This window comes from Pyxicephalus adspersus, chromosome 2 (assembly GCF_032062135.1).
Source record: "Pyxicephalus adspersus chromosome 2, UCB_Pads_2.0, whole genome shotgun sequence".
NCBI lineage: Eukaryota > Metazoa > Chordata > Amphibia > Anura > Pyxicephalidae > Pyxicephalus > Pyxicephalus adspersus.
In genome coordinates this window covers 84413123-84537659 of record NC_092859.1, presented here as the reverse complement: position 1 = coordinate 84537659, position 124537 = coordinate 84413123, and the positions used below count along the sequence as shown (strand labels likewise).

The following is a 124537-nucleotide window of genomic DNA, read 5'->3' as shown; positions in this document are numbered from 1 at the left end:
ATTAGTCGGTATAGGGAATAATAAAAAAAAATTAAAAAAATGTAATAATAATAATGTTATTATTAAATTATTATTATTAAAATGTAATAATAATAATGTTAATAATAAAAAAAAAGTAATAATAATAATAATGTTAATATTAAAGTTTTTAACCTAGGGAATTTTGTTATAGAACATACCAGATAGTGGTTGCTTAATGCACTATTGACAGCACTCTAGATCAGACCAGTTTTCCTTTACTGTGTGTATTTTTCTTTTTTCCTTAAACATTATCTATTTGTTTTTAAAACCATAGTATGTAATGACTAAATCAAATGTTGAACTGTAAGTTACTACTTTAGCCTGTTTTGGTTTATTAACTGGTATCAAAGTTTTAATAACATTCAAATTCAGTCAAAGTTGAAGTGCAAAGCTCAAACACTAGTTAAACAACAAGTACAATGTTCAGTATATTAACTTCTTATTTGGATAATAATGCTGTCCTAAAATGACCTAGGATGGTGTCTTGGGGTGTTGTTCTACTCAGTTTGATGTAACTTGAGAGTGATACTCAAGAGACAAATATAGTAAATATGATGGGAACAATCACACTGAAAGAAATGCTGTCATGTAGTGTCATGTCATATCATCATGTATGCAATAGGGTTAATTTACTTAGAAAAGTAAATACTCACATTTCAAGGGCTTATTCACATAGCTAAATGATCAAAGAGAAGCCCTGCTAATTTTAGCAATCTAATCAGTTAAAAGAAAGAAATCATTAAGCAGAGTGAATTCTTGTAGTGAACAAGCCAAACATTTGTGGACATCTGACCATCATACTGTACCTTTGAGGTCAGATACTGACATTGGATGAGTGAACTAGACTTGCCGTGTATGAACCTAAAAGCAAAATTCAGAAAATTTGTCACTGGGCACAATTCTTTGAATTTAGTGTAATTTCTTTAAGGCGAAGATCAAACCTGTGTTGGAAGTAAGTGTTCTGCGCAGCTCCTGGCACTTTTTGAGATTCTCGGCTGCCTACACAACTGCACTGGTTCTTAAAGAACTAATCCTTGCAAATTTGACAGCAGACACTCCATATTCTCTATTTAGCTACCTTAAGGGAGACACTCCGTGTGTACCAATGTCCCATCAGAACAGACTGTTAGTGGAAACCACACTGAAACATCACCACCAATCGAAACAAAGCCAATGTCTACACTGAAGTTACTTTTAAATGCCCATACAGCTTTTGTATGCTTTTTTAAGCATTCACAAAAGGTGTTTTGAACCAAGCTAAAGGAGAAAAAAGACAACACATCACCAATGCCTGATAACCGCCACAAACACTTAAAAATAATAAATAATCAATTAATTCAATTGGTAGAGTTTGCAGGGTTTATAGGCATTTTTGTGTTTTTTAACACTCAACTGTCTACATGCTGCAGACAGCTTTCTCTTTGCACCCCATTTAGAAAAGACCCCAAAACACTCTGATGTAAAGTGACACCAGCAATTACCAGGAATTTCAAAAGTGGGCATTTAAGCAGTGGGGAAACAATCCATGTAGACTTAGTCTAATAGAATGTTTAGGTATCAGTTGTCATTGCTGTTACCCTAAGTGAGTAAGGGCAATGAGATGCTCATTTAGAGGACCTTTTCTTTTAATTGCACCTCACGGTATACTTCTGTAACAGACTTTCACAGACAAGTACAGTTTACCAGGTGTTGTATTTTTTACAAGGACAGAGGAAGAGGCAGGAGAGTAGAAAACAGTGGCAGTTCTACACGGGTATACTAACAATTTGGAATAGACTTCAAAACAAAAGCTTCTTTCAAAATGTTTTTTTTTTCTGGATTAGATCCCTAAAGGCCAAGAACTCTTTCATTTCTGTATACAATTTTGCCTTTGATGACCACATATTTAATTAACTCCTGATGGCCTCCAAACTGATAAATAAGATGCTCCCACCTAAAAGAAAAAAATACACATATAGATTATCTATATTAGGCATACAAAACATTTTGGCTTTAACAAAAACATTTAAATCCAGAGATTCCAAAATAAAATATTAATTGATCTCTAATACTCTTGTTGGCCACACCAACTGTATGGTGCATTATGTGATTTATAATATGTACATATATTTTAGCATTTGTTTAAGGTATAATTGTAGTGCAGATAAAATAGTAGTCTTTACTTTAGTGTTTTTATGTAACCTTATTTCCCATTTTGTAAACCTCCAGAGGCTGGCTTTGTATTTCACTAAAAAACGTCAGCCCTTAGGCTATTACATTTTCAGTTAGTCAGAGGTTTAAAAGACTACATGGTGACAAGTGTTTTTGTTTTGGCCAAGTAGCCAAAGTAATTTATTGTTCAACACAGTGCATTGGTGTGAACTTTGACAACTAAAATCAAGAAAAATAATTTTTTCCTACATTGGGTTTGTGTTTAACAATGCAGATCAATCCAAATGGTGTAATGGGTTTTATATCAGAAAATAAAGCCTGCATACTGAGTATGTAATAAGAAAATAAGATACCAACTAATATATTTTAATATATATAGTAGTATTTTAAAACATTTATCAACACACCAAGATAATATTTTACATTTTTCCATATTTTCCACTATAGAAGAGGTCTCCTAACAAGGCAAAGTGAGATTTTTAAACATACATGTATACATAAATAAACTTAACTTTGAATTCTTATATAGGCAGATTAACTACTAACAAAAACCATTATAAAGTTTAATGTTTCCATTTAAAATGGGCTGTTTGTAGACAGAACAAAGGGCAAGAAATGGATTTAAAAAAAGAATAGTAAAAAAAATGTGCTATGTTCAGACTCTGTAGGTATGGAGTGTGCTTGTCAGCAAAACACAAATCTTTTACTAACAAGTTTTCCCCATTCTTCCGGCATATACCAGACCAAACATGTCTCAAGTCCGATTCTTGCCCTTTGTTCAGTCTACAAATAGTTCTAGAAAAGGGGGAATGTTGTTTTCTTTCCATTTTTGGCATTGATTGTTTATATGTTGTCTACATTAAACACCTAGGACTACCCGAGTCTTATCAGCTACTGTCATTTATAGAAGTTCATTTAACGTATTGCAGAGTGGACTTTTCATTTGCTAGTGGAATAGGTAGTCAATCGGGATCTGATGGTATGTTATAGGTGCATAGATTTTTCAAACACTCAAGTTTTTATAGGAGCACACCAATGTTAAATGCAGCCATAACTGTAATGTTAATAAAGAGAATGATTAAGGACACTTGTCATTCTATCACATTTTCATCAGAACGTTTCCCATAAGATTATATGTGCAGGTAACATTTTATGCAGAGTATTCACTTGTTGAAGCTTCCCATGTATTGATGTCCAAAATCCCTGAGCCTGCTGTTATTCAAAGCTTAAGCTGGAAGTGATCTCGGCAGCTCTTGCAGACTCTGAGCGTTTTTCTTTGCTCTTCCCCTGGCATCTACATAAAATGTTATGTTTGAAAGGAGGAGTAGAAATGCGGGGCCAGCACAGACAGTATGAAAAAAATGGGAATGGAAGCAAAGAAAGCTTTTTTAGGCACTCAAAGAATTGTTGTAAATAAAATCAATGTAATTTTTATTTGCATACAAAATCATAAAAAGTTAAAACAATACTCATCATTCATACGATAAGGTTTACTTTTCTACTCTAATTTTTGGTAGAGGAAGTTACAAACTTCCATATATTTCAAGCATAGCAGGACAGGGTCTAATTCCTATGCAATTCACCCAGAAGGGCTTCCTCAGGGGATATATATAGACCCTGATCACAGGGGAATGTCAAAAGAGGAAATAGAAAAAAGGGGGAGGTTTTTTTCCCATCAATGCCTACCCATCAGATGTGGTGATTTTTGCAGGGTATTGTCCAATAAAATGGAATCTTTTACCCGCTAATGTCACCAGAAATGGTGTCCAGGGAGCTGCAGCCGCAGCTTCTGCTTAGTTGAAATGAACGCCTACCTAAAAATAAACGCCTACCTAAACCAATTGATTGGGACAAAATTTTACTATGATTAATTAGAAGTCCATGACAAACCACATCTAGTACTCTAATGTCTCAGCACAGACAGACACTCGAGAAAAGTAGGGGGGCTATTACGTGAAAGGAGAAAGGTGGTTGTGCTCTTCCTAGAGTCGCAAGATTGTCTAGTAAGTTCAAAGGCACATGGAAAAATATATAAAAACATTTATATTAAAGGAAAACTCTGAAATCAAGAGTTTAAAATGTCGGTTTTTTGTGCTCTTGTCTACATTTTTAAAGTGTAAGATGACAAAGGATTTTTCCTCCAGTGGTAATAGAGAATATGTAGCTGTTATTTAATTAAAGAGTCAAATAAATCTTGTGTTACTGGTGACAAGATAATCAGCATGTACAGCAATGGATACATACCTAGGGGCATTTATGATGACAGCATCACCTTGTTTCCCAACCTCAAGAGAACCATGTGTATGAGATTTTCCTAGAGAGTATGCAGCATTAATTGTAGCAGCAGCAAGGGCTTCATTTAGAGACATCTTCAAATTGACGCAGGCCAAGTGCATTACCATAGGCTAAAAGTAAGAGTAGGGAACATCATTTAGCAGATTGCTACTATTATGGCAAACAAAAACCAGTAGCAACAGCCCACAATTGACGCACATTCAATTCTTTAGTTTCAGTTCTTTGTAATCAAAGGAAATACAAATTTGCCATCATATTTTCACTCTATCATCCTTCATCCACTTAATGACAAAAAGCAAATGTGTGTATGCTCCGTAATTTGATTAGATGTCAAAAACACATCAGCTTTTTGTATGATTAATAGAAATTTTCTAAACCATTAGATCAAGGTTCTGTCATTTAAATTCATAATAAAAAGTAATTTTATGGTTGATTCCGCAATGACTAAATGAATTGCTCAGTAGATAAGTAAAATCTACCCATCTATGGCCAATCTATGACCAAAAGAATGCATCCTGTAACGACCACATACAAACCCACAGTGTATCTATAGGTAAAACTTGTTCTTTTCTAATGACAACCATTTACCTGGCGTCAACCCTAATTTAGGAAATCTTCCCATTTACCTCCTGTTGCGTAAAGTGAAATTTTTCCAGTAGGACACTAGTGGCAAAAACCTGAAAGGGCTTTTATTCTCTCCCAGCCTGTGTTAGTGGTTTACACTTTGATCTGTGCCATATTGAAAAATCTTAAATGGTGCAGTATAAAGCAGGTCTAGCGGAAATACTTCTTCAAGACACATTTTCCTACTTTTTACTTTTGAGATTTAAGTATTACACACCAAGCAAGGCAATAGCAATGACCTATTCACTAACAGCTACAGGAAATTTAATACATTATATTAAAAATTCTGATGGATTGTTTTTGAATAGTATGTTCAATACTCAAGTACCTGTAGCCTGAATGTAGGGTGGGTACAGTACTTTATTAGGGTGCTTTTTCAGCACAGCAAATTTGTGAAAGCATGCCATAATCTGCTAATATTGGCAATAATATTGTTGCAAAAATAAATTATTTGAAAAATAAAATTATTCAAAGATAGGTGATCGTGCACTCTAAATAGTAAGGGAAGCAGTGGAACATACTATATATGTTCCATTTCACAGAAGCACTTACCATGGAAAAACAGTATGCATTGGGATTAAAGTCACTTCCAAGAGATACTATGACGCCAGCATTAAGCATGTCTCTAGCTCGAGGTTGTTTGAGCCTTAGTGAAAAAAAGTTTTTTTTAATTAATATTTACACTAGGACAAAATACATATGTATATTTCATGTGATTTAGTAAGAGCAAGTAGGAGTGTCAAAAGCATTCCAGCAAATAATCTTTCAGATACTGTCATTTAGAATTCAGATGTCTGTAGTTCAGGCTGAACATTCAGAAAACTAAAATCTTGCAGCATTAAAAAACTGCATGTCAGAAAAAGGTCAACTGCAGGTCAAATGCACCTGTAAACTAATTTTGAATGATTTTGGAAGCATTTCAACTTGATGTCAAACAGAGTTACAAACCTAAGGCCTGTCAAGACTTACATACTTTCTGCTCAGCTATTTAGCTGAACCAAAATGGTCTCAGCTTACAGCCACAGGGCTGTAAAGATCTCCTTCACTGTTAGATATATGTGCATAGAAAAAAGTCATGGTCCAGTTTGATCTGACCAATTTATATCAGTTTATTGATTTATTGTAATTTTTAAAAATCAGCTGTTTGAGATTATATATATATATATATCTGCAAAAAAACAAAAACAAAATAACACAATGCTATACCTTAGAATGTATGCAGTTGTTGGAAGCAAAACAGCAGAACACTTGGCTGCAGCCATTGCAGTTATTCCTTCATCACTTATTTCTTCTAAATGACTCACAGCAAGTGCTCCCAATTCTGCACCCAGCTAAAATATACAAAAACAATTCAGCAAAAATGTCAGATTATTGAACATTCATTAAAAGTTCTGTTTTTACATAGATAATAAAATATAAATCAAAGTTAACAATTGACATGTGTATTTTACATTCTATTTTTTGGGCAGATTTATTTTAAATTGGAGTTCAACTCAAGTGTGGAATTCAGGAGGTTACCAAATCATTTAACATTTAGTGCATTTTTTCTCAACCAGGGTTGAGTGGGGCCCTTGGGTTTTTCCAGAGTTTGCTAGGGGTTCCTTGAGCGATGAATAGTTTGTGACTCCCAGGTCAGTTACCACTGATGCCAGTGATCTTTTTGGTTATCTGTAGGGGTGGCAGCCTTCACACGGACCAGCAATGTAAGAGGCATTGTTCCCAATGATCACTAAGCCGATGTACTGTGAGTTGTATATATATATTAATTGAAGCAGGAGTTCCCTGAAGACCTGAACATTTTTTCAAGAGGTTCTGCCATGTTACAAAGGTTGAGAAACACTGCTTTCGAGTATGGATAGATACATTTATGTACAATCTGCATATAACAGACAACTAAGCGTAACTTGCCAACTGTAGGAGGAAAACAACATGCCTCCTGCCCTTCCAGACAGGGCTATGAAGCTGTATAGACAAAAATACAAATGCTTTCGCAGGTAAAACAGCTACTGAAGAGTATGGCTGATCCTATAGAAGGACTTGTGCAATAAGTGTGCCCACTAGGAATGTTTCCTGAAGCAGGGTTGTAAAGCTCCAGGGTGGGTTGTACAGTGAAGGTTGCTGGATTAATGGCGAAGTTAAAGAAAAAAAAAAAGTGTACCTCTGCAGAATTCATAGGGTTCAGTTCGTCCCCATGAAAATTCAAATTGAGCCCTATAGCCTTCCCAGCCTGAAGAATTCTTTTAGTGGACTGAAGGTCAAACACACCCTTTTCACAAAACACGTCAATGTTGTCCACGTGAACTTCTTCATTTACAGCCAATTCTTTAAGAGCAGGGAGATGATTTTCAATAATCTCTGTTGCTGCCGTTTCTGCACTTTTTCCTCTAAAAGAAAAAAATGAAAATGTCAAACAGTAAACTCGTTTTTTCAACATACACTGGCTAGTGAAAGCCATTACTAGCATCTGCTAATCCAGTCAGTGCTCATATTTTTATTAGCACCTAGGGTTCGGGTTTGAAAAACCCTGGTGGTTGGAAATATGATCCTACCTCCTCTTTTACCTTGTCAGTAGCTATGCCATTGAAGATGCTTACTACAGTAATATGACAACATTGAGAATAAGAAAGTGGCAGAATGCAGGGCCAAATAATAAGGCTAAGGAGATAGGAGGGTGCAGGGCAAAAGGGGAGGACTGAGAGATAAGAGGGTACAGGACCAGACGATTTGGGGCTATATCAGCCATTCTCAACCAGGGTTCCCCCAAAGGTTGCTAGGGGTTCCTCAAAGTGTGGCTGATTGACTTCCTCTTTGATGATGCCCGTGCGGTTCTAGGACCAACACCACTCGATGGAGGTGGCTGAATGATATGGTGTTTTTAGTAATGTTATTCTTTTCACCAACCTAAGAGGCTTTTTCCATTGATTCCCCTAAAAATTGGTGTTAGTAGAGGTTTCTTTAAATGTATTTAAAAAATAGGCGAGAAAAAATCAAGAAGGGCTATGCTTGATGGTTGAAAGTCCATCATCTTTCCTAAAAGGTCTCCCAGTGTTTCTTTTGACTATATTGATTTTCACTGTATGTCCACATTTCTGAATGCATTTTAGATCAGAATTCCCATATTTTAATATGTGTCTCTCAATTGCTTGGTTTACCTATGCTGCACCAGAGCTTTCTCAGGGACTCTACAACTTTTTTTTACTGATTTTGTATGCCTCTGTACCGTAGGTTTACTGACATGACATGAAAGCACACAGAGATGCCTTCTTTTTGGCATCTCCGGCTTTCCTAAAAATATTAAGAAATAATCAAGTTTCATTTCCTATTTTTTAGGGAGTTGATTACACTCTGAAGTTGGCTGCTTCATATCTTGTGCCCATTTTACTATTTTTGTTTTCTGCATTTCCCAAAAATATATTTACAGTAAAAACTTTAAATCATTCCACTTAATACTTTTTAGTCTCATGCCCATGCATAATGAGAATTTTGACCATTGACATTTTCCAACACAAATAAAATATGTCTTACTTTGGCACTGAATGGGCACCACAGTATGTAGCGGAGATGCCAATTTCCATTTCCCTGTAAGCACGCTCAATAACTCTTAGCATTTTAAGTTCGGACTCCAGCTGTAAGCCATATCCACTCTTACACTCAACTAATGTGGTTCCTGTCCTGAGCATTCTCTCTAGGCGCTGTTTAAAGCTGCAGTACAGAGTTTCCTCTGAGGCAGCTTCTGTGTGGTTCACTGTAAAATGGATTCCTCCTCCAGCCTGATGAATGTCCATGTATGTAGCACCTGCAAGCTAAAAGCAAGCAAATAAATCAAAATTAAATTTGAACATTGTTGTCAAATCAATTTTGTTCATATATAAAAAGTATTATCTGCATCTGTATTATCTGTATTTTTGTTTATGAAAAAATATGTATTTCTACAATCTGCTGTTCAGCTAAAGCCTTCTTTAGATGCCAAAAAAATTGTCACCCATAAAGACTGGCAGTGATCATTTGGGGTGACAATTTTGGGAACATTCAATGTAGAGACAGGTGGTTTGGCTACTTACAAGCAGTCTGTTCTGTTTTCTGAAAAGGAAAAGTTAGAAATTTGCTGCAAAGAGCAGGAAGTTCCGCATTGAAACAACTACAAAATTCTTCCCTAATAGCCTTTCATTTACTGTTTCAGATTACTAAATGAAGTCTTTTATTTATGGTCCAGCCAAAAAGAACAACAAATTGCATACACAAATCTGATTCATTTTTCCCCTTATCATCCTTCTCTTTCTCCAGGATTTATTGAACAAAGGAACCTGAAAGAATCTAACTTATGCTCTCTGATATTTTCTTCAGCTAACCCATGGTGCTTTGGGAAACCTGTGAAGTCATTTAAAGAATAGTAAAAAGTTTAAAAAAGATCAGTTTAAAAACATTAAAGTAATATTTTTTTTAATTATTTTGTATCTGCATTTAGGAAGAGATCAGAGGGGAATCTCCAGAAATGTTCAAGCACACAGTTCCAAAAACAATCATGTCTTATAATAGCATACACAACACATGGAAGCTGAAGAAAATAAGATAATGTAGTGAAATACTCAAGCGGGGTTATGTTCTGATCAGCTAAGAACAGCCTTGGGCTTTATTTATAAAACAAGGAATTGGACATTCCCTGGTGGGAATCTATTACTGCCAATAAAACACATGAACCTGGAATGTTTGAGGGAAAGTCTGATTCACAGTTTTATAAAAAGAGCCCCAAGTGCAGTAGCCACTTAACAAATATTTGTAATGCTCTATAAAAGTGAGTAATTATATAGCACAAGACAATACTTACTTTCATTGCAAATTCATGCACTCGGTCACCAGCCCACACAGGATGAGTGTGTGCATCCACAAAACCTAAAAAGTAAGGTACAATTAGAACATAATTTTGATCTGCATATTGCAACTGTAGCTGGTAGTAATCAACATGTCACTATGAAGTTTATTTTTAAAGCAGTGTTAATGCCTTACAAGCTGCTTGCTTCAGGAATCTGAAGCAGGTGTGGTGCAAATCAAATGATTGAAGAAGCGTTCTGGAAGGACCAGTGTTTTCTACAATCATGGAGCACTCTTTATTGCAGTAAGCAGAACTCTGGCACATTGTATTTCCACACCATTGGCACAATTTATGAATGGAGTGCAACATGCAGGGAAATAACAGGCAGCTTTACCAGCTATCCATCATAAATGGACTCTTGGTGGGAGACTGACCATAGGACAGAATAGAAAACTATTGTTCTTCAAGTTAAAAACAGGCTAAGTATGTGAACTTACAATACATCTGATTCAAATGTAATACTGTGTATACGTTTTGTTTCTGAGTGTCTGTTTTTTCGAAGACATCCATGATGTACTATTTATGGATTATTCCTATAATAACAGGAAGCCAATGCCAACTCGGATGATGAACATCTAATGTCTCTGAAAGTGTTACTTGCCTGGCTATCATGCTGATCCTTGAGCTTCAGCACTGATGTAGTCATAGATCTGAAATAAGTTTCTTTGGCAAACACAAGTGCTTTAAAGAATTTTTTTACAGTGGCGAATTTCCCCATCCTGTGTCACTTTTACTTGTGTTAATCCTGATGCTTTCTGCCTTAGTCATAAAAAGAAAAGACTAATTTTTCTAGATAAAATATTCTGTAAAATTGGCAAATATCAAGCTAAAACCTTTTTCCAGTATCAGACAAAATGTGGAAAGAGAACTCTTGAGGCTTTTATTGTTATCTGGGGCTTTGTTGCAGAAATTTACCCCTACTTCCTGTTTTATGGATAAAGTTTTCACCTTGCAAGGAAGTTATTAAAAATCTGCAACAGATCATTTTTCTAATAAAGAAAAATATTTTGGCTGGTGTTGCTGTTAGAGCGTTTCCCTTAATTCTTGTCTGGTAAAGACTTGACAGCAGAAAGAGATATATGCGAACACTTCTCTAATGAAGCCAAGGATAGCAGATAGTAGTGCATCAAAGACCTTTTTGTGGCATTTTGTTGTAGTGGTAGAAGTATGTGAATAGACCTTAAATTGTGATATCAATAAATGCAAGACATTTTGTTTTTAAAATTGTAATATGTTTCAGAATAAGGAGTAGTGCAGTTTCCACTTTTTTTGCAGCCATGGGACATATAAACACTTACCAGGCAGAACACTTTTTCCAGTACAGTCAATGATGGTCTCAAACACTGCTTGAGAAAATTGGTTTTGTATAGTCTCTGTGGGTCCTACAGCCTTTATGAATCCATCACTGTAAATCACATTGACAAAGTGTTACATATTGTTATCGGTTGGTATTTATGTGAGGGTTCACACGTAAAGAAGATAATGGAGCGTGTTTTTTAACCTGGATTAAGCTAAAACTGCATAGGTATGGAACACCAAGTAATGTGACCATCATGCACAAGGACTGAATTAGATAAATAGAGTAGTGTTATTTTATTACTTCTGCCCTTACCTGGTTACAAGTAGTACTGCAGTAATTCAATAAAACCTTATGAGGAATTATACAGAGAGGTTACATATGCTGCCACTGCTGAATATATTCTAAAAAATGTTATTAGCCACGACATATAGCTGATCTTTAGGTTTCAATAGTTTCACTCACACATCTGAAACAAGCATACACATCCAAATTAAAGACAGGGGTTCAGAACACCAACATGGCATGTATTTTGTAGAACCAGATCAGAAATGACAGTTTATGTAATCTCTCAGTACAGGACCACTTAAAAGGACATTCTCCACTATACCTGTGCTTTTTTTAAAAAACAAAAATCACATACAATTCTGCGTGCGTTGCTATGTGTTTTGCACTGAGTAGCCATTTCATTTAAATAGGCAGTTGATCGCACCACACCCCACGTAAATGCTCACTTTGGAAAGCACAGTGGTGCATTGCTAATCTGCTTTTGGGGTGCCATTAAAAATGAATAGCAATCCAGCACATATTATGGTGGACATAAAAATGGGTGCATTACCTAAAGTACAAGAAACAACAGCAGCAAGTCTTTAATTTAAATACTATATTAAAAAAAATTGAAAGTGTGGAAAAATATACCAATGGCTTCTATTTTCTTGTTGACTCTCAACTATGCAGGATGTCTGGATTACCAAAAGAAGAGTAATATATACTGAAATTGTAGCTCAAAACATACTTTTGTTGAAGGCTTTAACCACAAATAGCTTTTAAGTGTATTGAAAAATTCAAATGTTTTAACTATTATAGCCCCAGTAACTTGGCGTTTCCTAAAACTTAAAGTAGCAGCATACTATATTACAAAGGGTAACAATAAAGGGAGAGGAAAAAAAAGTGTTGTAGCTGGCTATCCTAAAGGGATCACTGCTAGTTTTTTGTTAAGATTTCCAGCTTACCTACCAAATAACATTATAGCCTGCTAGATACACAAAATATTAACATTACATTTAGTGACTCTGAATACACAAAAGCAACCATAAATAACAAGAACTTTATATAATAAACTACCAGTGTGATTTAGAATAGACCATATTGTCTGTTCCATTATATATGGGAAAGTCTGGTTTCAAAAAGTAAAGAAAATGCACCAACTTACTTGCCAATTACCAGGCTGGCTTTTTCCAGTACTGCCAAATGCTGCATTCCTTCCTGAAGCAGGAATTGTTCCTCATTCCTACAGACAAGGACCAATTGCTCGGCATTTTTCAACAAAAGCCTATATTTGCAGGGCATTCTAATAACTGCAAACTTGCAAAGTGCTTTCTGCTAGAACACCAATCTAGATGTTAAACTCACACTGACCACAGCAGAGAGTGTATTGCATAAAGGCTAGATCACAAGAGTTCACAAAGGCAACAAGGGACAGCTGGGTTTTGTAACCTCCCTCATGTTAATATTATTAGCACCGAAACATGTCAAAAGTGTGTGTTCAGGGCTCACTGCTTGACATGCTCATGTTGTTTTATTCTGCAGGTATTTGGGTAGGGGATATGTTACTCTGCCTAAATATTTGCCTTATATTCCTATATAGAACTTTGGAATAGTTTGCATAGTGCGCCCTCTACTGTTTATTATATAGTTTATACCTTTTAAAACCATACAGCTGTCTGGAGCAAAGGTGATTTCTTTCAATGCTGGAAACAACTGTCAAAAGTTGCTCCTTATTTGAATGACATTGATATGCACTTCTTGTTTTGACCCTGGAGCAGAAAATAATGGAATTGCCCCAACTAATCCTTCCATATTTTATCGATTTAATAGCTACAAAAATTGTTACAATTATTGCCTAATATTTAACCTTTTTTTAATATTTGGTTACACTAATTAGCCCTAGTAAACTCTATCTTCCCCTTGGTTTTTTATTTTCTTGCTGATTTTGGTGTTTATTTTTGTTTTCTTTTAATATTTAAACTTTGTCTTTGTTTAAAAAATCTTTTGAAAGAAACATTTTGTAGCGTTTCATGCCAGAATCATAATTTACTGTAATTTTAAACAAAACAAAGAAAAATTGTGTGCTGCTTCATGCCAGTATCATATTTTACTGTAATTTTAAACAAAACATAAAGAAAAATTTCTCCTTATTTTGATCATCTGTGCTATGTTTTATGGCAAAAGAAGAATGAAACGTTTGTTTTGGCACAAAAAGGTTGAAGATTGGGAAGGTTTAGGCTACGTACACACGTCAGATAATTCTCGTCCGATAATCGCCTCAGGGCTGATATTGGATGAGAATCTGGTGTGTGTGTACAGTGTTCATGGATCCATTCTGGGCGATCCAAGGACGAGGAACGATCATAATGAAAGCGAAGGGGAGACCTCCGTCCTTTTCCCTCCCCGCGGAGCAGAACGGTGCTGTATGTACAGCACTTGTTCATACATCGTGCAGTGTTTTGTCGTTGGAAAGGATCGTAAAAGATCCTTTCCAACGACAATTATTGAATGTGTGTATGCAGTCTTGGATTCAGTAGCATAGGAAAAAACTTGGAAGCTCTGCTTTACTGATCACTAAATATTATTATAAACAGAAATATTTTAAATACAAGTGCCCATGCAATAGATCCGATCAAAACTTTGTTTCTATCTAGTAAACACATATGAAAAAGCAAAATTTTATGGGTGTGCTGTGGTTTGGGAATTTCAACCAGTCAATTTTCAGAATTTCAGTTGGGTCATATGGTCCATAACCAAAGTTGGTTGGGGGTCTGTTTATATAGTTGTGGTTGAGATACTGAAGCAGCCATGACAAGTCACTAATTTTAGCTGTCACAAGCTTCTAGAAGGTATGAAACTAAAACATTTATATGACCTAACTATTGCCTATTCACTATAAACAACGCCAGGGAATGATTTCTGTATTTTATTGAGATAGCCAGCTCATAGACTTGCACTGGGATATGGTGTAGTAAAGCACAATCATTATGTAGCACTAAAGAGGGAAACACCCCAATAGCCCCATAACGTTCCACATTTGGAGGGGGACTGTCTTTTTTTTTTTTAACTAGATCCCTCTATTTCACCTCAGTTGACCCTCTTATTGGTCTGCTGATAGATCCTAAAGAAACATGTATTATGTTACTAGAAAAGTGTTATACTAAACTATTTTATAAAAAGAAGAGAAGCTTCTTTTGCAGGACCACCATCAGAACTTCCTGGGCCCCGCTCCTCCATTTCTAAAAGTTTCAGAATTGCAAATGTCAGGCCCTTTTAATTAGGGCTCTGTAGAAAAATCTCCCTTAATGGCAGCCCTGCACATTTGTAATTACCAATAGGGCCCTACACTTAAACATTGTTATATAAAAAAAAAAGCTGCATCAAACTAAAAATGTTATTTATAATCATGCCGATTTCCTATACATTATGGGGATAATTTATAACAGAACAAATATTGCTAAATCTTCCTGGGGTATGCGAACCGTAACGTGACATTGAAAGATCATACAACCAGGTTCTCCTTTATTTCTCTCTTTATTCGTATCAACTGCTCTGCTGGCATTAGACTCCTAATACCAGGGGAACACAACGAACATTTGTAAAGCAAACCATTGTCCTTTTTAAAGGTGTTTTTTTTGTGCTTTTAAAATGCCCCATAAACGCCCTCATAAATTACTAACTATAAAAAAATCTATATATCTACTTAAAATTCCACAGGGAAAGTTATAGGTATTGACAAACCCCAAAATTGATCCCTCTTTGATAAATCAACTGGTATCATGGCAAATATGCCAGTTATAGTCCGTGATCAAAACATGTAAACCCACTATATGTATATTCTCCATGTGTTCCTTTGCAATCTTCTAAATGCAAAGCAGTAATTAAAATAAGAAAAATTAAAGCGTCTGTCCATCCAAATGTGGGTGTGGGCAGTACTACCCACTGGCATTCTATCTCTTAACCTCTTAGTGCCTTTGTGTTGCATCTGTCCTAACAGTAAATGGATTCAAAGTTTAACATGGAGATAACATCCAAATACAGAAATCTTCTCGACAGTCAGCATGTAACAGTGTATTTAAAGTATATACTGTATTCCCACACCCATTTATATATATTACACACACACACTATACGGCCAAATGTTTGAAGACAGCTCACATCATACCAACTATACAGCTGAACGTATGTGGACACTTCTCCAAGGAGTGTCGGGACGGAATGACTGTCTTCCCAGCCCAGCCAATCAAGATGGCCAAAGAACAGGACCTATCGGATAACATTACTTTATTGCAGAAGGAACATCAACTGTCACTTCTGTATTTACCAGGGACTTGCCTGGTCACAAGTTTTTAAATTAAGGGTTCTGCTTTAATAAAAAAAGTCTTGGATAAAGAAAAAAAAAAAAGAAAAAAAGTTTCTATTTAGCATGTGATAGCATGCAAACAATTATTTACTTGAAATAGCTTACTTTTTTAATGAATCAAGGCAAAAAAAGTTGTTGGGAAGAAGATTTCTTGGAACAGACTCATAAATATGAAAGAGTGAAAAAAAAATCAATTTATTTTTCAACGCAACATACAAAAAATGTCCAACAATAGGCTCAAAACGATGCTTCAAAATAAATGTACAAAAATAATTTGGATCTTTTTTTATTCTCTCATTTCTCCATCTTCTTCCTCTTCTTCTACTCCACGTATATACAGTACATTATTACACCTACAAAAAAAAAAAAAATCATTGGTAAAAGTCAATAAAAAGGTAAATAGTGTACACCAGAAGTAAACCTGAACATTCTATTATGTGCTACTTTCCATTGAATATGAAAAATTGACAATTGAAGGGTTGGGAAAAGAATGGTGAAAATCTATGAATCATAGGAATGAAAGTATCTGATGATACAGGGGGGTGAAGCAGACTGGGGGAAAACTGGATTCCCATGGGCAAAAGTTTAAAAAAGAGCATAAAGCTTGTGTTATGGAGGACGGAGTAGTAAAGAGGTCTTTGTGATGGAGAGAGCATAATGTCAGCAGAAACAGAATGTGGATGAGGAATTCGGAACCAGATCATAGACAGAAATAGGAAGAAAGAACGCATAAAGAGCAGACTAGACAGCGAAGGAGTTAGGGAAACAGACTTCCTACAGGAGTAGGAATAAGGAAGTACATCTACGATTCCAAGTTAAAAAAAAAAAATTATGTAGTATCCACTTTTATATTACATCAATGCAACATAGAAGAAGCAGGATACTTGCCTTATTAGAACTTCTCCAAGATGTCCAGATAATGCACCATCAATGTATTCTTCTGTATTGGCGAGCTGCAGCATAAACAAGTGTTAGGTGTGCATAGAGATATAAAGCAATGTGTATGATAGCAGTAAATGCACTTGCTGTCTTTGGTACAGGTCAAGTCAAAGTACAAACATGATAGAAATGTGTTCGTAGGACATCTTCTAGTGGCAGGTACTGGAGAGATCTGACCGAATCAAAGATACATCTGGGAAAGGCCGGTAAACAACACTACGTAAGCCCAGGCTCATCCCAAATCCAGCTGCTCCATGTACTTATTCCTTTATAACTATGGTTGTTTACTACAAAGGTTACTGGTAAAGTCCAGCAGAAGGTTTTGCTGTATTTATAGTACAATGATGTGTACTGCTATAGAAATGAACAAATTACATTTATTAGCATGTAAGTAAACCCATACACTGAAAGATTTGCACACCCAGTAATAGGTTTTATCTAACATATCTAAATGTAAATTACCCATTCAAGACTAAAACCCTGCACAGACAGTAGATCTCTCTTGCTGGAAACAATCTTTTGCCATTTCTTCCAGTGACATAGGCACTGTACACTCCATAACTATTCTGATCTATGGAGAGGAGAGAATGAGTGGAAAGCTCCTTGCAGGGCTCTCCTCCATAGAAAAGTAGGACGAATCAATCAACCATGTCTTGGGAACACACAAGCTAGTCAAGCACAACCATTCATTTCAGGCAACAATCATCTAGCGTGTGTACACCGATTATCCCCCCTAACCAAGAAAATATATAAAAAGAGTAAAATATGTAAAAAAAAAAAAAAAAAAAAAAAAAAAAAAGCTAGATACTAACACTGTCCCGAGTGCTGGAAAGAACATGAATGCGGAGCACTTTTAGCCATGTTATGAGGTCCTAAAGTCAGATGTTAAAGCTTTCCTAATATTAAATAAAAATTGTAATAACCCAAGCTACCTCTTCCAGCTAAATTACAGATTGATAGAAATACTGAAACAACAAATCCACCAATTGTCAGTTTGGTGCACTGTGCCCTGTGTGTCACAATTTGTAATTTTTTCTTGTATTCCACTCAATATGTAACCTAGTGACAGGACTAATATCTAGCTAGATATCCTTACTATGGAACCACAGCTAATCCTTATTTAAGAGAAGGAACTAAAGCCACGTAAGCTTTGAAATTCATGTATGCCACCATCTTAGCCTCTGTTTACATTTGCAGCTGCCAATTTACTGCAAATTGTACCAGCTTTCTGGGAAAGTTCCAAAAAGATGTACACACGTTGGTTCCATTTTAAGTTCTGGATGGCAAGGGGAGGGTTAGATCTTCTATAGGCTGTGCACTACCAAAAACACTATGATTGTGCAGTCATCAATGTAATTATTACCTGCATGTTCATGTAGCCATCCACAGAGACCAGATATCCCTTGTATTCCATACCCCACTTCAGCTTTACCATTACTGGCTTACCAGTAAGGCCATTTAGGAATGGTTTAGGATTTAGTGGCAAACTCTACAAAGACAAAAGAAAGGGGTTATAAAAAAAACATGCATAGCTTAGCTTGTATTGAATAATAAGAGTATGTGAATAATACAAGTAAGAAAAGCAATTTGTATGTTTTTATTACATATCATTTTGCAAGCTACACTGTGATAGTGACAATGACAGGGGAATGGACAAGATGCCCCATGCCAAGGGTGCAAACACGAGAACCTACTATGTAGATTCTCGTGTTGGTAAGCCCCACTTACAAAAAAAAAAAAAGGTAAGCAAATGTAAAAATAAAGAACAGCTTTTGCAATATTCACTTTTCTCTGCTGGAAACTCTCCTGCACTAGTGAAAATATTTGGAGTCATCTTGAAGTGTATGTCCAGCCATTTTTATTGTGTGCCAGAGATGAACTCCCTGCACACATCTCCCTGGCCCAGCCAATCAAGATGGGGAAAGATTGTTGCTGGGTAGAAGAAAGATGGCAGTGATGTGATTTGTCACCAGAATTGGTGGATGGGATGTGGTTGGAGATTCTCATTTCCATGACAACTTCCTGGATTATTTAGGAAATATTTCTCTTACTTCCTGTGTGTACAGGGCTAGAAATGAAGGGGATTCTTTAAATGAAACCCTTGTCCCTGGTAAATAAAAAAAGAATATATATATATATATATGTCAATAAATACAATGCTTTATATGAATAATTCAGAAATAAATGAATAAACTTAATCCTATGTGCTCTAACATATATCAGACTAGGCCCATGTGCATTGTTACTGAGCACCGCTCTGTTGTGTCATTTCCCACCTCAGAGTGAATGGAGTGTCACATGCAGAGCACACCGGGCCATCCCCCGGGGGAATCCAGGCTTTAGCATCCTCTACGAGTAACGTTTATGTCTCCCGAAGACTTACCATTGTGCCGGTGAATCCGCCGCTGATCTACAGACCAGTAAAGCGATGAAAAAAATTTCCCCGCGGAATGCTCGAAGAACACACCGCCAGAGAGAGCAGGAAATGGCTGCGACAGAAAGACCAAAGAGAAGGGAAGACCAGACTGCTGGGAGGGACTAGGATCATAGAGAACTGCTCCCCCTTGGGGTGGGAGGTATAAAGTGAGACTAAGGGCAAGTGATAGGGATAGCACACCACTTGTCTATTCAGTGTAATGCATCTAATTCAGTAAATCACAAACACGAATAATGTGCATAAAGTCTATTCACTGTGGTTGTATAAGTCGGTGGGATAGCTGCTCGTATCCATACCACAAGCAAAGTATCAGAGCTGGTGGAACATTGTGCTGAATACACACTTATAATGGATACAGGATGGATGTGGCTCACCCTCATCATGGCAACCACAATGCATCAAAAGGAGAACATAAATACACCTCAGCATGCAAAAAAACACCATCTGTGAGAAAAAAAGAAATAGAAAAACAGGCACAGTTACTCATTATATTCTGAAGAGGGGTATAGTTTTTTGTAATCTCCTCTGAATGGGTGCTATGGGTAAAAGCATTTTCTGATGTACCACAGTTTATAGATCTTTGTCCTGCCTAAGACCATTTCAGTCTACAGGTATATGTGATGAGGTGTGATACTCTACAGGTATATGTGATGAAGTGTGATACTCTACAGGTATATGTGATGAGGTGAATACCAATTCTTATTTGATTGTTTTATATTATTTGTTGTTTTCTCAGATCCTCTTTTAGGTAAGTATGACCTTAACCGTGTATTTAATTTAACTGTTATATTTAATGGCATCAAATAGTTTAACTTTGATAACTATCATTTCTTGTTAGGTCTTGGATTCAAATAAAAAAAAAAAAAACCCATACTGAGTGAGAAAAAGCAAACAAAGATTTTGGATTTCTTTAGTGATACCAAGGATAATGCAACTAATGTTAATAGTAACAATAGTAATACTTCACTTAACCGTGAGATGATCAATAAATCAGAGCCTTCACAGTCCTCGTCAAGCACCATTAGGAAGATCATTATTTACAAATGTATTTATCTTTTAAAAAAATTATTATTAATGGTCCGCGGGATTGAAAATTATGAATTTAGTGGTCCGTGAGGTCCGAAAGATTGGGTCTGCTAATCTAAACCATTTAAGACAAGGTCCTTACATTTAACTATCACTCATCTACTATAGCTTATCAGCCCCTGTTTAACTTGCTGTAAGATTAAACATTCACATTTCCTTACCTTGAACTTACCTGGTCATTTACGTCCAACCCAGTCCTATCACAGCCAAGAATCACTCATATTGGTCACCAATATTCCAGATTGGTTTCATTTACGTGTGCTTGATTTATTCCTGATGAAGCAACTGTAATAATGCTGTGCGAAACATGCCAAGTTTAAATACACCCACAATTTCCCTGCCAATACTCCACCCAACAAAAGGGCCTTCAATATGAAGGATTCAAACTTATTATATCAAAGGAACATTTATGAATGGTAACAATGTGAACAGTCATTGACAATATGGAATTGTTATCTAAGCACATATGAAGGATAAATGGTGCCAATTTATTTGCTTGCTTTGATTAACTATCTTTTTTTAAATGTTTTTATGTTTCATGATTGTAAATAAAGGATACAAGACTTTAATATAACATATGCACTACATTTTCTTTCTATTGATGCCTTACTTCTAGGAAAACCTTTTTGGTTTGGAGTTTTTAATTTTTTTGTTTTATGCCTTCTACGTGTTTGTAGGGTTATAGCATATTTAGACCATAAAAGTCTCTACTCTGTTGTTCTATCCCTTCACATTTGTTTAACTACATTTTTTTTATTTTTAAAGGAATGTTGCCTTGCTGCAAATTTCCACTAGATGTCACTTTATTCATGTTTTTCAGAACAAACTGATTCTTCTCTGATCAGGGAAATCTAACAGAATGTAAATGTTATTACAATTGCAATATATATATAGCTAATCCAATTTTTTGACAGCTTTTAAAATCACTGACAAAAAATATTTGTTTAAATTACCTTTATTCCTAGCTGTCCCAGGACTGCTTAATACAAATTTACAAATCAGTCAAATAAACATGCATTTAAAAAGTAGCACAGGTTTTCTTGGTAAAGGTAACTTTTAATATTTGCATCCAGGCAGCAAGTTTAAAACACAACTCCTACCATTTTTTTTGGTTCAGAAAGGAAAGTGTTAGAAAGATAAACATAGAACTCCTTGATTATTGAATTCTTCAATAAGTACCACAACCCGAGAAATATAATGTTTAAAAGAAAAGTATAATTCCCTTTGGGAAAAAGGAGCCCCCAAAAGAAACAATTCATACTGGATAAAGGGGCTTTCAAGATACCAAATCCCACATTATCTTAAAATAATTTTTATTTATAAAACCGTTTAAAATTAATCATATTTCACACAAACAAAATTTATACAGGAAGATAATTCAATAAAACCAATCAATAGGTCTATAGAAGCACTAGACAATTATTTTATTATCAATACAAAGCATTTGATCATACAAGATTTAACTACTAGTAATGGTAAGTAATCAATTATATTACTCTCCAAGTTATTAAAATGGAAAACAAATGGTTGGAGGGTATATTGGAAACGCTACGCGATTTGCATTTTCGAATTGATCCATGAACGACCAACAGGGAACGACCACTGTAAATGTCAATAGAGAAGATTACAATGGGATGCTTGCTTGCTTTCCCCCTCCCCCTTCAAGAAAAAAGAACAGAAACTCATTTGTTTATCTGTCACCCTTTTGTCATCTTTCAGGAGGCTTTAGGCATTTTTTGAATGATCTGTAAGGGTACCAACAGATTTGTCCACAGTTGTAGTCCAAAGCATCCTATATAACCATTACCCTCCTTAGCGGTAACCACGAGTGGGGCTCGGGGTGAATTATCTATACCAAAAGCAGTAACCCCAATCCACACTCGGGGTGGAATTGCCAGGGAGTTTCAAGTCTTACCTGGCCTCCACATTCCCACGACGTCCTCTGGCAAACCCTGCGGTGTCCTCCAGTGATGCCCGGCATCTGCTTCCCTAGCGTGTGGCCGTTGGGGACATGAGGCCAGGGGAAGCAGATGCTGGCTGGGCAATACGAGCTTGTGGCTGGGAGGCGGGACCAGGCGGGAAGTTTAAAACATTAGGTATTTTTAAATGAACCATTTTGACATTTAAAAATGCTTATTATTAAGACCGCCAGGGAGGATAATCTTGCTTGATTCCACCCTATACCATGACATCTAGTTCTACTTCATTTAGAGCTTGGGGATACATTTTTTGCCCAGGTCTTATGCTTGATAATAAAAATAGTATACTGTAATATAAAAAACAACCATTTGGGGGTCAATATATAACTTAAAAAAGGAAGCTGCTTAACCACACAGTAACAAAACCATCTGTAATGTTTTGCATTAGATGCCAAAGGAAAGACCCAATAAGTGTATCTGTAATGCGTAAAGTAGAAATTAAAATATAATGTAAATACATATTAGGGGCTTGACTATGTCATTAGTCTCAATTAATGATTGTAAATGAATAGCTGAAAGGAAAAAGCGAATGTATTGTTAACTGTAACTAAAAAAAATACTTGCATTGATATTCTAACCTGCACAAGAATGATAAAATGTGGAACATGACTGGTTGCTACAAGCAAAGTCACCTTCTGAAATGTTTGAAAGTAAAGTAATGTATTTTCACCCAAGATGTGCATACATAATATTCTCCAACCCTTTGCTTCAAGCCTTTTGTTTCAGAGGAGCTAAAGGTACTTAAATGTCTAAATAAGTTTTGCAGAAAAGTTTGTATTTTATAACTATAAATACTACTCTTTTATTTCCTATGGAATAAATGTTCTGAAGAGCTGGAACTAGATGGCCTCAGGTGGAGTATTACAAATGGAACTATCTGTTTTGATTTGGAAGCTCTGGTTTTGGCACAACTAAACTTGAACTGTCTCATAATGAGTCTGATTCTATCTGACACTGCAAAAAAGCAAAATACATTAGCCAGGCAGACATCAGATTAACCACACATCACTGAAAAGCATCTTGTTAAACTGTAAAAGAAACTATGTAGAATTATATGGAGGCTAATAACTGGACTTTGGACATATCGCAGTTAAATATTAAATTCTAAATGGACCCATGAATATCCAGAGTTTCCTTCCCCTTAATAATAACACAGTGGATTGTTTATAAACAATCCAGCAGTCTAAGATGGTATGAAGTATGTTAAACCAAATTAAAAATTGCTGGAAATCCTTTATTGTAAAAAACTGTGAGGAAAGTTAATTGGTAGATATTATCCACTGTTCAAGTATTAAGGCAATGAGTTAAAATTCTACAAACTGTGATACCATTGGCAATTGGTTGGGTGACTTTGAAATGCAGTCTTTGGTACTGATGTATTGCAGCCCAGGGTATAAATCAGCATTTTCCAACCTTTTTAACATGGGGAACAGTACTTGAAAGTACTTTAAGGTCCTACTGAACCATTTAAACTGTAGGGTATTGGGAAGAATGTCACCACTACAGATAGTTATCAGTTTAACTAAACTGAGGAACATTGTTTTAAGTGGAATCTTAGACATAGAGTTGGCCGAATACAGAAGCTTGGTTACAGGAACCTGTGCACAATGCACCCACAAACTCATATAAGAGGAAGCATTTTTAAATATATCTCAGTGTTTAGATTAAAGCAGTATAGATAAGGAAACATACAGTGAAAGACAAACTCAGGTTATCGGGTAATGGGAAAATGCCAGGAAGGGTATAGACTAAATCAACAATGCATTAGAAGAAACAGAGTGAAAAGGAAATACAACTACAAGGACTGACTAAAATCAGGTTTCCATATAGAGTGCAGAGGTCTTATGTAACATACTATATGCAGGGGTCACGTGCAAAGGGTGCTGGGGACAGATGTAACAAGTAGAGTACAGTGATCAGGTATAACATAAAGGGTGCTGAGATCAAGTTTAAAGTACATAGTACAGGGGTAAAGTGTAATGCACAGAGTGCAGGAGTAAAGTTCAGAAGGCAGGGGTCAGGTGTAAGAGGGGGTTGGGATTGTGAGTATCATACAAAATGCAGAAATCAAATGTAACAGAGTTTAGATGCCAGGTGAAATGTACAGGATGCAGGGATTAGGTAAGTGAAATTTACAGAGTGTATGGGCCTAACATACAGCATGCAGTGATCAGAAGTATACAAGTATCAGAATATAAACTATTATGCACCAGTCCTCACCTATTTTTTTTCTCTCAAATCCCCCTGGTGGCATGGCTATCAGCAAATGGAGCTGCCTGAGTCCTCAGTTCTGCTGGTAAGAGGGTGCTGGGATGGCTGGTTCTTGGGAAAAGTAGAATGATGTGCTGTATGTACCCCGTTAAAAGCCACTCTCCGTGGATGTGTTGGGCAGCACAGTGGCTCAGGGGTTAGCACTCTTGCCTTGGCAGCGCGAGATACCAGGTTTGAATCCCAGCCAGGGCTCTATCTGCGTGGAGTTTGCAAGTTTTTCCTGTGTCTGTGTGGGTTTCCTCCCACATTCCAAAAACATGCAGTTAGGTTAATTTGCTTCCCCCCAAAAATTGACCTTAGACTACATTAATGGCATATGACTGAGGTGGGGACATTCGATTGTGAGACCCTTTGAGGGACAGTTAGTGTCATGACTATGGACTTTGTACAGGACTGCATAAAATGATGGAGCTATATAAATACAGTATAATAATAATAATGTGCACTGAACTTCAGCTGCCATAATAGCTGTAACAGCAGCTACCTCCTGTGCTCCTTCCCCTGTTACCTATAATATATGTGGCCCATTGGTGATGTTAGGGGCTGGAACCCTAAAAAGTAAAAGTTTTTACACTATTACTAGACACTTTTATATATGGTTAAATGTACCTTATATTTTGTGTGTGTGTGTGTGGGGGGGGGGAATTAAAACACTGCCCGATCTCAGGCATGCACAGAAGGAACTTTTTCTTCAATAGGGAAAAATAAAATACTGATCTCACACATTTGCAGTTCCACAATTTTTTTTCCCATCTACACGCACTGCGCAGGCTGGATCGGGTGCTGTAGGCAGAGGAACAAAGGAAGGAGGATTCCATTATGACATGGGACATGATCCAAAAAACCTCAGTAGGGATCACTGAATCTGCGAAAGTAAAAAAGTGAGAGGGTGAGAGTTTTTTTTCTTTTATTTAACTTCCACTTTAAGTATCTTGTATCCTAAAATACCTATGCACTGTGGGTCACCCAAGGTCAGTGTTTGGGGTGTGTAATCCAGGCCATTGCCTGGCCACCCATATTTGTTTGAGCCCCCTAGAACTCCCTTACTTCCCAAAACTTCCCCTCTACCTTAGCAGAGCTGCTCAGGTGGAAGAACTACACACAACACTGCACCAGGCTTTGCCCACCTTTCTATAAACTAGAAGGTGCCAGTAAGTTTGTAGGTTCATCTGTACGTTTGCTGGGACTGAGGTGCAGGCTGGACTGTGTATGTATGATGCAGACAGATTTGTATGTTTATGTCCATAGTGCAATGCTGTGTGTATATATTTGTGTAGATTTTTCAATGTATGTAATGTAAAGCTATCTGTATGTTTGTGTGTAATGTGCAGTTTGTATGTTTATTTGTGTGGGTGTGATGCAGAACATATATACTGACGCAGGGGCATTTTTTCATCCCTGAAGCAGAGACATTTTTTACTCCCATCAATGATAGGCATGGCAAAGGTCTGCTGTATGCTGATTTGATCCTTGCCCAGGCCCTCTATTTAGCTTAAATGACCCTGGGATCACCTGTAGGATCTAAAGCTACGTACACACATGCAATGGTTCTCATCTGATAATCGGCTCAAAGCTGATATTGGATGAGAATCTGGCATGTGTACAGTGCTTGTTGTCTGTCTTCTAAATGACCGGCATGGCGGTTCTATGAATGACGAACAATCATAATGCAAGTGAAGGGGAGAGAGCACAGCGGGGTTCCGCTCCGTCATTCTCCCCCTCCCCTCTCCATAGAGCAGAATGGCGCTGTATGTACAGCACACGTTCATGCATCGTGCAGTAGTTTGTCGTTGGAAATAATTGTGAAAGATCCTTTCCCACGACAATTATTGAACATGTGTACGCAGCTAGTGCTTCCACCTCTCTTCTTGGCAGGCAATATTTCTCCATGATGCCTGGCATGGGCAATCGGTATTCTATGGTCTGGGTTCTTTGACAGGGTTTCCCTTACAATGTCTGGGCTCTAGGTAGGGATTACACTTGGCTGGCATTTTGTAAAAATGGGCTTTGTTCCCAATATTTTCCACAGGAAAAACAGCACCAAAGGCCGGAATCTCCTTCCAGAAAATGTGGCAACCCCTCTCTGGGCTTCTGGCCGCATGGCCTAGATTTTAATGAAAACCACGTTCTTGTATACGAAGCCATGAACAGAGTGACCTAGACTACAAAATGAGCTATGTCCTTGAAATAACTCTGTGTTATTTTGGATTTGGATGGACCAGCTGTTTTTCCGTAAAAAGAAAAAATGTTTTCACTAAACAAGTACTAAAATACCATATTAAGCATTTTTAATGTAAAAAGCCTTGGTGACTAAAGGCCCCAAGAATGTCCTAGGTCCAAGAATGTCCCTGTCATGATGAATGCATGGCTGACTAATTCTCCTGTGTCATAAGGGCACCCAGCCAAACTACCAGAGAGGAAAGTAAGTCACTCAAGCATGGCATCTGTAGATGGGAGGAAATTGTGTTTGCTGTCAGTACTGTCATATATTTTTTTTAGTTTAAAAACTGTGCAAGTCTTGATTCGACAAGCTGGAAGACAGTGATTTAGAGGAATGTCTGAGGTGCAGAGGCTGACACAACAGGGAGAAGTGGCTGAGGGCGGGAAGAGGGCGTGCTTCATACTGTACACCATGTAGCCCTGCTGCCAGCCTCCACTTCTCCACACATTGCCAGCACCACTGAACATCCCGCACTGTTATCACAGGAGACACATCTCCGCAACCACCGGGACAACACCAAGCTGCGACAGCCCGGGAACATGGCATGCCCAGAGCCGTCACTCAGGTGTCCCATACAGAGTCACACTATTGTCTCATAAAGCTATGTACTCTCCAATGATGCCACTTCGGTCCACTTCATAATTTACTGCTGAATAGACGGTGTCAGCATTCCAGGAACTGGGCACAACACTTGGCACAGGACTATTGCCCCCTCAGTGCCATGGCAATGGAAGTTTGGAGTTGGATATTGACGCTCTTTGGAGCATCCACACTTGTTACAGGTTGGTATGGGTTCATGATGGCTGGGGGACAAATTGGCATTGTGTATATTGTTTTATTCTGCACATATACAATTCATGTATTGCCTACATAGGTTTATGTATATGGGCAGGAGGGTAAATAAAAGTGTTCTATGGGTAGCTTATTATTGTATTTATTGTACAGCGCTAGGTAATATGTTGGTGCTATATAAATACTGTTTAATAATTGTGTTTACTGATCAGACAAAAATAATCATCATAGACAGGTCAGCTTTACATTACTGCAAGTAAAGTAATAAAGAGAACCTGTTCACACCGCTGTGTCGTAGTAAATTGCATGTGGTAGCGCACCTAGCACAGTGCAATGAGTTTCATCGCCATAATAAAGGGCAACTTAAAGCATGGGCATCATACACCTGTGTTAAAGTGCTCAGTGATGTGTGCAAAAAAAAGACATGATTGTTTTTTTACTGGGACCCATTTTAAATAAATGATCGCAGTAACACTGTGAATTTGGCACATGTGCATTATTTCATTGCAAGGTGATGTAAATGGGCACTAAAATAATAACATTAAATTTGCAAATGTGTATCATAATCATCTTTGTTGCATGCTGATTTTCTGCAGCCTCCTTGCAGTGACTGTCTCCTTCCCTGTACTCTATCATTGGCTGTATGGCATTTCCCAGAGATGGTTTTCTGATGGTGACAACAGTAGGTCACAGGTTGTATCTTGAAATGTGAGAAGCCCCATACAGGGTTCAGGTATTATATGACAGAGGCAAAATGTTGTCAGCTTGTATCAGGAAGTGCTGGAACAAGGATGAAGGGGATATTATGGGGGCTATAAGTTCATCTATTGTGGTTGGAGACATGTCTAGTACATAGTCATAGACTGGAGATTCAATACATAAGGCTACTAGAGATTGCTGCATTTGAAGCCCCTTTGCAAATCAACTTTCCACATGTGTGCTCCCTACAGCACTTAAAATATTTAAATAAATTTATTAGATAAAGAATTACATTTTTAAATTAAACAATTTACCTACTAGAACCCAGCCTAAAGAATAAAGGTAAAGAACAAAGACTACAATTTGCTGGGGTCCTAATAGATGAATAATTATTATTATTGGACAGGATTTATATAGCGCCAACATATTACGCAGCGCTGTACATTAAATAGGGGTTGGAAATGACAGTGACACAGGAGGAGAAGAGGACCTAGAAGAGTTTCCAATCTACGAGATAATAGGCACTAAAATGCCGCAGGTTGGGTACCAAGGGTGTAAGAAGAAGGGACAGAGTAATGATGGATGGATTACCAATGATTTTATTTTAGTGGAAGCTTTAGATGGAATCTTGGATTGGAAACTATCTCTGAAATGTCATGATATGTTGACGCTTTTTTTTTAAATAAAGGATACTGATCAGACAGCTGTTTCTAAAAAATAAAAAGAGGTATCATTGGAAATACCGGTGATTTTAGTTGTAGGGTTTCATCAAACTTCAAAGCTTTTGATCTATAAAATGCACTCTATTGCATAGTTAATAACTGTGACACTTTGTGGTGTATTGCTCCTAGTATTAGTTTGTTTTACTCTTACTGTACTGCATACACTGCCCTGGTCCTCTGCTGTATAAAACTGGTGAAGATATTGTGGTGTCGTCTGTCATCCCTGGTAGGAGACCAGAACAGAGGATGCTGTGTGCCAACTCCCGTGCTTGTCAGCTATTCATTGCCAGCCAAACCACACTAATTACCTTCATGGCATCTACCAATTGTAGCTGTTTGAAGTAGACTTTTTAACATGTGCACACAACCTTGCACCCTGATTCAAACTTTAATTTTGTAAAAAATCAAATTCTTGAATTTTATGGATTCCCATTTTCCCCACACTCCTCCACTACCCAGGTGAATTCTAGAAGTCTAAACCTTGTGTACACTTTGTGTTAGAGTTTATGCAAGCATAATGGGCTTTTCCTTTCTATCGCATCATAGTTTTCCAGTTTGTTGATTAGCAGCCAAGGCTGAGCACTGTATGCAGGGAAGAAGTGGTGAAGGGAACATCGTACTCATGCTTAGATGTTTCCAAGGACTCCTCATTGTGGCCCATTGAAAATTCTGCACACCACTGAATATAAAGTCCCTTATAAATATATATATAGAATATAATATAGAATATAAAGTTGGCTTATTTCTGGGGGTCCTTTAGGCACTGATAGTAATTGTGTATCAATGCGTATTGTGTTGTCAATGTCAGTGACAGAGTTGTTGAGGGCAGCAGGGCTGATTTAGTTTTGTAAAGAAGAATATGAAAATATAAAAGCAGCAGATCCAGACAATAAATCGTGCTTGAGGGTATCGCTAAGTTCATCATCCAAAACAAAGGTTCTTGATCACTCAGCTGAGAATCTAGCATTAGTACAACTGTCCCTGTTTTCCTGGGTCACTGAATGACCAAAACGAAGGATCAATGTTGTTTTCTAATGGGGGTGATGCTGCGGGGCACCTGGCTGCTACTGTAGCAACTTTAGGGAACATGGCACATGCAAGACAGACCACTGAGCCAGTCACCACCTATCTGAAAGTCAGACTTTACCCACTAAGCCAATCACCACCTGTCAGAAAGACAGACTTCAGCCAATTTGATAGAATCACCTCTCACAAAATATCTGTAACAGACTACAGACAGTAAACCAGTCAGCACCTGTCAGTAAGACACACTCTGCTACCTAAGCCGGTCACTACCTGTCAGTAAGACATGTTCAACCCACTGAGCCATCCATCACCTGTCATTAAGACACACTTTACCTACTAAGCCAATCATCACTTGTCAGTAAGACAGACTCTACCCACTGAGCCAATTACTACCTATGAGATAAACAGACTTTACTCACCAGTCACCAATTGTCAGTAATACAGATACTACCCACTAAGCCAGTCACCACCTAATAGTAAGACAGACTGTAACCATTAAGCCACTCTCCACCTGTCAGTAAGATAGATTCCATCCTCTAAGTCAGTCACTACCTTTAAGTAACACACACTTTAGCCACTAAGCTAGTCACCACTATCAGTAAGACAGACTGTAACCACTGAGTCATGCACAACCTGTCAAAAATAAAAGACTTTACCTACTAAGCCAGTCACTACCCTTTAGTAGGACAGACTGTAGCTGCTAACCCAGCCACCACCTGTGGTGGCAAAAAAGGCTCTACCCACCAAGCCAGTCACCACCTGTCAGTAAACAGACCTTAATTTTTGAGCAATTCATTCACCACCTCTCAGTAAGTCATACTTTAACCACTGGGCCATTTATTTACCATCTGTCAGTAAAACAAATTCTAACCACTGAGCCATTCATTCTCCACCTGTCAGTAAGACTCTAAACAATGTGCCTGCAAAAATCAGTTACAAAGACAGACATGTCACTGAGACAAGGTTTGTACATATGTCAGATTTTTTTAGATTTATGATTGAGATCAGTTTGGAGTACATGGGGACTCAGTACACAGCCTGGGGAAATTATTCTACCACTGGGGATAACAATCAGGTGCTCTGCAGCATCAAGCTGCTACGCTATGTGCATTGGGGGCTTTGAAAAGTTTTTATCCTCTTCAATACACTGCTACCACATGTAACTTACATATTGCACATTTAATTACTTTGAGATCCAGATAATCTTTTAGCTACAAATAAGAAGTTTTCCTCTTTAATCAAGATAACTATAATGACTGTGTCTTTAATCACCCATTCTATCAGTGTTCTTTTAATCCAACGAGATATATGCTCTTATATAACAATGAGGAACTTCTGGCTAAAGAACAAATACTACATGATGAAAACAGTATGACAAAAACAAGTAACAGTATAACATGCTGCGTGGCAGTCAGGGTTGGTGTTTGCTTTCTCTTCTTCATTTATAGTGCTTCACTTAACTCCGTGTATGGATGCAGCTAACACTGCAGAGATCTTGTCTTGGCCCATTTTACCAGCCAGGTGCAGTATCTTGTGAGTCAAGAGAATTTCGCTGTCCAAGGAAAAGTTAATAAAGACAAATATGTCTGCTTTAAAGGGAAAGCTTCAGTCATTCCATTAGCTCCAGCTGACATATTTGAGTTCGTAGGAGAGAAGTCTAGCTATGCTTGATGCACATTTTTCAGGTTTCATTTGAGATAATACTGGATCATTACTGGGTCTTTACATTTCTGTCGTGAAGGGAGAATTTTAGCTATATACCAGGACATTGCTCATCATGAAAGTTTACTGGAACAGATGATTTACCTACAAACTGCTCCTCTCTTTGACTTGTTTCACCCTTTAAAGGGCTTATTTATTGAACGTCCTTTAGAGACTGAAGGGCTTGATAAGCCATTTTAGTTAAGAAAGCTGTAATGAAAGTTATGGCCTAACTATTTTTAAACTAGCCCTGGAGGAAAAAATCAGGCTGCAACACTACATTCATTTCAGAGCTGTTCCAACAACAACTGGTCTTCCTTATCCAGCATCACTTAGCACAAAAGATTGATCAAATACTTTGCTGGGCATCATAGCCCTGTTCTGTAGAGCCACCATTGCACCCTTTAGTAACAGTGTATTGGTATAGAGAGCCGTTCCGGGGTCATCATGTTAGACCCAAGAGGCAAAGCAGAAGAGGAACCTGCAACAACACTTGACCAGCCTAAAGAATTTGAAAGGGGTAAGTATTAAAACAAACACCCCCATCTTGTATATCCTGGATACTGGATGGCCCACCCATATTCCAGAGCTCCAGTAAAGTGAGGTAGGTATATTAGTTTATTCATCATCCCGTAGGCAAAGCCAGCAATTTTCTCTTGCAGTTTTGTCTCCATTGTTCAGATTTCAGGAATAGATATAGAGCATCCCACCAGTTTTCCCCACCAACCATGTTGTGCCTATTGTACAGAGAAGCATAGAGATTCAAAAATGATATTGTTTGGCCCATAATGGTTATGTAATAAAAATAGTGAGCATTTTTGGAGTTATCAAAATCAGTGTTAACTGCCCTGTGCAGTTCAGTAAACTATAGAACACCCTTCCCATTGTTATTAATATGGGGCAGAGGGTAGGGGTAAATCTGTAGTTCTAACATACTTCCTGTCCTCCGATGACATTGCTGCTTCTCCATAGACACGGTACAGTGAGTCTTGTCACCCTAAGACAGGTAGTGTGGAAATGGCTGGATCCTTGGGAGAATACAGAGTAGACACAGATATTTATAATTGGATATTTATTCTCAGTTGTCTTGATTGTTGAATGTCGTATACCAAGAATAAGAATGTAGTGTTCTGAACAAAATGAGCATTTGTACTTTTTTATCTTTAGCATTAGTGTGAGCATACAGAATTTCACTTAATGTATCGTTGGGCTCTTGAAAACGTTCAGCCCTAAACCAGTTCCTATTATATTTTAATTTAAATACAATTTATTATGGAATGAGGTGAAGCTGGAAATAAAATAAACATCTCTGCAGGCATCTCTGTAGTGGTTCTTGTTCTTTATTCATCACTTCTTTTGATCTTTACATTACGTACCTCTAAACGTCTCTGTCTTTACCCCTTGGGATCCTTTACTTAAAGCATATGTAGCCTGACAGGAAAATACATTTTGAAAGAATATTATATTCAAAAATCATAATTGCAAAAAGGGAGTCATATAACAGCAGCCATATAACTGGAGGGCAGGAGAACATTGACAGTGTCTAATATTGATAGATCAAAGAATCCTACACAGGACTTGCTCTGCCAAAGGGGACAGCGAGGAGTGATTGGTACTGTATTGTAATACTTTAGTAGTACTGTTAAAGTTTTGTGACTTGATACCAAGATTTGCCTAATCTTTTGTCATTTTAACATCATATTATCATGTTACCTCTAAGAAACCATGCTTACTCTACCAATATATGAAAAAGTGATCTGGATTTTATCTTTACCTTGTATTGTACTAGAAGGTGTTGGTTGTTAAAGAAATTATTTATCACAAATCCATAAAGGGCAAAGTGGCAGGTTTGTTTTACACCCACCCTCCCCACATTCCGAGTCACTGTAGTGGTAGTTTACATAGGGTTATGGTTCCTCTCCCTACCCTCATGACAGCTCAGGGCAAATGCCCAAGTACAAACTATTTTCCAGGATCAAGGGAAGTTAGTTAGTCACTCCTATACACCTGGCGGCACAGCTCCTGGCAACTGAACAAAGTGGTGTAGGAGAAAAAAAAATGTTGTTATATTCTGCAGGTAAATGAGGCATTAAGATAGGTTTGCTATTCCAACCACCAAACCCTCAGTATAAAGCTTTTTAAATTATCGTCTCGATTTGTTATATCAATATTTCAACCATTTTTTGTTTATTTTTTTTATTTTGTTACTTATTATTATATGTTTTTTATATTTTACATTTTTTTTCCAAAAGCCACTTTGCAATGTTTTGTGGCATAGTGGCTGATTGCTTCACTTGAATACTAGGATCCTAAGTCTGAACCTCAGCCAGAAGTTTGCTTGTTCTCCCTGCGTTTGTGTGGGTTTTCCTTGGCAATCTGGTTATCACCTACATGCCCAGAACATTCTGATAGGTTAATTGGCTTTCATCTATGCTAAGTGATAATATTACACACATACTTCTGTTGGCTTTGCATAGCAAGATGCAGTGACGTTGTACACTGCTGAGAACTACCACAATGCTTTGGAGGCTGATCAGCGACATTGCTGTGCAGACTGCAAGAGCAGTTTTACTCAGGACCACATACAGAAGGCAGCAGTGTCACCCTATTGGCGGAAGTTCAGGGGCAAGATTTTATTATGAGCATTTCCCAGTGACTAAGGCTTTAAGAAGGGAAATACTTGCAGACTTTTCATTCCTGAGATCAGAATTCCATGTAAATAGTGTTTTTTTTGGTATTAGAGTCAGTTCTGACCTGAAACACATTAATGAAAAGTCCTCTGGTATTCACCATGCATACGTTCTTATAATTCTGGAACAGCAGGATTGTCAGTACTCACTTACTCCCGGGTAAAATGAACAATCATTACACAGAATGGCATTTTTAACTGTACAGGTGAATTATGACTTTTGAGTTTTTCTGGTTATTCAAATACCATTTTGCTTAATCTCCCTTTAGTCATGCAGCTGACATTAGAAGATGTGTACAAGGAGCATCACGCTATCCAGGACTACCATGTTCAGTAATTTATTCAAAAAAGTCTTTCCATACCAGAGAAAGTGTTTCTTATCTTCTCTGCAACTGGTATATTAACCCTTAATGACAATTTAAGGCAAGGAAATGTGAATTTATTGTAAATTAAACCTAACAGGGATTTTAAACGTACTTGCTGTTTCCAAAACAAAAACAGAAAGATTTGACTTGACTTGTTTTTTTATTGAAACCTTATTATATGCACACTTTGAGTTTGATTTAGTCTTTAAAGTCCTATAGTCAAGCTCTCGTAAAAGGATTTTAAATGGGCAAAGTGACAGGATTTCTGATACAATACTGAGTCGGGACTAGCACAGTGTAGAACAGAACTAAACCCCACTATACTCACCTTTCCCCATTCCGTTGAAGGGTGCCATCACCTTCTCTTCCTAGTTCCAATCTTCAGCCATCTTGATTGGCAAGGCTAGAATAAAGTAACCTCCGCGCAGGAGTTCATTTAATCCCAGAGATCGCAGAGAAGCCCGGGATTGCTGGGTATCCTGGCGTACTAATGCTGAGCTGTGTATTAATGACTTAAGCTACGTACACACGTCCAACGGTTCTAGCTCGATAATCAACTCAGGGGTCATATCGGGCGAGAATCTGGCGTGTGTACAGCGCTAGTCGTCCATTGTCCTTACGACCATCCTGGCGGATCCACGGATGATAGATGATCCTTATGCAAGGGAAGGGGGAGAGCCGCTCCGTCGCTCTCCCCCTCCCCTCTCCATAGAGCAGAACGATGTTGTATGTACAGCACTCGTTCATGCATCGTGCAGTGCTAGTCGTTGGAAAGGATCGTGAAAGATCCTTTTCAACGACTATGATTGCACACGTGTATGCAGCTTAAGTTATGCTTTAATGACTTCCTCCCCTTTTTCACTTGGGATTGGTCAGGCCAGATGACTGGCTGCTTGGCACTTCATACTAGGTAGTATTTACATAGGTCTGCGCTGACAGGCTTTGAACTTGTGTTAGTGGCATCAGTTTGACCTGAGTTTGAGATGCTTCTGAGATCAATCAGAATTTATTGATAAGTACATTTTATCTGTAGTTGACCTCCTACTGTTCTACATTACATGAGCTTTAAGGTTGTTTTTTATCCCATGGCCTTTATGATGGTATTTTATGCAAATTATATATTTCAAAATGAAAATTCAAGATGTCATTTTGTTTAGCATCTGTTCATCCTGGAACCGATTCAACTTGACATGTCATCTAAATAATAAAAAAGTAGAAAAAATATCCACAGTTTGCATAGCTGTTACTGCAGTGTTTTATTGTCATGCCTGTCACATATATATATTTTAAACCAACCAGACAGATTAGAAGGCTCTTTTTGGAAAGACTATAAAATATCTTTTAAAACTTTAAAGACAAGAAGATTATCTCTAAAGCTTGGGATTATAACCTATTTAGGATGCGTCAGGGATTAGTTAATCACAACTGTCAGTGCAGTACAGTAGTTGACACAAGCTGAAGTATTAACGGAAATAGGATTAATAATCATCTCAACATCAAAAGTAATTATTCATTTGAGATGTAAATGACAAAAATACAATAGAATACATAATAAACAATTATGAAGTAAAAAGATAATTCATGGAGTTTATTTGTGTTATTGTGAGTCAATTAATATTGAGTATTCATTTAACTTGAAGAAACTAAACAAAAAAATATCATTGTGGTGGTAAAGAGAATCTAAAAACTTGTTTAAAATGTTTATAAAATGGGAATAGAGTGTGATTTTTATCCATCCGCCCTATACATACATTTATGAGAAAATGAAAGTACACGCTCTTTCAGTTTAAAGGTTTCTGACCTTTAGCAGTTTTTTCTACTACATCTATGCTGTGCTGGTAAACAAATGCACTTGAAAAACTTATCAGCAATTGTGACCATCCCCTACGAAAAGCGGAAGTTTTCTCTGGAATTTTCAATTGTGTAGTAACATAATTCCAAGGAGGAAAGACATCAGCAATGTCAGCAGTGCAATCTTGGAGTAGCAAATTATGCTACCCGTTAATCTGGGAAGGGGATTTACAAACAATTTTAAAGTCCATCAATTTACAGTGAGAAATAATAACTGCAAGTGGAAAACATTCAAGACAGTTGCTAATCTTGCCGCTAGTGGATGTTCCAGAGAATTCACACTAAGATCAGACTATGAAATGCTTAGAGAAATTCTAAAAAAAAAAAACAAACGCTCCATTTTGGACTTCACAGGCCCTAATTAGCATAATAATGGTAAAGTTCATGACAGTACAAGAAGAAAAAGTCTGAACAAGTATGGTTTGTTTAGAAGAGTTGCCAGTAGAAAACAATCTTTATTCTAAAATGAAACATGGCAGCATGGCTTTGCAAAGTTGCATCTGAAAAAATCACAAGACTTCTAAAACAAATGTCAGATAAGACCAAAGTGGAGATTTTTGGTGATAATGCACAGCACAAACCGAACACAACCAACCATTACAAACACCTGCCAAGCACTGTGGTGGAGGAGTGATGAATTGGGATCGTTTTTGCAGCTACAGGATCTGAGCACCTTGCTGTCAATGAATGGACCAATAACTCCTCTGTATACCAAGTATTTTAGAGTCAATTATGAGGACACAGGACAATGATCTCAAGCACACCAGTAAATCTACAACAGAATGACTGAAAAACAAAAGAAAAGTGTTGCAATGGCCCAGTCAAAATTCAGACCTCAACTCTATCCAAATTCTGTGATTGGACTTTAGGAGAGCTGTGCATAAATGAATGCCTACAAACCCCCACTGGAGCAATGTTGTAAAGAAGACTGGGCAAAAATTCTTCCACAACGATGTTAGACTGTAACTTGAGTTACAGGTTATTGCTGCTAAAGGTGGTTCCACAGGCTAAATCATGGGGAGTACTTTATTTTACACATGACTTAGAATAGGAAGGGGTAACTAAAAAACACTTCTCTCACTTCTCATTACCGTTGCATTAGAGGTGATGTAGTACTACACAAAGACATTTGTGAGCAATGCTAACAGATAAGAATGCAAAATAGACAAATTGTAAAAGCAGCTTCAAGTTCACAAGAGTTCTGTTAGGATCAACCGGTATTTTTTTCTACTTTTTGAACAGGTATAACATATAGAAATATAAAAAAAACAAAAAAAAAAAAAAAAAAGGACATAAAATAATTTTATTGTTAGAGTTTACGTTCACATAAAGGCTGAATAACGCATGTGTTTTGTATGTGCATTATGAGCATATTTGTAATGTGCATTTTTACACCATTGTCCCCTTTCAGTCAACATGTTGGTGAACTGGCTCCTTTTAAAACAATGGTAACCCAGTATACACGCTAACATGCATTAAAATGTGCATAGCTGTGATTAGCAAAAAAAAAAAACATTTTTTGAATAAATAGGTTATGTGTAATTGTTACAGTCTGTAGCCATTTTGCCTGAACTTTTGAATATCATATGAAGAACCTGCATTTGTAGCATATGCTGTAAAAATAAGACATCACTTATTGTAGTCAATGCTGACATAGACCAGAGAAGAAAGGTGATGACTTTCAATAAACATGCATAATTGTTTCAACCAATCATGCATTCTTGGGCACAGAACATCAACCTCTCTAGAGGTGGCTTTGTCTTTGTTCAAGATTATTATAAATTCCTAAAATGTTTCCCCTATGAACAGTTGTCCAGGTTTTATGCAGATACTGTTTTTTTCTGAAGGCATACAACCAATTTTCAGCGTGATTGTAGCTAGGCAATGATCCAGACTTAAAACCTGGCAGCCTTAACTGGACTCCTTAATGTATCCAGCCTGACAAGGCTTGATAACCAAAGCCGAGTGAATTGTACACAGAAGTGTCAAGAAACTCTTTGATTGAGGTAGTAAAGTACCTGCAGCGGATACCTGGGTGATGTGGTTTTGAGAAAGAACTTTAGCTGGTGTAGTAAACAGAAACCTATGACGCCTAATTCGGAGGAAATAAACCTTTCCGTGTAAAAGGGATTAAAGGGCCTGGATAAGGCTATAAGTAAATGTGCTGTAGATTTGCGGCATTTTATTTGGGATCCAGGCCCCAAGTGTCCTGGAAGGAATGGGTGGGCCAGGCACTCCATCCTGCTTCCAATTTAGGGATTTGGGATTGCTGGGTAGCACCTGGCTGATGCTAAAAAGAATCATATTTTTTACAGTAGATGAGTTGCAGCCTGAGGCCAGGTCTGGCTCAGGCAGTAAATATGTGTGAAGCCTGTGAGTAAAGGTCCCACACAATGTAGGTCTGGTAGACCAGTGACTCTATAGAGCAGTGGTTCTTAACCTTGTGGGAGAAACTGAACCCCACCAGTTTCATATGCGTGTTCACCGAACCCTTCTTTATTGGAAAAATAAAATATGATTTTTACAAATTCAAAACATAGGTATACAGTGAGGGAAAAAATATTTATTTTGAAAACAAAAAAGTTCTCCTATATTTAGAAAAATAATAACATAATAATGAAATTTACTGCAAATCAGTGTGACTTCTGCTGTTGCCTCTCAGAGACCAGTTCAGGAATGCGCGGCTTTACCTTGGCAAGTGCCACTCTCATGTCATTTTCACAACAAAGTCTGTTCCTTTTCTTCGTTTTTATGTCCAGCATCCTCGAAAAGGATTGCTCGCAAAGATATGTTGTAACAAACGGTATGAAAATTTCCAGAGCTTTCTTAGCAATAACAGGGTACGTTACCAATTGTTGACACCAAAACGTTGAGAGCGTTGTTGTTCTGAAGAGTTCCTGTTGAACCTGGCTCTGCTGAATTTCAATGATTTCATCGAGGTATTCATCATTGACATCTGTTGTCTCAACACTAAACGTGAACGGCTGAACGGCTGTCTCACCCATGCTGGATATGACTCTCTTGTAGGGAAGTATCCGTCGAGAGACTTTGCAAGCTCATCTAAGTGCGTGGCAATAGTTTGCTTCAGTTCCGCGGGTACAGAAGTGTCTCCGATTCCAGATACATCTTCGATCTTACTTACACAGTTGTCTAGCAGGGGAAAGTTCGCGAAGTTATCGCTTTCTGTTCGTCGTTTCCATAATGGTAGCTTTTTTTGAAAAGCTTTCAGGTTTTCTTCCGCTTCGATGATGTTGACTCCACCACCCTGCATCTGCTTATTGAGATGATTGAGAGCTGCAAAAATATCAGCCATGTACGCTAAAATAAGAATGAACTCAGAATTTTTGAAGCAATCTGCATGACAATGTTGCTGCTCTTGCAAAAACAGAGCCAATTCCACACGCATGACAAAAACACGATTCAGCACCTGTCCCCGGGATAACCACCGAACGTTAGAATGGTACAGAAGTACCTCGAATTCAGATCCCATTTCTTTACACAGCTCCTTGAAGATGCGGTGCTTCAGAGCATTATTTCGCCCATAGTTCACGCATTCCACAACAATTTTTAAAACTTCTGCCAGTTTTGGAGGCAAGGTTTTTGTTGCCAACGCATGCCTGTGCAGAATGCAATGCGTAACAATGATGTGTGGTGCATCGGCCTTCACTAGTGCACCAAAACCGGACTTTCTTCCGAGCATGGCTGGAGCTCTGTCCGAACAAACTGCAGAAACCATATCCCACGAAAGATTGTTGTCTTTGAAGAAATCATCCACAAGTTTCTTCACATCAGTTGCCTTAGTTGTTGTTGTAAGAGGCTTACAAAATAAAAAATCTTCCTTTATCATGTTGTCTTTCACATAGCGCACGAATACTGCAAGCTGGCTTAGATTGGAAACGTCTGTGGTCTCGTCGAGTTGAAGGCTGAATTTTGCCGGACTTGAAATCAGATCTGCAACTACTTGAGCCAAGATGTCTTTGCTCATGTCCTCTATTCTGTTGCTGATGATGTCATTTGAAAGAGGAATTTGAGATAACTGAACTTCAGCCGCTTTTCTCAGCATGATATTCGCCATCTTCAACACAGCTGGTTTTATGAGTGTTTCACCAATGGTGTGTGGTTTGCCCTGCTGTGCGATCAGGTAAGCAACTTCGTACGATGCTGTGAGGATCGGTTTGTTGGTGGGTACAAAGCCAAGAACAGGCAGAGTAGCCTTTTCATCGAATCTTGCTCTCTTCACCTTGAATTCAGCGAGCGTTGTGTTCTTGTATTTTCCATCTCCATGCATCTTAAGGAAGTGTTCCTTTAGTTTTGCCGGAGCTAGACTAGAATTGCTCAACTTGGCATTGCAAATCATGCAATTAGGACGCTGACTCCCATCACGTTCCGTTATACATGTGAATCCATATTGTACATATTCGTCCGACCACTTTCGTATTCTGCTCGACATACTTAGTATGAAGGGATTAAAATATTAAGATAGGAATCACACGACGTACTATCACAACAGTTACAATTCGACTACTGTGCGCATCAAATCCCCTGCAGCACAGATAGGCCAAGCGATGTTGCGTGATCACCTGCAGCCAATTATGGACAAGCGGGGCGTATCATCACGAATCATAAGCGCTTGGTGTGTTTTGACCTCCGCCAAACCCGCGAGACTAACTCACCGAACCCGTGTTAAGAACCACCGCTATAGAGAGTACAGAGAGAGGAGGCTAAAATTTGTGTTTTCTTTCATGCCGTGAAGACTTGGATCCCTCGTGAGGGAAAAACTTGCAATTTTGCTTTATTTTGCTTTTCTGCTCTTGATGTTTTGTATGAATAAAAATGGGCGTCCTGAAATTGGAACAGAAGTTTCAAATACCTCTCTGCAGTGAGTGTTTTATGCTAATCTCCCACACTGGGTATGATTTTTTTACATTAACTTTCAAATATGTGCCAATAATATACCCTTTGCATTCTCAGTACATAAGTGTTGATGTTTTATTATTCCCATGTAAAAATCTGATTGCCAGATCCTGGTTAGACCTTGGATAGCCCTTAGGGCTAAATTACCATTCTGATGGTTTGTCAGTATGCACAATGTAAACATTCAGCATCCTGGATAGAACATGGCATAGTGAATACTCTGCTTACATTTCTTGTATTTTAACCCATGGTTATAGTGACATTAGAAATAAAATCAAGCATAGGGTACCTCAAAGACTTTTAGGGAACAAAAAATCTTTTTTTTTTTTTTTTTGCGAGTTATCAATGTTTATATTGAAAAAAGATGTAGCATTCACAGTTAATACAGCAGGTTAAAATAATAACATATAACACATATTATAATATATAACATAAGGTTATCAGTATGAGAGACAATTTATAGGAATTAAAACAAAACAGAAGAATACAGTATGTCAAAAATAAACTTATATGGCATTTATAAGTTAACTGAAAAAAAACACAACCTCTACAGTGTTTTACCTGTAGCTAGCACACTCAGAATTCCTCCACAACTTAGTTATTTATTAAATATAAAATCTAAATATATACAAAATTTGTCATTCTGTTCAGCAAGTATTGTGCTCCAGGGACCTCTTACTAGGCTGAAGTTAGGTAACCTCACATTTTTTAACTGTGGGTATACAATACAGTTTGCATACCCCCAACTGTCTCTGATCTGGAGGATATACACATCTCTATATACAATGCATCATTTAAAAAATAAAAAGTTTTATTTGCACTAAAGCTAAAATCAGTCATTTATCAACCTCATAATGAACTAATGTTGTGCATTCAATAAGGTAGAGGCCTTTGTGAAGGTTTTCTGAAGTGACTGGAGGTTTATGGAAGTGGTTCAAGTGGCATACTGCCCTGAGATGTTGCATGAAATGTCTCAACAACTGCTCTGCAACCAAATGACTGTACAAATAGGGATTTTGACTGCTCCAATTCCTTTCAGTAATAACCTGCGCTTTGGGGGTCCAAGAATTGGTTGATGGAGGTGAATCACAGAAGTCCTGATGTCCAAATTACTTTCCTGATCTTAGTAGTTGTAAAACATGTTATGCAACCTCTAAATTATCATGTTTATGCTTTTAAATAGATATGCTTTTAAAAAGCTATTATAAAGAAAACACATTCAAACTAAACCACTACTTGTTTTATCCAATAAAATGTTATAATCCACAAAATGAGGGTGTGGATTTGATGTGTCATTTGGGTTAAGAGTGTTAGCCTTCCATTTCCTTTCAATTTGGCCACAGACCCATCCCCATACATGGAGTTCAGATTTATTTTATCATTCTTTGTGTGTGGAATGGATGGAATAGGCAAACCTGCTAGTAAACACACAGTAAGGACATAAAAGTGACGTAGATAAATATGCAGTCTGCATAGCTGGAATGTTTGTAACAAGTGTTCAGAAATGTGCACTGAACGCTCATTATACTATTGCCCTAGGTTACACAAGAGTAGACTTATGCAGGTTTTAATTTATTACTTTGAAGAAAGTTTAAGTATTGTAAGCTTTGAAAATTCACTAGTTAATGTAAGGGGCCTGCACAGGTTGAAATTATAGTTTAACACATACATCAGTGGATTGGTCATATTTGTCAAATATCTTCAGTATAAAAGGAGAGTATAAGAAAAGCTCAGCGACCCAAAAAACATTTTACTCAATGGAACAGCAGGAGGTGATTTCACACATTTTTAGCATTTAGTAGTACTAAGTAACATTATTGCCACTGATTTAAGAAACATTGTACAGTAGAAACAGGTAGGTATGCATTCAAAGCTAAATATAGTTCTTCTTTTCCAGTTTTATTATATGTATTGTGTTATGACATGTTTTGATCTTGCTGTATAACAAACCTTGATTTGGACATATGGTAGCATGTTTGTAAATTATTCTAAAATGTAATTTTACGTACTTACTGCTTCCACTTGCACAGCTCTTTTTTTTATCAAGCACTTTGAGGGCCACTTGTGGGCAAGAACTTGGATATTTACAATGTTCTTAAGTGGATTTTAACCCACAAATATTCACTTTTCCCCCTGTCATAGGGAGTCACCATCTTCCTTCTTCTTTTATTACTTAATATGATCTGTTGATCGTATGATTGAACATGCCCAGAGGACGTAACTCCCCAATTGCTAAAGTTAGCACAATCTTCCCTATAATGGAGCCACACGAATATAAAAAAAATCTCTCTTCTGTTGCTTGAAATGCTACTTGATTGACTTAAGTATGCCATGAGAAGCAAAAAGTGAGACATTAAGAAAAGTAGACAGGTTTCATGCTTGCATTGTAGAATACCACTTCCATGCCAACCCTTTGAGGAGCTGGAGAACCCAGACTGAAAGTGGGTAGCACAGACTTTCATACCATATCATTTATATCTGTATTGAAAGAATAACCTCATTTATTATCTGGTATCCAAATTATAATATTCTGTATTTGGAAAATCTGTGAAAACTTGGCCTGTATATACTGAAAGATGTGTCACTGTAAAGAGCATATCTGCGTCTGGTTTTAAATACATTCCACTCTGTCCAGGGCTTGCTGTTAAAGTAACATTTGGAATAGTTTATTTTAAATAAGCCTTCTGAAAATATAAATGTTATAACTGTAAAATATACCTATACTAGACCATGGAAGGCACACAGTTCTATACAGGAGTCAAAGATGTAAACTAATATTGTGTCAGGTTACTGACTTCATAGCTCTGTTTCCTCACTAATTGTTAGTAGTTACCTTCCAGTATAGCAGGCTTAAGGTGCATACCACTGTCTACCAGAAGTCACAGGAACACCAACAGATGTTTAAGATTTAGGATTATAAATATTTTATATTTTTTTCTACTTTGCATCCACTCGCACTAAGTAGCTATTTAAGTTATCAGCAAGTGATTCCTACAACCTTGTTTATTGATTGTGTGAGAAATCTGCAGCTCCTGGAGTAAACTCATATAAGCAAGAGAAGAGCAGAACTCCATGCAGCAGAAAATGATGGTTTAAAAAAGTGTTTATCTTGTTTTTACAATACTTGTGTATGTGCGTGTTATATTCTGTGAAAGATAATGACTTTTTTAAGGATACAGTGTGCGTTTTATATTTGTGTTTTAAAAAGGCTGAATTGTTGAAATTTGATTTTTTTTTTTCTCTTACTTTTTTTGACAGGTCTTAGCACTACAATTGGATCTCATCGAGATAAAGCTTGTAACCCACGAATGGGAAACTTAGCTATTGGCCGGCCCTTATGGACAGACACTACTTGTGGCATTAATGGTACAGAACTGTATTGTATGTATAATAAGAATCAGCATGGAACTTGCTCAGGGCCAAAGTGTGACAAGTGCAATGCTGCAGTGCCCCGATTCTCACACCCCTCCTCTGCAATGGCAGACTCAACTTTCAAAATGCCACGCACATGGTGGCAGTCAGCCAGGGACACTCAGAGGGAAATTATACAACTGAATCTGGAATCTTCATTTTATTTTACTCATCTGATCATGGTGTTCAAGTCACCTAGGCCTGCAGCCATGATTCTGGAGAGATCCCAGGACTTTGGCCTCACGTGGCATCCATATAAATACTTTGCTACAAACTGTACGACAACCTTTCAGATGGAGGATGATATTCATGACAAAGGAGCTCTTTGTACATCACGCTATTCTAATGTTCTCCCATGCAGTGGAGGGGAGGTAAATATACTTTGCAAAACATAAATAGCACATAGATGATGTTTATAGCAGGATTTTCTACTGCTACCTTCTCAGCTGCCACGGAAATAGGAACACTGAGAGCCAACAAAGTCATGATAGTTATCATAAGTTCATACATAGTTCACACTCCTCCCTATTATTTGTAATTGAAAGAATATTCTCAGTTACAGAATGATAACTAATACTTATGGCCGGCTGTATATAATTTAGAAGACAAGTAGCATCTAAATCAATTATACCTCAGCATCTGTTACTTGTTTACAGTAACATGGGGTTATGGAAAGAGAGCAGGTGTAGCACATTTGACCATTATATAAAAATATCTAGTTTTTAATGAAAACTGCCTTAAACTAGACCATGTGTAACTGTGCCCAACTTCTTATACACCCTCTGTTCCATGTCTAGGCCTTGTATGTTCCGGTTTGATTTGTGATATTGGAAAGTCCACATAATGGTAAGGTTTTCAACAAGGTAGACAACATTACCATACCAACGTTTAAAATAAGAATCTTCCTGTGAATAGGTAGCTAAAGCTGGTTGACAAATATATTTTACTTAAAAGGCTACTTTTAAGTGGGAGCACAGCACATCATAGTTACCAAGTTCCTTTTATTTTCCGCTTGGCATGCAGCCTGTGCACATAATTAGCCGGCTGGCCTACTAAATTTCTGGGAATCCTAGAATCCAGTTTTCCATGCTTACAGTGCTGCTCTTTCTTTCTATGGCTTATGAAGACACACCTATAAATATAGGTAGATTACCATATAATAATATGACAGGATGCTGCAAGCCCATCCAGAAGAATCATGAGAAGACCTCTATCATGAAGAATATATATTCAAATTAGCAGAAAATTAGTTTTACTTTTAGCTTTTGGTTTCAGCTATTCTGTTGATGGAGTATACAATACATCCCAATTATAAATTAATCACACGGGGTTAATGAGAAAAACACTTACACTGATTTGTAATTAATACACAACAATATGAATTACCTTTATAAATGATATTGTTCATATATAATATGACATGCCAGGATTGTAAATATTTAGACTAAAATTTTTAGGATATGCCCTTTAAAATACAGTGTTTAATGTACATATGTGTTAAAATATGTGGGCCCAACTGTATTGAAAACAGATGTAGGTATTAGGGTCCTAATAGCAAATGATTATGGCTGGGGGCAATTTATCCAGGGATGTCAGGTCTTTTAATTACAATTTCAGTCATGCTTCAGAGGAATTCAATGAGAGGGTTGCCTTTTCTAACTGGAGGTGATACAAACTCTGGAGGCCTCTAAGCACTAGGGTGCTTAGCAGACCAAACCATGTGAAGGAAAGTCCAGAGATTTATGAAAATAAAAAAAAAGTTTTAATCTAATGAAAAAGATTGCCAGCTTTTGAAATAGAAACCAGTGATTGTTTTACAAGTGCCTAATGTTAAGTTGTCCTTTAAGAGCTAACCGGGTATATTCATAGGTTTTGCTTCTGAAGTTTCTTGGATGGAAACAATGCCTAAAAAAATTAAAAAACATATTTTCTGTACTTAAATTTTTCTTGGAAAAAAATTCTGATTGAAGCTCTGTGCACTATAAGAGGTTGTATAGGAGGTTTATAAAAGGTAAGGAGTTCTGCAAAGTCAGCATCATTTTTCAGGTATTAGTCATATTATATTACAGAAGTTGTCAACGAGGTTATCAAGCCAAATTTCATCGGGACAGCTGCCAAAATTATTACAATGAGAGCTGTCTGTTAGTTACCAGGGCAGTCTCTGGATAAATGCCGTCTGCATTAACTGCAGATTACATAATTCATGATTTTCATTACGTATAACAATTGGGAAAAATAACATAGTAATTGGCCTGCTCGAACAAATAATTGATTTATAAGTGGGCAAAAAATTGTCCTTTTTGTTTACAATAATTTAAATATAAAAAATACAACACATTCTGAAATTAACCCCTGAATGCCATGTAATCCCAAAATATTACCTTGAAAGACAGTTGTGTAATAAAAAGCTTAGATGTGTGTGGTATAATGCTGGTGTTGAATTAACCACCTGGGCGTTACACTGATGTCTGGATTTCTGTACCAAAAGCGGTACACTGTTTTTCATGAAATTATTTTTTTTAAATTGCAGACCTGTAACTTACAGAAATATGTCCGAACGAGGGTCTAGTAGATATCCTGAATATAATAAAGTTTGAAACACACAACCATGTAAAAAAAATAACTTTAATAATAAAATTAAATAAAAACTCAAAAATCAGCTTAACCACCTGGGCTTCACACTGATGTCTAGATTTCTGTTCCAAAAGCGTTACACTGTTTTTCGTGAAATTTTGTTTTTTAAATTGTAGACCTGTAACTTACAGAAATATGTCCGAACAGGGTTCTAGTAGATATCATGAATATAAAAAATGTTTGAAACACACAATCATGTAAAAAAAAAAATTACTTTTAATAAAATTAAATAAAAGACACAAAAATCAGCTTAAACAAGAATACATAAATAAATGAAAAATACTGAAAATGCGATAATTCGGTATACTGTATAATAATATATTTTTCTAAAACACCTCCCTAGTGTCCGTCACATACCTATAGACAAAACCACATAAATATATTTTCTATTATTTTGTATTGGATTGGATACAGGACTTTGTATTCAATCCAATACAAAATGAGAACAAAATTCAAACTCTCATTTTGTATTGGATTGAATACAAACTCCTGTATCCAATCCAATACAAAATGAGAGTTTGAATTTACCAATTACATACTTTGTATTTATTTTGAATTATTTTGTATTGGATTGGATACAGGAGTTTGTATTCAATCCAATACAAAATGTGTTTGAATGACTTTCAATTTGAATTTCCCGCACACGCGCCGACGTCATCCTACGCGCCGACGTACACGCTACGGAGGGAGAAGAAGCCGGCCGGCTTCTTCTTCTCTGACGGCCAGCTTCTTCTTCCCGGAGAGGGCACCCGACTCTGGAGGACGACGCTGGAGATCGACGCTGGAGGACAACGCTGGATCGCAGCGGGACCAGGTAAGTGATCGATAAACCCGAACTTTTTGAAAATACAGTGAGAAAAGTTCGGGGTTATCGATAATTGTAATTATTTTAACCCCGAACCAAGGTCGGGGTTATCGCTCAGGTGGTTAAACAAGAATGCATAAATAAATAAAAAATACTGAAAATGCAATAATTTGGTATACTGTTTAGTAATATATTTTTCTAAAACACCTCCCTAAGTGTGGTAAAGTCCAAGTCCAAGGTCCCATACCTATAGACGAAACCACACAAATATATTTTGTATTATTTTGTATTGGATTGGATACAGGACTTTGTATTGAATTCAATAAAAAATATTTAATTTTCCTGCTACGACCCCCGTCGACGGACGTATGCACGGACATCATCAGGAATCGTCGAGGGACGCGTACACAAACGCCGGGTGTTCTAATTCTTTCCGTACTTCCATGCAAAAAGCGTTACATTTTTTGCATGGAAATTTATTTTAGATTGTAGGCTATAATTCTTAGGCATGACTCACCGAAATATGTCCAAAATTTAATAAATGTAATAATAAACTTTAAACTTTTTTTTTATAAAACATTAAAAAAAAAAAAAATAGTGTATAATGTAATGTAACTGTACAGTAGCTTATATAATACATATATAATACAATTATTTATATATAATATAAAGATTTCTTTGTATTGGACTCAATACAGCTTTTTTGTATTGAGTTCAAAACAAAGTGATTTTAATTTCCCGCCCCGCCTCCCGCCCGCACCGACACTTGCAGCGACGTCACTGGGAAACCCCAGAGATCATCGCTGCACTCGCCGGGAGAAGACAGAAGACGTCTCTGGAGGAGCTGCGGGGACATGGTAAGTATTTTTTTTTCAGTTGTAATCCGATTGTCATACAATGTTGTATGACAATCGGATTGCACTGTAACGCGTGTTTCTATTTTTAGCTACCCCGTGCCTGGTTCGGGGTAAACGATTGTAGCAAGTTTTCTTACCCCAAACCAGGCTCGGGCTAACCACCCAGGTGGTTAAAGCATATTTCCTTTACAGTGCACCCCAATTCCTTAATTCTTTCCGCTCTGTTTTTAACTACCCCCTAAATACTGAATGGGACACAATGGGCCCTATTTATAAAGCAGGGTATCAGACATTCCTTCAAATATTCCCTCAACAGAATCTACCAGGTTCATGTGTTTTAATGGCAGTAATTGATTCCCCACCAGAGAATGTTTCAGGAAATGTCAGACTCCCTGCTGTACAAACAGAGCCCAGTGACACTGGATTAATTAGCATATAATTGGGTAGGTTGATTTTCCATTATCCAATGCCACTCAACACAATGCTTCAGAGTAATACATTACTTCTTGTGCCAAGAAATTATTGGTCTCACCTTTTACAGTAGCAGTACGGTGCATTTTAGAAGAATGAATGAATATAAGGAAGGTATTGAAGAGACTAGGGGATAATTCTTCAAAGGCCCAGCAGCTGGGCATGTGGCAAGAAAGGAGATCTTAGATATGTCCTGAACCTTAGCAATGCCCCTATATTTAGATTGCACTTGACAGTGAATTATGAAGATGTGTGCTAGGTGAGGACTGCTAAAGCTTTGATTTACAGCAAGTGCTGGATTTAGATGGCTGCTTTTGGTGTAGAAGGCTCTTTTATGTTTGTTGTATGGTTTCTAAAAATATCACTGATGGTAAAACTTACCGTATCCGTGAGTGTTAACATTATACACATTGTACCATTTTATCTTAAAAACAAAATGACTTTATTGAAGCATGTTTTTCTTAGTAGTGAAAAATAAGGCTGCCTTCAGTGTAAGTAAATGAATTCCTTTCCCTTCAACAAATGCTAATCTGCTTTTGTTTACAAATAGGAACTGCCAAGGCTTTACAAATGGTGGCAGCACTTTGTAAGGCTGATGAGGCGTCCACATGTCCAGGAATTTGCATTTTCCTTCAGACTACACAATGTACAACACCAGAGAACATTGGGTATTTCAATATTCCACTGATACGTTATCAAACAGAATAAATTAACGTTTGCATGAATGTTACAGTTTAACATTCCATTGATATCATTTGTTCTTGGTATAACACGGGAGTTATGAATTTCTAATTCTTTCACTTCCAAACAAGTGCTTAGATTGCCTTAAAGGCAAATGTATTTTTTTTGTGGCATGTTCAGATTTAATTTTGTCTGGTAAACTGCTTATGAATATTTCATATTATTTACCATTACACGGTGAATAAAATAAACAGTTTCTTTTTTAAGGTCAAATGGCCAAGGCACACAGCTGATTGGGTAACATGCCCTCTTCCTTATTGCTAGAAGATATGGCCTGATAAGCTATAAAAAAACAGTGCAGGCTTTTTTTTATCAGAAATTCAAGCATTATCTGCAAACCATATCCTGGAAACATCTTGTTTTGCCTGAGTTTTGTCCCGATATGTGTATATGACAAAATAAGTTACGTGATGGTGAGGGGTATTTACATGTTATATTGTTAATTAACCAGTAAAAGATTCTTTTGTCATGAAATACCTGTATGAAAAACAAAACAATATTTCAGCTAATAGAATCTTAAGGTTATCTGTTACACATAGTAGATACCAGGTTACGTGGAGTAGGTAACAGCTTTTACATTTTTGAGAAAAGGGGTTTTACATCAAATATACTTCTGCAAAATATTAAAATGGTGGATCATATCTAGTTTTTTTGTGTAGAGGAGCTTTGCAATGGTTGTTTCATAAATGAAGTGTCCTCTACTACTTGATCCACATGTTTGCAGCAAAGCAGCCTAATGTATTTAAAGACTTGGATGGAAGATGTGGCATTTTCATATATGTTTGTGTGTTTTGTGTTTGTTTTTAAATCTGATGTTTAATCTCCATAAAATGTTAATTATATTTTTAACTAAAACCTTTATATTCCTAATACATATCTTAGCAATGTTTTTGCAGCTGGGGTTGCAAAAAGTGCCAGCCACATTCCAATTTCAGGTTATGCTTCCTCCTCTCCTGGCATTGGCATATGTACACTTAAAAGTGCAAACTAAGCAAAATTGACATAAACCTTGCCATGTATTTGCTGCATTCTGCACTGGACATCCCCACATTTAAATATGCTTTTGCTCTGTTTATAATCCCACCTTGTATTGCACACAAACCAGTATGCAATGCACAGAGGGCCTGGGAATAACACTGCTATGGATATAACTATTGCACTGCTTTACCCACATTGGTGAGGTGTGGTTTTAATCATTTTGAATGGCACTAAAACACCTTTTGAATATAGTTGCATTACAGGACTGAGCTGTAATGCAAAAAATGACAGCTATGGTGCATTTACCTTTGCCTTCATGGGTGGAAGTTAGTCTGGAGGTGTTGGCATTCCTAGGCAGACAGCATTTGCATGCAGGTCTCCCTAGGTACTGCTAAGCTAAGCCTCCATGAAGTGAAATAACTAAAATCTAATAAATGAAAGTGTCAGGCTAGGAGCAATAAGGAAGGGAAGAAACGTGATAGTTGGTATTGCTAATGCTTTAGCCAGGCTCTATCCGACTTTAGAATATGTCAGTAGAGGATAGGAGCCTGCACAACTTACAATACAAGACTTACGACTTACAAGACTTAAGACTTACAATAAGGTTTTATTCGTTAAGTCTTCACAAATCAGCAAAGTCTTGTCATGTCATCCCCCTGGCCTGGAATTTCACTTCAAAGCCCTAATTATTGAACAACTTTTTATTGTGCAGAAATAGGTTATAACCTCTGTCAGAGTTTTAGTGCCATCTTTCTTCGTAACTGGGAAATTAATCCTCAGTGTGCTAATGTAATTAGTAGGTAATCTCTGCAAAAGGAATCTATACATGAATAAAAATATAATTTATATTATAGAGTAAATAAGTGTTAGATCCTCTGTCAATGAATTTGTTGTTGTTTGTACCTTTCAATATTTCCTATTTATTGTTTAGGCATCAGATATGCAGTAAGTGGAAGGGAAATGTTACCAATGGGATGATGTACAGATAAAAAAACTAGACAAAAATGTTAAACTCTCTATACTTTTAAAAAGTCTTCTCTGTAGGTCTAAGTACAGAAGTTCATGTCTTACAAACAGAAGAAAGGCAAGAACATCCATATGGCCAGGAAAACTTATGATCTTTTTATGAAAGCTATAATGGAATTGAAGCATCATTTGTACGAATCTAGTGTGCCCAAAAGACCCCTAACTCACAGCACATTTTTTAAAAAATGAGCATGTACTTTACGTGTTATAGTCAAACCATGATTTCATCTTTGAAGTGGTTCTGTGTGATTGCACGAAGCTGTGCTGTTCATGGTGTTTGTGATGTTTGTAACACTGTCTCTGAGAACATGGAATGCCGTGGGAACGGCAGGAAACTCATCATGATTCATCTACATTTGTGAATAGAATAGCAATCAGGGCTCCTGGGTGACATATACTGTTAAAAGATAGTGATCAGGGAATATATGCATAATATTAAATGCTGTGGGAAAGTCCCTAATCCCAGGTGTAATATATTGATGCACAAAACACTCTGGCTATGCTATAGTAAATTGGAAATTAGAAATCTTAGACATACATCCCTGAATAATTGCATGATCTTGTCAGTAATGGGCTGATTGGAAATACATTATGTCTGTGGGTCACCATTGACCTGTTCAGACACCCCTGAGCTTGGGAGAGTTTTCAGTTTATATTCAGTTATTAAACTTCACCATATGAATAAAGAATGAATCCACTGGGTAAGTGAACAACAAATTTGTTTTAATTTATATTTTAGTGGAATTGAATGAGCCATGTTATCAGCTTGCACTGGTAACATGTTACCGCAAGCCCTTCTCATTCTTATTACTAAGATAGTCCTGTTTACTTACTTTAAGCTGGGAGAGCAGGTACATTTCTAAAAGATAGACAAGCCAGGAGCTATAAATCTTTTTACTGGTAAAAGGGAGAGAAGGCGTGGGATTACTCCAGGCAAAAATATTTAATTTTACTGATGTAACAAAGGAAGTGTCGAATATGCAGAATCTGAACTAATATAAAGCAACCTTTCCATGTAGGAAAAATCAAATGGTTGATTAACAGGCATTCTTTGGTGCATGTAGAATCTAACCCCCCCCCCCCCCTTTTCAGAACCATTCACTTTTTTGCAAATATTATTATCACGTTTTTGAGTCAAGGACTATGTCACCATCTGCTGTATAAAGTTATGTATTCCTAACTATAAATGTTTGGCTCAGTAACCACTAGTTGGGCTATGTACACACACTTGATTATTGTGGCCTGAGATGAGCAGGAATATTGACCATTGAAGTCGTTTATCAGTCCGCCCTGGTGTTTTATTCCCAAATTTTGTATTTTTTTTTTTTGCATATTGATAAGAAGGAAATGAGAAAACTGAAAAAACAATGAACTATTTTTATTTCCTTCCTTTTGTTCTAAATATAGTTAATTAATTGGTCTAACAATTATCTGTATTCTAGCTATATAAAATTAGCTGTATGACTGGTATTCCAGGAGTTAATGAAATCCCTAAAGATGTGAATGGTTAATAGAAACGCTAGGTTGTGGGTAGCCAAGGAATAAACAAACAGTATAGAGATATGAAATTGCTGCAATTTTAAATACAAACAGGTGAAAGTGCATTGTTGGCTTGCATCAAAGTATCTCTGTGTGGTCTGTAAGAAGTGTATCATACAAAGAATATCAAGGAATGTATCATACTCAGATATTGCCAAATGTAAAAAAGAATAATCAGTATGGTGTAGTTTTGTTTATTGCTCTTCAAGTGATCATACATATTAGAACTGGGTGTAAATTAAACGACTTCCAGACAATTTTTTTACATTGTTTTGTACACATACATGATAGGCCATCAGCTGCCCAGCATGCGTTTGATCTCCTTGTGGGGTGTTGTAATTACACTGATATCCCCACATAATTAAAAGAGGGATAGATATTTGCTTATTTTCCCAGAATTTCGTTGGGCTTAAAGACCTGACAAAATCCATATTTACCAATGACCTCTTTACCAATTTACCTCTTTATTAGGTGCCACTGAATGCCCTCTCACCAGTACAGAATTTTCAGTGCCATATGGAGCTAGTATTAAATTAGCCAAAACATGTTTTTATTTTTGGATTTTTGACAATATGATGAAAACTGATATCAGGATGTAACAGATATCAGAGATGTAACAGAAAGCAAATCTCAAATAGGGGACTTTGCATCTCACACAGCACTCACCAGAACTTTTATCCCCATTAAAAGATTTCTCCACCCCTCTTTCCCCCATATCTTCCAAAATGGATTTATTCTTACTTTCTATCTCAGTGACAGTGGTCACCAATGACCAGCACATACACAGATGGTAAGTCTTTCTTAAGGTGATTGTAACGGACAGGGCTGCTTGGACCAGAGAAGTGGGGGTAGACCCATCAAACTGTTGTGCAGTATTAGGATCTTTTGCTTGATGTATAAAATCAGCCTCATAAGTACAATTGTGTTTAATATGCATATCCAAGTTGAAATCAAAGTATTGTTTGGGCCCACCCAAATAGTTAGATCCAAAAATGTGAATGATTGTGGACTAAACATCATAGTACATTTCAAACTGAAAGGATTAGATTGTAGCTCTTTAAATTGTTGTAGGAGGAACCTCCCTCCCATCCAAATAATGAGGACATCATCAATGTACCTTCACAAAAAAAATATATTGAGAGTTCAGTATTAAGTCAAAATTGGGCAGATGGTCTTCCTCACTCTTTACAATTTAAAAAGTAAGGATGTTAGTTCCAGCCAGTTAGCACTTACCATGCATTACCACGTTATTATTCTGATCCATTTTAGTAAACGTGTTTCACCATAAACCTACTTTCACCTGTTTGTATCTACCCCTTTCTTCTCATTGTTCACAGTTTTCTAGATGAGCATTGTTACTTGACTGATTCATCTCAGATGGATTTTTTTTTTCAAGTAACAATCCCTATATGTTTACAAAAAAAAATGTTTGCATACAAGAATTGTATAATGCTACATAACATAAGGTGTATTATAAGGGTGTGCCTTGTGCCAGTAATATATATAACAGCATTTCGGTTACATTTTTATGGTCAGTTGTAAATGGGTAATAAAAAAGTAGAACTTGGCAGTTATTTTGAGGGTAGCCAAGGAATAAAAAAAACAATATCCACATATCCTCATATGAAATTGCTCTGTGATTTTTTTTAGATAATCACAGGTGAAAGTGCATTGTTGGATGGTGTCAAGGTACAACTCTGTGGTCTGTATAAAGATTCTGTCAAGAGAAAGATATTGTCAAGAGAAAAAAAAAACTAATTATACAATGTCATGTGTTTTTTAATGCTTTTAAAGTGAACATGCATATTTAATCTAGATTTAAATAGACAGTTTTTTTCTTTAAATTCTCATAAATTGGTTGGAACCATAGCTTGCAAAGGCCCCTCTGTGGTGTAACTTATCTTTTACATACTATACATTTGTGTATTTATACCAGAGACTGATGGTTGTTTTTACATGGGAAAGCAAGTGTTTTAAAAAAGTTCCCATTTGCTAGTAGGACAACTGAATTTTGCAATTCCCATGATACATACTTACTAAGCAATGTGGCCTTTTTCAAGTCAATATATCTTAATAAAAAAGAACAACATTTATAAGTGAAAAAGTAGGGTACAATTACATTACATTCTGACATTTTAAAAATACGCTTGTTATAGGAAAATGATTTGGTGTTGCTTGAGTACTTATTAATGCTTTGTTAGAGCTTTAAATGAATTCAATATTCAATAATTTATTATCCAGCCCAAAATGACTGTTACTTTAACCTTATATTAAATCTGAACTCCTGAGAGATATCAAGTCTACACTGAAGCTTTTTCTAAATCAATAGGTGATTTATTTCTTTTTAATGCAAGCACTTTTTAAGTACTTGAATTTGACTTGGCATTAGCCTCTTGCAGTCTCTGTATAGCAGAACACAAAAAGAAGGAGGGAGAAACAACAGAAGGGGCTTAATAGTTGTGTGTTGCTTCACTTTCACTGTCTGGTCAAGGAGTGGGGGGAAGGAAGAAACCTGTACTTTAACATGCAACTGCAGCATATGAATATGATAAATATAAGGTCTACTTCCCTGATAGTCAGGAATGTGCTAGTTCTCAGGAATGAGTGAAGAGAGATTTAGATTCTTTTTCATGTATTATGCTATTTTCCTTGAGGAGAGTTTGCCTAAAGGAAGTCTTTTCCCCAAAGAAAAAAAAATAGAATCCAGTTTTCTGATATGTTTGAGATCACAAAAAAGGGGAAAAGTGCACTAGGCTAAGGGGGATATGTAAAATAATACATGGAGTTCCTGCAAACAAAACAATCAAGCTAGCCTACAGAAACACTAACTAAACTGTTCAAACAACGGATATTCAGCCCTTTGTTCATTATAACCAAACAGAATAAATATTAGCAACTTTGGTTAAAATAAGCTAATGTGGAAAAAGGATATCTCATGATTTTTTCAGATTTCTGTCTATTTTAAAGCGTTGCAATTTTAAATTTCAATTACCACTCCATGTTTCAAATCTTATCATAATAATAAAACTGGGAACAGGTCTGATTGCCTTCACTAGTAACAGTGCTGGTGTGTAGTACAAACACGTATTCATTGACAATTATGCATTCATTCATAAAAGTGACAATCTTGTTAGCTAAATGCTATCTGTATGAATACAGCAATCTGAATTGAATTACCAAAAAATCATCCCATTTCTAGTAATCCACCTAATTACCCCTTTATAAATGTGCCCCTATATGGTAATTAATACAAATAACAAAGAGGTAAACTTGCATTGATAAATTAATACATTTTTCAGTTAGAATGCACTATACTAAGGAGTATGTTTATTATGCAGTGAATCTGACATTTACTGAAACATTCCCTGGTGGAGAATCTTCCATGTCTATGTCCTTCAATAGTAGTAATTGATTCAACACCAGGGAATGTTTCAATTTCATATTCTCTGCTTTATAAATAGACCATTAAGTATATAAAGCTGTTGAATGAACACTTACAATAAATTATTATGAGTGGTATACTGTATTTTGTCAATTTTGTGTTGATGCAGCAGAAATCAATGATAAACTAAACTGCTCTGCATTGCACGTCAGTCCTTATGTACAATATTGTAACTTGCTTACACAGTCAGTTGATGAAGAAAAATGTATTACAGTTTTAAGTGTAAAGTATGCCTTCAAGTATATGTATAGAAAACAGGTCACACCAGGTGTTCAAATAACAATTCAGCAAAGTTACTGGTATGTGACGGAATACACCTGCCAAGAATGTGTGTAACACATTTTTCATATGTGTGTGAAAACGTTTTTTTTGAAGAATAGCAAATCATGCATTATGTGCCATATGTCAGCCTTGTGCTAATACAGTGCGTGGGAATAATTCAGTGACCTGCATTTATCCTGTAATAATGTCAGTTTGGTTTCCTGCTATTTTATGTAACTGTGGACATTGTTAGATGCATAAAAGGAACTCCACAGGAAAATACAGCTTCCTCAAAGGCCTCAATATAAAGCTAAGAAATAAAACTTGGCACATGGTGTAGGATACTTTGACAAATAAATTATAATTGCCTTGCATAATTCAGAGCTTTGTATTGCTTTGCAGGTCAGCCATTAAAGATTATTGTTCTGGAAAATTGGACATTTTAGCTGTCTTTATCAAGAATTACCTTTGTGTAATGGGGAAACATCATCTGGAGCTCTGCTTAAAAATCTCATTAGTGATGTAGGAAAGGGAATTGAAGTGGAGTGGAACAGCACTCAGGTCATATTTTTGATGGACCTGCAAAACTGCATTTACTAAGAAAAATTGTATATTTGGTGAATAACCAGATGGAGGGACTCAGAACAAACATTCTGTGTCCATCAATAAATATACACATATTATAAAAAATACAATTAAAAAGAAAATGCTCAAAAACAAAAACATTTGTGTACACCATACATAGATAAGAATCTCCTTCCAATCTGGTTCTTAAGAAAAAAGGAGATTATATATATGTCCCAGATATAAGCAATGGCATTAAGCCCTCTCACACAGAGTGGAAAACAGGAAATGCACAGGACAGCAGTATGACCAAGTGGTTAACCCAAGAGAGACAGCTTCCAGTGGGTTCTGATTCCTCATAACTTATCAGTTGTATGAATACATTGCAGTGAACTCTAACTCACACATCTTGCATGGCAACACAAGGCGATAAAACATATTTTTACCAGCTTCCAATGCAATGCTGCATGTGTGAGACTAGCCTGTCTTCCCAGGGGGGAAACACTTCTGGGAAACACCATCTGGTTATTCATTAAATATGCAAATGTGTCTAATGTAGGGATGTAGCCACGTTAACCTAACCAATCAGGTGGGTAAAAGCCTCCTCGTGGTATATAGTTAAGTTAGCTAAAACAATTTTTAATAAAGTAGGGAGGGATCAAAACACAATGACAGGTATTACTATCATTGGAAGCTCATTTGGAGAGATTCCTTCACTTCCTCTATGACAAATAAAAATGTTCCCAGAACATGAAGTGAAAATATGTCATTCTAACAGAAACACAAACAAAAGTTAAAGTTTATGTCCAGACAAACATGTGTTTTTAGCTTTTATAGGGCATTTTTTGCTGCTATCACCCCAGGAAATTGTTCCCAGAACAGATGTCTCTATTAGAAGATTTTCTTCATCTAATGTTCTGAATGTTGGGAACCTCTGTCAACTTTTTTTGTTGCCTTTTACCCTTTTACAGACCCTTTCTTGCGTTTTGTCTGATAAAACATCTAGACAACAGAAAGTAAGGTTTAAGTGAGTAGGTAAACCCTGTCCCATCATCGGTGCCAGCATCTTCTTTCTTCTCCTCTTCCTAGTATTGACCTTCAGCCATCTTGATTGGTTTGGCGGAACAGGAGTTCATTCAGTCCTGGCTGCTCCGGGTATCCCAGCTGCTACACTGAGCTGTGCAGCTCAGCACTTGTTGACAGAAAAACGCAATGATCAAACAGGCAAATATGTTTTATTGCAGGAGGCACATCCCGTCTGTCTTTCTGAATTAAAGATTTTAGTTCCGCTTTAAGGGCTGTGGGAGATTAGCATCAAATGCACTCGCTGAAGAGAGGTATGTTAAGTTCAATTTCAGGGCGCTCTGCCCACATTCATGGCATGACATAAAAAACACCAAATTTACCTCCTGGCTCTCTATCAGTCACACAGACCTCTTGGGCTCTCCCAGCATGTAGGCTGCACACAGCTTGTCCATCTGGCCTCAGGCTCCAATCTCTCCCAGTGTTAAAGGCAGATGCTTTTTTATCAATGGCCAGGTTCTCCAGAGCCATCCCCAATTGCAGTCCTTCCAGGACACTCCGGGCCTGGATACCAAACAAAATGCTGCAAATCTGCAGTGATAAAATTAATAATAACCCTATGCAGGCTCTGCAATCCCTTTTCCAGGCCATGCACTCCACTTTCCAGGTAAGGGTGAAATAGATGATGTCTCTAAATTTGGAATCCCACTTTTCCTTGCTGTACAGGGCCCATTCTCACCTTTCTGTCCTGGTATGTTACAATAATGTATGCTTGTTGACGTGCATTATATAATGAGTTAACGTGCATTGTATTAGGACACATTTGCATTGGAGTGCCATTGACAAACACACACATTAATGCTTGTGGACCCTAAATAACATCTAATAATAACAGATAGAATATAATTTCATACCAGGCCCTGTAAACAAGGAACTTCTTAACATTACATGATAGGGCACAACCTTTACTCACTTTAGATGTTAGTTGCTATAATGTAAACTTCCTGCAGACACAAGGAGAAATTGCATCTCTGTTTACAAGCAATAAATTGATGCACATAAACAAGATATGCATTTCTTTGACATATTTTCCTCACACATTTGTTTCAGTTTATCTGTGACATATTTACACAAGCTATTTTGGAAATTTATTTTGTCTGTTTTTCCTTTTGTTAGTACTAAAAATAAACATTTTTGATATATATAGCAATTAACAGCGGAAATCTACTGTAAGTTAGTCAAATGTGTAAGCAGAGCTAACTATCAGCTAATGCTATTTACTTGGAAAAGCCTTGTTAAATAATAAACTAAATTTTCACTTCTCTGAATTTAGTCTCTTGTATTATGGCATCCCTGGCTGACACATGTATAGTTATTTTTTTAGCGCTGTTGTTTGCTCATTTGCAGTATCACTAACAGCTACTGCTGTTATTATGCTGGCCTACCTAAGGATGTTTAGCATTTCAGGAGGCCTGCAATAGTAAAACTTTTGGTACATTGACGATAACTTCCTAAAGAATATCTCAATGCTTTAGTGTGCCATGTTCTGGTTTCAGGTTCACTTTAACCTAACCAGGAACAGTACAGAACAACAAAATTACCATGGTGCATTTGGCAAAAGCTAGAGGAACTGCTATAGAGCAAATAATATGTATGTTACTATGAGTGACGTTCACCAACCAGCAGATACACACATTTATTTCCTGCAATTGTCCATATTCTTTTGTGTTGAAGACATCCATAACCTTGAAGACTAATTATACGGTTGGCCTAACATATTCTCATGTAGCTGAAATTTTTTACACAATAAATGTGTAAGGTTTTTCAATCTTTTATAACCCTAACAAATATGTGCCTAAGTACTATTCACTGTTGTCTGAAGAAGGTCTTTAATATCTTCTTCAAATATGAGATGTGCAGTGCCTAGTTGCCCTAGGGTGTTCTGTGTTCATTAAAGTAGAAAAATGATCTGTCACTAGAAAATCTAATACTCATTTATTAAGTGTGTGTAATCAAACACATCCCACATTTAAAGCTGTTCTTCTGCATTGTCTTCAGTAAGGCTTCTCTTCTGTATGTAAATAGCCTAATTACTTTGTTGAATTTCTCATAGTGTAGATTAGAAGGTGCAGTAAGTCAAAGTCTGCCTCATGTCTAGGCTGAAGGATGTCCAGTCCAAGTATTCCCAACCAGGGATCTTTGTATTGTGGCTAAACTACCTCCCGCCTGATGGTGCCTTCATAGTGCCAAGACCAACACTTTGCAGAGTCTGTGGCATGACATCAAAATTTTGTAAGCTGTCTGGGAAGGTGGTATTCTACTCACCACTGCAAAAGGAACATTCTTACTTAGTACAAATAGAAGGAGGATATTTCTCACCAATCTTTAATGAATTGGTTTTAGTAGGAAGCATTGTAAAGCACTCTGCCTCCACTTTCTACCAGCCATGAGCTGCCTGCATTGTACAGAAAAGCACAGAGACCCAATGATGGGTACGAAATAAAGGGGGCACAGGGGAAAAAAAAAATAAGGAAGATCAAACTTTTGAAAAAAAAATAGCTTTCAGCTACATCTGGTTCTGTAACATTACTTATCAACATGAGCAACAATTTTTCATGTTGTCAGTAACCCAATCCTAGTCAGCCAACATGTTCAAAAACAGGATGTGCGTGGTTTCTCATCTTAGAACTATAACTGGAATTTATAATCTAGTTAAGGCGTTATTGATAAAAATGTAGCTTTGGTTTCCATTTTTATTCAGATTTGTGTTATTTTGGTGGTAATTCATTTAAGAGCTACACAGTCTTTTTTTTGTAAGTGGTTGGTAAATAGGATATGTGTGGGTGTAACACTAAACAAAGAAGGAAGGCATGAGTAAGAGATTAAAATATCGTAGTGACATCATGACAGTAAAATGCTATAATTTATGCCACATGCAAAAACCATTCCACAGGTTGATACCTTAAATGTTTTAGTCACTAAGAGCAAACACTTAAGAGATACGTCAATATGACAATAGCAGTTCCTAGTCATTCAGTCATTTTGTGATGATTTAAACTGCTTGGGTTTGGTTTGAGTTTGGTTTGTTGAAATGGGCCAGATGTTTGATGAACTCAAACCATAGTGCTAAACCCTATGGAAACCTGTATGTAGAAAGGGTGGGGTGCATCTTGTAATAAATTCTGTCCACTTTAAAGCTAGTGTCAACAAAAGAGCAAAATGATGTGGGCATTTCCATGGGAGGCAACTTCCAATGCAAAACAAATAAATAACAAATAGTGTATTTTAATGCAGACTAAAGGGCATTGATTAAATCAGTGATAAAACTTGGTTGGTGATATCAACCAAGATAAGGGACCTGCCATTTTGCATCATTATTGTGATGTGCAAACAACAACGGGGTCATCAGGTCATCATGATCATGTCAATGTACATAAGTGGACATTGTGATTGATCTGTATTTACTTTCGGGTACAGTATTCACATTCATCTACTAAAAGCATAGACCTGTGGATTGTTACATTTCTAACTTTCACTTTTAATTTTTACTTGTAGGTGTAACAGTCTTATCACGCTTACTAGGGACTGGAATGCATTACAATATAATTAGGATCTTTTGAAAATGTATTATGCAATAAAATGCAAGGGAATCTTTTTTTTTTTTCTTTTTTATAGTTGTTGAAAAATATTGCATAGTTGTGACCTTTTCAGTACCCAGAGCGAAATGTGTTGGTGCTCAGATCTTGTTACCTTTCTCTCACTTACAAGATAGAAAAAAGCTAGGCTGGGGCTCAGCAACACCCTAATCAACACACAATACATCTATAGAATCATAAAAGGAAAAAACATAAATTACTTTTTCAGTCCTTTGCAATCTAATAGGTAACACCCAGTCTGATTTTAGCTTGCAATGTATGCATAGTAACAGCTAAATCATGTTTAAAGAGCAGTTTTGAAAAAAAAACTAATGAAATTTATATCTGTGATTTATTACATAATTACCAAAGACTGTATTTATTTGCTAGCATTATACTCTAATTCCCCAATTTATGTTCTAAAAACCAAGATAACATTTATCTCAGGTATTTATGTCTAATTCAGCCTCAGATGAATCTGTAATATATTTAACCCTTGGCAATGCCACTGATAGCACTTTTATTGCTCACTTGCAGTCACATGCAGAGCCCAATAGTAGTTGTGGAGGACATTTATGGCCTGCCGTTTTTAGATTCCTCCAGTATGGGCATTTTTCCTTGTTATCATTTATCACACTAGTTTTGTGAAATTGAATGAAGAACTATTTATGTTGTCTTTAGCAATGAATCTAATGCTTTAATTTTCATTTGTGTATACTAGTGTGACAGGATTAAAAGAAAATCCAAACTGGTTGCTTTGAGTACACATACAATATTTAAACTAAATCTAAAGCTCAATCAAGAAGGGTTCTTGTAGAAATATAAACATGATCAGTAAGGAGATATCTAGTAAAACATGTTTAAAAACAAACTAAAAAAGTATGACATGCTAAAAAACAGTCCAATGATTTACAACATTTTTAGAGAACTCTCCCACTTTATCCAGCCTTGTCATTTGTTTAAGGGTCAGTAACCCATCAATGGCACAATTGATTGGAGGGTCATTGTTTGTAGGTCAGTCATCAGCGTGCAGTCCTGGTGGTGACCTCACCGCACCCTGTGGCTTCCTCTTCCCTGCCTTTCTTCTGTGGTTTCCCTTCAGATTCCCTTTCAGCACTCTTCCTTCCTCAGGATTCCCACATCCACCTGCTGCATCAGAGTCTTAATGTATTCACTTTTAGTGTTGACATGAATACAGTGCTTACACATGCACATGTGGGGTATATTGCTTCTTGCCCTGATAAAAAAGCTCCACGCCTCAGAAGTTTTTTTGCTAGTTGCAGCATTTTTGTCAGATATTACAATCTGAGTTCAAATTACCTTTCTCTGCCCGACCTTTTTGCTGAATCCCAACTCTGTATGCTTTACTTTTGATGGATTGTTTGTGAACCAAATGGTAATTGCCCCAAGGTAAATCCCCAAGTACGCCTTTGTCCTATGCCCAGCTGCTTTGAATCCTCACTCAACCTCCAGTTATCATTTACAATACCTGATAATCTTCTTATCACTCAGTATTGATCTTGATTAAAGCTCTACACGTATTTCTGGGCAGCTTTTGAACAGTCTGCTCTATAGGTCCCTGGGATATCTGAGTACCTGACCATACGCATGAAGTATACCAGAGTGGTGACAAAAACACAGTTCTATTGATTAAGTATGCTTAGAACAGTGTTCAAGCTTTTTAACATGAAATAACTTTCATGTCTGTAGCCAATAATTACTATATTCATAGCTCAAAGTACATTATTGTGGTGGTCGGTAGGAAGAACCCTACCTTACTTGCCAGTGGGAAGAATGTCACTGGAGTTTACTTTCTGTGTTTATAAAGGTTAATATAGATGGACTGAAAGAGTAGATTTACAGACCCTGGAGTTACCATCATTAAATGATAGGAATCTAATATGTTCTGATTAGCTCAGCTACTCTTGTAACAACAAGTCACTAACAAGTACAGTATGCAAATACAAGTATGCGCACAGTTGTGTGCATACTGGCAGCAAAAGATGATATGTTCTTGATATCAACTCAAATATTATTACACATTATTACCAGATAGAACCACAAAGGTTGTGGTAATGATGTTACTCAAATGGTTTGAATATTTCCCTAAGGCAAGTGCTTCTATGAGCTACAGGTTCACTGACTAGCATGATGCTTATTAGCCAGGTGTGGCCTGACTCTATAACATTTAACTATCCTCTTTATTTTCAGATGTGCCTCTAAATCAAAAATAGCTATGTTGTCAGGGGACACAGTATCCAAAACATGGTTCAGAGTTAGTGAACAGAGTCAGATATAATATCTTGTAACAGTACATTTTTTGTAATATCTAACGAACAACCTGTTTCTCCTTTATGTTTATATTTTTCTGCAGGTTATTTTCCGAGCTATGCCACCTTACTTTTCATCTGTGGATCCTTACAGTGAAGAAGCACAAGACAAACTGAAGATCACTAATCTCCGTGTTCAGCTGCTCAAGCAACAGCTGTGTCCCTGCCACAACAAGGACTCAGACATCAAACCGCAGTCTTTAGCCCACTATTCTGTTTATGACTTTATAGTTAAGGGAAGCTGCTTTTGCAATGGACATGCAGATCAGTGCGTTCCAACTGATGGATTTCGACAAGTCCGGACAACCAGCAAACTCCAGGTGGTAAGTATAAAATTATTGTGCAATACTAGTCAATGCAGGATATAAATGTTGATGTTAAACTTTTGTATACAGGAGGCTGATTTATGAAATTACTCATGTCTGCATGCTTAAAACATATGTGCAGGGCAAACCATCTTTGCATATTTTACTTTTGTATGTCTTTATTCAAATAGAGAAAAGGAGAGATCCCATCTCTCTCCTTTTTACTCTCTGTACATCATTTATTCTGTGCTGTAAAATTAGTAATGGTGATGATTCATTTAGGAAATAGCCTGCACAATACAGCTAGTCAGCTGTCTGATTATCGAATATTTCAGCAATGGCTTGTTTAAGTTTTAAACCTGACAGATTTTAGAGGCCTAGTTCTTGATATTTCAAGCACATTAAAATTTGTACAGATCAGCCAAAACATTTACCCTGCCTTTTATTGTGAAAGTCCCAATTACAAAAACAGCTCAGACACATTGAAGCATGAACGCCACAGAATGTTTTATGGTGTCCTGTGGTATCTGGCACCAAGATGTTAGCAGCAGATCCTTTACGTCACACTGCACCGTTCAAATAGCCATATTTCCATAGTGCATTCCGTTGCCATCACTTTCTCAGGAAAATTACACACATGTACTTGCCCATCTACATGACTCCTATTAACAATGGACAGGGATCAGCAGCAAGCTGCAATGCTGTGTGTATCCTGATACCTTTCGTTACCTTTTCCATTATTTTGTGCTACAGTAGCTTCTCTGTGGAATTAGGCCAGACATGCTAGAACCCCCACATACATATCAGTGAGCCATGTGCTCCAACAACCCTATTGCCAGTTCAGTTGTCCTTTCTCTGGCCAGTTTTGGTAGGTACTGACTACTTAGTAGTGATGATCAGCATATCCCATAACAACACATTATTTCATAAAGTAAAAGCACATCACAGCCACTGCATAATGGCCAACTACCAAATGCACAAAAGAATACGTGTACTGACTGCAAGAGTTTTTGTCCATTTGGATTGTTTACTGGCTGAGCTGTGTTTTTACTGAAAGAAAAAGGAAGCAAGAACTGACTGTTCACTTGCTGCCTAATATATCTCATCTCTAATAGGTGCCATTGTAACAAAATAATGTTTTCCACTTTACATGTCAGTGATTTTATTGTTTTGGCTGATAAGAGTAGGAGTTGACTCTATGCAAGACTGCCCTGTAGTTTGGCTTTAAAGAGGAACTTGCTATACCGACCTGTCCCTCTTTCATCGCGCCGCAATTTCATTCCTTCTTCTCTTCCTGCTTGCAATCTTCGGCCATGTTGATTGGCTTGGCTGGGATGGTGTATCTTGTGAGAGTTCATTCAGTCCTGGCATTCACAAGTGAAGCTGGGATTTTGGGGTATTTTGTGAACCAAAGACAGAATACTTTTTGATAAATACTCAGAGTGATTAGGCGTAAGAGCAATTATTGCGGGAAGGAAATCCTCTGTCCCTGTCTGTAATAATTACCTGCCTATTCCAACATATTTAAAAAGTGGAACTTTAGTTCCGCTTTAAGCTATGGATATAACAATATATAAACAACATTCTTTGACAGGTTACTATGGAAAGCACAGTCTTTACTTTTAAATAAACAATATCTTAATGAAATGATGCTCCATGTGTTTAGAGTCATAGGACTGTAAACATTACACATCATTTTATTTTTAGAACACACTCATCTGTTCTTAGTTGTGTAACAAATTACACAGTAAATTAAACTGTGCAGTAGGTTGCATGCAAAAATGTGTTCAGATTACTTTAGGTGTTTTCGTTCCTTGTGTATCATCATTTAGAAGGTACCGATATAGCTCTACTTTTCTGAAGGGTTCCTGAAAACCCGCAATATTTTACAATTGCATATTATAGTCATTGTAAATGTTCGTTCGATAGTAGAATTACATAAATGCTTTTCTCACTCTTATCAAATAATAAACCTATTTAGGGTCTTTTTATCACCACTGAATTCATACGGAGTCTATGTGATCACAAGTAGAAACAAACCATGTGCTAGACTGCTAGACTAGTCTGATTGCTGGGTTTTTGGCACCATCATTTTACTTGTACACTGTGATTGTACCAATGTGAGGGTCAAACATTTGTTATATAGGGCTGTGTTTAAAGTGGACAAATGTGCAGTGTAAAAAAGGTTGCTATCCAGCCATTTACCGTATCAAAGATGTTTCAATGCGCTGAACTGTTTTATTTCAGGCTACAAGTAACTGCCTAAAATGAAGCCTGCGTTGTGTGCTTGTCATTTGTGATGATTTTGTTTTTCATTTCTTTTGCTCTGACATGTGTGCTTGGTAAATTTATATCAAATAAAGGTGTAATGTGGTTTTTTCCAAACAGTCAGTGGCACTTTGATCCTGAATAATCTGATGTTAATGGTTGTATCATATTTTCAAACCATGTGTGTTCTAAAATAAAAACCATTCTCTGGCACATTTACAACTTTTACTGATTACATGTGAAATCGTAAACCACTTGAAATATATTAGATCAGCCATTGTGGCTCCACAGAGCAGTCCCGTGTGTAACCAACCCTTTAAGAATCTAACAGGATCAGATTTGATTTCCTCATAGAATGCAAGTGTGTATACAGCTTTGGGAGTTCTTTTAATCACTCTGATTCTTCAGATAGGTAGATTGGCTGGTTCTTATTACCTTTTATTTATAATGCACCATTATTGTACAATGCATAGAGGCTGTAGATTATAACCTGTATACAATCATAACAAATACAAACTCTGACACAGGGGAAAAAGATGACCCCATCCAATCAAGCTTGCCATCTGGTTTCTAAAAGTTAGTGATTAAAATGATCACTAAAAATGGTGACATATCTAAAAACTGCCCAAAAAAAAACATTTTTTTTTATCAGTCCCACTACATCTTACCAGTTTGGTGAATCTAATGTTTATGCTTGTATTCTTTGGTGATTGCATCCAAAGTTTATTAAAGCTAAACTCCTTACAGATAAAAAAAGATACAAATGAATGGAGCCAGCCAGTTATAGTGTAGTTCTCATGTACTAATAGTGAGCGTTCTGATAAGAGGAGAAAAATAGTGACAGATCTAAGCCTATTAGTCTGCTGCTTCTCATTTCACTTTACAGTCACAGTATGGGGAAGGGAGGAGACCTGTAAGTGTTACCTAACTGTATACAGTTCTGTTATATTTAGCATAGCTGTGTAAATAGTAGAATGGCTAGACAGAAACACAATATAGATTTTTCATTTGTGTATTTAGTTGGGCACGGTGGCTTAAAGGTTAGCACTCTGGCCTTTGCAGTGCTAGGTCCCAGTTTTAAATCTCAGCCAGGGTGCTATCTGCATGTTGTTTGCAGGTTCTCTGTGTTTGCGTGGGTTTCCTCTGGGTTCTCCGGTTTCCTCTCACATTTCAAAAACATGCAGTTTGTTTTTTTGGCTTCCACCAAAATTGACCTTAGAGTGTATTAAAGACATATGCCTATGGTAGGGACATTAGATTGTGAGCTCCTTTGAGGGACAGCTGGTGACATGACTATGGACTTTGTACAGCGCTTCGTAATATGTTGGGGCTAAATAAATACTGTTAGTTTACTTTAATGGCCCCAAGAAAACAGAAATGTTTCTAGGTTCCTAGCATCACCCCTTAAATGTTTTAGAGAAGGAGGCGGTGGAGTATGGAATGCGTGCCATCAAGCTGCAGTCCATAAAAACTTTCATTTGCATTTCACAGTACAAATCATGTCAATTGTAACAAATCCACAGTCACAGACTCTGTAAAAGATCCACTATGACAGCTATGACTTTGCTGCCTTGCTGGAACTAGCGAAACTTTACTCAGTTGCTGCTCCCTTACTAATGATGAAGATTCTGCAGCATTTCAGCCAGCAGGCAACATCCATCAGGTAAAGTGACAGTGGCAACATGATTTTGCCACTGGCGACACATGAGACAGAAAGTTTCAGTAAGAGATGGTTCTTTGACTGCAATAGACCATACAAAATCAGATTAAAGGTCATTTGAGCTGATAATTATGTTTCACTGATCAGTTCTACTTGTTGCCTAAATTTATTCTAAAATCATGTTAGAGTTTTCTTGTGTTTGTGAGCCAGCTATGAGGAATGCATGTGAGCTACTGACTACTAAGTTCTAAGAAGAAAAAAAGTTGCGGTCAAGGAATCGAGAGGTTTATCTAGTGGAATGAGAAGCACGGCATTTCCCCTTAAACTCAAAGGAATGTCATGTGAACTGGAGAATTATTTGGTACCATGCTCTAAAGGAACTTCCACTCTTAAATGTTCATTGAAAGAGTGAGTTCATGTAGGGTTCAGCAAATATGAAATCTCTCCGAGGAGCTTGTAAATAAGGCCTATGTATGTGGATACTTGGGCATTTGTAGGTATCTGGGAAACTGAATGACAAGTACGGTTCTAGGGAGAGGCCAATGAATGGTAACATGTAACTGTGGTTAAAAGTATAATTTTATGGTTCAAAATATAACAAGGTGGAGTAATGAGCTAAACATACACAGAAACCAGTTCTGCCAATGCCAGGAGTCAACCTGTACTTACCTACTTACATTGCAATGTCCCTGTACAGAAACAGGGATACCAGATACAGAGCATAGACTTACAAATACATTGGTGATTAGTCTAGCGAAGATAGAATGGAATGGAATGCCTCTGGAATGTAATTTTTCTTAAACTGGAAATGAAAGTAGTAGTGCCGGAAAAGATATTCAATGATATAATTCATATCAAACACTTTTGTGACAGTTAAGTTAACTTACACCCTTTACAAGTAATACAGCTGAAAAGGATGTCACCAAAGCAGACACTAATAACTATGTAACAAAATACAAGCACACATTCTTGATGAAGTAGTTTGAGTAATTTTAAGTAATTGTAGCTTTATAGGAGAGCCAGGCCTGCACTTAGGAGGACACATTTTAGGAAAGTTAAAGCTGATCGCCAGGCTTTCCCTCAATAAAGCTGCCCTCCCCCCAAACCCCAAGTAAATTTTGCTCAAAGATGGGCTTTAAGCTACTGAACTGATACACCTTTCTTGCTCTTCATTTTCACATGTTGAAACTGTACATTGTAACAATTGACACTGGCTACTGACCCTGCATTGGAGAATTAACTCTAAAATAATCACAAACCTGCTAATGTACTGAAACTTTAACTTTTGAGCTATGGGTACTAGTGGACCCTGAACATTATTTTTATATGTATAATGTCCCTTGGTGTTGGAATTTGCAGCCAATTCAGCAAAGTCTCACAAATATGCTCTAACATAAAGGTTGTCCTACCTTCTTGTATGAAGTCTCTAATACAACAACTATTTATTAATTTAGTATGTAGTTTAATAGATTGTGTTAGGATCAGAAATCAATGGTAACACAGTAATAAGCAAACATTTGAGGTTTAACTTATCAAATTGACTCACTTGTATTCTGGAGGATTTGCTCCCTCTTTCATGTGATCTTCAAAGAACTGAAATGCATTAATTTAAAATATTTGGATGTATCCTTTTCAAGGTTCCATTTGGTTTGTTTTATATTAAGCATAACAGTAACACTTTTCAGCAGATACTGTATCAAACATACTGAATGTCTGGAGAAGCTTCTAAGGCTTCTTATGATAAACAGAGATACAGACTATGGCGAGAACCCCGCTGAAGCATATTGAATGACAGTCATATTAGTGTAAACTGAGAGCTCTGTGCAGAGACATGCTGTTTGCTGAGTGATGGGCCTCCAAACTAGTTAGTCTCATGTGAGCAAACATTTCATGTTTTTAAAAGAAAGTCAGGCAACATTAAAATGCTTAACATCTTCAAAAGATAAAAATACCTACTTTACATTATTGAAAAGGCAGATACTATATCAATAGATATATATCAATATATACTATATCAATAGATAACAATGACATATACTGTAATAATTCTGGTATTCCAACTGTCAGTCAAATGGTAACCAATATGCTGATTATAAATACACATCATAGTACACAGAAATGAAAAATCTTATAAATGTACCTACACTACACATTTTCAAAAAGAAACTCTTGAAGCTGAAACTGTGCATAAGAAAGTTAGAGGGAAAAGGACAAGCCTGTCTCCCTGCATCTAAAGTTTTCCTGTTACTAACTTAACATGACTTATTCCAGGGCCAGTTTTAGGGTAGGGAAACTGGGTAATTGTCCAGGAACACCACCTTCTCCAGGGCCCCAACTGACAGAATGGTAGGGGTGCTGTGCATTTTAGGCCCCCACTTCATATTTGCTCAGGGGCCTAATTGGGCCTGATTTAATAAAGCTCTCCAAGGCTGAAGAGGATACACTTTCATCAGTGAAACTGGGTGATCCAGAAAACCTGAAATTCGTTTCTTCAAAGTTATTAGCTATTTGCTAGCAAATGTTTTGAATCCAGGACCAGAACCATTCCAAGTTTGCTGGATCACCCAGATTCACTGATGAAAGAGTATCCTGTCCAACCTTGGGGACCCCTCTTCACCATTTTAGCCGGCACCATGAAGGTCGAAGTGTGCAGCTTCAGTGGTTACAAGATCTACGGTGGGACTGACGGCAAGGTGTTCCATTTCCTGAATGTTCCAAAGAGGAACTCCAGGCAAATCAACTGGACTGTCCTGTACAGACTAAAACACAAAAAAGGCCAGTTGGAAAAAGTCCAGAAAAAGCGTACTCGTCGTGCAGTGTAGTTCCAGAGGGCTATTACTGGTGCCTCTCTGGCTGAAATTATGGCCAATAGAAACCAGAAGCCTGAAATCCAAAAAGCTCAGAGGGAACAAGCAATCAGGGCTGCCAAAGAAGCATAAAAGTCTAAACAAGTATCAAATAGGCAGTTCCTGCTAAGACTCCAACAAAGGCTGCATCCAAGCAGAAGATTGCCAAGCCAGTGAAAACGCCAGATCCCTCTGTTGGAGGAAAACGCTAAACATGTTCCTATTGGATGTGCTAATAAAGTACTATTTTGAAAATAAATAAATCAGCCCCATTGTGTCCCAAACAACCCTGCCTTTTAGTACTGTCTGTGTGTGGAGGCATCATATTAAAAACACAGGATTCCGCTTCCTCATGACAGAGCCTCCAGCAAGTACAACAGTGGACAGCACAGAAAGGCCATCACCAAGTCTCAGTCCAAATCTTCAGAACCTAGCAGAAAGAGGCAGCAGTATCTGAAATGTAATGGTTTAAGAATACAGCTAGGCATGCCTAGGTACACTCACATTTCACATTTTCACAAGAAATGCATTGCTTTTTTTTATCACAAACAATTTAAGACTAAACTAAGCTAATTTGTTTTAAATCATGTGCACTTTAAGCTGATGCTGCTATTCAAAATGTATTTACCAATGGAAAATTAACAGTTTTATGTACATGGAAACTGCAAATAATTAGTTAGCTGGTACTATGTATAGTGCCAGTTTCTATGCAGCAGGTTTAATGTATAGGTTTGATATTCTATATATCTTTATTATGAAACCATATTAATATTTAGATTTTTGTTTTTTTTCTTTTTGCTCTAGACCCCTGAAAGGTATGATATATCTGTAATACATTTTGTGTGTTATAGTGTGATAAAAAATATTACTATTTTTATGTATCTTATCAATAATCTAGTGTAGGCTGCCTGTACTAATTTTTATTGGATGTTCTGATGTTATGTTTGTGTTATATATAGGTCCATGGGCGATGTATCTGCAAGCATCACACAACAGGTCCTCACTGTGAGCAATGCGCCCCCCTTTATAATGATCAACCTTGGAAAGCAGCAAATGGAAAAACAGGAGAGCCTAATATGTGCAGAAGTAAGTGAAAAATGGGAACCCCAAGGTTAACCCAAAGAAGATGGTTAAATTGCTTTTGTGTATGAATTACAAAGCAAAATATGATAACCTGTAAATTTCACATATATTCAGATAACTCTTAATGAAGTTTCACCAGTAAAACTTCCCTTCTTCCTGTTTTTAATCTATTTCCTCCTTTGATCCCTTTCTGTCATTTTTGTCTTTGCCAAGCTGACTTATTTTTTAAAATTTTCTTTCTTTATCTTGGTAAATGATACCATGTGTCATTAAAAAGGTGAAAAATATACCAGATAAATCAATGGGCGAAATAATGTCCCAGTTCGATTTTTGAAATTTGACTATCTTCAGTAGTTGAACTTAAGTTCAGTGACATTTTTGTTACCAAAACATCAACTATTTTCTTTATATGTTTTTGTAAAGATGCCCATACACATATAGACATCATATGGCACATGATGCCAAGAAAAGGGAAAGAGTTTTTCTAGTTTTCACATTTTGTTCATAACACTCACTCTCCCTTCCACCTCTTACATCACTAGTCCCCTAAGTTATCATAGTAAATAGAGCTCTGTCCATATACAAAGTAAAAAACACAGCTGAATGGGCAGTAATATGTAGTAGGAAGCAATAGGAATGAAGAAATATGTAGTACATTTATGCACTTTAGAACAAGTTCCATAAGCTCTGGTATCTGCTGTGACATTTGTTGTAATATCTGCAGTGGCGGTAACATGGGCATGGTACAATACATTATTCCTTTTTCTCCACTGAATAAAGAGGATCAGAGCCCCCAGCTGGGAGATTTTTTACTTGTTGCAACAGGCTAGAAAGCTTATCTCTGTGATTACCAATGCCTAGACCATAAAGGGCACTCGTTATTGCTTTCTAGCAGTAATGGCCTAGCCAAGCCAAGCTTTTTGGTATAGTGGTATAAACATGCCCTTTCAGCAAACAAAGAATTGGGACTGAATTTTGCAGCATTCATTATCTTCTGGGTGCCCTTGATTCATACCAGATAGCTTCAGGCTGATCCTCTTCGGGAACAGTTAATCAGATTGTATTTTCCAAGGCCATTTGTTATTGTTCTCACAAAATTAGGCCAACACCAGGGATGTCTGCTCAGTGTATAAACATGAAAACCCAAACAATATCAGCCTGCATGGCTGTGCACTATAAAAAAAGATGTTTTAACGATTAGATCATGACTATACATGCAACTTCAGTTAATCTCTAGGGCTGGGTTTATTAGAAAAACAACTTGGCAGTTTTACATTATTAGTACTAAAAATTATTTACAAAGATTTATATAAGTTTGAGTGTAGAAATACAGTTTAGAAGACAGAATAAAGATGACTAGTCAGAAAACACTAAATAACTAAGCAGTTGTTTGTGAATGTACACTATTAGAGGCCTAGTTTACACATACCATCATGAGCTGATTCTCTCATATCTTTTGGAAACAATAAAAGGATTTTCCTACAATACTTTGTGCATTTGTTTTACCTTCTGCTGCCCACTGTCGTTCTTATAGATGGGTAATCCATCATCATTCATTCTTCTTTATGAAGAATTCATTATTGAGTCTGACACCATGATTGGATAGGGGCTTTTGCATGCAACAAACAATTCTGCAAATCATACTTCTTACTTCTTACAACACTGCAACATAATGTATTGTGACTATAAACACAATTGATGTTAAAGATAGTATGCTACAGTATTCTATTTTTGGTTATATTAGAAAACTAAGATTAGCTGTAGCTTTTATTAATTTTTGTTTTTTTGTCCTTCCAAATGCATTTAGGATTGTACTTATATTCATAATGGTTAAAGCGGCATTTATAGTATGTGTATTACAATTTATGTATCCTTTTTTATTGTATCCATTATGCTTCCACACATTAGGATCACTCATTTAATGTTGGTCGCTGAAAATCGATCTGTTCTTTTTATGTACTGTATTTAGGTAGACAATCTTTGTCTCATAGTGATTTCAAACAAACAGTGGTCCTCAACTTTTTGGAGCTTCTGATCTCTCATCTCACAGGCTCTGGACCGTGTATGAGTGATGTCATGATGCCAGAACCCGCCCACATTCCCATCGCAGGTCTGAGCCTGCTATGGGAGAGTGGGCAGGTTGATAGGGTATCAGAACCCGCCTGCCTCCCTGAGCCTGCGATGTCTCCGGGAGAAGTGGCCCGCAGCTCTGGCCGGTGCGCCCCCTCGAGCGGGGTCCTTCTCCCAACTCCGCTGGGGGTGCACCGACGAGACCAGGGCTGGGGGACCTCTGATTTAAAAGATGGTAAACATGTATATATGTGATCAAAGTTTTTGATAAACGTTAGTGTGCAGATGAAGACTATTTACAGCACAGTTGCTGAAAGCATTTATTTTACAATTATTAGAGATGTCACAGTCAAACACAGTGTGCACACAAAACAAATAGGTGGATATCAGTTCTTTTCATTTTAATGTTTACACTACATTCTTTGGTAGATTTTGGCAAAGCGCAGACGTTATGTTATCTGTCTGAGTCAACAGTTTGTTTCCAATCAGGAACCAAATATAGTATGTATAATCTTTTATATCTGTGCACTATCCTGTTATGTGATCTCTATAATTCTGTTTTATATGGTTGAATGGCCTGAACATCATTATCTCTATCTATATAATTAATGATTTTAGAATATGAGGACGTACTAATGGCACAGTCTCTCATATTGGACCCAATTTATTAAAGCTCTCCAAGACTGGAGAATCAATGAAGCTGAAAACATTTGCTAACAAATAGCAAATGACTTTTAAGAAGGCCATTCTAAATTTGCTGGATCACCCAGCTTCACCAATGAATGTGTATCTTCTCCAGCCTTGGAGAGCTTTAATAAATCAGGTACATTGTGTAAAATATGTAAAACTTATAGTTGGAGCTTATCTCTTTAGATAGAATGGAACATACAACTAATAGCGTGGCTCAGTATTTTAGTCTGAATGGTACTGGAAAGGACCAGCAGCTGATAGAAAGGCTAGATGTTGACCCTAGAGGTGAAGTTTGTTCCTCACTTTAAACTTCTTTATAAAAATATTTAATAGAAGAAGAAAAGCCTTCTATCTGTAGCTATTAGTCATTGTAGGCATAATAGTAAAACCTCTGATTGGAAGTTTTTTCTGCTCTAGTCTCCACTGGCTAATTAAGCAAGAAGGATCATAATTAGATAATGATTTCAATCTTCTGATTAAAAAAAAAACAGATCAGCATCAGAAATTCATAGAGTAAGGCTATGATTCCATGGGAGGTTGAGTTGCATTTACCACTACCTCACAACAGTGAACCACCGCCTCACCACCAAGTGAAGTATCCAATGGTAACTAACTTGTCTACCAAATACCTTTAGTAAATTAACCTCATTGGCTTTGTAGGTTAATGTCAATTTGTGCTGATCAGACTGTCTTTGAGTACCTTAAAGCTGCGTACACACGTCCAATTTTTATCGTTGGAAATGAACGACGAACGACCGATTGGCCAAAAATCGTTTGTAAAAAAAGTAACCAACGACGCCGACAAACGAGGATAGTCGTTGGAAATGAACGACCGGACCGGTGGATCGGATTGGACGACGATTGTTGACCATCTATCGTGTGTACGGTCGTTCAGTGATCGTGCATGTTCTGAGCATGCGCGATGAACGAACATTTGATCGATACAGGCTGTATTGTGTATGTGAGTGTATGTGTGTATATATATATATATTTTTATATATATATATATATTTATATATATATATATATTCATATATACTGCGTGTATATATACGTGTGTACAATATCTTTGAACGATCGTGTCGTTATCTGTATGTACAGGATCGGTGCTATACGATCGTTCACAGATATCGTGCAGGATCGTTCGTCGTTCGTTTACAAATGATAATAATTGGAAGTGTGTACGTAGCTTTAGACTTCATGGGCATTTAAAAGCATAACGTTTTTAAAGTTACGAAAACCTTAGATGCACTTGCACATGTACATATTTGATATTACTGCCTCCACGTCACAAATGGAAACATAGCAGTGAGAACCGATAAGAATATGATTATTTTAGTGTGAAACATGTTGTTTGTTTTTCGCCTCTCAAATCTGGGATACGTAGACAACTTATTCAAACCCTGAAAATTACATTATGCTTTCAGATCATTGTTATATCTCATTGGTTATATAAGCCTAAAATAGGCTTACTAGTGGTATTTGGCAGTATTTGTCAATACAGTGTTGCAGGATAAAAAGTGAGATGGCTATAGTGACTTCAAATCTACTTCTGATTATAATCTTTTCTATAAAATAAAACTGTACTTTGTTGTGTATTTCATCTGCAAATGTGAAAGCAATTGATCTATATTTTTATTTATCCATATTTCTTCCACTGTTTTTGTCAAAAAGCTGTGCATTTTATTTGCTAGGAAGTAAATAGTCAAAATACAGATATATTTGTTTTATTAATGCCTGTTTTGGAACCCCATCACATTATTCCAACTAGTTTGTTTTTTTATTTATAAATATAGCATGTCAGTAGCTGACATTATGGTTTCATAATTTTGTCTTTATCAGAGTGTAAATGTAATGAACACGCTGACAGCTGCCATTTTGACTTGGATGTATGGCTGGCATCAGGGAATCGTAGTGGGGGAGTTTGTGACAACTGCCAGCATAATACAGAAGGTATCAACTGCCAGAGATGCAAGCCCGGCTTCTTCCGTGACTGGAATGTGCCATTTTCCTCCCCAGATGCCTGCAAAGGTATTGTACCAATTTATATTGTCATATCCCATTCATTATTTCAGTATATTAAATATTTCAGTAATTCTAAGAAATGAAAAATAAATAATATATTATAATATTATATTTTATATATTAAACATATATATGTTTTTGATATGTGGTTTATTTTCTACAAACCACCATATTTTGTGACTTATTACAGCTTATTTGTGGGAGCTCAGTTCCCAGTAAGAGTTTTCTCATGTTTGAGTACAATTATCCTAAGCAAATAACTGGGACAGCATTCCCTCTTCCATTGAAAGATTTCAATTCAGTTTAGGAACTGCCCTCATGTGGCCAACAGGGCTATTAATCTCCATTTTTTACAAATCATGGGATTTAAACAAAGGACTTGGACAACAGCTGTTTGCTAGTGAAGTGGTGATCTTGTCTGGTACATAAAGTGGTGCTGAAAACAGCTCCATGTGCCAGCACTATGCCTGCTGACAGCAATGTGCCAGTATTATAAGGACAAATCGTTTTGGTAATTCTTTAAAAATGTTCAGCTATCATGCTTTTCACACCATACAAAACAATGGAGTCCTAAGATGATCTTTAAGTTGCACAATACATATTTCCTATAAACTAAACCTTGTATCGGTAGGAGAATAGTAGAGAAAAGGGAACAGCAGACTCATGGATCTTTGAAAGGCGTGTACTGGGAGATTTTATTTTTAGAAATGACACATTTTCAGATTCTTTGATATCCACAGTTCCTGCTGAACTTTGCTCGACTCTACTGTTTTTAGAGCTGCTTAATAGCCAAAGGTTTTTGGTATTTTTTTTGTTATGACTGAAATAAAAGAACATAGATCATAGCACAAGTCTGAATATGCAAAACAATGTATATTTTATCTGCTATGTAAACTATAAATGACAGTAAATATTGCATTTTTCTATTTCATCAGCATAGATTTTAATAAAAGTAGTTTTACTGTAAATAAAAGTAAATTTTAGTAAATAACACCAAAAACATGTCTGTTACAAAGCATGGCAAAATGCAAATAAAAGGCAGGCTTTTTAATTTTTGTACATGTTCTTGATATGTGGCACTGCAAAATCTTACAAATGAAACAAATGCAAAAAGACCAAAACAATAATATTAATAATTTTGAAAAGTGTTACAAATAAAAACAATAATCAAAAAATAGTTATGCAGTTGGCTATATCAGTAATAATTTAACTATAAGTAACATGCGTCAGTGTGTGCAGCTGTATCTGTAGACTTAAATTTGCATTGGTGAGGCTCCACTAAAGCTTCCAGTAACATGAATATATACTGTAGAATAAACAAGAACAGGTAAATATAAATGTAGATACTTTTAAAATCAGATGCACCTGGAAATATACCTAGTTTGATCATCCCCCTAAACCTACATTGGTTTGCATACTATTGTTTAATTCTGTATTTGACCCTTTAAGGAATATGTGATGTAATAAGTTAAAGTTTATTGCACTTTTTAAAACTGCTGTACATTAACCAATTAAAAAAATGAATATCTAGAAAATTAAATCTTGTCACAAATACCTTTACCAGTGTTTGTGAATGACAAGAAAAAATGAAAGAATGACAAATAAGCTCATTTTATTTGTGAAAGTTATCCACATTGCTGTGCATCTATCCATTCAACTTTATTTCTGATACATCATTGCAACAGAAAATGTATAACCTTTTCTATAAACTACAATATTCTTCATGAAAATATAAAAACATATTGGAAAATTAGACTATCCTTTTACTTTACTAACATCAATAATCTTCTGCAACACTCACTCCTTTTGATTCTCTTCTTGTTGTTTGGCCCAGAGAAACCTATATGATATTTAGAACTCATGCAGCAGTTTGGCACGGTAACCCTTAATTTATAAGGATGTTACAACACTCTTAAAGTGAGGCAAATATCATTAATTTCTGGCTAAAATATAATCCTTCCATACAAGTTAGAATTGTTTGTGCACATTACCTCACTCTGTGCAGGTGTCTGGCGTCTCAGCAAACAGGTGGGGAATGTAGAAGCAAATGTTACTTGCATGAAAATTCAGGTGTCACAGCCAAGGTAAACAGAGACAAAATGCGGACATGTTAGAAAGATTACACAAGTTTAAATAGCTCAGGTCTTTTAGATAATAAATACATTGTATTTCTTAAGCTGGAGGTAATAATGGAAAGATAAGTTATTTATTCACAAATAACAACTGGGAATACTGTTCACTTTTTCAAGTAATGGCAGCTGTCCCCAGGGACGTTTTTACAACTCAGGCTGCATGCTTTTGTAACTGAATTCAAAAGGATCATACTTTGAGAATATCCAAACTAGAAGTACAGCTCCATCAAATCCTATGCAAAAATCACCATCCAATAGAAGCTGATGTTCTTCAAGATTAAAGCCTAGTTCACATGGGTGGTATGGATATTAAACTGTTGCTTGCTCCAGTTTGCACAGTGATATAAAGTTTTTTTTATTATACAACAAGTAATTTTATTAACATTGTTAAAAAACAACCACGGCTGAGAAAATAAATAACATCCTAACAGAATAATTATTACTCATGGGCCCTGCAACATTCGGTAATCCAGTCTTCCCTATAGCTTTGAAATTTTGGTAGACACTTCTATTTTATGACCTATATTGCAGGACCAGTGATGGCCAAAGGCTTTTGTGGTGAGAACAAGAGACTAGTTACTTGTGATGCCCATGGTCTCTCTGCAGCTGCTTTTTCCATTTTCACTGACATATTATGCTTTTTTCTGCACAGTGTCACTGTGTATTGCTTCACTTTCTCCAGCAAGGATAACAGTGAATAGTACACTGGTGACATTGCCAAATCTTACTCCATATCTCCTGGGACTAGTCATCAGAAGCCCCAGCGCCTTAGATTTCACACAACAGATATACAGCTATGTGGCTGAATACACTGGAGTGCCTAGGCACACTCACATAGCAGTAAGTACACTGATATTTGTTACGGAGGAACTTCCAAAGATATATTTTTTGGGCACATAAATAACATTTTTAGATGTTCCTTAACATAGTAAATATTCACTTTGAATTCAGTTCCACTCCAACGTATAACTGAAACAACCAGTAATAAAGCAAGTCAAATATGTTTATCAAATGCATGGAAAGTGTTGAAAAGGTACTTTACATGCTGCTAAAAATGACAGCTTGTCTTGGGGAATAGTTATATAAATAGTACAGAATAAAGTAAACACATATAGGGTTATAAATCTGGGATATATTGTATGAAAATATCCAGTAAAAATAATATATTTTTACTAATAATAAAAAATGTTCAAGGAAATCATAGCTATATATTGTGAGTCACAAAAGAAGAATAAAATAGGAGACCCCTTGTCTGATCGACCATCACACAAAGAGCTGGCAGTGTAGCAGTAAATTGCATTCAATTATATATTATTTACACTTTGATCTGCTTTCTTTTTTTCCGGGTCCAACTTGGCTGCAACTTCATTGCCTAGAGATACAGATAGATAATTCATATCAAACTTTTATATAGATGAAGGCTATTAAAGAATTTCAGATATAAGCCACAAATAAATCTCTATAATAATGTTAAATATATTTTTATATTTGTAGTGCATTTATTTCTAAATTAGCAACATTGCAATTAAGCCAATAGTCCCGATGAAAGGGGGAACCTAAATGCTGTATTTACTCACCTTAAATTGCAGTCACATGTCTCAAATCTTTGGGTCATTGGGTATCCACTGCCTGTTGATCTGGATAGTTTATATTGTCTGTTTGGTGTCCAGAAGAGGAGTCCGCAGCAGTGATGTTGGAGTGAGGGGGCTGTAGGGGAGAGGATAGCATTGGCACATCTAAAGCAACAGATCACTATAGAAATGTTGCAGGCAAGGGTCCTGGATTGTAGGTGAGTATTTTTTTTTTCCCCAGAGATGATTTTTAACACTAATGCTAACATTCTAAGACCATTCTTCTATCTGTACATGGATAGATGAGCCTTAGATTTTACATTTTGCTCCCAGCTAGTATTTACTGTAAAGAACCATCAATGTCATGTTGTGTTGCGTGCTTATAGGCTAAAATTCAATTGAAATGATTCACCTTTTGGGGGTGAGAAAAGAATGTGATTTCATACACTTGAGAATATTTTTTTTAGGTTATTAGAAACAGGTAGTTAGCCTCAGTGTGTTATTCTAAAATATGTGCTTTATAAACCAGTGGAGTGTAGTGGCACCCAGCCAAAAGCCGAGTTAGTGGGTGGTGATTTGATCTTCTTATCAGACACTCTTTTTATTAGCTGCTGAAAGTGTGACTGCTGCTTAATTTGTCTTTGCTTTTGCCAGAAACCTAACATTAAAGGCTAAAGAAAGATATCAGATAAAAAGAGAATGTCTGGCTGGCTTGTTTTATTCATGCACATGCAACGCATTTTATATTACATCAAAAAGTTGACATCTGAATATTTTAGGTGTGGGCTTTTCTACCTCCAAAAAAATATATAAAACTCTTTGCAAACAGTATACATGGCAAATGTCTACCTTCCAGGCTTTGCTTCTTCTATAAGAAATAAATGTTACGAGTACACATACACATTGGAATAGGAGCGGAGGTAAGTATCAGACCTGGTGGACTGCACTTAGAGGTGCAGCCATCCCTTTACCTAAAACTACATCTATTTCTTTAGCATTTTAACTGCCTGCATTGTCTTGAGCCAACTTACTGACAATGAATTAGCATTATAATTTGTGTTGATCTGACCTTAAAGGCAATGATAAGAAATCAGAAAGTAGGGGGTAATCATTCAGGCTTCAGAGGCGCGCACAATGAATTAATCTGTGAAAAAAACAGCAAAGTAAGAATAGCAGCAGCTCAGAGCAGTCCAAAGCTATCAAAAAAATATTAGGTAATATGAAGGTAATATACAAAGCAACACAAATTCCCCAATGCACCCAGCAGGTCAGCACAGAACCCCAACTTTAGCACAAATTACTACAATTATTTTTTTCTTTGATGGATTTGGTGCAGAAATACATTGAGGGAGGGGGTCTTCAGCTGTCTTAAACAATGTTGGGGTTCTGGTCCGTTATAGAGTAATGGGCTGCTTTCATGTAAGCTCGCTATCAATTTATCCATTTTACCAAACTTGGAAACTTAATAATGAGGTGACTTGACATGCAAATTTGGCTTCACTTGTATTGGTAAATTTAAACACTAAAACTCCTTGTTTTCACCAAAGTTTTAGTGGGGGAGTGCTTTAGCGAATTGATCCCTATGTCTCTTTGTCTCTATGACCTCTCTTTAATGGTATAATTTGCTCTCTTTAATGGTATACTTTGAGTTTGCTGCCCCGACAAAGCAAGCTTCTCCTGGTCTTTCATTCTATTGTAATAAAAAAGGTTTCATATTTGTTTGAATTATGAATAGCCTGTATATAGATTGTGTTAAAATAATGCAACACTTTGGCTGGTTTCTTCATGTTTTGAATATAAATTAAATCTTTAGCTGACAGGAATGTCAGAAATGTTCTCCATTTTTTCTACATCAACTGTTAAAAGTAAAGAAAAAAATGTGACAGCTTTCCGTGAGACTAAACAAGCATGACTAACACAAATATGTACAGTCTCATTTTGCATGTAACACTTTAATTTCACACTGCTACATGGAGTGAGACATGATGATTAGCCTATTATGTGACAAATGAATGGTCCATATGCTCAACTGCCAAAGTAACGTGTGCTGGGGAGGATAAGAGGAATACCAAACACTTATTTATTTAAGAAGGCATTGCATCTTTGTCAGTTGTTTTAGTCTTGACATGTTGTCAGGCAGGTGCTGGAATATAAGTAGGAGAAAATATTCTGGTTGTAACACCGGATACAATAACAGTGCCCGTGGCGCAATATATCATGCTTACAAAATAACCACTTCGCTCAGACTTTACAACCAGGATTGAAGGCAGACATTTTGGGTGGATTATTTTTATATGGCCCAACATTTATAAGTAAAAACCACATTGTTCCAGGGGAGACCTACAACATACATTTTGATGTCTTGGCATTTATAAGTCAAGATACATCTGGAAAGTTTAGATAGCTGGTGACCAGAAAGCTTTGGGCATCTGTACAAAGTACAATTTTTTTAAATGTATAACTGCATTGTATAGCCTCCATAGGTGTCAGTACTGTTTATTTTTAAACATTTAAATTATAAGTATATTTTAATGAAAACAAAATAACTAACCAATTCTAGCCCTCTTAAGAAAAACTGTACTAGAACCCCTCCATCCATGCTACATATTCCTGAATAGAAGAGTCTACATGTAGATCAGTTGTGTTATTGTAGAAGGTAAAAATGTATGGAAGTTGAACACAGTGAATCATATTTCAATCTGTACAGTACTGGAAGCATTCTCTATTCAGAGAACCAGATACCCTGGGTACTAAGAAGCAACGTTTGTATTTTGGCAGCTTTGAAAAGTAAGAACATGGTAAAAAAGGATTTTTTTTAACATTATATTACAAAATGGTGTGTGCAGCCATTAAGTACATTATAACATATCAATATATTCATTAACTGAAATTATTCCTAAGGACTGACTGTGGTAAATAATAACAATCTGACTTTAATTGTTTTTATTGCTTGCAATGAAACTATAGATCTGCAGCATATGCATCTGGAATACATTAAACTGAAAATAATACTTATTAAGTTCCTTACTGTAGCAGGGGGATAATTTTTCATTTACTATGACAGTTTTTACTGGGGTAATCTGATTACTACATTCTTACAAAAACTTGTAAATTTTCAAATACATTAGATAGGCAAACCACTATGGAAACTGAATTATGAACGCAGGGTATTGTGGGTAGGTCTTGTGGGTATTTTTTGAAAGGATACCAGCCCTAGTTGGATTAAATTAAACCATAGGTAATTTTCAGATCTAATGCAGAATGCATAGTGCTATCCAAGGTCAATAAAGAGTGTAATTAAAAGGACAAGCTACCAGCAACATCCTCTCACATAGTAAACCATGCTTCATGCTGACACTGGTTCATTGTTTAGATATTGTGCCAGTGTCAATATGGTGTACAAATGTTTGGAAAGCCAATAAAAGATCAATTTTCCATTGTTTAAAGGTGCATTAGATGTTTCCTCCCCTGAAATGAGCCTTGTGTGTCTGTAATTGGGTTCCAGAAAAATTTCTAGAGAATACATTGTGCTATTCCATCCCATTGATGGGTCATTAAACAACTTTAAGGAATCAAAGAGTATTAATAACATGGGAGATTACGCTTGGCTGGCTGAAGAAATAAATTGTTATAAATTAATTCATAGTGTCATAATGAAGTGTTTTTAGGTCTAAAGGTGGTTGTACACAGTTCTTTAAAAGCAGGAACAGATTTTACAATATTGCACCTCGCATGCATTTGTTAAATATTACTCATATCAGGGTTCAACAGTGCAGCAATGGGAGTGAAAAAAAAAAAAGATCCCCTTAAACTGCCAGTACCCTTTATATTACTATTTTGGGTATACTCTAGACAACTAAACCACCTAATGATTTCTCCAGGAAATCCGTTGCTACTTGCCCCATTATGAGATGTTCACACTCTTCTCTGGTACACCAGTTAACCTACTAGTATTTTTGGGGATCTGGGAAGAAACAATACTGCAAACATACAAACTCCATGTCATCATAGTATGGTTCAGCAATTAACTGCAAATAAAGATGAAACTTTGTGACATTCCCAATTCAACAAAACAAAGTACTGTGTTTAATTGAGGTAGCATTTGCAAAAACAAACAAATATAAAAAAAATTATAAAATAGCTTTTACAAAATATTGTATATTTTTTCGTGTGTATTGGTTTTTCTTCTTTGCACTGTGGTGAAGCTGTTTTTTTTTTGGTAACTTCAATTTTCTTTTCTTCTGTCTTCAGCATGTTCTTGCCACCCAGTTGGTTCAGCAAAGCCTTCTTCTAGCACTTTTACAGCCTGTGATCCTCAGAATGGAGATTGTCCTTGCAAATCTGGTGTAGCAGGACCTAGCTGTGACCGATGTATGGTGGGGTACTGGGGTTTTGGTGACTATGGCTGCAGGCCATGTGATTGTGCTGGAAATTGTGATCCCTTCACTGGAGACTGTATCAACAAGTAAGTTCCGGAGGCATTTCACTTCAGGTTGATTATGACTGCTTTTAAAAGTTTGTACACATTATATTCATTTTGCTGTCCATGCGTATAACCTATGTTTCTAAGGTAGCCCAATTCCTGTTCTAATTCCTGTGTGAACCTAATTGGGAGTTAAGATATGCTCACAGGACCTACAAGAAGCTCCATAGAAGTTCCATAAAACAGAACATGAGAGCTTGTAGGAGTGAATGAGACCTTGTAGGAAAAAAAATGACTTATCAGATTTGCAAGGTTTCCTTGATAGCATTAGTATTTAATGTATTTGTTTTGGTGCCTGGAGTTGCCCTTTACTATCAGACTGTGATCCTTTAAAATGTACAATTGCATAAGGAGCAAATAATACATTTGGAAATCTAGCATTTTATACTGGTATATACATTAACATCTACTGGTATATACATTATCCTCCCAGATGCTTTCTTATATTTAGTATGGCTGTAACATCAGCCTTTCATTTTAAAATTCAGTATCATACACATTACAAATACTTTCAACGCAGTACAAAAAAACCTCCCTGGGATGATTGTATTACTATTAGTGTAGTAGCTGTGTAAAGCTTATCAACCACACTCTTCTAAACACATCAATCAAATTAAAATAACCTCTAAGGGAAGTCATCTCTTGATACCATTTAAAGCACACTTATTTAATTTAGAAGTATTTTCCCTGCAACATTAAGGCAGCAGTAAACACATGCTGCTTCATTCCCCTCTGCTTCTCTAAGACAATGGCAAGCACTCTTTCTCTGCAGAGATCCTATACACGTGTGCCAGTTTAAGTGTCACATTTTAACATGTGTCATGTAATATATTGTTATTGTAGAACAAAATTGGTATACTGGACACTTAATTGAATGTATATTCCTGTATATGTAAAAACGACTCTTACAATGTTTCTAAACTTAAAGGTACCTCTATACAAGTTTAATTTCTTAGGGGTTAAATGTGCACAAGAGACTAGAAGGGTCAGTTATGCAGATATAACGCCTATTCTTTAACCATAATGGACTTGGCTTTGGACACAATGTGCTCTGTCTGTGGTCTGACCTCAAGCCAACATCATCTGCTGATGTCATGGGTTTAAATGGTCTAGGCAAGCCACTCATTATTTAACTCCCCTCACCCAACATACCGGAAAGCATTCACTGACTTGGACTTTTTCAAATCTTGTTCTGTTAAAATAAAGGAATTATTAATTGTAAATGAATATAGTACTAGTTTTTAAAACACAGGCACAAATTTTGGTGAAAGAATAAATCATGGTTACTTTTCATTTGTAATGGCTGTGTTTTAATAATCTATCTTCACAGCATGGAAATAGACTGGTACCGTGAAATTCCTGAATACCTCTCTGTGTTTAATGAGAGTGGACAGGCCTGGGAATGGGAAGATGAACAGGGATTTTCAGCCCTTCGTCACTCAGGTGAGAAAGTCTGCTGCTGTACTTTGGCTTCAGTCCATTTTCATTTTATAAATTAAACACAGATTTGTTTATCTAATTTATACAAATAACATAGCATTTATGTAATACGCTAAAAACATATGAGGTATATGTTATTAGACCAAGCAATGCGGTTCTCTGTTCTATTAAAATGAGCTTTGAAATCTTTGAACATTTTGTGTAGTTATGATGTCTTTCCCACCTTCTACTCTTGTTTGTTTAGGAGTAGTTTGTTTTCACTGTATGACGTGCCACCCTGTTAGAACCAGCATGACAAATATGCCTTCCAATTTTTAGAAAAGATTTATGCATTTCAAAACAGGAATACAGGGCATAAAATGCCTTAGTACTTAGCGGGAGTGTACAAGTAGAAACAATCAGAGACTTTTCACTTTACTTTTTTTTATTCAGGTCTGCGGAATGGGGGGGCAGTTACTGGCATCAATGCTTTTGTCATGGCACCAGGCATTGTCCTTCACTGCTGCAAAATAAAGTCTGAAAATTGGTCTGAGAATTTATTCCTGTTACCTAAAAGCAGTCAGGGTACCATTAGCTAGCTAGTTGAGGTCCGTGTGACCCTCCAAGGATTCGCTCCTTCCTGACCCACTGCCGAATGCTGTTACATGCAGCATAATGTTCATTATAGTGTCTTGAGACTCCTTCATGTCTGTCACGTGTGTTTAATGTAATTCTGTTCTCATCTGTGAAGAGAATAGGGTATCAGCTGCAAACCTACCAACTCTGGTCTTCTCTAGCAAAAGCCAATCAAGCTGCAAAGTGCTGGGCTGTGAGCACAGGTCCCACTACATGATGTTAGGACCACATACATTACTCAAGGAGCCTATTTTTAAAAGTTTTTTTAGAAACATTTACACATGAGTAGCCCCTGGAGGTCATCTTTAGAGCTCTAGCAGTGCTCCTCATTCTTCTGCGAAATTTAAGGATAGTGAAAAAGCACTTAAAAACCTAAAAATCAGAATGAATAAAGGGATGTGGTTAGTGGTGGAACCATTCTTTCTTTGGGGGTTTTCTTGCTGTTACCCACCTGATGTTTGTTTTCATTTGCACAAAAAAACGTGAAACTGATTCTCAATCAAGCTACATAATCGGACAGCCTGATATTCTAGAAATGTAATTGACTTGGTCTTTTATTGTGCTGACTGAGTGTTCCCTTAATCTTTTTGAGCAGTGTATATTATAATGTAATATATTGGTTTTCTTTTTTAATTAGTAGTCATCATATAACATATTCTAAGACATTTCTAGGATTGTGTAGGACTGGGGCTTAGCAACATGCTCCTACTACACTTAGAAAAAGTATTTGGGCAAAACAGAGGATACTAAAAGCTGCTGCTGGTTTTGGCAGACACTGTTAGGTCCTTTCCACAGCTTTTACTATTCTCAAAGTGGCAGAGTGTCTTTACAGGCATTGAACACTAACTAGCAATTTTCAACTAGGAAGTAAAAACGCCTTGTTTCATATTTGTTCATGAAAGGTTTTCCTAAAAAACTAGACTAAGGGACTTAAGGTCAAAAAAGATTATATTCCACTTAGTGCTGGGGGTGAGGGGTAAATAGAATCAACAGCATCCACACAATGCAGCACATTCATTTCTTAAGTAGGCATGAAGTATAACAGTCAACAAGAATTGTGGTTTTCATAATCTGCATTTTAATTTTCTATTAGGATCCATTTATGTCAATGAAAATGCATTTAGTGTGGTTTGTTTTTGTTGGATTACACAAACATTCCTTTTTCTAATTATTGGATAAACTGAAAACTGCTCCCATTTTGCTGCTCCCTCTTCTTGGAATGTCAACAAAGGGAGTGCTGCTGATCTGCATGTTATGAGACACCTGCGCTAAAGTTTCAGTGACAATTAACCCTTTTCATTCCAACATTTTGCCATTGCATGACAAAAGGTCAAGAAAGAAGTAAACAAGGGCATGCTGTAACTAAGATGTCAGAGTTTGTTTGGAAGCTTTCCTCATGTGCATTTATTATTTATCAATGAGTGAGACACTATTAATATATATCAAATTCTATGTAGTCTCAGGGCATCTTCAGTCACTCATCTGCAAACTGAGACATGAGACAGTATTAATGGGGTGATCCACAGATAAAAGAATGACAGATGTGTTGGTATGATGTGATGCCCTAAATGTAAATGAACTTGAACATATGGCGAGAGTGAGCAGATACCCCACCAGTTTCATTTACCACTTTAAAATCAACTTAGTAACCTTTTTACAGGTCTTCGTCACATTTTTTAGTACAAATTGGACTTTCTTTTGGTACCCTTTGATTGTTGTTTTTCATGTGTCTCCCAGTTACCACTGGTAAACCTGTTTAAGCCTAAAAACAGTTGTGGTCACAAGTTTACAAGTTTAAATTGACAATTGTTAGGAAAAAATGAGAGTTCACAGACAAAATCATTTACTATCACATAATTGTGTGTGCCATTTTTTAAACATAATTATAATTAAAATCATCCAAATGGGTCTAATCAAATTTTTACATACCCTTGAATTTTTAGGTAAATATTATTCACACAGGTTGACACACATAGATTTTAGTTATGGGTTATTCTTGAAAGAGTTTCCATACCTGTAACTTAAAGTTAGGGTTTTCATTATCACCAAGCCATGGTCAGGTAGATTTCAGCTACAGCTGCTAGGAAAATTTGTCAAGATGCAAAAAAAGCCTACAAACCAATTCAGCTGAAATACAGGCTTCACTATTGTTGTTTCAATGTGCACAATTAGAAGGTTCCTAAACAAAAATCAGCAGCACAGTCGACTTGCAAGGAAAAAAAATCCTTTATTGTATCAATGGCACAAAACAGCTCATATACATAATGACAGACTGCATCTAAACATGCCTCCGAACTTCCAGAACAAGCAAAAGAACTGCACATGGGATGCACTTGGATCGTTCACCATGAGAATGATCAAAAACACAAGACCAAGTTGACCCCTCAGTGGCTGCAGCAGTAAATAAAATAAGGGTGGTACAGTGGCCATCACATTCTCTTGATATTAATATCATTGAATCATTGTTTGGGGAGCTTAAGTGTACAGTTAATTTAAGATAATCTTGCATTGATCTTTCATGTACTAAAATTTGTTCTCTGATTTCACTGCACAGTGAGCTTCTCATAGTTAAAAACTACAGAAGTCAGAAAACGCTCACTTCATTGATTGGTAGACATCCAGTATCATCTAGCTCTTTCCTCCCAGCCTTACTATCCTGGCTCGCCACTTTCATTAGTTATTTCTTTTTTTCTAATCATGGAGGCTCAGAATTAAAAATGAAATGCTGTTTGCTTAGGAATGCCCATTTGGAATTAACATTTTAAATTTAACATAAGAGATAAAGTGGGTCTCACTTCTCACCTCCTTCATAAAATGTTAGGTGACTGGTTGTAAATCTATCTTCAGCATTATATGGGTCACTGACCAAAAAAAAATGCATACGTCAGAAAATCCCTACTCGTTCTGTGTCAGTGACCCAAATGCAAGAGTGTCAACATCACAGCCACGCAATTACATCATTGAAAAATACTTTCACTGCCTGGGACTTACCCACTTCTGTACAATGTGACCCATGTTTTCAAACCTTAAAAATTGTCTTTACAAGAAACATAAATAGATGCAAATGTGATGAGTGTAAACTTTATCTTGTTTGTAAATGTAAATAAGGGAATTAAAAATAATATTCAGTTATTAAAACAAGTATTCTGTTATTTTACTTTTGTTTCAGGAAAATGTGAATGCAAGGAGCAAGCATTAGGAAACCCAAAAGTGTTCTGTGGAATGAAATACTCCTATGGTGAGTCAGGGAGGAAATATTTCTATGTATCTCAAACATTCTAATATCCATCATGTTGATAAATAAAGGACAGAATACTTGTTTTTTGGTCCAATTGTGCTTGCACGCTGCAGTTCATCTTATTTCATCATATTGCTATCTTATGGTGGTGGGAGGATCAATCAGATGTGATCATGGGACACCCAAAGTAGGAAGTACAATAGGTTCTAAACATCATTAAATTACAATAAAATAATTTGCATTTTATCATAAAACCCAAAAGGAGCCATGGCTTGTGATTGTATGACCTTGGTGGATAGCAGTTCAAGGACTTCAATCTGTTAACAGAAACCTGAAAGGCATAAGAGGTCTTAAGCTGCGTACACACTTCCAATTTTTGTCGTTGGAAAGGATCTTTCACGATCCTTTCCAACGACAAGGGAGTGCAAGATGCATGAACGGTGCTGTACATACAGCACCGTTCATGCTCTATGGAGAGGGGAGGGGGAGAGCGACGGAGCGGCACCCTGCTGCACGCTCTCCCCTTCCCTTTCATTAGGATTGGCTGTCGTCCATCGTCCGTGGATCCGGAAGGTCGGTCGTCCGGACGATGGACGACACCGACTGTACACACGGCAGATTTTCGCCCGATAATTGGCCGATGCCGATTATCGGGCGATAAAAATCTGACGTGTGTACGTAGCTTTAGTCTCAGTAACAACTAGTGAATATTGTTCCTGGATAAATAATACAAGGTTCTTGTCTGGATTATTGGCAAAAGCCAGAGACTGTTAAAGATGGTTATGATAGGATGGATTGTATTTAATACATCAGTTTGTATTGGAAAACCCACCTAGCCAGTTACCGGTACATATACTACTAAAACTTTTACTATTCATAGATTGTGCAAGATTTGGTGCTCTAAAAACACTTGACTTAAATAAAAATAAAATATAACTCCCTTATTTTAATAAAATCACATTAGCTACATAATGCTACATGTCACATGTCACAAAGGCATTTCATTTTTAATTGCCTATGGCTCATTCTTGGACCACACCACATCATCCATTTCTTCATTTTATATATATTGCTTCCTGTAGCTGGGCACCTAATCATATAAACTTAAGACTTCTTGTGCCTTTTAATTTCCCTTTTAACATATTGCATTCTTACAGTTGTTCACCACCTGCTTCCTATAAACTACAAGTCGCACCTCCTCATGCTGGGATGTCAGGAAATATGGTTTGGCATGTATTGTTCTTTCTCCTTTGGCTGTCACATTTTTACACCTTACTGACCCTCCTAGCAGCTGAATCCAGAGATGAGCGGAAATGAACTGTAATGGAGAAAAAGGTCTACTGTGGAAGTTTAGATATCGCATTGTGTGGTTTTCCTATATGTTAAACATGTCAAATATAAAAAGGAAAGTCAGTGTTGCTTTTTTCATTCCACCTACAATGTGTGACCAATGGCAGAAATCCAACAGTTTTGGTGCTGTTGGATCTGTTGTTCTTGATCCATCGCTGTTGACCACAATATTGTGCATTATATAGAAAGGGTGGGCCAGACTTTTGCATTTCTCATTCAATGTTCAAACTGTCATTTTAAAGTGATATAGAATTTAAAGTTCCACTGGTGCTGCAGGAGTCATGCACATTTATGTGCTGAGCTGACACCATTCAGTGTCTGGATTGTACTGCTGTAGTATTTTATTACCCACATGGTTTACAGGTGTGCATTTAAAAGTGAAGAACAGATTCCTCTGCTTAACAATACCAATAAGTGTGGAGTTAGATAACAAAACACACAAAAAAGTATGCTGCAGAGCTCATAGTTTGTTAAACATGGGGCTCTATTTGTAAAACGGGGAATTAGACATCCCCTCAAACATTTCCTTGTGGGAATTTTCCAGGTACATTTGTTGACAATGGCAATAATTGATTCTCACCACGGAATGTTTGAAGGAATGTCAGATTGCCGGTTTTATAAATAAAAATTCCATTTAAGAGGCACGTATAAAGTATTTTACAATAATGGTGTAATGGTAAAATAATGATAATAGGTAATTGCAGTGAGATTTTAGGCCATAGAAATCATTGCTTTTTGCACAGCCAATGCACTTTCTTCTTGACCAGAGATTATCAGTCCCGGAATTTAGCATACTTACCATATTCCAATCAATTGCATAGCTCCTTGTGTTGCATTTCAGTTGGCTAATAAAATATGAATTTATGCTTTGCATTCGTGCAATGTGTGTGTAAAACTCTCTTTACATTTGTTAAAGCTGTCCCCACCTGTTTCCTTTCTGGGAGTGGATCAAGAGATAAGTTATACTCAACAAAGACAGGGCGCCCTGCAAAGAAAAGTTCAAGGGGTCTTGTGTCGGTGAAAAATTATGATTATGTGTTGCTCTAGCTTCCTGCACGTTATAGTAGTGATATTTAATCTTCCTTACCGATAAGAAGTGGAAGCAAAAAAAAACAAATGAATAAATCTTACTGTAGCACACAGGTCCTTCACCCTTTCATCACTCTGTGTATGGAGGAGGAATATGAGCTTCATTACAGACACTATTCATCACCTGACAACACCCTGCAGCTTTTATTAGGAGAAAGCAAACTGACCTTGCTGTATTTATAAGAAAAACTGTTGTATCTACAGACATGGGCCCTCCTTTTAGTCACAAATTTGCAGAGTTGCTGATGGCCTCTCCTAGCTACAAATATACAGGTCCTGTGCTAATTTTTACCAAGGCACCTACCATTTTGGACAAGCCCATTCATGTTAGAGGTTCTCTCCTTCACATTAGGAGCCCCTCTTCACATTAGAGGCCTCTCTTTGTATCAAACTCCCCCTTTTACATAAGAGTCCTCCTTCAAATCTGGACACCCTTTTCACAATAGACCCCCCCCCCTCACACACACACACACCTTTTGCATCAGAAGCCTCCCTTTACATCAAAGTTCTACAAGTTACATTACAAACCTCCTATCCTTTAGCATGGTACCCTAGAAGTTCACCTATGAATATACCTTTGCTGGCTGCTTACTTTTGTAATCAGAACTGGTAAAGGATATTTTCTACTGCTGTTTTCCTTTGCCAGGCTCTGACAGATGGCATTATCTAATGCAGAGCCTGGAAAAGGAAGCCAATGGTAGAAGTTTTCTTCTGCCTGATCTGTGTACAACAGTGAGTGGCCAGACAGTGCTCAAAAGAAGGGCCCCTACAGACCCACTGGAGTAAGAGGTCCCAAGTCCTAATTGAAATCTCATCAGTCTTTGTTCCTATGCCACTAATGAATGATCTGTGCTGATATGACTAGTTTAGTCATGTGGTTATAATCTATCTAATCCTACTTAGCACAGCTAGAGAAAAATAGAAGCCATATTTAGTAAATTAATAAACACAGCATTCATGACGCCCAAGCCAATTCATAGCAACCAGTTAGATTTTAGTTTACTGATTAGGTAAGAGTTTATTCAGATTTATTTACAGTTTTTCTCATTATAATTGCTCTTTGTCCTGCTTCAATAAAATAGCATATACCTTCCTATTAAACTATTTATATGGTGTAGCACCTAATAATCAGGGCATCTGCACTTTATTTATCATAAAGTACCTAGATTTGGAACATGTTTACACTGTTATACATGAGCCTCTAGTTGTACTGTAATGCTTGCACTAGTGGGTATTTTTATTTGATCAGTGTCTCAATTTTTTTTTGGTGTTTTTGTTAGGATGATTAATTGTTAGCAAAAACAGTTTTGTATTCTGTTATTTTTATGTTGTTCCACATATTTTTTTTTTGTTCTGGGATAGTTTTGAAAACAAAGATTTTGTCAGCCCATGATAGAGGGTCTCACGCAGAAGTGAACGTGAAGATTAAAAAGGTTTTGAAAATGACAAAGTTGAAGATTGTAAAAGGAAAGAGGACTCTGTATCCAGAATCTTGGACAAATCGTGGCTGCACGTGTCCCATTCTAAATCCAGGTACAGTATCTCTGACTTTATAAAGGTAAACCTGGGATTGGTTTGGGAAAATGTGGACAGTAATGTACTTTACAGCAGGACACAAAGTTACATTTTTTTCACTTTGTAGCAGAATTAAATTTAAATTATTTATTGGGGTTGATTTTCTTAAGTTGATGAAAGTTCATTTAGCACAGTGGATATGTTAACACCACAAATACCCAATTGTGCAAGGAATTTAAACACAGGAATTCTTTTTCACATGATTGGATGATTGAATACTACACAGATGTTCTAAGTTACTGATTTGGTAAAGGTGCGTACACACTTCCAATTTTTATCGTTCCAATCGAACGACAAACGATCGATTGGGTAAAAAATCGTTCGTAAAAAAGTAACCAACGACGCCGACGAACGAGGAAACTCGTTGGAAACGAACGACCGGACCGGCGGATCGGATTTGACGACGATCGTTGAACATCGTTCGTGTGTACGGTCGTTCGTTGATCGTCCATGAGCTGAGCATGCGTAATGAACGAACGTTCGTTCACTTTCCTGTCGTGCACATAGTTCCTCTATCGCTCAAACGATCGTATATATTGTGTGTACAATATCTACGAACGATCGTGTCGTTATCTCTATGTGCAGGATCGGTGCTATACGATCGTTCGTAGATATCGTGCAGGATCGTTCGTCGTTCGTTTTCCAACGATAATAATTGGAAGTGTGTACGTAGCTTAAGTCTACCTGACCAAACAGATGTCAGATCTGCTCTTAGAATGTTGTCCTGTCATGTGACTTATGGACACCATCTTGATATCCTTAACCTAAAATCAAATAGGCAGACTAATTGCTTTGGTCTTATTTTCTCCCATCCCTTGTTCAAAGAAGCAGTAAATTTTGTCACTATAGGTTTTTAAACAATTATATGTATGTGTGCTTTTAATCTTTAGAGCAAGCAATTGCAGATCAACTTACATAATTAAATCATAGCAAGTTATTGAATACTGATTACACATGGTATTGCATATCACTGCTTTGTGCACTTTTTATGTCATATTTTTTTAAATAAGATATTTGTGATATTGTTTATCATCCTGAAAACCAGCACAGTCATTGCCAGAGTACATGGATATCATCAAGCAGTTGCCAACATTTCCGATTACACTTTTCTACTAAGCAAATTTCTGGGTACACATTCTTTATGAGCTGACGTAACTACACCTGGGTTTAATACTGTCTTGAAGGACTATAAAACAATATACATGTAATTATACCTTTGCTTGTGTTTCATTGTTTTATTACAGTTTAAACTGGAACAACTGCCTTGCCTCAAAAAACACCTTTTAATCCAGTTATGTTGGCATTAAAACATTTTCTATAATTGTACATATTTATAGTATAGGTACCTGCATATGATGCTATTTTCAGTGGAATTAGGCAGAGGAGCACTCTAAATAAATCGGTTTTATTACTTTGCTCACTCCTTTTCTGAAAACTGTTGAGAAAAAGGAAAGTACATGGACAACCCCAATTTGTTTTTGCTACATTATTCACAGACTAGGGCAGGCTAGTGACCAAGCTGTATTGCTACAAAGGAGAAAAGTAAGGCTGCCAGCCTAACCTTGCCAACTGGCAACCTTGCCTACTGTAAATAGTGTCTGGAGCTCAAGGGTGACTAATATTTCATATTTTAGGTTAGTTCACAAATATATGTATTTAACAGCTTCTTTGAGGTGAGATTTCACAATATGAGGCTTGTTACCATGGACCATAAAGTGAGAATATACTGGTCAAACATAAACTATTGTTCTGTTTTTAAGTTTATCATTAACAGGATGATAAATATATGAATTGTTTTATACTAATACGAGGTGATCTCCATAGGTCTGGAATACCTGGTTGCAGGGTATGAAGATGTACGCACTGGTCGTCTCATTGTCAATATGAAAAGTTTTGTCCAACCATGGAAACCTGCCCTGGGCAAGAAAGTAATGGAGATTCTAAAAAAAGATTGCATATGACAAAGGGAGAAAACAGAGCACTTAAACAGGAAAATAAAGGAGACATTTGGAGGTCAAAGTTTAAATATTACAAAGGACAGGGGAGGGTGTAAAAGCACATGAAAAAATGGCGAGACAATTGCGATGATATAATATCTGGACACTTTACAAGACATGGACATTTGCTGCCAGACAGAACTTCTTAAGAATGAATCAGCTCCTCCTTGTCAAAGTGTTCCAACAGCGTTGTGATGTTATAAAATAACGATGTGTGTCATATGGCAACTTGTGCAAAGTGAAGTCTCTACTGACTTTTTTTTTTAATACTGAAGGTACAAAAGAAAAAAATACTGAATTTTGACATTCAGGAAGTGCTCCAACCAGCCTCCTTGAAATGTAGGCCACCTGGTTCTTCATAGGAGCGACAGAAAAAAACAACAGTAGTTGGGGTAGTATTGGGGAGAGATCTGTGCACAAGAACTTCTTTAAAATGTAAATAGTATGTTCTACAAAGCACTTTACTAATTGTTAATACCTATTGCGAATATTTCTTTTTGCTTTTTTATTTTTTAAACAGGACAATGGGGTTTAGTAAGCTATAGAGCTGAACCCACACTATAGACACCTTAAATGACTGTATTTTTCATGTTTTTATATTATTTGTTGTCTTCAAAAAGATTTATTTATGTTGCAAAGCCATTTCATGATACAAGACATACAATTAAAAATGTGGACCCTAATGTCACATGCGTTTTTATTAGCTGTTTTATAGATTGTGAAAATGTAAATATGGTAAAATGTATTTTCTATAGGAAATTTTGTATATCCGCTTTGCATTAACTCAACTTTATTGTGAACATAAATCCAATTTAAAGTTAATAGAACAATAGAACAACTTTTGTCTACAGTTTCATGACATGGAAACTTCTGAGTTGCCATTAATACCCCAGGGAAAATATTTAGCTTCTACCAGCATTCTTTACTGACTTACAGCCCCTCATTTTAAAGAGGATAAGTGTTGCTGATGATGTTTCTTAAGCAAAGGGCTTCAGATGATTGTCAGATGTTAACAAGTGATCTATCCTCTGAAGGATCTTTCTTCAGGAATGTATCATAATACACTTTAAGATCATAGGTGGATGTTTATTATCCTACATATACCCTGGTTTGTCTTCCATCTCATGGCATGAAAGAAGAGGTACTACTTAGCTGTCAAGAAATTTGAACTTGCCAACTGTATAGAGCTTTGCTAAGCCTATTCATGGCTAACCAGGGATACCATAGATATTCTGACATATTTCACAGTTAAAATTATTACATTTCACGATCAGCTAATGTCTGAGCACATTATCAGTTTCAACCACATCATCTCAGATAAAGCCTTGAGGTACCATATACATTAGATGCCTTTCTGTTTGCTAGTAGGGTTGTTAAGTTTCACCCGAAGGCTTAGTCATAATTCTCCATGACTAAGCTTTTGGGTGAAATGCGTCAGTGAAACAGATCCCAGGTGGGGCTTTCATTTTGTTGTCATGAATAATAAAGCTTTTATTTTCAATGGGCATCATGCGAGTGCTGCTGTAGCCTTACTATTAGACTGTATATTTACCTGGGGTGTGGCCAAGCCTATTTTCAGCTCAAGGGAGTGTCCCAACATAGGGCTTCTGAGTGGTGGACAAACCTTTTTTGCAGGGTACTGAATGACCTAAAAGTGGGTCACTTTCAGCAGGAACATTTTCAAAAAGTTGGTGTAGCCTTTATCTTTGTGTGTTTTCCATATACAAGCAAGCTTGTATGAATAAAGCACTTTAGGTTCAGCATGGATACCATTTTTATGTATATGGCCACCTTTACATCGTTTAAATAGGTTGGAGCAAATAATACATCACAAAAGAGAAGAAAAATTGGCCCAGGATATTGCTTTCCTCTCTCACTGACCCATTCTGATTTGGTCACTTTCTCTTTTAAGTAAATATTGTAACCAGAGGATGGTAGAGGCGATAATCACCCTCTTATATTTTTATCAGGTAAGGTTCTACACACCCTAAAATTTAAGGATTTTAAGAATCTGATTTTCCCAATAGACATAAAAAATGTTTTGAGACAAATCCTTTCAACAAATTTCTTAAACCCAAAGGAGGTAGATGGTAATACAAAAAAGGTTCCTGGAGGTTCAGAAATTCTGAAGTGATGACATCAGTTTAAATCTATATAATGAATAACACGACATAAGATGTAACAATATAATTTAAAACAGATTTCCATAGTAGAAATCTTACCATACTTCATTACTCCGTGAGATGTTTCTCTGTAAAGCTATCAGTTAAGTTAAATGTTACAGATGAAGCTTCTTACCCCTCACATGGTAGGTATTAATTCTTCATCAATGATATCAGGTAACTATATTTTATCATTCAATTAATAAATATTTTCTACTGTATGTGCTAATGAAAGGTAACAATAATAAACATTTCATTTTAGTTGAAAAACTGTGGCATGTAAAGCTGGAATTATATTTCACAGGCTGCAAAATGCAGACAGATGTAATAGAGCAACTAATCCATCAATAATATTAACTGTTGTATGCATTAGTGAGGGATTTTGTGCTGCATGATTACTGATTGGGTTCAATTTATCAATGCTACATTAGTAACTAACAGGGATTTAATCATAAAGAACATCAAAGGGAGATTTCACTAAATTACAGTAATAAAAGACCCAGAATTACTCCCACGGTAATACAGCTCAGATGTTTAATGGAATATGTTACATTTTATGAGATATATGTGATGTGAATTAAAATTATCACTTTTTTATTACTTTTCTTTTTACTGTGATGAAAAATGTTTAAATATAACAATGCAGTGGGGATTTGTTTAGTTTGTGCAGTCTTCCCAAAGCTGATAATTCTCTGTAACGGGTTTACACATTTTGATGACATTCTTTAGCTCACAGGACTTAGAAACAAACTTTCCCAACACACCCAGACACTCCGGTACACTGCTCAGCACTAAAAAACAAATTAATTTTCATTATCCATACATATTGGGCCTCAAGGATAAAAAGGCATATAGTGATTTATTACACATAAAACTCATCATGGAGCCAGTACATTTATGTGGACATGAAATGACTGCAAGGAAGCTATAGTATCAACATTGCATTGAAAGATGTGGCAGAGAGTACAAGGGAGTGAAGGATGAGTACCTCCTCTTACCTAAAAAGTATCATTTATATTTTAGGTGCCAGCCCCTTATAATGTTATACACAAAAAAAGATAGAAAGAAGGGTTTTTTTTACAGCTATACAGCTTATTCCTACTCAAATGCATAGTCCCATGTTGCGAATACCATGTATAAAGGTGCTTGTAAAAAGGTATAAATCTCAACGGATTTTGCCGTATGGGCTTCCTCAGGGGTCTATGAGAATCATATATGGATCTAGCATAAGAACACAGAATAGTAACAGAAATTTAAGTTAGATAAACAATCATATGCATTTTAGGTAAATATTAAGGTAATGCAAGAGGAAAAGATATAGTTATAACTCATCTATATTTGAAATTGAAATGTAAATAGACCTATAGTAATGATCCATGTACATCTGTAGGCCCAGTGATAATTAGTATTCTTTACTAATTGATGTATTTCTTTGCCTTTTTTAACAAAACTCTATCCTGTGATCTACTGATCTTCTGATGGTATATACAGATCAGAAAGTCTGTACACATTCTAAACACAAACACCTTTAAATAATATAGTTGATTTGTTTTTTTATCTGTCTGCATTGAGTCAATATACAAGTCAAATTGCTGTCATATGAGTCATAGTGAAAGTGTTCCAGCATTCATATCAGTTACTGAAAGCAAAACATCCCCAGATATATGATTCAACTTGCTCAATATCTGTTCACAGAACATTCAGTAGCAGAGTTTTTTACTGATGGTAATATCCTATAGTGTCCCCAATAAAGATAAAATTACCATGCAAAACCTGTGCAGTAGGTGTCTTATGTTAAGTACACGGTACACATATGGCTCCTTCACCTGAAAAAGAAACTGCAAGCTGCCGTTTTGTGATACTTGATCTGAGCTTCTGTTTTGCATACAGTTGTGGGACATAAAGATTTATGACAATTCCGTCTAAATTACATATAAGTCAGAAATTATTGTTACATACTTTCAACCTGGATCTCAGTACATAGCTGCAGACTTGTCAAGACAAAGCCAAGAGGGAACAATTATCTACGTTGAGGAGAGATACCAGTTAAATAGAGAAATTCCTTTCTCACCGGCCCTAATAGAGAGCACAGTGAGAAATGTTGTAAGCACAACACCTGCTAAAATAAAAACTATAGAAGCGGTATTACTTTACATATTACAAATTAAAATCTACCCTGATCCATTCTAGGTATAAAATCCATCCCTGCAATTCATTTGTAAATTTCCAGAACCTCATTGAGCAGTTGAAACTCTGGCATATGGTTGGCAGTAGATGTGGTGAGGCCTAATCTCTACAGGGCCAGAGACTGAGACCCAATGAAAAGCCTATGAGGCCTAAACTGTAACAGGTTCAATAGGAACACAGGGATAAGCTCAAAAACAAACCCAAGTAATTGCAGTTACTACATGATGCCTATATTTTATTACCGTTGTGGTCTTTAGAGCATTTGAGGCTGGTCATACAATGGGAAATCTGATCTTTAAGACCTCAGAAGAGCTTGACAAACCTTTACATTTATTATTCAATACAAACTGGCCAACCTCCCCAGTCTAGGCAATTAAAAAAATATTTTATATTAGCTACCTTTACCTTTATCTCCCATCTCTTCTCAATCAGGGAAAAACATATTGAGCCTGTCCATTTTTAATGCTGTTGGTCTCTAGTTGTCTGATAATGCTAATGTAATCACACATACCTTGTACTCCATAGAGAATATATTGTGCAATCAGACAAAAAATGTTCACATTCAAATTTATAGGAACCAACTAATATTATTACACAGTATTTTTATCACTCCGACATATTACACAGGGCTTTACAAAGCTTATATTCATGTCAATAACTGTCCCTCAAAAAGGCCAAAACTTTGAGGGGAAGCCATTTATTCTCACTGCATTTTTTGGGATGTGGGAGGAAACCCCCACAAACATATAGAGAACATACAAACTCTGTGCAGATGGCATCCTGGCCAAGATTCAAATCTGGGGCCCCGTACCACAAAGGCAAAAGCGACAGCCACTGAGCCAACTGTGCTGCCCCTAATATTTTGCATTCCTTAGGTGCTTTTGTTATTTTTTTCTGATGTTTGAACTTGAAAATGAAATGAAAATGAATGAAAATGGTCTCAGTAAAACCAAGAATAGAAACAGACATATTTTTCTAGGCATTGTGTAGAGGAGAAAGTCTAAAGACCTTAATCTTCCAAGATGCATCTAGAAGGTAGCGAGCTGTTAAGTCAAGTTGTGACCTGAAAGTGCCAGGGATCCCCATAATCTAAGATTTCTGTATTATACCTTTGTGAATGCCATAGACCCACCAGGAGACTGCATTTGTGTTTAAGAATTCCTCTTCCCAATTTAATTGTAGCAAATTTCTCACTATTCACTACGATGATTGTTTTCAGCCACTATCTGTTTTGGTTGTTTTTTCTTGTCTATCTTACAATCTTGTATTTTTGTGGTGAATTATTCACTGGTATATTATTCCTGGGTTATACTCATTTATTTACTCATTTAGAAAGGCAAAACACAAAGGATGTTTATCTAGGAAACACAGATTGTACAGAAGGTTGTAAAATTGTGGCTTTCACATTCTAAAAGCAGTGATAAGTATCGGAGCAAAGGTGATGTTTGTAGAATACAAGTATTGGTATATTATCAGTGCTGCAGAAAAGCTTGCTGTTTCAGAATTCAGGTCATCTCATAATGATCTCTCCACTACAGGTAACCAATAATAGACTTCCACAATATAAAAATAAAATGTAGATTGTGTACACAAATTCTTACAACTCAGTTGAAAAATCTAGACACAAATGTTATTTTCAAAATTACCACTGATTGCTGGTTCATTACAGAAAGTCAGGCCCATACAAAATTGATATTTTGGGTCAATTTATCAGCTTCCAACCTACTTGGCTGGATGCGGGTTACTTGTATCTCTAAATGGCTTCTTGGTGTCTCCAGTAGGTAGACATTTATACTCAAGTTTACAGCTCCTCTCATCTACAAATGTAAGGTCTTAAGCTGTGTACACACTTCCAATTTTTGTCGTTGGAAAGGATCTTTCACGATCCTTTCCAACGACAAGGGAGTGCACGATGCATGAACGGTGCTGTACATACAGCACCGTTCATGCTCTATGGAGAGGGGAGGGGGAGAGCGACGGAGCGGCACCCTGCTGCGCGCTCTCCCCTTCCCTTTCATTAGGATCGGTCGTCGTCCATCGTCCGTGGATCCGGCAGGTCGGTCGTCCGGACGATGGACGACACCGACTGTACACACGGCAGATTTTCGCCCGATAATTGGCCGATGCCGATTATCGGGCGATAAAAATCTGACGTGTGTACGTAGCTTAACTCTCTTTTCTTTAGGTTTACACATTAGCTAACAGCTGGAAAGGAAAGGATCTGCTTGCTGCAGGAAAGGGGACTTGATTTATGTTGAAATTATTGTACATGATTGTCTCAGGCAAAAACCTACAGTATGTCTGTACAGCTGTCCCTCCAAGGTCATTTTGAGATCCATCCTGCTGGATCACTTAATGACTGACAGGAACGATTGCTGCTATTTCTGAATAGGGAGGATACAGTCCATGTCCTCCTGACTTTACAGAACAAACAGTGATATCTGTGCAGTGTACGTTCATTCCTGTCATCGCTGAAAATGATTACTAATGAAGGTTTCCAGCCACCATAGGTGAGCACCTGTATACAAGTTCATAGGGGTACACTGCTGGAAAGAACCTAAATATATTTTTCCATGAACCTTTAGGCCATACTCAGCATCCACCACCATGTTTAATATACGCTCCTTGAACGTTGTCCTTTTTTCTTTGTCTTTGGGTGCAATGTAAGAACCTTTGGGTGCTTAGGTGTGCTATTGTCCACACACTGCTGAAAATTAATTTATGAATCAATTAATTTAGGAATCAGTCTATCAGTGTTGTTTTATCAGCATCTTTACCTGAAGCCATAATAAAATATAAGACCTGGATTTTTAATGTTGTGTTCTGGCAATGTTTGTGTTACCATAACACACAGAAAAGCTATGTACACCTCACAAATTGTCCCTAGGATATGAATATGTTTATGTTTCCTATTTAACCTGATAAAGTATATTGGTTTTAGTGAACATTAAATCTAAAAACAGTCAAATACCATTTAGCAATCAAAGCAGCACACATTCTCATAAGTTGTTCTCAGTATAGAAATAGCACATTATATGAGGATTATTATGTGGATGGAAAATGCAATAAATATAACTAGGTCTAACATCACTAAATGGTTCCAAATATAGATAAAGAAGAGTGTTCCTGCTTCAATGGAGTCATAGCAGATGTGACAAGGAGAATGCAAAGGTCAACCTCCTGTCATTATACATGTAAACACTATCTCTGGAGCCCTTGATCTTGATCATATGACAACCAAATGACTATCTGTGGAATGTGTAATTATGTACAGAGATTAAGCATTGGCTGCATCTGATGAATCCTAACCTCAAGAGATGAGTGGTAAAATAAATAGCTAAATATGACTAACGAGATAAAAATTAGGTTTCCTTCCAAAACTTTTTTCGGTAACTAAACAATGAATTTATTGGTATTTCATTAGTAAAAATTGGTTGTAATATGAAAATACCACTGAAATTAGGATGGGCTCCTTGTGCAGGTGGCAGAAGGCTTTCACCTTGGGGCAGGCTCTGGTGGAGTTGGGGTTGGTGTTGTGGAGTTTGTATTGCAGACACCTCTCGACTGTGACCCTCAAGGCTGCCTAGATCTTGACTGCCAACAGATCACAAAGACCCAGAACACAGTACCACATTATAGAGCAAACAAGGCAGCACACGCCTGTGGGTTCATGAAACCAGCATAAGGTCTGAATGTGACTAGCTACTGCTGGATATGCCATGATTTGAAAGAATAAGGAACATTCACAAACAAGAAGTTTCTTTATCATTTATAATTTTTATGACAATATACATAAATCCAACCAATACAATGACAGAGCATAGATAATATTAGATTAATAAACTGATACATATTTCAGCTATTTCCCCAAATATATTTGATGGTCTTAAAATAAAAGAATTTTGCAGTACTTCAAAACAAAAATGCTGTATTTAAATGGAAAAGTATACTTAGGGAAATAATTACATTGTTATGTTTTGCCAGATTCAAAGATTCGGTCCATAGACCATCACTATAGACGGAATATATGAATCTATATGTCGCAATGTAACAAAGTATGATACAGATCTGGAAATGCCTTAAAAATGTGTGCAGTACTTTTATGCGGTAACATGGAAATGTACTTTTCATTCATTCAAAAAGAATACATATTCCTCACTTACTAAAGAGCTGCAAAGACACTCAATGGCATTGGTATACAGAATAAATGACTCTAGTTGTACCTGTGCCCAAATAGTTGGCATATATGAATCTGACAAATCAGCGAACGTGCCAATAGTTTGGAGATCCAAGCCAACTGTGAGTTGCACATATGTGGAATTGTTTCCGACAGCATTTCTGCTTTTTTGTCCTTCTTGTGACAGTTGTTCAAAGCTTGAAGCTGATGGTATTTGAGTGATAACCATGCAATATTCTTTAAATTAAATAAAATACTATGCCTGGGGTTAAATAATATGATAATGGAAATCAGTTTTTTTTTACAAAGCACAGAAAATAACGGCTCCTTCCTTTTCAATACAGATATTCTCGGTTATCCAGGTTTTCCTCTGGCCATTCTGATGACTGTACTCAACGTGTAAGACTCACATCACCATTGTCTGTGTTAGCGTGCTTTGTTAACAAAAGTTGGAACCTCTCACAAAAGCTTCTTTGTGCAATTTTTGGCAGGCGAGTCATATATTTACCTAAACTGCATAACTTTAAGGTGAATTACATGAGAAATCACATTTTAACTGACAATTCTAGCTCAGAGTGATTATTGGATCAATGCAAGTGCTGGAGGAGCAAAGTTCTTCTTTCTCAGCTCCTTAAAGGGATTTTGTCACAAATCTAATTACCTGCATGAGAATATTCTGATGAAGACAGCCATTCCCCATTTTATAAACCACATACTACTTTTTGGTGACTTGGGGGAAAAGCTTTAGAACTACCATGTGAACTGATGAATAGCTGCTTCCTTCAGTCTTCTCAAGTGTTTTGTGGCAGATTGCCTTTGAAAATTCAAATACCAAGTCATGTGAAAAAGAAAGTGCACCCTCTTTCAATTCCATGGTTTTACAAAGCAGGCTATATATAATAAATCTGGTCCTCAGCAGTCTGTAAAATTATTTATATCTAACCTCAGGTGTTAAACAACACAACAGATTCAGTGAGTGGAAAATTACTTCAATAGCTGGTTGAACTACCTTTAACAACTAAAACTTGAAGTGATCATTTTCGGTATGAATTTATCAGTTTCTCACATCATCTGGAGGAATTTTGGGCCAGTCTTCTTTTCAACATTCCTTCAGTTCATTGAGGTTTGCTGGCATTTTGATCGGGTTAAACTCTGGATGTTTACTGGGCTATTGCAACACCTTGATTTTTTTCTTTTCAGACATTCTAATATAGCTTTCCTGGTATGCTTGTTATCATTCTCCCGTTGCATGACCCATTTATAGACAAACTTTAGCTGTAACACAGATGGCCTCACATTTGACTGTAGAATGTTTTGGTATAAAGAGAAGTCCATGTTAGATGCAAGGTGCCCAGGTTCTGTAGCTGCAAAACACGCTTAAATCGTCACCCCTTTAACAATGTGCATAACAGTTGGTAAGAGGGGTTTGTGGTGAGTTGTGTTAGTTTATGTCGAAGATGCCTCTGTACATTATGGCCAAACATCACCACTTTGGTCTTGTATGTCCACAGGTCATTGTTCCATAAATTCAGATGCAACTTTGCAAACCAAAGCTGCGCTTTTATGTTCTTTTTAGAGAGAAGAGGATACCTCCTGGCAACCCTTTCAAATAAGCCATACATGTTCAGTCTTTTTCTAAATGAACTGTCATGAACTTTAACATTTAACATGCTAACTGAAACCTATAGAGTCTGCAAAGGAGCTCTTTTTTAACAATTTCTCTGAGCATTGTACAGTCTGACCTAGGGGTAAATTAGCTGAGACATCTACTTGTTGGAAGACTGACAACAGTTTTGAATGTTTTCTATTTCACAAACACTCTTAATCCTGAATAGGTGCAGTGACAAGGTCTCATTAAATGTAAGGTTTTTCATTTAAAAAAGAGTATTACCTTTAAGGGGACCTAAAGATTTCAATTAAGGATTTGAATTGATTTCAACTACTTAAAGGGAATATATAAAGTTCTGTACTTTTATTCAATATGTTCTGTATAAACATGCTCAAGAAATCTCTCTCTCTCTGACCTTAGCTGCTTGTCTGAAAAACCTTTTGTTTACAGAGCTTAGTAGCTCTAATTAACTAAGTGCTTCATCTTTGACTTTCTCAACAGCATTTCCCCCATTTAAATCACCATAAAAACTGACCAGACTAGACAGACTTTAAGGAAAGAACACACAGACTGGTCATGGTGAGCATCCCTATTTCACATCCATGACTGCCTATAGGAAAAGATTCTGATAGAAGTGTGCTCATACTCTCCTGTGCATTGCACATCCACACATGCATTTGGGCATGTCTCCATGCACAAGGTTATACGCATTCCTTTGCAAGTGGTACACAACCTTACATATTTCTCTGCTAGCATCAAGTTGCCTTGCTACCATGGTAATTAAACTTCAGCTTTGTGCATACCTGACCCAACCCATAACCTATGCTTGTAAATCCCATACCATTTGACCTTGGTTCCTGGGTTAGGATTTTGTTTTGTCTGCCTGGTTTTTGAGCCCCTGTTCCCTTTGACTTGTTCTGGACCTGCTTCTCCCTTCTGGTTTGTACCACTCCTTCCCACATTTCGCCCACCTCAGCCTACTACTAGACCTGCTTTCAATCAAAGTTTGTTACCTTATGCCACTAACATGATCTTGACCTTGGCTTGTAACTTACCAGCTTGAACCAGCTTTCCCTGGTGCCTCGATACTACATTATCAACTTCAGAATCACTGGAGCCTGAGCAGCAAAAGAAGCTAACCTCATCACTTCAAGCACCTACCAAATACATGTTTTTAGAAAAAACAACATGATTCTCTGCACCAACAGCATTTTTGGTTTACCCTATATTAACCTCCCTGGAGGTATTCCCGAGTGTGGCTCGTGGTGAATTTTCCATACCAAAAGCGTTAACCCCGAGAGCCACACTCGGGGTGGAATTGCAAGAGGTTTACAAATCCTACCTGGTTCCCACGTTGCAGCAGCGTCCTCCAGCGGTGCACGCAGCGTCCTCCAGCGGTGCACGCAGCGTCCTCCAGCGGTGCACGCAGCATCCTCCAGCGGTGCACGCAGCGTCCTCCAGGGATGCCGGGCATCTTCTCCCCTGCCGATGCTGGTAGGACATTTGTGTAACCCATGTGAACGTTGGGGGTGCGAGGCCAGAGGAAGCAGATGCCAGCATCTGCTTGCGAGTGTGTGTATGGAGGGCGGGACTGTGCGGCTGGCAGGCGGGACCAGGCAGGAAATTTAAAATACTAAGTATTTTTAAATGCACCACTTTTACATTTAAAATTACTCAATATTTATACTGCCAGGGAGGTTAAATATTTTTTTAGGTTTTTGTATACATAAAAAGGCATAAAGCAGTTCAAACATCAATAAATAAAAAAAGATAAAAGGTAACCCATTGATGATTTAATTTTACTTTAAGCTTTTAAAATATGCATCTTTCCCCAGGATAAGGAGCGTTTGTTTTACACTGGGAGCTATAGTTTTTGACAACACGACTTAGGTACGAATAATGGATCTGTATTTAAGCATTTACACATGAATCATTCTAACAGACTTTTTAATGTCATAACATGTCACAGCTGCCTTCAGCCAAGAATGTATATTGTGCAACATGGTGCAAATGCCAAACTGCTAAATTAGAGAAAAAAAATTGCTGTTGGCAGGATGGAAACTACAGGTTTCTTACGGTCAATAAAACACATAATACTACATTTGGTATTGAATTTTATAACTATATTTGCTCAACATATTAAAAGGACTAAAACGATAAGAGGTTAAATTCTGACAAATAACTGTGCAGCAAAGGAATATAACACTTTATTATCATCTAAGTTTAAATATTTGGAACATTTACTTTAGGACATAGCCAGTTTGAGGATTTGCATTCTACGTTTTTCCCATGTACATTTTGAATCTAAGAAACAAAAACTACAAAATATGTGAAATTCACAAATATATAATTGAAGCTATGAATAAGCAAGTATGCCCGATGTATCCCAAGCCCCTACTTAGTGTCAAACCCTGTTGAAGTCTAAACAAAGGAAATCTTGTTGGTAGAGCTACATGGGAATCAAGCCTATTGTTTTGATACCAACATTTTGAATGCAAGTAGTAAAAAAAAATCAAAGCCTGCCATGTTAACCCTAAAATGTCCAGAACATAGACTACATTCAGTTACCAACGCTGCCTTGTCCACCGTCTGCTCTGACCTTCAGCCTGGTTACTGACACCATCTTGTCTGTTGCCTGCCTAGACCTTCTGTTTGAATACTCACACTGCCAACCCTGTGGTGCATTTCATGACCACACCTGACTCTCTAGCTGTCTCTACACAGAAACCTAATACTTCTGGTCCACCCTCTGGTGGGTTAATCCTAGGGGCCACGACTGGTGGAAACTTGAGCAAAGAGCCAGGTAGTCACTAGGATTACCAGCCCATCATCTCGTGCAGGGTGCTCTGGTAAGGATCAGGTGTCACTTAGATTCTGCAACTCAGGTGATCCTGTCTTACCTGCGAGTAGGGTCGAGATAGAAAAATCAATTGAGAAAGCTATACAAAAGACAAAAGTACTGATAAAAGTAAACAAAAAGCATGTATTAGGCCATGTTATTCTGCCCTGTTATTGCCCCTTACACCACTTACTGATACATTTGCTGAAAATTACAGTTGGAGGTTGCTAAAAAAATACAGCGGCTATTAAAGCTGCTACTTTAAAAAAAGTTACCTTTTGACATGTTTATAAACACTGTTAAAAATGAGATAAAAGTTAATACAGTTACTTTTGTGGCACCTTGCTTAATTTTCTACAAAGGGATAAGTATTGTCCTGCACATAATGCCAACTCTTTTTTTAAAAACAGGGAATCAGACAATGCCTCAAATATTTCCTCGCGGGAATCTTTCAGGTCCATGTGTTTCAATGGCAGTAATTGATTTTCACCAGTTTGAAGGAATGTCATTATTGAGGGAATGTCAGATATTTTATAAATAGAGCTCTATATGTGTTATCACAGGTTATAGCAAAGATATTTCTGAATAAACAGGGCAATAGCAGAAATGTAAAAACTGCTATGGTCCATCAGAGGTATAAAACAAAGGAAGCTAAAGTGGTTTATTAAGACCAAATCAAAGTAAAACATAGCCCCCTATGTGGCTTACAAATTAAACCCTGTAATGTCATACTGTAAACAAGAAAAGATGTTTTCCAAGCTCACGTTATTGTGGCATAAGCACAACAACCATATTAATTCCAAAAGAGGTTACTACTGAAATATCAAAATACCACTCACATGGGTCATTTGACAGCTATAAGCAACAGTTTGGATTTTTTTTAAAATCCCCATGTAGAACTGATGGGGATTTTCCACCCTTAATAGAATGTTCTTCAATTCCCCCCCAAATACAGATATAGCAGCGCAGGGTTTCTGGGACATTACTGATTTCAGTGTTCAGAGGTGTCTCAAAGATACAGCAGATATAGTGAATAATATAAAATAAATAGTATAAATAGAGAGAGTGAATAATATAAAATAAATAGTATAAATAGAGAGGAGATCAGAACATAACTGACAGTGGAAAAACCCTGTAATAAAATCTGTGCCTAATACTGTCACAATCACAACATTGACCCATGCAAAAGAAATATGGTTTTTATTTTTCAACTAGAACGCCTTATTAGTCACATTTACCAATTTTATTATACATATGATACTTAAAAAACACCTTAAATCGTTGTTTATGGATATGTGATTTTGTCTTTTGTAATAGCTTGGATAATTAGGTTGATTATTACTGTCATCCCTTCCCTATTCCAGTGTCATAAACCTCCTCTCACTGCTGCTTCTATGTGCTGTGCAGAATCAGGTACAATGATTGTGCATTGAGAACTAAGTTCAAAAAAGACATAAGTCCATCAAGTTCAACCACTGGGCATAAACATATCCCAGATATAAAACCCATAGTTGATTCAGAGGAAGCTAAAAAAAAACCCTGGTTCAATTTGTTCCAATAGGGGAAAAAAATCCTTTCTGATTCCATGAGGCAATCGGATGTTCCCTGGATGAACAGTTTCTGTTATCTTTACTTTAAAGCTTTATTACCTAGTTATATTTTGTAACATAAATATATGTATATAGCTATGTGTAAATAGTCACACAAAGGTAAAAGAAGAACTCCACTGCATTACTGCTTAGAGGATCAGAGTGTTATATATATTTTTTTAATTATTTACGTACATATAACCTGTTTGTGTAAATCATTATTAGACCTTTGTGAGTCCTCATAAAGAGGTTTTCATGCAAAAACATTTGATAAATTTCATACAATCAATGGGCGATTCCACTCAGAAATATAATTGCATTCACTTATTCTATTTGTGTCTTGGAAGAGGCAATTGCATACGATGGTATCCATAAATTTTGTAACTGAACACGCTTCCTGGACTACATATTTGAGTTTTCATGCAAAACCAATAACAATAAAGTACATATATACCCCAATTTACTAACACACATTGTACACATGTGCCTTGTACAGTCATGCATGCCTCCCTGTGCAAAGGTGCGCACATCCCTGTGCTGACAGTACCCAGACGTCTGCACGCACACATACTCAAGTGGCCTATTTACATATTGTCTGCCTGGCTGACTGGTTTTTAGGTCTGTATGCACCCTGCCTGACCCCTGTATTGGATTACTTGTGGCTACCTGAACAGTACCTTGATCTTGCTCCCTGGTTTACCCTCTTGGTATGTTTGCATGGACTCTGTCTAATCTTTAATAACATTGGCTTGGACCTGCTTTGCCTACCGTATTGTACTGCACCTGCCAGCAAGTTGCAAACCTTTGCCTGTTACTCAACCTACCTCAAATCTACTCTTCTGTTTCATGTTTTCCAGCACGCTGCCAACCTTGATTTTGTACCTGCTTTTCCCTAGCACTTGTGCAAGAAAGGCTACCCTTGTCAACTTTCACATGCAGTGTCCTTATCACACAATGCAAACTGCATTTAATTTTAAAGACTTTTGCTCAGGACCACTGGGGATATTGGCATAGAAGAGAGGCACTATGTGTACTAAAGACAGATAAGCTTAGGCACATTCATTTTACACGGATGCACCTAGGGAAACATCCCCACTTTACAGACCCTAACAGTTATGTGACATTTGTGATCTAATATTAATATGTATTAGTTTGTGCTTAAATGCTTAAAGTCATTTTTGCATAGAATATTTGCAATTTCAAATATTAAAAAAAAAACAAAATACAAACCAAAATATGCTTGTTTGCTTAGTTACAAGATTGAGCACTGTAATTGGGTCAAAAAAGTCAAAGTAGGGACATAAGACTACGACTTAAAACATATTATAAGCCATGCTATATATATATATAGGCTGATGTTAGTAAAGAGATATATACTAACACACACCTTGCATTAGTTATTGTTATTATTAATACTTGTTAATAATTATTGCATTAATTATTGTACTCTACCAAGTAAAAAATGGTGGCAAATATAATGTTAGCATTCATTAGGAATATCTCCGACATTTCAAGGTAATTACTAATATTGTGTAGCTAATTACTTACAGCTTAGGAGCCGTGCCAGCAATTGTATGGCTCCTATGCAAGTGGAGGAGGGGTTGGGGGAGGGGGGTTTAAACAATGCAATTGGGTGCCTAATGAAATTTCAGAACACCAATTACAGGTCTATATGTCTCATGACATGGTTATTCTAAATAGCATTTTAGAATTATGGAAAGTCAAACATGTAAACTGTAAAAGCTACATAAAAATGACTTTCTTAAAGCTTTACAGTATTGTAGCAACAGCAATGATCACAATACCAATATACATATAACCCACAAGCAATAGTTCACACAGGCCATATACAGCTCATTTCACACAGTATTCAGGATCAGCAGACAACAGAACATGCCGCTGGAATAGAGATGTCTCTGTACATTCCTCTCGTTTTTGCTCTCCTCCCTTGGAGGGACATATGTACTTTGGCAAGTTTAGATCATTCTCCTGTGTTACAGCGGATGTTTTCACTTGTGTACAAGAATTCAAAATTTGCTTTTACTGTCTATTTTTCATCTGTCCTTTGGAGACAGACATAAGCATTCTTACATAACTAAAAAACAAAATAACAAAAAACAAACAAAACAAACAAAAACAAAATACAAAAACATTTATTATAATGTATCTATAGTTTTAGCTGACAATATTTGCAATTTGTGCAATACAATGGTGAGCATTGGCAGAGATGTACTAAAACAGGGGTCGGCAAACTTTTATGGCCACTAGGCTATTTCTGGGGTGGGCAGGAGCACACTAGGCCGACACTAGGCCCCGAGTCCCGCCTTAATGGCTCAGCCCACTACCAGGGAACACCCCCTGAATTGAAATCTCTCTCCCTCTCCCGTATGCATTGCGGAGGAGAGGGATTTCCCTTCAAGGAGGTTTCCCTGTTTACCACAGCGGTGGTAAATAGGGGAGCCACAGCAAGAAGGCGGCATCGGAGCTCCGGCGGCCCCGGTAGTTCTTAATGCCTACCAGCATTAGGACGGATCGACCAGGGGGCGTTAAGCAGGAACGAACAACCGGCTAGGCTGTATCTGGCCTAAAGGCCGGAGTTTGCCGACCCCTGTACTATAAGAATTAACAAATCCTAAACTTCTCTGCTCCAGTCAGATGCTTTATTGCATGATAAAAGAATTAATTCAGCAAAATAGCAACCTGAAAGCTATGGTCTGAAGTTCAAGTCTAGCAGTATTACTGTGATCTTTATTTAGCATATTAAATAATGAGTACTTTATAACTAAGCTGCCCATACAAGGGTGGACACAGTGGCTGTAAAGCTGGCACCAAAACAATGAAGCCCCAAAGCCAGGAAAGGGTCCTTCAGGTGTTTTCCACAAATTTGGCAGAACATGCATCTTGGAATGAGACCACATCTATTGGTACGTGTGTCCTCTGCAGACAATGCTTATCCCTAATTATAACTAACATTTTGATGAAGAGAGTATGCGTGCAATCCTGGTAAAAAATAAAAAGTTTAAACTTCAGCTAAAAGGGCAGATATAGAATCTAAAACTGAACAATGCAGTCCCCTGGCTGGCACTACAACATAGTCAATTTATAAAGCAGTAAATCTGACAATCAGTGAAACATTTTCTGGTGGAGAATCAATTTTTGCCATTGAAACATAAAGACTTGGAAAATTCTCCACCTGGGAATGTTTCAGTGAATTTCAGTGAGTTACTGCTTTGTAAATAAAACCTAAAATGTACTAAGCAAATGAAAACAAAAACCTTCAGCATATAAAAATGGCTAGACTTTCCGTATTGATTTGGTAGTTTGATGTCACCAAACGGCAGCTTTATAGGCGCACTGATCACAACAATCAGTGCTGGTTAGCAACCGACATTTCCCGCTGGGATCCAAACTTAAAATCCACGAGGAACATTTTTCACATTCTCAAACTCCAAGTGGCAAAAAAGTGAGCCAAGGTTCCTCCAGTGGTTGCTAGCAATGCAAGCATTTTGTGACTCACAGGTCAGTTTAACAGATACCAATCATTTTCCTTATCTGTAAGGGTGACATTGTTCCCACTGGCCAGCAATGTAAGAGACATTTTTCCAGATGACCATTACTCTAAGATACTGTGAATTGTGGGTATAGTACTTATAGCAAGGGTTCCTTGAAGACCTGGAAATCATTTCAATGGTTCCCCCTATGTTAAAAAGTCAAGAAACATTGCATTCATCTATACCTAAAAATATTAAAAGAAACTTTAGCAGAAATTATTATAAATAATACATTTAATGTACAGCACTGCATGATAAGGTGGTGCTATATACATATTGTTTATTATTATTAATAATAATAATAATAATAATAATAATCTACATAAATGTATGACTATATACATTTTATGAGGAACAATTGCAAACAATAATAATAAAAATAAAAAATAATTAATGATGTGGAAAAAACAGGTTAGAGAGGAATTTATAAAAATATTTGCAGTAAACCCTGTTTACTACAACAAGAACGCTGTTATGGCTTTAAAACCAATTATTTCAGTAATTTGGTCCTGGTAGGGGGTAAGATAGGTGTTGATATTTGCATACCAAGGATAATAAAAATTCTTTCCTCATGCAGTTTATAAGTGAACCAATCATTGTGCCTGCTGGGACCTAAACATTTCACGCATTCCCCGCTAGAGTGATCACTGAAAAGTGACCTTTCTTAAAAAAAGGTATGTTACAAAGGTGAAAGAAACAATGCAGAAGTACACATTCCTGATGATTGTATAAACTAGCTGCTAGGTATGCCTGCTATTTTAGTCACCACAGTCTGATTTGAAGTAAAAAGCTTGCTAAAGACAACATGGGTAAAATCTTGCCACGATACACCCATAAAATAAAATAAAAACAATATGATTAAATATTATTTACTATTTTAATGCTTCACATTTTTGTGTTTCGTATGAAGTTCATGTAAAAGCAAAACCATTTCCCTGAACTTTTAAGTTAATCAACCCCTGGGGCTTTATACATGATTGGATGGCTGATGATTGGAGAGAACAGTCTAAACCCTAATGCTTCAACGTGCAAGTCACTTTTGTTGAGAGACAAGCAATGCCCTTTGGGTGATCTACATACATTGCAAGGATTTTACCAAATTTTGGTGCATACCTTTGCCAGGATGGAAAGACATTCTTTTTAATTTTGGATAGAGTAAGGAGGGGGTCAGGATTTCTTCCAGCAGGAACAGGAGGGAGAGCAGCAAGGGCAGCATACATTGAATAGCCACAAATCAAGGATAGCTTGCAGGGATAAGTACGCATGTTCATTGTAAGTGAATGTATACACAGCACAACAAACAACGGTGAATATCAAACGTTGTGCAGCACACTGAAACACACAGAAAAAATAAGCTATATACAACTATATACAATGGACAAGAATATCAGGAGCAGGAACAGGGCTAGGACAGAATTTTAGAGGGCAAGTCACCAGAGCATCAGCAAGGATTCAGGTGCATGAATCCAACACTAAGGCAATAAGAGGTTTGTGACCAGAATATATATGCCTACTAATACCAAGCCACAGGTGTTGCCAAACACAGGACTCTGCAGCAAGGCACCTGCTGGTTGCACATGGAAGCACATGCAAGGCGTGCAAAACTACAGTGCTATCAGAAGGGGACATAGGTAGCTGCAGGTTTCCTGACAAAGGGTTAGACTTCCGTCAGACAAGCAGTCTAAAACAGTAAGGTTAGTTGCTCCCAGGTGTGCAGCAAACTGCTGCTATGCACCTAAAAGTTTCAGTTTTCACCAGTGGTTAATGCATTTGCTTGTGCTGCCCTTGCATTTGTAGTAGCAGTGTAGTTATTCTTCCAGAAAAGAAAAGATAAGAAAGCACCCATGAGGCCAGAAGTAACGTGTTGCTTCCAGGAACCATGCCACAACCTCACTACAACACAAAGATAACCTTGTGGAAAATTAGGAAAAAATGGTTCCAAACCATTCCTATTTGGTTGAATTGAAACAGTTGGGGTCAGGTGTGTGGTGGTGTGGGCACGATTGGGCATGCCGTGCCCTCACTTTTTCAGAATAAGGCGTTTACATAACAATGATGCGTATACGGGCTCGCCATGGATAGTACCATGCCCCTCTTCTTTTTGATGACTACACCCCTGGTTGGGGTGCTGTGGCTCTGCGTGTCTAAAATTAACATTAGAATCATTGTAGGCTTTGCAACATAATGGTACCCTAACATTTACCTCTATCCTCTAATGTCTGACTAATATTTTTGTTTCTGTTTGTGTACCTATGTTGTTTTTTTTTACCACCTGCTCAGGACAGCAAAAAAAACCTTAAAGAGGTCCAACCTTTCACCACTTTAAAAAAATTGACCAGACTAAATTTTTTAATGTACAAATTCACAAAGAAGTGTTGTACATTTAGAGGCATAATGAAGAATTTAGCTTGTTCCTAGGCATGCTTTAAGGATTGTCTGTGCAAAAACAATAAAAAAAAAATAACAGCGCCCTCACATTTGCAGGGAGCAGAAAGTAACAGTTGACCTTTAGCTAGTAGTTGAGGCCTCAGGGCCCATTGACAGCTGCACAAATGGAATGTGCTGCCCAAGTTCATAGGGGTCTATTGGAAGAGAGTAATAATAGGCCTGGTATGTCAATCATTTCTATAGGATACCAATATTGCCAAACTTTGCCAAACCAGCATTAAAATCTAAAACCCAATCAGTGTAAAGGACGGACCCAGTATGGTAGCTTAGCAAACATGTCTGGCTTTTTGGCTAACTACCACCCAATGCCCTATATAAAAGTTTGAAACAATTTGTAAATGTCTATGTAAAAATCTTGGCATTGTGTAGGTACATCACTGAGCTACTACGGGAGTGAATTACCCAATAAGTGTTTGTTTCTGCCAATTACCAGAGGCACAAGATTTACCACCCACATGGGGTCCAATAAAAATGTGTGGATTAGCCTGCAGATACATCTGCCCAGATTTTATTTTTATATACATGCGTTTGATGTATACATTAATCGGCTGTTGTTTGGCACCCACTCAAAAGGGATTTTATTAACATATTTTTTCATGAAACCAAGGCAACAGGAATTTTCTGAAATTGCATGTGAATCTTATTTTCTTTTTTTTAAGAAGATAATAAATAACTCTCACCAGTAGTCTGTTTTGTTTCAGTAGTACAAGTCCCTACCTGCCATACAGTATGAGGCAAATAACCTGAAGGTGTTGCCCTTGAAGTTGGAATTCCAGTCACTTGCATGACAAGCTAACATTACATAGTGGATGCCGCAAACACCTGATCTTCTCCGCGCTCATCTCTAAATATTACATTATTCTATTTTGATTATAATAGACATTACTATGTGTATTTGAGAAGTTATTGGGTCCTAAAAGGTTCCATGACCTTCTTGCTAAAGGAATAAAGAACCCGGAACACATGTCACAAAAGTGATGCAACAAGCAAGCAGCAATTGACATAATAAAGCAAATGTTGTGGATTAGCGTCCCAAAACCCGATTATTTCTGGGATGTGTATTTGTTTATGTTATCATTAGATAAAAGTAGCTACATATGATATAGCAGTTGAGAATTGTAAATTACTATCTTTATAAATAGGTAATTTTCCTGTCTGTTGCCATTTTTATGTAACCATTATCCTATGAAGCGCCTTAAATTAACTAAAGGGAAATTTTATAACTTTTACTATGTGTGGTCATTTTAGGAGACAGGAATATGTAAGGCTGGTGTAAAACCTGAATTCTGATAACATGAACTGAAGTACTTTAGAAACATGTGCTCATACCTATTGCATGAGAGCATTTCCATTCCATTTATCCTAGTAGGGATTTTGAGGACAAGGACCTTACATATCCTTGTCCACGTAATGATCACCTCCTTAGGGATTCACAGTGTTCCCAAGTCATCTGTGAGTTATAATCTCTCCAGGATGCTCTGGGTCTGTTTTTTAAATGTAATTGGATGTGCCTGGAAAATCTCCAAAGGGTGACTTCCAGGGGAATATCCTTAAAAGGACAGCTGAATTTGTTAATTTTTATGTCAATATTGCATTTTATTGACTCAGAGCAACTCAGTTTGTTATGCTTAAAGTATGTAAACTCAGGAGGAGGGGTGCTGAGAAGTTCCTGGCTTTGCCCCCTTCCAGGTAATATAGAAAAATGAGTGTGGGGCATATGACAGCCTAATATCTTAGTATGTAACTGTGCAAATATCAGGTCTTTGCGATTCTTAAAACCGTTTTTTCTTTTAGTAAGAAGCTGTGATGGCAGAGGCACAAGCAAGTTTTATTTCGTTGGAGTTACAGGCCATCGTGAAGTTTTTGTTTCTCCAGGGAAACTCAGCAAAGGACATTCACACTGAGATGTCACAAACACTGGGGGAGAAGTGTCCTTCCTTTCCCTGGAGAAACAAAAACTTCATGACGGCCCATAATTCCAATGACGTGAAACTTAGTTATGCCCTTTGCCATCACAGCTTCTCACTAAAAGAAAAAAAGAAGAATTTTTAAGAATGTCAAAGACCTGATATTTGCACAGTTACATACTAAGATATTAGGCTATCATATGCCCCAACCTCAACTGACCCGGCAACCTGCGATGCTGTCCATGAGGTGATTATTGAGGACGGGCGAATACCCGCAAAGAAAATAGCCCAGATATATGAAATCTCACAGGAGCGTGTTGGGTTTGTTAGCACCACTATCCTGGACATGCGCAAGCTTTCAGTGTGGTGGGTGATAAAATGTTTGAACAGTGATCAGAAGAAGGAACGAGTTGAAGCATCCAAAGCCGTTTTGGCCCATTTTGAAGCTGCACAAAACTTTTTGGCTAGGTTAGTGACTAAGCATGAAACCTGGCTCCACATATATGATCCTGAACCAAGGAACAGTCAAAGAAATGGTGCCACAGCAGGTCCCCACGGCCAAAGAAGTTCCGAACCCAGAAATCAGCCAAAAAGGTCATGGCCTCCATTTTCTGGGACAAAGACGGTATTCTGTTGGTGGACTACCTACCTTAGGGCTCTAGTATCACCAGACAGTATTATGCTAACCTCCTAAACCAGCTGAAAGGGGCAATTAAGACGATACACTGTGGAAAGTTGACCAAAGGGATCCTTTTTTTGCAGGACAATGCACCTGCGCACACGTCCAATGTTGTGGCTGCCAAATTGAACACCCTGGGTTTCCAATTGGTCCACCATCACCCCTACCCACCTGACCTGGCCCCTTCGGACTATTATCTGTTCCCAAATTTGAAGAAACACCTGAAGGGGCAACATTTTGAGGACATTTCTGACGTCAAAGATGCTGCCAAGAGCTGAATTGCAGCCCAACCAAAGGTTGACACTTTTATTTGAACTCTCTAGAAAAGCTGCAACTACGCTGTACCAAGTGCATCAGTCTCAGGGGGGAATATGTTAAATAAATGTGTTTAACTCTGGCTCTCTTCATTCTGGCTAAAGCCAGGAACTTCTCTGCACCCCCTTGTATCTATTGCCTTTATCAGAAATCCTATGTCCTTGTAACTTCCTATGCACCAAACTGACCCTAGTGACCTCCCCCAAAAAATCTGATCTTCCTTCGAAGCTATCTTCTTTAAAACAAAAGGCAATTCTCCACTATGTAAAAGAGGTAAAGGAAAAGAAAAGTTTAGATGTCCAAATCACAACAGCATCCTAGTGTGAGATGCTGTTCCAGAGGAAGTAAAAAAGTCTAGAAATTGAAAATAATGCAACTACCACATAAAAGTATTGGTAAACTGGTAAACTATTGGTAAAATATATTACATTTTGAGACAGAAAAGAACAAAGTACAGAGCACAGCACAGTCTGAATCAGATTTCACATTATAGGTTTGATACATTATAAAAAAATGTATGCAATAGAACATGCTGAGAACAATGAGTGGGCTACAACTGACAACTTTCGAAAAGCAAAAGTGATATTTACTTTTCTGTCTTGTTGGTTCAGTAAGGTTTGTATTCTGACACTGAACATCACAGTAGAAATGGTTACTGAACATGAGGCACAATTTCCAAGTTTAGACAGTTTACCAAATCTAGAACACAAGACATTGGGGTTCATTAACTAAAGGAATATTTTCTGTTCACAAAGCAAAGTAAATGATCACTCTGCAAGTAATAAATCACCTAGATTAGTGAAATACCCAATCACGTGAAAGGAAATGTAATATTACAAATGGTTTTTGCTTGCACTTGATTGGAAGACTAAATATCAGCATCTCATTCATCAAACTAAATGTATTATCCCTGGCAAAATGTTATTTCCCTTTGCAAAGTGAACAACCCAAACTTCTTTAGTAAATCAACCTCAGTGCCTCATTCTGTCAAGCAGGGCTGTTTCAGGGGAGATACCATTGTGCTGGATTATGTTTTTTATGTGAAAGTCAGGACAGTTTACACACGATGGCCTTCACATATTTGTTAAGTCTCTGCTTTCTGAGATACTTTTGGGTCTAAGCACATAGTGGAGAGACTGCACAACATTTCTTGGCCAAGTTTCAACTGTTTTTCTCAGGAATCCTTGCAAATGCTAATAGGGACTCTGAATCCTTGAACTCTGTTTGCTCTTTTGGGGAAATCCTCACCATTGGCATGCAGTTATTCTTTAAACAGTCAGTCAGTTCCTGTTAGTAATTTGTATATATTTTATTAATATTAGGATCATCAAACAGACTACACTATTTCCTTTTTACATTTTACAGAAGACACTAAAGACATTGAGGGTGATTTACTACAAATGTTTAGGCTACGTATACATGTCAGATGATTCTTGCCCAAGACTAATGGTCGTGCTTGCCTTGGGTGAAAATCTGATATGTGTACAGCAGTCCCTTGGATTTCTTCATCAGTCTGCCATAGCAAATTGATGAACGGCCAATCAGGACTGACCACTGCCCACTCACTTGTCCTCCCCTCTCCCCTCCTCATGGAACAGAATTGTCTTGTGTACGGTGCCCGTTTGTTCATCTGTCACTGGAAATGATCATAAAAGTTTGTTTCCATCAACAGTCACCTGATGTATAATTCACTAAGCTTAGATATTGTGGTGACATTTCACTTTACAAAGAATACCCAATCACATGCAAGGAAATGTAAAAAAAAAATTGCTTCATGATTGGACAGCTGTAGTCAGCAGAGCTTTACCTCGATTAGGCTTGAAGAACAGCTAGAACTCTTTTAGTAATTAAACCTAATGGATCAGCAAAAAAATAAATAAAAAAAAGTTTATTACCAGGAATGTTAGAATTTCTCTGCAATGAAGGAAACTGGTACTGTTGGTAAAATATGCAATCCAAAAATCATTGTATGACCCACTCTACCGACAATTATCCTCAGCAAAAGAGAGGCGTTTAGAACCAAAACTTAAAGCCTGAGTCCATCCAAATTTTTGGTAAAAGTTATTATTTGTCAGGTTTCTGTTTCTGCCAGTAAATCTACAGGAACAATTTGCTTTGACTTATTGGCCAGGAAGACACAGATAGCAATAAAAACTTTTCTTCTTTTACTAAATAAGTGTTTTTTTTAATGTCTGTGTCTTCAAAACATTTCCCATGAGGGTTAAACTTTTTATTTGGAGCTCAGATAACAATAAACCTTTCTTGCTCTATTCAAAACTAAACACAACGGTTCAACTAGAGTTTGGCTGCATTACACAACGCAAATTACATGAGTTGTTATGTGCTTTTATTATTTTTTTGGCACTCCAACACACATACTGTCATGTGAGAAAGAAAGTACACCCTTCCTTTTTTACTGAGGTTTTCTGTACCAGGAAATTATCTGCTCCCTAGCAAGTTCTAAAATTATTTAAATCTAACCTGAGATGTAAAACAACACACAACAGATTTCACCTTGTCTTTTTTTTAACAAAAATAGTCCAAAATGGTGAATCAATGTATAAAAAACACCCCATGATTCAATAGTTTATAGAACCATCTTTAGCAAATCACTTTCCATATGATTTTTATCATTCCCTCACATTGTTGTTTAAGAATTTTGGCACAATAGGTTTTAAAACATTGCTCTGATTTATTAAGGTTTGCAGGCATTCATTTATGCACAGCTATCTTAAGGTTAAAATGCACAGCATTTTGATCAGGTTGAGGTCTGGATTTTGAATGGGCTATTGCAACACCTCAATTTTTTCTTTTTCAGCAGATTGTTGCTTGGTTTTCCTGGTTTGCTTGGGATCATTGCCCTGCTGTATGACCCAGTTTTGGGCAAGCTTTAAATGTTACCCAATTAGCCAGGATTAATATTCATTATGTTTTTTTCTATAAAGCACTAATGAAGTGCTATGTCTGTAGAAAATAATTACTGATCATTCTTCTTCAGATCTTTTTTATGTATACCATTTGACACTAAAATATTTTGGCATACAGAGAGTTAACTGTCTACTCAATGGGCCTTATTTATTAAAGTTCTCCAAGGCTGGAAAAGACACACCTTTATCAGTGAAACTGAGTGATTCAGCAAACCTGGAATGGATTTCTTAAAAGTAATTTGAGATTTGTTAGCAAATGTTTACAATCCTGGACCAGATCCATTCCAGGTTTGCTGGATCACCCAGCTTCACTGACAAAAATGTATCCTCTCCAGCCTTGGAGAGCTTTAATAAATCAGGCCCAATGAATGCAAGATACCCAGGTCCTGTGGCTGTAAAACAAGCTCAAATCA

The 124537-nt window shown here is 37.0% G+C and overlaps 3 protein-coding genes and 1 pseudogene across 3 annotated transcripts; 2 read left to right on the top strand and 2 right to left on the bottom strand.

The window, feature by feature from the left end:
- Window positions 1–1694: 1694 nt before the first annotated feature.
- Window positions 1695–12984, bottom strand: AMDHD1 (amidohydrolase domain containing 1). The gene is made up of 9 exons (XM_072401281.1): window positions 12691–12984; window positions 11260–11366; window positions 9917–9981; window positions 8617–8894; window positions 7250–7475; window positions 6298–6422; window positions 5644–5737; window positions 4417–4577; window positions 1695–1954 (listed from the first exon to the last, which is right to left on the bottom strand). Exons 1-9 carry the CDS (start codon window positions 12825–12827, stop codon window positions 1849–1851), a joined length of 1299 nt encoding a protein of 432 aa, XP_072257382.1. The 5' UTR covers window positions 12828–12984; the 3' UTR covers window positions 1695–1848.
- A 3075-nt stretch (window positions 12985–16059) lies between these two features.
- Window positions 16060–19362, bottom strand: SNRPF (small nuclear ribonucleoprotein polypeptide F). The gene is made up of 4 exons (XM_072401280.1): window positions 19211–19362; window positions 18191–18316; window positions 16777–16841; window positions 16060–16241 (listed from the first exon to the last, which is right to left on the bottom strand). The coding sequence occupies exons 1-4, from the start codon at window positions 19211–19213 to the stop codon at window positions 16175–16177; spliced, it is 261 nt and encodes an 86-aa protein (XP_072257381.1). The 5' UTR covers window positions 19214–19362; the 3' UTR covers window positions 16060–16174.
- A 7756-nt stretch (window positions 19363–27118) lies between these two features.
- On the top strand, window positions 27119–100496 carry NTN4 (netrin 4). The gene is made up of 10 exons (XM_072401279.1): window positions 27119–27603; window positions 44839–45362; window positions 65342–65620; window positions 73336–73462; window positions 78062–78250; window positions 86199–86412; window positions 87761–87873; window positions 91655–91723; window positions 95525–95695; window positions 97562–100496. Exons 1-10 carry the CDS (start codon window positions 27543–27545, stop codon window positions 97696–97698), a joined length of 1884 nt encoding a protein of 627 aa, XP_072257380.1. The 5' UTR covers window positions 27119–27542; the 3' UTR covers window positions 97699–100496.
- Window positions 72164–72639, top strand: LOC140322090 (large ribosomal subunit protein eL24-like; annotated as a pseudogene).
- Window positions 100497–124537: the final 24041 nt, after the last annotated feature.

Bases quoted from the DNA above. Each gene is read 5' to 3' on its own strand.
- AMDHD1 (XM_072401281.1), bottom strand. From the start codon at position 12,827: ATGCCCTGCAAATATAGGCTTTTGTTGAAAAATGCCGAGCAATTGGTC. The intron at 7,476-8,616 runs GTAAGACATATT...TTTTTCTTTTAG, and splicing joins GGTGCCCATTCAGTGCCAAA to AGGAAAAAGTGCAGAAACGG. The intron at 6,423-7,249 runs GTACACTTTTTT...TGTATATTTTAG, and splicing joins ACCCTATGAATTCTGCAGAG to CTGGGTGCAGAATTGGGAGC.
- SNRPF (XM_072401280.1), bottom strand. The intron at 16,842-18,190 runs GTAATAATTACA...TTTATGCTGCAG, and splicing joins ATGGCTACATGAACATGCAG to CTCGCCAATACAGAAGAATA. The intron at 16,242-16,776 runs GCAAGTATCCTG...TTTTTTTTGTAG, and splicing joins CTTGGAGAAGTTCTAATAAG to GTGTAATAATGTACTGTATA.
- NTN4 (XM_072401279.1), top strand. From the start codon at position 27,543: ATGGCAATGGAAGTTTGGAGTTGGATATTGACGCTCTTTGGAGCATCC. The intron at 45,363-65,341 runs GTAAATATACTT...ATTTTTCTGCAG, and splicing joins TCCCATGCAGTGGAGGGGAG to GTTATTTTCCGAGCTATGCC. The intron at 91,724-95,524 runs GTGAGTCAGGGA...GTTCTGGGATAG, and splicing joins TGGAATGAAATACTCCTATG to TTTTGAAAACAAAGATTTTG.